This window comes from Ovis aries, chromosome 14, assembly GCF_016772045.2.
Source record: "Ovis aries strain OAR_USU_Benz2616 breed Rambouillet chromosome 14, ARS-UI_Ramb_v3.0, whole genome shotgun sequence".
Lineage (NCBI taxonomy): Eukaryota > Metazoa > Chordata > Mammalia > Artiodactyla > Bovidae > Ovis > Ovis aries.
The window spans coordinates 24,366,012-24,500,307 of record NC_056067.1 but is presented as its reverse complement, the minus strand read 5'-3'; the positions used below and the strand labels follow the sequence as shown (position 1 = coordinate 24,500,307).

At 43.8% G+C, this 134,296-nt stretch overlaps 1 protein-coding gene across 4 annotated transcripts; it reads right to left on the bottom strand.

Annotated features, from left to right (window-relative positions):
* Positions 1–14,666: 14,666 nt before the first annotated feature.
* On the bottom strand, positions 14,667–117,903 carry NUP93 (nucleoporin 93). Of its 4 annotated transcripts, XM_004015009.5 has the most exons (22): positions 117,818–117,903; positions 100,873–101,065; positions 88,849–88,966; positions 51,619–51,681; positions 46,342–46,470; positions 34,775–34,849; positions 32,542–32,631; positions 30,894–31,033; positions 27,746–27,878; positions 26,255–26,412; positions 25,060–25,225; positions 24,582–24,675; positions 23,673–23,864; positions 22,910–23,036; positions 22,722–22,794; positions 22,445–22,489; positions 20,734–20,850; positions 19,623–19,741; positions 18,794–18,911; positions 18,268–18,351; positions 16,546–16,674; positions 14,667–14,937 (listed from the first exon to the last, which is right to left on the bottom strand). In XM_004015009.5, the coding sequence occupies exons 2-22, from the start codon at positions 101,049–101,051 to the stop codon at positions 14,827–14,829; spliced, it is 2,460 nt and encodes an 819-aa protein (XP_004015058.1). In that variant the 5' UTR covers positions 101,052–101,065; positions 117,818–117,903; the 3' UTR covers positions 14,667–14,826. The 4 variants fall into 4 exon arrangements, with proteins under 4 accessions (XP_004015058.1, XP_060253932.1, XP_042087596.1 ...); XM_060397949.1 differs by having other exon boundaries at positions 14,667–16,674; XM_042231662.1 differs by lacking the exons at positions 88,849–88,966; positions 100,873–101,065; positions 117,818–117,903 and adding an exon at positions 69,995–70,080.
* Positions 117,904–134,296: the final 16,393 nt, after the last annotated feature.

The window sequence follows — 134,296 nt, the reverse complement described above, 5'->3', positions numbered from 1 at the left end:
CTTGTGGCTGCAAGACTAGTGGACACTGACCCCTGCACACCACTTATAGGGCCACTGGGGTGTGGAGCCCAAGGAGCCAGCCCTCACCCCCTACTCTGGGCCAGCCCAAGAGCAACCAGCTCCCACGGCAGGCAGCGGGCCAGGCGCCATCCTAGTATTGAGCCAGATTAGCCTCCAGTTTTGCCAGCATCCCTGAGGTCAGCCTTTGAATGCACAGTGGCCATGAGGGCGTCAGTCTGGTCACGAGAGACACCAAAGCCAAGGCGGGGTGGGGAGCTGAACTTTGAGTCATAGGGGATGACACAGAAGTAGCTCAGGGTTTGAAGAGATGAGTTAGTATGGTGGATGCCTGAAGCTCTGCCTGAAAAGGACATCCCCCAGCTGCTGGGAGGAGTCTCGGCGTCTGCCCCGATGGGAATGGCCTTGCCTATGGCCGATCTCCCCTGTGGAGCTCTCATCCAATGATGGGTGTGGGATGCAGAGGCCTGGTGCCCTGCCCCCGGCTGCAAAGGCCCACCCCAGCCCCAGAGGTGCCTGGGCTCAGCTGAGGCTTTGTCTCCACAGCAGCCCGTGCCTCTCTGTTTCTGTCCTGCCACCTCTCTCCTCCCTACGCCAGCTGCCAGCGGGGTGAAGGCTCCGTGGTGAGGACTCCAGGGCCAGGACTCTGGGTCAGTTTTCCACCTTCCCTGCAGCCCCCACCCCACCTGCCAATTCCTCCTTCCCTCCCATGGGGCCTCAGGGCAGAGCTTACAGATCTTATCAGCCTCTCCATCAAGAGAGGCTGATTAAACTGCCACTTGACTGGTGAAAATCACAGCTGCCCAACACCCCCTCACACTGTGTCCCCGAGCAGCTGTGGAAAATTCCTGATTAAGATCTTAGGAGAGGAAGTGGCTGGATTCCAGCAGCACCGGGGGCCCATGCCGAGTGAGGGGCCACCCCTTTGCTGGGTGACCTTGAGAAAGCCACTTCCTCTCCCCTTCGCCATTCCCAGGCCTGAGTCAGCTGCGAGGTTCCTCCTAGCACTGGAAGCATTTGCTGTTTCAAGAAGCCTTCCCCATAGTCCTCCCCCATCCCTACACCTCTCTAGGGTGGGGTGGGGTTTAAGCAGGAAAGGCTTACCAGTCAGAGAATTGAAGGGACTGTCAGAACTCTGTCCCAAGGCACAGACTCCCCACCCACCAAGAAAGGGGCTTCCTGCCCTTGAGTGGGCGTCAATCACTTTGAGAAATGCTCACAGGGGCACTCTTCTTGATGGGAGCACAGCGTGGTCACACACGACTCCTGCCTTCCAGGGGTCTGAGACCTGGGAGAGGGAGTCGCAGGAACCCTGAGCGAAGCCCTGGGATGTGGCCGCGGGGGCTGTCAGTTGATCCGGTGCTCTGAGCAGGTCACCCGGTCTGGCTGAACCTTTGGCGTTAGAAGCCACACGGAAGCGACACCCATGCTAGTGCGGCTCTTACTCACCCAAGGGCCCCTGGCTGGTGACTTAGGGCCCCTGTCCTCTCCTGCTTCTCGGAGGAGGGAGAATAGGGGCAACAAAGGAACAGAAAAGACTCACTGCTGGAAACTCCCTGGGCACAGGGGGCTGAAATGGTGAGGGCAGGAGGGCCTGTGTCTTCACGGCCTCAGAGGTGCCTAAGTCTTTATTAGAACTGGTGTTCACAGCCTAGCCCGGCAGATGAACCAGCAAGGAGATGGCAGCAACTGGATGGTAGAACAAGGAGGCTGCCCCGGGAGGGAGGGGAGCTGGGAGGGGAGATGTAGGCAGGGATGGAGGGGGTTCTGGGACATGGGACCCAGGAAGGCAATGATCGGTGGAAGGGACCAGGCCGTGGGACTAGAGCTCACGGAACTGGGGGGAGGCGGAGGGGAGAAGGGGTGGTAGATGAGGCGGAAAGGGGTCCAATTATTTCTCCAGTCACACACATTTATTGAGTGCCTACTGCATACCATGCCATGTGCTAGGCAAAGGAGGTACCACAGGGAACAAGACAAAGGCCCTGCCCTCCTGGAGCTCACATTCTACTGGGAGAGAGACAAGCAGTAAACAAGCAGTCATTACAGTACATTCAGTGATAAGTGTTATGAAGAAAACATTTTTTTGTTGCTGTTGTTTTTCTAAAGGAGGGGCATTTAGGCTTCTCTGAGAATGAGAAATTTGAGCTAAGCTCCAACAATAACGGGGAGCCACCCGTAAGTGAGCAAATGTGAGCACAGGGGTTCCAAGCAGAGGAGAGATCCTGTGCAAAGGCCCTGGGGTAGGAGTGTGGTTGGGGCTTCAAGATGGCCAAGGGACGAAGGAGATGGGTTTGAGACATGGAAGCGGGGACACCAGGCCTTAGAATCTGGGGTTAGAAGCTTCATGTTCTATTATGTGATGGGCAGATTTATATTTCTCAAAGGTCACTTTGGCCATTGTGTGGAGACTGGACGTAGGGAAGCAGAATTAGCCCAGAGGGGCCACTGTGGGTACAGGAAAGTGGTGGCTGGGCAGTAGCTGTGGGTGACAAGGTTGTGGGAAGTACTGGGAGTCGAGATACATGCTCAGGCAAAGCCAACAGAACCAGCACACAGATTCAGGTAGGAACAGGGAGGACTCTGTGGGGAAAGGTGGTGTCATTTCTGAGCAGGGAAACCCGGTAAGGAGGACTCGAATGCCAGGGTAGGAGGCTGGCCTTCGTCCTGGGGAAATCAGAGTTCGTCTGCTTCTGGAAAGCTGGTGGGGGGCATGATGAATGGTGTGTGAGCAGTGCCAGAAGAAAAACAGGGCGAGGGAGAGCCAGGAGGGGTTATGGCAAGAGTCAGGCAAGAATGGACAACTGCCCAGCTCCCAGCCCTGACTGCACACACACTTCACCGTCTCACTGGAGCCTCTGACAGATGCTGACTCTGCGGCCCCCACTAGGGATTCTATGGGCCTGGGGCCCAAAGGGGGTGAGGGGTTGGCATGAGTATTCCCAGAAAGCTCTCCAGGTGGTCCTGAGGGGCAGTCAGACTGAGACCCAGTGGGCTAAAGAGAACGATCTTTCACACAGCCTGTCCGCTCCTGCCCCACCCCACGTCCACATCCGCCCGGGTCCCACGATGCTCGCCTGGAGAGGATGGGTATGATGCAACCCTGGTGTCGTGAAATAGCCGGGTAAGAGGATGCGCTGCTCGTCGGCCTGATTCACAACACCAGCTGCAGCAACGATACCAGAACTCGGCGCGCTTCCTCCTCTGGCTGGTGCTCCGAGGCTTCAAGGCAGCGATGACGGGCCCGTGCAGACGCCCTCCCTGACCCACGGCTGCCCTGGGCCAGTGCCATGCAGAGGCCTAGGGCTGCCAACGAAGGAGGCTGGGTCCCTGCCCCCCAAGGGGTGCACAGACTTGAGGTGAGGAAACGGGGACAAACAGAAGGCAGAGCAACAGCAGAGGGGTCAGGCACCAGAAAGGTCTGGAAGCCACAGGCTGACTGCAACCTCTCCAGCAACCAGAACCACGAAACCTGGGGTTTCTCTTGGGCCCTGCAAATAACTTAAGTGTGTCTACTGTAATTCTGGTCTTTATATCCAGACAGTGTAATAGCAGTTGAACACTGAATTATCTTGAAGCTACTGGCAGCTAAAGCAAAAGGGAAACATGTTTGATGATTAAGATAGTTTTGGTATTAAAGGAACAAATTCTGGTTCCTTTTTCTTCATGGTTAGTCTTACTTAAAAAAAAAAAAATCTATCCAACATTCACTCCACAAGTAATGGCAGGTATTAATGATGTATTAGACTCAGTCCAGGTATTTTGGAGGGTACACAGAGATACTGCTCTAAAGTATCATGCAGTTCATCAGCGGAGGTAACAGCCACAAACTGAGGCATAAAGGCATAAACCCCTGGATAAAACACTATAAGCCTTCATAGAAGGGATGCCTTCCTCTGGCTGGGATGATGATGGAGCAGGATGTATGAAATACCACAGTAAGAAAAAAGCAATCATTTAAGGAGGGAGAGTGCCATGTTAGCCCGGAGCTTCCTGGCAGCCCAGGCAAAAAGTAGAACTATAATCAGTAGTCACTATCTGATAAAGAGTGAGATTTCATTTTCTCCCCTCTCTCTTTCCTCATAAAGAAAATAAATCTCCCTCAACTCATCATCCCCCCCCCAACCCAAGCTTGGAAAAGCTGCCCAAAGGAGAATGGCTTGAGCACATTCCTGCTGCATCAACACAAACCGAAGCAGTGATTCTAATAGAAACTTGGTCCTGTAGTCACAGGCATACGACCACTAGGTCTTCAACCCAATGACTCTGCCAGTGTGTCCTCCAAGAGACCAATCCCATTGTTTTTCCTATCCCTAGCCTTTCACTTTTAAACACAACTTTAGGTTTTCTAACTTTCCTATAAACCTTTGTACCTTTCTTAAAAGCAATAGAGGAGACATGTGGTCATTGTGCTCAATCTTGAATTCCACGGGTACATTTCTCCTTGGAATCCTCTTCAGTGGCGTCTTTTGAAGCTTAGGAGTCTCTCAGAGGACCTGATCCTGGAGCTGGGACCAGGGGCCCTGGAATCATGGAACCGCTGTACTAGCTCAGCTTGCCCCCCACCCCCTCCCCCAAGCTGGGCCCAGCCATGGACACATGGGGAGGGGGAGAAGGATAGGAGTCAAGGGAGGCCTGGACCACCTGGCTCTGCACCACCTACCTCATGACCTCAGGCCTGTGTGCCTTAGTTTCACCATCTGTCAAATGGGTAACTCTTCTCAGTCAATGAGTGTTTTGCTGATCAAGAGAGGGAACTTGTGAAAGAAGCATTTCAGAAGACATCAACAAAGTTCTGCAAATATATATATGTATTCTGCCCCCCACCCCTCCTCCAGCTCTTCAGCTACCAGAAAAGAAAGGTGGGGGAAAACCAACTCACCCTTGACTATTTAAGGGGATGCTTTTTAGTAAGGGCAGGTGCTAAAATTTATTAACAGACAAAACAGGGCATTAGGAGGAGTTGAGGGGAAGAGGTGCTCAGGATCAGAAGGTGGAAACCCAGAGAGTTGGCTTTGGTGGTTTGCATTCATCAGAACTCAAGCTTCAACAGAGCAGACAGAGAATCCTGGATGCCCAGGGAGACTCCTGTCATCTCATTGCGCCTTTACCAGAGACTTGAAATAAGCTACTGACCTCCTTAATATATATCCCAAAGGCTCTTCTGTGGGCGGTCACCCAGGTTCCAGAGGCAAGATGACACTTGCATCGGGGCTGGATGCAAGGGGAGTCTGTTCTCCAGACGGGGCCCCTCAGGCCTGGTGCAGGTGCCCTGGGCGTGGAGCCCCCAGCAGGAGGGCTGCATGTGGAGCAGACCTCGGGTTCTCACTCCCTGGAAGCTTAGCTAGCAGCAGCACTAAGCATGCTGGAGAGGCTCCTAGTGAGCCTGGAAGACTAGTGCCCGCCAGAGGTGGACACGGGAGGCTGGGGGCAGGGGGACACTGGGAAAGAGAAGCCTGGATGAGGGCCCAGGGATTCAACCAGAGCTATCAAGACGGTCTTTCACTTGTGATTTACTGGGATATGGGACACTGCCAGCCCCTCTGATTCTTTCACCCCCTTGCCACCCACCCCAACAATAATGCACTTCAACTGGTGCCATTTTTAATTGATGAACCACCACCAAGAACCATCCTGGACAACTGGCTTTGACACTGGTGGGTACACAGTGGGCTAGATGACCCAAGGGGCCGTAGGTATGGTACGTGTTTTTCCTAACTAGTTAGAATTTTCATCTCCCTGTTTAGTGCATCTCTGACACTCTGATTTATTGACAGCCTTCCTTGAGGAGTGGGGAGGGGGAGTCCACATTTAGACGGGCCCAGAGGCCTCCTTCACCCCCTGCTTCCAGTCAGAACAAAGGTCTTGACTCTGTTCTTGACTCAGGACATGAAAATCACCTGGGGAGCTTTAACAACCCAATCAGTACCTGGGCCCCTCCAGAGACCAATTATGTCAGAAACTCAGGGGGCAGGGGCTTGGAAATCAGTGTTTTTGAAAGCTCCCCAGGTGATTCTAATACATAGCCAGGGTTGCGAATGGTAGTGTTGGGGCCGAAAGCCGCAGAAAGATGTGTTGACTAAGGCTGTGCACAGCACAAAATCTGGCTTTTCTTAATAAATATAATGCTGACTTAGGGTTTCTTAAAAATAATCTTTCATGTTGTAAACAGATTTTAAAATGTTTTCTTTTCCTGGGTAGATTCATGAATACATAAGTAGGCTATCAGCCCTTTGGGTTCCTTGCCTAAGACCAACAGACACCTGTACAGTTACTGATTTGTACAGGTAAGTGTGTGTCCCCCATCAGACCGTCCCTCATCGCTCTGCCTGATGGACTACACACCCCAGGTGCAAACCCCACGTACTCACCTCTTGGACAAGGTGGATGCCCCACAATCAGGTTTCTGCTCCAACAGGAAGGGCTGAACATGAGGCCTGCGACCTCTGGCAGGTCTCCACCTGGCTTCAGAGTCCCTCAGCTCCCCTGAGTCCTGCTGTCTCCCCGGCTTCAAGGTCACGAGAGAGATTAACAGGAGCAGGAGATGCTGGGGCCCCAGGGGAGCTGGAGTGGAGCTCACTGTTACCATTCTGGGCCGGCAGGATGACCACCCCCAACCATGCCGTCCCACCCCCCAGCCCCCACAGGTCTGTGGGTTTGGATCCTGGTCGTGCAGATGGCTCCTGCATCCCCCGGCCACAGGAAACCCTGCCTCTGATCTTTGCTTGGCCCTTTCTTGTGGCATTTCCAAAAGGCTTCCTGTTCTATTATGGTGTCTGTGGGTACACATAACTACCTCTCTTTCCCTAACCACACCATGAGCTTACACAAGAGTGGCTGCAAATCAATCTCAAAAATCACCACATAGCTCTTGGCCCCAGGTCCTTGGTAGGTGCTGCAGGGCTTTAAGCTCTTGAGTTAGCATAGGGTGGGGGTAGGGAGTGGGGGCAGAAGAGGCCCTTTCCTGTAGGTCTCACCTCAGTAAAAGGTAAGCTCCTTGAGGGCAGGGATGTCGATTCATCTCAGCTCTGTGTCTCCAGCACCTAGAATAATGCCTGAAACAGCACAGATGCTCAAACATTCGCTGAATTGCGTTATCCATTTAGCAGTCACTGAATCAACAGGAATCACAAGTTGAACTTGACATGCCAAGGTCTGTCCCCTAGTAGCAAAATTTTGGCTAATTTTAACCCTGTCTTCTTGTTTAAAAAAAAAAAAAGCTATCACCGGGGTGGGGATAACTGATTCCACCCTGCACCCATGTGAAAAACCTGTTGTGAAGGGCAGAAGCCAAATGGTAGAGGAGCCCCTAGCTTCAGAGCCCCAACTAAAGGTTGGTAGCAGAGTGGCCAAAATTAACCTTGAGGCCCAGAGTGTGTCAGGCACTAGGTCAGCGATTTCTAGAAATTAACTTCACCTGCTCATTAGCCTGATGGAACAGCAGCTGGACCCCTGCTTCATACCTGAGCAATCTAGTTTGCAGCAGTCACATGATTACCAGATTGTGAAAGGAGGATTTTAGCCGGACTTTCTGGCCACCTCCAAGATTTATGTCTCTTGAAAATGCTGGGTCTTGAGGCCTGGTGGGCTTGTTTCATCTAGGGCTCTGTGCTTGGAGAGCCTTCAAGCCTGAACATCAGGCTGGCCCTGTAGGAGAGCGAGGCATCTGCAGCAGCCGAGGAGATTTGCCCCAAGGAAAAGGTCTTCCCAGCAAGAGCAGTGCTGCCGCGTGCAGTCCCAGCTCCAGGCCTCGCGGCCCACTGTCAGTCCTGTGCTCACTGCTTCCCTGTGCTCCCTGGGGCTTCTATGGAGACCTGGGGCCCCACCCCGGGGGTGACCAGTGGCCCTAACCTGGTCCTCTTTCCTTGCCACCTGGGTGGCTTTTATAAGTATTTTAACTGAGGACTCCACTGAAAAGCCTCCAGTTCCGAGACTTGTATGAACAGGGCTACACTTCACAGCAGCGGCCAACTCTTCATCTGGCCCTGCTCCTCAACAGCCCCTGGCTCCGGAAGGTGCTGCAGAGCCCAGAAGAGACCACTGGGCCCTACACAGGGTCGGGGGCACTTGGATGAGGCCCAGATTTCTGGGTGACTCATTAGGAAGTGGCCTCCCCTAGGCCTCGGGGACTAGAACAAGCTGAGGGGCCCCAGGCAAAGGGAGTGGGCTGCAGCTCTTCCATGTGGCCCCTTCAAGGACAGAACATTAGGGCCACAAGGCAGCTGGAGCCCCTCTCTCCAGGGCTTCTCGTTAGGGCCAGGTACCCCAGGTGGAGAGAGATGAAGACCCCCAACCTCCTTAGCCATTTGCACATCCCCAGACAGAAGCCCAGGCTCCAGACCCTGAAAACCCCTCCCGGTCAGAAACACAGACAGATTTGCTTGAGAAAGTGGGAGTCACCCGTCCCATGACCAGGTCCAAGTCTCTCCCTTCACCAGACCCATCCTGCATCCCCTCCCCCAAGGCCAATAACTGGCTCTCAACCCCCATTTAAAATTCTTTCCACTGAGCACCCAACACCAATGGTCACAGACTTTCCACAGCTCCCAGCCCTCGAATGCATGCCACATGTGGGGTTACCACACATATGCTCTGGATGGTCTAAGTCCCACCATGCTTCCAGCCTGACCCTCCTCAGATCCCTAGCCAGGGAACTTAACTCCAAAGCTGGTGAGGGGACAGTGAGACTTCAGAGCTGGAAGTCTTGTACTTACAGAAACCCTGCGGGCTTTGCAGACCCAGGGGCCCGGCAGGCCTCAGTCCTCCTTGCAGGGAGTGGAGGAGGGGCCTGGTGAGGTCACCCCAGAGACGGGGAAGAGGCATTTCGGCTGCCTTCTGAGGAGCCCCAGGCTGCGCCTCAGCTAAGGACATCCCCAGGAAGGGAGCCTGAGAGCGGTTCCTGCTCCACTGAAAGACTGAACAAAGGGGGCATTTGGGGAGAACATTCTGGAAATTTACCGGCTACAGACAGGGGTGGCGATGTAGGAACCATCCTAAACACAGTAAATGCAGAAGTTACTGGAAGGAGCATGAGAACACATTCACCAGCTCTCTCCCACCCCGTCCCGTCCCCCTACAAACACCACACAGAGTGACAGTGTCAGCAAAGCAAAGATGAAAGGAAAATGATCAGCCAACTAAACAAAGCAAAACATTCTCCCCCCGTGCATTTCTCATCAGTTACTGACCAACTGAGCAAAGGTTGTACTTCGCCTCTTTGCGCCCTTTATAAAATACACACTTGAAATTCCGGGTGGAAAAATACCCAGTAGAGGCTAGCAGCTGAGGTCAAGGGGGGCCCACACACATGGGCTCAGTCAGCTTGCCTGGCTCTTCAGAACTGAATTCTTGTTTCTGCCCTTTCTCAGGTGGTGCAGTGATAAAATAATCTGCCTGCCAATGCAGATGTTAGAAATGTGGGTTCAACCCCTGGGTAGGGAAGATCCCCTGGAGGAAATGGCAACCCACTCCAGTATTCTTGTCTGGAGTATCCCACGGACAGAGGAGCCTGGTGGGGTCCATGGGGTCACAGAGTTGGACACGACTGAAGCGACCGAGTATGCATGCACGCCTTTTCTCAAGTGACTGTGTAGCTGTCATTTCCGCTGCCCACAGAGGCACAAACAGTGCAACAAATCAGGGCCATCAATTTAGCTGGAGAGCTCCTGGCAGCCTGTGCCAAGCCTGGAAGCCTCTGCACAGCAGATGCCAGCAGAGGCAAGCCTGAATAGGGTAGCCAGATAAAACTGGGACAAACTTAGAGAACTATTGGTTGTTTATCTGAAATTCAAATGTAACCAGGTAGCCTGTATTTTTATTGGCTAAATCTGGTACAGATGAAGGGGCCTGCCTAGGCTGGCTCTGCTGGGGCCACCCAAGAGGCTACGATGTGTCTGTTTCTCTGTTAGAAGTCCCCTCTGGGATCACGTGCTCCCCCACTTCCTGCTCAAACAGAAGCCACTGTTTGAGGCAACTCTTCCGCCCTCCCCAGAATCTCAAGGACCCCAAAGGCAAAGGCAACAGGGAGGATAGATAGTGCGCCAATGCATGCTGGGTTTCTGCCCATCCCTCAACCTTTAGTTTTTTTTAAGATTTGACCTTTTGCAGAGTCAGACACGACTGAGTGACTTCACTTCACTTTCACTGTTAACGGTGAATCAAACCTCCATCCCCTTCTTAACGTTTCCCTGCAGACTGTGCAGCTCCACAAGTTTCCTTCTTTGAAGGATCAGCCCTGATCTCTCTGACCCCAGGAGACACTCCCCTCTACCTTCTTTCTGGCTGAATGCCTATTAGAGGCCCCTGAGTCTGAATCCAGGCATGTGGAGCTGGGACAGAGGATGTGGGCAGGGGGCTGATACAGGAGACGGAAGCAAAGGACCTGCTTGTTCAAACCTTTGCTAAACTAGGTGGGTGCTAAACTAGATTCCCCAGAGAGGGCACATGGAAACCATTTCAAAAATCAAGGTTAGGACAAAAACTTTTCCTCCTTTCCTGGGCTAGCAATTTAGAACGTATAGTATTTCTACTAGGTGGTTCTGGACAAAAAAGGAAAGGTCCCATTGAGACTTCTGAATAGATGGGGACTTGATTACCGTGGCCATTCCCAGTTCCTGAGCACAGCTCGGCACGTGCAGGACTGTAACAGCTGAAAAGACTCATCAATACACGGGGCCTGTTTGGCCAGATCCTCAATTATAGCCAGTCACAAGGCAAGGAGAAGTACAGATCATTTGAAATTAATGTTCAAAACATTTTAGGTAGTGGTTTTAAGTTTTTTTCCCACCAACCTTTTCAGTTAGAAACAAGCGGTAAGAAGACAGATTTAGTTCCCTCCTGTCCCTGTCCTGTGAGGGACACTAGGATACTATGGAGCGGTCAGAAGACGGGCTGGAGGCAGGTGATGTCTCAACTCCACCTAGAAGAGCGAAGAATGGGGGACATCTGGGACCTCAACACAGCCTCACTGCCTCATTTCTCCAGGGAGCTACATGATCTCTGTTTAACGACATCCTGATATTCTGAAAGGCAGGCACAAAAGTTTTTTATTTTTTTTACTGATACTAAACAAGCATCTTGAATGATACCATCAAGTGTGCATTTCCGTTAGGAATTTTATAACATTTTTTCCCAGTTTGCTGGACAGAAGTCTCAGTCTCCAAGACTGACTGAGGCTGAGTGCGAGCCCAGTTACGCTGGGGCTTGCCAGCACTTTGGCAGGCCTGGGACAACGCCCCAGTCTGGGTTTTATGCAGTCTTCAGCATGCTCAGTCACCTCCTGAGTGGTGTGATATGGACTGCCGAGTGAGCTGGACACAGATTCTGACGCCCAGTGGAGAAACGTGGACCGTGGTGGTCCATGTAAAGCAGCAGGGCACTGGCACATCTGCATGTAATGGCTTAACTGAACATCAAACAGAGCGGGCAGGGTGAGAGTCCAAAGAGGACAGAGTCCACAGTTTTTTCCCCTCTATATCAGCAACTGTGGGATTCTGTGGGAAAGTCTATAGTATTGTGCTTAAAGTAACCTAAACCCTAGACTTTAAAGTCATTCATCAAAATAACAACAGGAGTGATAAACCCAAATGATTCACTCTGAGAGCACACTACTCCCACTCCAGCTTTCCCCTAGAAGTCAGGTGGCCAGGGCTGTTAAAGAAAAAAAAAATCAAAGGAACAGAATCTTTGTAATTAAATCTTGAGGCCTCTGAAAAGGCCCTAGACCAAGTGAGTACTTCCCTTTGAGTGTCTCAGTGAGTTTATTATAAGCCATTTGGAGGCAGGCACTAACCCCATCAAGTTCCAAGTGCCCTTGATTTTGTTAGAAAGATTGGAATCTCATCCGGGGAAGACGACAGACTCCCAGGGCCACATTCTGTGTTTCTCTAGATAAATGGTGAAATCACAGACCAGTATCAAGGGAGAGGATTTAGTTCCGTGACCGAGTGAGCTGAGGATGACTTTTAACCTAATAACCTGTTAAAGGACCATGAATTCTGAACACAAGCTGTAACCATGGGTACACGGTAACCTGTTGATGCTGTGGCCTTGCAAACTCAGCCTCGTGTCTCCTGCATCTCTGCACCCAGCTTTATTTTACCACAGTCAATAGGACAAGCACTGGGGTTTGCTCCAGGAGCCTGGCCCTCCTGGAATAAACAGAGTTATCTTATTTCTCCTATAAGTGTCTCTCACTAGGCAGGCCCTCAAATGCCAACCAGGGACTGCATTCCTCTCAATTCCACACAGCTTCCCCATCAGGGCAGTTTTCCCCTCCCTCTGTCCAAAGGCGGAGGACCTTACCCCCTATGCAGGGCTCCAATGCAGCTCTCCTGTTTGGAGCCAGCAGAACTGCATGATGCAAAAAAGGCAAATCCACAATTAATTCCCATGATGTAAATGATGAACAAGAGAAGAACTAGGGAGTAAATACATATTTAAATCCCTTGAACCTTCTGTCCTTTACGGTAATGTTACATTTCTATCTATAAGATCTAGCATTAAAAAAAAAAAAATCAGAACTCTTAAGCCACATTTATGAAAAGTCCTCAGAGAACTCTTTTAAGACAGTTAAAGCAAACTGTTTGCTTTGTTTAAATCAATGCCTATAAAGAGGGTACAACTTGATAAATCAAGTCTCCTGCAGCACCTGTCTTCTGAGACTTTCTTAGTAAAGCTCAACTGAAGGTGAATAGATGCGAGTTGAGGAGGGAGACAGCCCTTCAGGCTACATCCTTGATAGATATAATGGGATCCGACTGAGAAGCAGCAGATGGCCCCATTATCTATAGACGAGCTCTTTACTACAAGCAAAGGCAACAATTTGTATTTAGAGAATTGTGAGGGTAACTGTGCCCTGTGAGCAGTTTTCTCTCTAGAAGCAAAAGGTACCTTGGGAGACTCTGGGGACTTGAACACTCTCCCCCTGGGAGAGCTGCTGCAGGAGCAGTCCATAAAACCAGCAGAGCCGACCATACCCGATTCTGTAGCCCTGGCTGGCACATTCAGAACATTCGTCCTCCCATCCTCTCCAGCTTAGCCAAAGGCCTCAGAACAAAGAGGGCCACCGATGGGGGACAACCTTGCTCAGGGATCACATACCGATGGTATTGATGCCCAGTGGAATGAGACCCATGAGCTGACCTGGCCAACTGGCTTTATGAATGGAGACAGGGAGAGGAGGCTGTCCAAGAAGAGGAACCAACTGGTGGAGAAGAGAGAAGAGGTGCTGAGAAGTCCTCTTGAAGAGGGGCACGCACAAGGCCAAGCAGGCGCCTCCCTGTGGAGCAGCCAGAGGGAGAAACGGCCAGGTCTGCCCTGCCTTGAGCTCTAGCTGAGACCCCGACAACGTTCACTGATCAGACTATGGGTCTCCAGGACTATGTTTTCATCTCCAGGGGGATTTCAGCAGAATAGCAAACATTAATCCCGGCATCAGGGCAGATAGTTTGGAGGCTGGTCTTGGAGAAACATCAACAACCTTAGATATGCGGATACCACTCTAATGGAAGAAAATGAAGAGGAACTAAAGAGCCTCTTGATGATGGTGAAGGAGGAGAGTGAAAATGCTTAAAACTAAATATTAAAAAAACCTAAGATCATGGCATCTGACCCCATTACTTCATGGCAAACAGAAGGGGAAAAGGTGGAAGCAGTGACAGATTTCCTCTTCTTGGGCTCTAAAGTCACTGCAGATGGTGACTGCAGTCATGAAATCAGAAGACGATTGCTTCTTGGCAGAAAAGCGATGACAAACCTAGACAGTGCGCTGAAAAGCAGAGACATTACTTTGCCAATAAAGGGCCGTACAGTCAAGGTTATGGTCTTCCCAGTGGTCACATACGGTTGTGAGACCTGGACCGTAAGGAGGGCAGAATGCCAAAGAACTGATTGATGCCTTCGAACTGTGGTGCTAGAGAAGACTCCTCAGAGTCCCTTGGACAGCGAAGAGATCAAACCAGTCAACCTGAAAGGAAATCAACCTTGAATACTCATTGGAAGGACTGATGCTGAAGCTGAAGCTCCAGTATTTTGGTCATCTGATATGAACAGCCACCTCACTGGAAAAGTCCCTGATGCTGGGAAAGATTGAGGGCAGAAGGAGAAGAGGGTCAGAGGATGAGAAGGCTGGATGGCATCACCGATGCAACGGACATGAACTTGGGCAAACTCTGGGATGTGGTGAGGGAGGCCTGGTGTGCTGCAGTCCATGGGGTCACAAAAAGCCAGACGTGACTGAGCGACTGAAAAACAACAACAACAAAACTTGGACCTCAAGGCACACCTTGGGGAGGGAAGAGGGAGGAGGATGTGGAGTGCCTGGTATTTCACACACAAATCTTAACTCACCAAGGCTGAGGCTGGCTCTCACATTCAAACAGAAATGTGAAAAGCTAACCGTGACCCTGCTATAGGGAATGTTATATCTAAATAAAAGCAACTCCCAAAGGCTTCATTTCCTTGCTCATTTTGGGTCAATTTTTAATCATATCAGGTCAACTTTAATCAACTCCTGGATGCCTATACAAGTCTGTCATTTTCTGGCCCAAGCACTAGTGGAGACAATTCCTCTCACACAAATAAATTTCAACAAAATTCCAAAGAGGGGGAAAAAAAAACAGTGAAATTAAAAGAATGTGAAAAAAAAATACAAATCAAAGAAATTTATTGGTGTTGACAAAAATACATAATACAGAAAAATGAAACAAAACAAACACAACAGAAACAAAACCAGAAACCACCCCCAACCCTGGAGGGCCCTGAGGTACTGACAGCAAGCAGCCCCATGAGCCCCTCAGAACATCACACTTAATTCATGAGGACCTCCATCTGCACCAGCCTTGCGTTGGTATCCCCAGATGTCCTGTAGGGTATCATCCCAGCAAAGGTGATCAGGGCTCGGGCTTGGCTGCGGAGTTGCTGAGAGAAAGGGGAAGAAGAGAAGGAACCCAGTTAAAAGGAACCCAGTTAAGTTTTGGGTCAGGGCCCTGTCCTGGGAACCAGCACTGCATCCTAGCATTTTCTCCCCTCGGTGGTGTAATGACAGATTCCCAGTGGGTGGATGACCGTCTTGCCCTCCACTGTCACACTGCTCCAGTGTGGCGCAGAGTTAGCAAAGGAGGGCCACCAGGCCTCCAGTTCCAAAGCCCTTTTACTTAGCAGAAGATGGATGGGTCTGCCAGGCAAGCCGCCCCACTTGAGCAGCTGCTGACCTGGCTCTGTGCTTCAGACTGCCTGCTCCACTTTTCCGAACCTCTCCCTCCCCTGACTGGTGAGGACCTGAGTTTCTAGGACCCCCATGAAGCACCTGCACTGCCCAAGTGCAGCCCATTCCAGGTCTTTCCTCTCCTGCGTCGTCCCCTTTCCTCCCTTTCACTCCTTTCATTTCTCTTTCTAATGGAAGTGAGTAGTCCTCTTTTCTCAGGCAACAATATTTATGAGATTCCCGGACTGCTCCAGGAGGGAAAAAGATTTTAACTCAGGTGTTTCCAATATTAGAGATAATAACCTTCACTCTGATTTCCAAGTGATAAATTACTGAGTAAAGGAAAAACGAAATCTGAGAGAACAGCTTCAGGTTGCCCACAGTGAGCTGTACTGGATGCTTACAGAAGAAAGGAAACCACAGCTAGGATAGGAAGGGTGGCGGGGGCGCGGGTGGGTTTTCTGGACTAGTAACAAGACTTAAAAGGAAAATTCAAGGATCGCTTACTAGGCCTCTTAAGGACCATTCAAGAAGAAAGTTGAAAGGCAGGTGCCTTTTCCCTGATATGTGAAGTAAACTGGCAAGTCTAAGGTGGAGGTTCTGACAATGACAGGACCTGTGGGGGTCATACCTGAGAGAGCCCACAGACATCTCTGGAGGCAGGAGATAGATTTTCAAGGCCCTAGTTTCTTGATTGCCAAAAGCAGGTATGGCTCTTACACATCATACTGAGAGCCTCATTAAATGTTAAGGGAAAGGCAATTCTAAAATGCCACCAGTTTTAATGTTTTAATGGGTCAAACACGTGTCCCTTTTTGTCAAATCAACTGTACAGCATATGCTGTTTGGGCCCAAGGGTTCTATCTGCCTGGACTCTGTGCGGCCCAGGTAATGCTGGAGGCCCCACAGGCAGTGGAAGGGGCACTGGCCCCAGTGTCAGACAGACATGGCTTTCAGACACAGCAACTGTTGACCAAAAGTACGGTTTTCATGGAAGTGCTGAACTGAGACTCATAAAATGACTGTATATTTTAAAGTGGGCAGGAATTCTTATGGAATCAATATAAACTAGTATTTTGATTGATTTTTTTAAGACTTGATATTCACTGACTTGGCACATCATTATTTTTTAGCTTGAGAAGAGGAGCAACCCCAGTAATGTTCAATTTCTTCTGGAAGCGCTCAACATAAGCTTTACCCAGATGCCAGGTAGTAAAGAAACAAGCACGTTGGGTCATGAGCAATGGTCTCATGAGGAGCAATCGAAGGCAAACCAGAAAGGCGGTTCTCAGCGATGGCTGTGGCCAACGCTGGGATCTTACAGAGTCACGGTCCTCGATGACTCGCTGAGGCCTGGATGCTGAGGATGGACTTGTCCCCTTGAGCCTCTTAAACTGTGTGAACAAGATGTTCATGGTGGCGAGAAGCACTTCTGAGAGGTTGTGCCTGATCTGCAGAGAGAGACACAAGGAAGTAAGAAGAAAGAACCCAGCCATGGGGCCAAAGACAGGGTGGGGGAGGGGGGACCGGTGGTGCTCCAGGAAGGCCGGGTCACGCCATATCCCCAGAGTTGCCAGCTGGTGTACTACACAGCCACCAAAAAGGAGCCGACGGCACTGGAATGTCAAGCGTGAAAGCAAATCCCAGGCAACACTATTCAGAAGGTCAGATCGGTCATTCTTCTGCTCTTTTAAACAATATTTATTTGGCTGCACTGGATCTTGGTTGCAGCACTTGAGGTCTTTTAGTTGCAGCATGTGGGATCTAGTTCCCCAGCCAGGGATCGAACTCTGGATCCCCTGCATTGGGAGCATGGAGTCTCAGCCACTGGACCACCAAAGAAGTCTCCTCTGCTCCCTTCTTTATGCAGGGACGTGAGCAGAGAGCACGCTAACTATGTCTGGGCAGCAGAGGGATTAGCAGAAGTCCGCATCTGAACATCAGAAGGTAGGGACGCACACGCTGGCTCTTCAGTCCCCATCACTGCCCACCATCTCAGACCCACCACACTGTCTCAGACCTGCACGGCCTGAGCAGAGTCCTTGGGAGTGTCTACGAGGACAGGCCCTGGTACCCCACTTCAGTCTATAAAACAATGGATGATGTAACCAGGGGTCGGCAAAAAACAACAAAAGGAGGAATAGCTAGGGGCAGAATTGTAGTAGGTGTGAAGGGAAGGTTGGCAAGAGGCAAGATTTCTTAACTGTCTATATCATAGGAGGCAGACACCCCACATGCGGAAGGTGGCCTTCCTTCTTCCTCTAGAACAGACACACGCTTCCATAAAAGGAATGTGCTCATTGAGAAATGGTTTTAAATCGAAACACTGTCAGGAACATCCTGGGACCAGGCAGCTGGTTCTAGAGAAGAGTCTTACTCTAGCCACACAGGAATAACCAGGGGAGTTCTGGGCTGCAGGCTCAGATCAGAGAAACCAGAATTTCTGGGCCTTGGCATGAGGATTTTTTTAAAGGTCTCTGAGCAATTCCAGTGTGCAGCCCAGCTGAGTAGCCTTGGGCTAGGCAGTGGCAACATGCTAGAAACCCTGCATAGAGAGGAGCTCTTAGGTTCTTGGGGTGATAACTGAGACCATGGTCACTGCAGCTGCTTCTTGAGACAAAACTTCTCTGCTTCTTCAGAGAAGGGAAAGAAGGAAGTGAATCACAATGTATGTTTCATGTACCCAAAGGAGCTACTTAATAAAAGATCAGTTAAGCACTGACACACCCTCCAGAACAAGTAGATAATAAACAATTAAGCCAGATTTCATAGAATCAGTAAGAAACCTGTTTCTCCCAAGAATATGTCCAATCACTAGAGTGAGAGTATTTTCTGAGTCAGGAATTCAGACAATAATCTGATGGGTATATGTGTACTCACAGGAAAACCAGTCCAGGATTCCTGAAACTGGACTCGTCTTAGAAAATTCAGTCTGGATGGTGACTGTACTAGGACTCTTAAGAGTTATTGGCTACATTAAAACAAAAGTTTTCAGCAGAAGTGCGGAAAAAAGAATTTTGTAATTCAGGCAGAGAAGGACTCACCTCATCACTGAAATTTCTGAAGGCAGCCACTCTCTCTTCGACACTTTCCTGATTCAGGGGCACCAGCTTCAAGCGATCAATTATCTGTTTAACACAAAAGCCATCAGCCCCATATGATACAGTCATCACAGTCATTCCATCTCTTCAAACACATGTCAGCATCTAACATGTTCATAGGTGGCTTCTTAGTAGGAAATTCTACTCCCCTTGTTCAAAGGCTTTGATTCCAACTTGCTGACTGACTCAATTCCTATCCTCATTTTCTGAGGCAGTTTTTACAATTCAGAGACTTCAAATTATTTTGAGAAATCCCTCTGTTTTTAGATTAAAGAATAAAGGAAAAGAAAAAAGGAGAAAAAAGAACAACATAGAAATCCCTTTTAAATTGCCAGGATCTTACTTGTCCTTTTTCACTTAACAGGCATACTGGTGACATTTCCTTTGTTTTAAATGAATCCCACAAAATGTTTTGATTTTTCAAGGGCATACATTAAGCAGTACTTCAAACACCCCTCCTGAAACTTACATCAAAGGCTCTGTCAATATGCCCACTGTGATACTCGTCAAAAAAGGTGATCAAGTCCAACAGAAGATAGAATGTCGAGTCCACAAATTTATTTGCACTGATTCCCTGAGCCCTATACCTGAAGGACAAAAAAGAGGGAAGGGAGGCAGGGGTATATTAGGAATTTCTGTGCAATCTGTAATTTGAGGACAACATCTAAAAAATGTCAGAACCTCTTAGGCTCTCTAGATGAGGTGAACTAAGGAGTGGAAAATAGTGTCTCTTTTATAACGGCCGAGCATTTGATGGTGGATTTGACAGAGATCGACCTATAAACGTTCTGTATGAAGCCCAGTTCTCCAGCTTTGGCCGCCATCTCAGCAAGCACCCTGACCCAGTTCTCAGGCAGATTTGGAGAGGGCACAAAAAGTAACGACTGCTGCCCAGCCAGGGAGCCACACTGGTTGGAGTGCACCTCCACTCATGGGGAGAGGGGAGATTCCGAAACACTGGTCACCACACCTCAGAGAATCCCCCATCCACCCATCCATCCATCACTAGCTATTACCAAATCCCTTTGAGATGGCTGCTAATGGCGCAGAGATGAGTATAATGCCTTGAATTAAACTGCAGGATTAGAATGCTGAGATATTCTTAGATCCCCTTCTTTTTGGCAAAAATGTTTACCAAGTGACAGCTGGTTATGATGGTTATTAAGAACTCTCGAAACTGTCAGTGCCAGTGGGACGGTGGGGCCCCTCTTAGGGACTGTGTGACGTTACAGTGAAGCTGAAGACACACCGGGGTGGGGGCTGGGAGCCCGGGGCCCCGAGCGCTTCTTCGGCCTTACCGTTCTGCGATGGAGAGGGCCATGTTCTTCAGCCGCTCCTTGTTGGACTGTGGGGCGCTGATCTGGGGCACAATGGGGCTAAGCAGTTTGTTCATCAGCTCCAGCACCTTGTCAGCATTCTGTTTAGTTTTTCAAAATTAAAGAAGGAATTCATTAAAAATAATCAGTACGAAGACAAAAACTAAATCATCAAGACAAAGAGGCAACTTTTTGTTCTGGATCTTGACCTGGGTGATGATGACACAGACATATACCTGTGGAAAACCCATCAAGCTGTTATGTATGCTAAGTATCTACACCTTTTTCTATTTTTTCACTAGACCTCAGTCTCAATAGAGGACTTCCCTGATGGCTCAGTGGTAAAGAATCTGCCTGCAATGCAAGAGACCTGGGTTCGATCTCTGGGTGGGGAAGATCCCCTGGAGAAGGAAATGGCAAGCCACTCCAGTATTCTGGCCTAGAGAATTTCAAGGACAGAGGAGCCTAGTGGGCTACAGTTCATGGGGTCACAGAGTCGGACATGACTGAGCAACTAACACTTTCCCTTTACTTTCAGTCTCAATATTTTTAAATTAAAAAAAAAAAAAATGAATTACAATCCTGTTTTGCGAACTTCTATGAGGTGATAAAAGGAGAGGATGCAATCTTCTCCAGGCTACAGTTAATAGTATTTCCCAAATGTTCTAATGCAGAACTCCTAACTCCAGGGCTCTCAGCACGCCTTGGCTGTGGTTTTGTTCCCAAACATCCATCCATCCCCAGTGGGTCTGCGGCTGCTTGGAGGATGAGCACCAGGCACTTTCACCAGCAGCTTTACTGTCGAAGCATGATGGAGGTTTATTCTGCTGCTAAGTGAGACTACAGCTCAATGCCCGCAGGACAGCCTTTCAATATATCGTGCTCTCGTCTGGCCAGAAACACCTTATGGGCAGAAATAATTCTGTAAAATGGGAATTTCACCCTGACCGGATCATTAACTGCCTAAGCATTAGGAGACAATGCCTCAGCAGACAGAGGGGTACAATAACAGCACCGCTGAAATGGCTGTGCATTTAATGCAGCAAGGCTGACAGATCTATTAGGTGCAGAGGCAAGAAAAGGACACATTTACCTTGGCAAGGTCGTAAAGCTTTGCTGCTTCTTCAAACAGTCCTTTATTTTCTGCCACGGAAGCAACTTTGTTGATAATAGGCTTTGTGTCACTGGTAAACTTATCTATGACTCCAGGCTGACAAGACAAATTATGGAAGGGAGGAAGAGAGAAACAGAGGGACAAAGCTGTCATTTTAAACACAGAGAAGCAATTGGGGATCTGAAAACTAACTGAAAATGCTTGCTCTGGGCAATGCATATATTTTCATCAGCCAGACTCTGGCTTTCCTGAAGATATAAGGGCCTATTAAACACATGAAAAGGACCAAGATGAGTGCCGATGAAGAGGCAGACTCACAGGCAGCCCAGAGGAGTCAGCGGTAGGACTCCATGCTTTCTCATTTTGCAAAATGACCTACAAGTATGTGAAATCATCAATGATTTTAATTTTTCAGATGACCCTAGTGGGGGCAAAAAAAATCAGGAGGCTCAGAGAAAATATCTGAAAGATTTTGGATCTGCTTTATAAGACAGACAGCAAAAGAAACCTACTCCTGAAAAAAATACATGGCAAGTGGTGCCAGGATACTAAAAACAACAACAAAAAAGTCTGCGTCATCACTCAACAGCAACCCAATGGTCAAGAGAGTATGAGACAGGCCTTAGGTAACACAGACTCCGTGATGTCTGACTGGCTGCCCAACTCTTCATCAGCCCTGGACCGAGTCAGGCGACCGACCTTCTCTGCCACCCTGGCAGCACAAGAGGTCAGTGAAGAGCATGGGCTCTGGGGTCAAGAAGGACTGGGTTCCAATTCCAGCTCATTTTCTTACTAGCTGTGTGACCTTGAAGACAAAAATTAACCTCTCTTGTCTCCACTTCCTCCCTTGAAAAACAGATAATAGTTCCGACTCGGTGGGGTTCTTGTGACCACTAGGTGAGAACATATTCATCGAACAATCAGCACAGGGCCTGGCAGTTGTCACTACTCCATCAGCATGGCCATCATCACATCTTCACCAGCACCGCCACTGGTCTTCCTGAGCTGGATGGTGTAAGCAGTGTGAGCTCATTTCAAGATTTCTGGGTCTAAACCACCCATTTTTGTAAGCAGGGAAAGTGAGTCCCTGAGAGAGGCACAAGGAGCCCCAAGGCGGGTCAGGAGGCGCCTCCATGCCAGGGCCCCTGCCCATCCAAATGGCCCCCAGTGGGGTCAGGAGAGGCCTCCATGCCAGGGGCCCTGCCCAGTAGCCATGATGGGTCTCAGGGAATCGCTGAGGCTCATGGGAGTAGCTTCATCTCTGGGGTCAGAGCAGGGTTCTGAGCCCTTGAAAACTACCTTTGGAGAAAGGTCAAGTGCATCTCTAATTTCCCATCTGGGGAGAGTAGGCGTAGTAATCAATTTCTTTCTTGGATATTTTCTGAGCCAAGAATGGCAGAAATGTAGCCTTCTCAGACGAAAAAATGGCAGGTGTAAGCAGATGAGTATTTTGAAAATAATTTAAAAAGCTATCTCACCACAAATTTACATATTTCAAGGAGAAATGTATCTAACATCAAGGTCATCACTTGGGACCTGTAATTTTCATTCTTTGTTTTTTAACACTAAGCAACTTCATTCAGATCTGCCTCTTTAGTACCTTGCATCCTAAAACGTAACTGTATTTTTTGGGACAATTGTAAATCCCCACCTGCAAACTAACATATCTCCAGGGGTGTCTTTAACCTACCTTTCTGCTTCCATCATTCTCCAGTTTCCCAAGAATCATATCGAACTGCAGAGACAAAAAAATGTTTACCCAGTTTACTGGATGAGGATATACACATAATCCACAATTCTTAGGAGATGAGAGAGGACTAGGGGAGGTGGGAGAAGTCTCGAGGATACTGAGACTGAATCAACAATTTCAGAAACCAAAGAATACTGTAAAGCTCCCCGCCTCCCCGCAACCCACACTGAGGTGATCAGCATGAGAACCTGTATACTGGAAAAGTTAGGAGATATACCTCTCGACTTTCTATCACCAGCTCGCTCACACAGCGCAGAAACATATTTTCTCCTTGACTATCCTTCTCATCCCTAGGAGGAGACAAAAACTGGTTTCTGAAGGTACGACTTTAAGGTCTCTAATCATCATTCTCATAACGGCAGAAACCAAAATCAGCTGAAGTAAATGGTCAAAAACCAGTCTCACCTGAGGAAGTAAAAGTACTGGAGGGCCTCTCTCGGGTCCGTGGACTCAAACTTCCGGGTGTAGAGCATGAGCAGCCGCACAAAGTTCAGCCTCCGCATGCAGGGAGGGTCGCCGGGCTCATGGCTGACTGCACGGGGCGGGAGGGGGTCAGAACTGGTCACAACCACACAACCAGGAACTATGGGAACCAAGCCCAAAGACCCAGTGGCACCTACTCCTGCAGCCCAGCCAACGTCTGGCAATGTGAGCTCAGCCCAGTCCCTTCACCACCGCCCTTGAGTTCGGCCCAAGCACAGAGCGGAGACAATGGCATTTTGTAGTGAATCATAGTATGCTGGTCTCTGAATGAAAAGGTGGCAACAACCTACTATTATGAAATGTGTTCCAGGAGGGGCGGGGGGTCTGTTGCACTACTCACAAATTGCAGCCACTCGGGCACATGTCTTCTCTCCCTCCTGACTACCACTCCATGCCATGAGCAGGCATAACTGATGGCTTGTTGGGCCTTCCAGTGTCTCCAATTAGAGCTTCAATGGGAACCAGTCTCACTAGGTTTATATACTGAACTCCCCAGGGAATCTGAATGGAGGAGGGAGGGGCAAGACCCCCTCACACTGATCATCCCAGAGGCCCAACTATCTACAACCCTCTAAAAACGACTGGCTCTGTTTGCTGGATCCCTGTCGACCGCAGTTCTGCGCCCACTGTCACCTGATGGGGCATGTGTCATGCTGTGGAGGTGTGAGGGCCAGCAAATACTCACGGAGCTGAGCACTCTGTCCTGAGGATTTTAAAAGCAGCTTCAGCTCAAAGAGCACCAGTGCCACGTGGACAGCATGGCAGCGCAGCCGCTCCATACGGAAGAGAAAGGCAATGGCGGCTTCAAACTGCGCCGTCAGGAACAGCACTTGGAAGTAGAGGAAGGGCTGCTGGTTCACCGTGAAGTGGGACTCGCCTGAGGGAGAGGAGGGATAGCTGACTCAGAAGAAGTGAGTGGAAGGAGCAGCCGACCAGCAGCCCCAAGTGCTTAAAGAGCGGGATGAAAGCACCAGCCTAAGCCGGAATGGACCTGGGGTCTGGACACAGTGGACGCCACTCCAGCTTTGCCGTTTCCACAGCCTCCTGACCTCCCAACACAACTGGAGAGTGGGGGGCCCCTGTTGTAAAACCTGGACTACTTGCATTAGGTGGGAGAGAAACAGAGAGTAGGACCTTAAAACAGAATGCAAAGGGTCTGTTTATCTCCTGTGTCCTGATGAGTCACTCAGTAAGGAGAGGAATGACTTCCAAGCTGCAGTTCCCTCAGATTCACGGCATTTAACATTGCTGACCACCAGTGGGAACTTCTTTCTCTCTGTGTTCAGATGCAGTCACTTCGAGATCTCTGAGGGAGCTGCAGCCAAGTCCTCTATATCTCTCTCTGAGCCAGTGTCCACCAGAGCTGCTCAAAGAACTGTCCGTGACTATGTAAGCCACATCCACTACTTAAGGCCATGGGTGCGGCCTCTACTCGAATCTGAAATAATTGTTTTGTTGTGCTGTGTTTTGAAGGTTCACGGGGTTTTGAAGGAGAGATGGAGTTCAGAGATGAAGGATTTTCCCAGAAAGAAGCTAACCAGTGATCTTAGGTGGATGAGAGAGACAGAAGGTGTTTATGCTTAGGGGATCTTACCATAGTCTTCCAACAGCTGTTTCTGGAACTGAGAGAGAGTGAGCCTGTCCTGTGGGGAGCTGGTGCCATCGTCATCAAAACACACCTGGTTCAACTAAACCCCCAAGAGAAAAACATGCATTGGTACCAATGGCAACCCACTCCAGTATTCTTGCCTGGGAAATCCCATGGATGGAGGAGCCTGGTGGGCTATAGTCCACAGGGTCGCAAAGAGTCAGATACGACTGAGCGACTTCACTTTCACCTTCACCTTCTGAGCCAGGAGCGAACTTAGAGCTGTTTGAGCTCAAGGCTCAAGGCTATGCTAATGGCTGTGTTACTGGCTGGGAATTGTGCACAATAAAAACTGGGCCAGGAGACAGAAAAACCACTACTGCAGTCACTTTACTGGCATCATACATTAACAGTAAAATCTGTGTGCAGAGTGTAAGCAGGGGGAAGGGGCAAATGCCCTGCTGGGCAAGGGGAGCACGCCTGCCTTCAGCCACAGGTAGTCCTCGGTTTTGTCGGCCACCTCGCTCTGGTTGTCCGTGACGTCACATCTGCCAATGATACAGTACACAGCCCGTTTGTAGGGGTCCGTGTTGTTCCTGAGGGCCCTGCGGTAATGCAGTCGGAGCTTGTTCTCCGTAGCTGGGGACAATCTGAAGACACAAGGGAAAAGACAAAGGCTGAAGATCCTCAAGGGCACCTGAAAGCACCCAGGGTCCAACCACACAGTAACAAAGTTATAAAGCCTTCCTCCATGGAGAGGAACAGGCACTGTCCCACCCAAATCCCCGGGACCATCACTTTAACCTGACTTGCAGCTCCTAGGACCTGCATCTCTGCCTGCTGGCTTCCTCCAGCGGTGGCCTTCAGGGCAGAAGGTCTGGGGAACTGACCCCCCAGCCCCCCACCCCCAGCATCCTCCAAACAGTGATGAACAAGACTGAGTCAGTCCTTTAACGGCCTCAGCCCCCTCTGGCCTCTCCACTCCCTTAACCCTGTGACGTCACCTCCCAAATAAACTTCCTGCACTCAAATCCTTGTCTCAGGGTCTCCTGGTGAACCTAGGACATGGTCCCTACTTTACACTCCGATATAAGCAAGACAGGACTTATGGTTTATCACACTCTCTGGACATGGACACTGCCAAAAAAGTAATCCTGGTTTTCCACACGTATAACTGGTGTAACTACCACTATTTCTTCTATATACATGCACATATATTTAAACTAGGTTTGAATGTGAATTTAAGTCCAACTACATTAACAAAAACCAAAGAAAAACTAATGCTTTGCAGTTCCTTAATGTAAGAGGAAAAAACAGAAACAAAAAACAGCTTAATGAAGTAATTCGATGGTTATATCTCAGGTTTGCCAATGTCTAATTCTGGCCTTCGAGCTATGAAGTGCATGACAACATATTTTCATCTGGATCAACCAGAAAAGCACTAAGAGTAAACAAGTGGCGTGTAATACAACAGTTTCATTTTATAAAGCATCTCTGATGTGCCTAGACATTCGTGTCAGAGCGGGGCTCTTGAATTCTTCATGCTTTCCAAAGTTCATTTTTCTCCCAAGCAGAAACTCATTTGGAGCCATGCGCAAGGAAAAGAGAGCAAGGCCAGGGCGGACCACCCTGTTGATCCCACGTGGCTTCTTCTGAACTCCGCACCTTGTTCACCGTACCTTCTGTCCTTGCTGTTCATGTACTCCTGGAACCAAGTTTTGAACTCTCCCAGTTGGTGCTGGGCTCGGTTGACCACCTGTGAAGCGGCAAGCAGGTCTCCGCAGCGCATGCAGTAATAAATTAACGCCCACACAGGATGGCCTTCCACCTCTCCATCCTAAAAAAGGAAAGGTGCTCAAGTAGACAGACAAATAAAAGCTAACTGATGGCTTTCAATGTACTGGTCCTCAGCTAAGCCTCTTCTTGTATTAAGTCACTCAATCTCACAACTCCACTGGGTAGGGACCCTGAATGGCTTCTTCCTCTCTGTTTTACAAACCAGGAAACTGGGACATGGGGCTGTTAAATACTTATTCCATGGCAAGCTAGTAAACACCAGTCTAGCCTAGAGCCTTTCCTCTACAGCACCATGCGTGCCGCATGAGTCAAAGCCAGATGGTGGGTTCTCCATGGAACCCCAGGATTCACAGCGAAAGGGTGACATGTTCTTCTGTGATGATTTACAGACATGCACTCTTGCCACCCCAACAAGTAAGGGCTAAAGACATTCACTTACCAATAGGAGACTATCATCATATTAAGAGTTTCACTGTGCTTGGCACTGGGGATATAGGAAAGCGGGTCTGATCCTACACTCTGAGCAAGAGCATCTCTCCTGAAAGTGGCTGTGTCCCCAGACTGTGCAGCAGCCCTGTAGTTATTCCCCCCTCTGCTCCTCCCCGACTCCTCCAGAAATGTGGACCTCAGACTTCCCTTCTTGGCCCCTCCACCCTCCCCTCAGCAGGACTCCTTCTAAAACTCAGACCTGATCGTGTCACTTCCCCACTTAAACCCCTATAAGCTGTTTGCGCTTTAAGTGCTTAGCCTGGCGCTCCCCAAGCTGGCCCCGCCCTGACACACACCCAATAGGCCAAGTGCTCTATCCTGCCTTGACAAGTTTGTTCTCGCTGCCCCCTCCCCATCAAAAACCCTATCCGAGACCATTGGCTGGCGAGCCCCTACTCTTCAAGCACTAGTATGGGCCTCACTTCCCGCAGAAAGCCAGCCTCCTGTGTATTCCACCACCCTCGGTACACAGATCTGGTTCAGCACTCTGCACACAGCAGGTATCTGAACTGTGAGCTGAGAAGAAAGGCACTTTCTAGGAACCATATCTAACTCTGTTGTGCTAGCTATTTGAGTCAACAATCTCAGAAGTCATCCCTGACTCTGTGGCTCACACCCATAGCCGAATTCTTCCACCGTCCCATTGGGTCCACTTTCAAAACACGTCCAGAAACCAATGACATCAACCCCCTGCACCCTCCTCCTCCACCGCCATCCCCTGGACTCCTGAGCCACCAGCCTTTCCAGGTCTCCTAGGTTCTCTTCCCGCCCCCTCTGGTCTCTTCTTCATACAGCAGTTTCCACACATTACCTCATTTCAGCTGAAAATGCCTATCTCAGAGACTGACCTGGAGGAGTAACTGATCGCATAAAGGTGCCAGTACCTGAAGTCCAGGCAAAGGAGCTGGAAGTTTAATGTTGAGGAAACTTCGAACCAGTTGGTAAGTCCCTGGCACTCCGCCCAGCTGGGCCTGATGCAAGTTTCCAAAGACAGTCACAAGGGTGTAATTCTTATAACTGGAAAAAATTTGAAGGCACAAAAAAGGGAGGCGAGTTTGAAAACACATCTTACACGTATCTGTGTCCAGACCCACAACATTAGACTGTGAACTCCACATGGCAGGGCCTGGACTTCAACTGAACACAGAAGACGAAACAGAAGTGCATGCTTAATGAAGCAAGCTACATTATTGATTTGGTGGGTGGTGGATCTCTGTGAAGACTTCTTATCACTGTGGATACTCAAAAGAATTCCTGGAGCCACATAATTGTGAATTTCAAATGCAGAAGGGGCTGCTGTGCAGAAAAATAAGTGCTCCGCTCACAGCCTAATGCTCTAGTGGATCTTCTCAAACTTTTTACTTTGAAAAATTTTAAAGCTACAAAAAATTAAAGAATAGTTCGACGAGTGCTCAGTTGCCCTTTACTTACATTCGTCAGTTAATATTTACATGCATGCTCTTCCCTCTCTCACACATACATTTTATCTGAACTATTTGAAAATGTTATAAAAATACAGAAATCAGGTGCCACCTAATCTGTAAATGAAAAACTTTCAGGTGCATCATATGCACTAAAATGTTCAACATCAGATTAAGTATAATAGCAGACTGAGAGAGAGACACACACACACACCTCTCAGAGAAAAACATCTAAATGTCAATTACAGAAAACAGACTCATCAGAAATTGATGTAGTTTTAAAAAATGATACTGACAAAAAATTTTACAAGCAAACTATATAAAACCATATATTGTACACACTGGGATCATAAGCTATGTAAAAGATAAATATCAAACAAAATATTCATATGTCCCAGAAAGGTGGTGGGGTTGGGTGTGGAGGTGGCGGTAAGGAAATACAACAAGGTACCAGGAGCCCCTGCATGTGAGAGGGGGGGCTGCTCCTTTTTTCAGGTCCTCTTTTTGGCATCTTTCAAAATTTCTATAATAATCATGTAGTATTTTTATGATGAAAAATAAACATAATTTGATTTAACAAATATGAGTTCTCTATCACTGGGAGTATTTAAAAGCAGAGGTTGGAAAAGAGATTAGATAAGAGCCCTGTGGCAACTGGGACAAACAATGCCCATTATGGTCTCTTCCAGCTTGAATGAAGACAACCGACATGCTGGAAAGGGCCTAACTTCCTTGAGAGCTAAGAAATGCTACCTTGCTTCAAATTTGAAATACTCAAAAAATAATTTGGGGCCAGGCCTGCTTTGCCATCTGGTGTATTACATCACTTGAAACACTGGGACTTCCCTGGTGGTCCAGTGGTGAAGACTCTGCCTTCCAACGACAGAGGTGCAGGACCAATCCCTGGTTGGGCAGCTAAGACCCCACATGCTTCGAGGCCAAAAAACCAAAACATGAAACAGAAGCAATGCTATAACAAATTCAATAAAGATGTTTAAAACGGTCCACATCAAAAAAATCTTAAAAAAAAAACAAAACTGTATGTTATCCTCTCAGTGGATTAGTACCAGCAAAAATATTTTTTTAAGTGAGTACAGTTATCTGAAATATTCCCTTTATCAAAAGGGACAACAAATCCTTAAAAAAGATGTCAAGAGAGAGATGCTGTTAGAAAAAGAAAATAAGCATATAATAGTTGTGCACAGGAAACTCCCGAATAGCTCCAAGTGCTGCTAAAGGAATTAATGGAACAAGATCATCCTAAAAAAACTAAATGAAAAGAATAATAGAAGAATTGGGATGGCTTACATATATAAAATCCCAAACTGCAACCTGGTATCTCTGGTGAAGTCAAACACCAACAGTGAGAATTAGGCTTACTGAAGAAAAAGCAGTCATATACTTAATCCTTAAAAAAAACCACCCTAATATTGTTTATACACTGTGAGAAATTTTTTGATTCATATTTTGCTAACTTGTAGCAAATAAATACCACTATATATATTAGGTTTTTCATGGCTGAAGACTTAACAAAACTTACATTATAAAAATTGAGTGAAAGCCTGATGTAATACTTTATGAACTCTTTGCGCCTGTGCCAGAAAAAATGAAACACCATTTGCAGTTTCAGATTTTTCTTAACAAAAGAATGGAGGCTAGTGAGTTTAATATATCTGATGGTGTTCATCTTGTGTAGCTATTAAATAATTTAGTATTTGATATAAAAATCTGTTCTCTCTCTGCAGTATCAAGTCTTGAATTACCTTGACTTCCTAACAGAGTATTATTTTGTTGACAGAAGGTGACCACACAACAAGGCCACTGGCAGCTGCATGGGTGCAGAGGCAAAGAGCTGCAATTGAGCAAGTGTATGCAGCCTGCCTTTCTCTTCTCCAGCCAACAGAGAGAGGCCCAGCACCCTGTCTCTGAGATAAAGAGGGTCTACTGCACACTCATGACAACACCTGCTGGTCAATTCAGAGCTGGGAGGAGTGTCCACAGGGCGTGGATGAATGGCACAGCCCCTACCAACTACGGGGCCAACAGTCAAGGCACAAGGGTACAGCCGCAAACCCCTGTGACCGACTCCAATTAGTGAGGAGGTGGCAGAAACCTAGGCACAAATCAGAGGCTTTAGCAGCTGGAAGGATCTGAACTCACAGGATTAACCAAGCAGAGCCAGAAGGAAAACAAAAGCTCAAGGGGCCTTCCTAGGGTTTGGAGGTGGTAAAATGCCGGGTGGGAAAATTAAAATGTTGAGAGAAAACCAAGAGCCTGAGGAGTAATGGCTGAACCCCACGAGGGCCCAGGATCCTGACCCAAGGCATTGTGCCCTAATAACCCTGTCTCTATACTGAGGGACGCAGGGTGGAGAAAGACAGAGAGAAAAGCCTAAGAGGGCTCAGGGCTCCCACTCACGTGATTTTACACCTGTGCAGAGACAGTTCCCATAGAGAAGTGCTCCTAAAAACAGCGCAACATCTCTCAGACTTGCTCAACCTTGTTTAAATCACACCAGCTCCAGAGCACTTATCTAGAGAACCACTTCAAACAGGGGAACGGCTACCTTCAGGGGATTTTAAAGGCAGCCTCTGTGCTGCCGCCGCCTCACCTCTGCTCCAGGTACCCCAAGGCCTGCCTGACAAACTCCATGCGCACTTCCACGCTGTTGCGGCTCTTCAGGGCGTCAGTCGCTGGCACCAACAACACATCTGTCATTTGTTTCACCATGGCCCACATGTCGGAGATGTTCTGCACAGAAACAACACTGCATGTGACAACGCTGTGGGGCTGCGCAAGCGGCCTGGTTCTCCACAGTGCTCTGACGTGGAAGGGGCTGAGGTTAACGTCCTATCTGCAGCCCTCAGGCTCAAGCCCAGCAAAGAAGATGTGCCTTGGCCTGGCCAGTAGCCAGGCTCTCATCTTCCCTTAAGCAGCCCACGTCCTGAGTGGGTTTTCAGATCAATTACTATTCCAGGTCTGACATAACCACCTACATAATTGAGACCACATTTATTGAATCTCAGTGGGTTATCCCTTAAGAGAGAGTGAACACATTTATAATCGTCCAGAGCTCTAGGATTTTAAACTCAAATAGCTGCATGTCAGTCCTTACAAGGTCATTTGAGTTTTTTAAGACTTAAAATAAGAGTCTAACCTAAATAATACAGGCTTTGTCCTCCTGGAGGCTCTCCAGGGGTCCCTGCTCTTACCCTGTTTCTCAGCGGCATGGCCTCTCCTTTTCCTGCCTACTCACCCCCCTCAAAAGGCACCTCCAGTGCAGCCTCCTAGAAGAGGCATGGGTGTGCTTGCCTGTGTGTAACCACCACACAGACGGACTCTCACATCCCAGAACCCTCCTGGTTGTAAACTTTGCCTTAGAAATGTGTTCCCTGAACCCTTTGCAATGTTATAAAGTTAAGATCTCTGGAAGGAGAAAAAGCAGGTATACACTTTTTCCAAAGGAAAAGAGAAAATCCCGTTTTCATTGTTTCTTGGAAAAGTTAAAAATCTGTAGAAAATCCATCTAAATGTGACTCTTTCTAGGTGGTGAGAGAGTAGATAAATTCTTATTTTCTTCTTTAGATTGGTTTTATAATCTTACACTTTTTTATTGGAAAAAAAATGTTGGCTGCCCTGTGAAGGAAAAATGTGTTCAAGTGCTTGCTTGCGTTACAGACTTCCTTCCTTTTCCCGTTCTTCCTGGCCACCTACCAATTTATCCATCCCCTTTTTTGATTTTTATTTTTTCCCCGAAGTGGGAGAAACTGGGCCAAGGATAAGAACTGAGGGGCAGGAATGAAGAGGGGGGGGAGTCAGAGAGAAACAAAATCAGCGGCATATGAAAAATTCTTGTAAAGACCCCACCTGAGTCGAGTTCAAGGGGCTCACGGTACGAAAACCACATCACCTTTACAATTCACATCTCATGAAAGAGCCCTGTCTGTCTTAGCAGGGAAACTGACAGGGTGGAGCTAGAGCCTGACAGGACTTCAAAGCAAACACAGCTTGGCTGGGCCTTTTGAAGATGCATTATATATATATATATATATATATATATATATATATATATATAGCATCGCCATAAAAAAAAAAAAACACACACCTAAAAATTACTTAAAATAAAACTCTGAAGAACACTTAAATTAATCTTCCAAAGCACAGAATTTCTCTCTAGCACACTTCTGCCAAATCAGCAAGCCGCTAATCCCATCAGACACCCGAACCCACACGTCTCCCCGGCCGGCTCTGGGTGCTACCTTATCATCCAGCTCTGTGACGGAAGCACAGAGGTCCAGGAGGTTAGGCTGCAGGTGTCCGTTTACGATCTTCTCGTTATAAATATAAATCTGAAAGGAAGAGCAGAGTAAATGGCACAAATTCCATTTTCACCTCTCCTTTTCAGAATCTCTTGAAGGAGTTCTGAAACCAACTTCTGCCCAATGGTCAGAAGCTTCAGTCAACCTTTCCTTCCTCACAGTGGCTGAACTATCCACACTGCTTGGAGGGCAAGGCCTCTGGCTAGCTGCTCAGTTTGGCGTCTGAGTCTCGCACAGTGGCATGAACACACACCAGAGCTAACTGCTCCCCCAGCCCTGCTAACCTGGGGAGCAGGAGCAGGGCGGCCCTGGGGGAGGAGCACCACATGCAGTTTTGTGCTGCTCTGCCCAGCAGACCCTCGGGCCCAGAGAACAAGGACCAAAGTGGAAGATGGGACAGTGGAAGGTCTCTAGCTGCTGCTTCCTAGGAATCTGAGCAGAGTCTGGTCACCTTTCTGATAAAAGGATAGAAGGGCCCCAGCCCAGGGCTGTGTACTGAGTAAGGACCGCCAGGCTGCAGCCCCCTACACGTGTTAGAAGAACACTTCTGCCCATTTGCAGTACCCATTTCTCTCATCAAGAATCCCAGCTCCTCAGTAAAATTTTCTCAAGAAAAAAGAACTCTGTGATGTTTAAGGAATGGAAAAGCCAATATTACTCTGGACTTTGTCTCTAAAGAACCAACACACTGATGGGGAAAACTAGTAAGTTCTACTCTTTGCATTCTGAAAGGCTTGCACTGCTGAGGACTGAACTAGGTAGTGATTTCAGACAAAACAGGACTCTGTCGAACCCTGCCCTCTGCTCTCAATGGGGGAGAGCAGCACATAGCCTCCAGGAGCATTATAAAGACAAGGTGGTGTTTATTCACTCAATGAGCATTTCTGAGGGGCCTTCCCTTGGGTACTGTGTTCAGCATGGGACATAAAGGTTCTCTCTCCACTGGAGGGGACTGCCACGTAAACAGACATGACATGGAGTCCTGAGTGCTAGAAAACCTTAGTCTTATAAAGCTTTAGTCTTCACAGACACAGAAGACCCATGGTTTCTCTTCTCAGAAGCTTGTAATTTCATTAGGCCTGAATTCTGGAGATGTCTGTGACAATGATAGTCAGTCATATGATCAAAGTGAAATTTTTAAAACTGTAGATGGAGTGTGGGAGATCTAAAAATTGGAGAATAAATTTTAGTGAAACATGAGGGAGTTGGAAGAAGGTGGACTTGTGTGTGCAAAGCTGACACAACTTGCACAGTGCTTTGAGGGAAGAATATGTTGCTGCCACTGTGGCCCTCAGCATTACCAACTTCCTTTCTTCCACCAAGTCTCAGGTAGGGTGGTTGGAGGGCCACAGCGGCACCAACACATTCTCCCCTCATAGCACTGTGGAAGTCGGTCACAACCGAACAGATGTTCCTTGGTGACTTCTAGTGCAGGACGATTTAAAGGGGGTGGAAGCCCACCACCTGCAATTCAGGAAACAAGACTGTTTTTCCTTCTTGATAACTTTATGCAGGAAATCAGCAAATTAGAATAAAGTACGTAAGGCTGGTACAGTTTTACTCAAAAGGTCAATTCCAGGTATGTACTGTCTTGAGGGCAGTTTCGTGTAGTTTTCACACCCTGTGCTTTAAACACAGAGTGTCTCAATCTATATTTATACTATCGCATGGTCATGATACACAACCAGAACCACAACACCCCAAATACTATGAGCTTCTCCAGGGCAGCAATATCCAGTAATGGTGGGTACACTATGCTAACCCAGGCAGACAAATATTTAGAGAATTTCTTTCTACAACAAGGGAGGGAGCAGGGTTTCTGATAATACCATTTGCCAACCAGGTGATCAGTTAATATAGAACTCCATTTGCTCAGCAGTGCAATTACTCAGAGCTTTACTGTACATGGACTGTTGCCAAATGCAAAATGAGATGCCTTGGTCAGTGTGTGAGGCAGATTTCAATTTCCCTAAATCAAACCTGAGTCATTCTATTACCCAGTTTGATAGACTTCTCCAGGGACCTAGATGGTAAAATATTAACAAGTCCTCTGAATGAAAACCCAACTTGCTTTTAGGGTCTGACTTTCACATGAAGTCTGTGTTCTCTTTTACTCTCCAGAGGGCTCATGGAAGATTTTCCTGGATTTGATCTCCCTTGAGAACATGCTTACCTGCCGGGCGTAGGCCATTTCGGTGCTGTCTAGGGAGCTTCGACCAGGGGGTCCTGCATCACTGATGTAACTTGGCTGTAGAGAAATATACATTCAGAATTGGTTCAAAACAGCATTCAATCATGTAAAGGAAAAAAAAAAATCATAAACATTTGTTTGTCTTTAACGGAGCTGTGAGGAGTCTGTTTCCTAGTCAGACTTCCTGAATGATTTTGGGGGTTTCAGTAGAAGACGACTCTCTTATCATGAACACATAAGGGAGCAGGCATGGGACCCAATGAACTCCATAACAGGAGGCTGACGAAACTGCAGGGATATCTCAATAACTGTTCCTATCTTTGTGACATTTGGTTTCAATCCCAAGCTCCCACTTCGCCTCACCTTCCTCATCCATGTCTTTACACCAGTAAGACTGTGGTGCATGTGGGTCTTCTGTTTCCATCAATACTAAACAGCTGAGGAAATGGGAGATTATAGGGTCACAATACTGAGGTTCAGATGTTTCCTAGAGTCCACACTAAGGCAATAGCTACTGATGAACTTTCTGCCTCTGAAGATACAAAGTCAGCCTAAGTTGAGTCATTTATTTATCTATTCATTCATTCAGTAAACATCTGTTAAGTGTCTGCCTGCCACACGCACAGCATGAACGCACCCATCCCTACAGGGATGACAGGAAGACAGCCCACAGAGACTGCCCACAAAGAGCTTACCATCTGATGGGGAGAGTCAGACACCAACACATGGGAAGGTTTATTAGTCTTTTTAGAGAAAGATTAAAGTTAATCTTTAGCTAAGTTTATTCCCTACTGTAAACAAAAATGGATCAAAAATAGATACGCTCCAATTAGGTACATTCTTAAACTTCCAAATTAGTTTGTAACTGTACTGCAGCAGAGATAAAATTCTTTAAGCTTCTCTCATAAAAGAAAAAAAAAAAAATCAATGCTCTATCCTCTAAAGTCTAAAACAAAGCAGTTTTAAAGTAGGTTTTGTGGGAGCAGATGGAAGATAGTACCAAAACCTCCCAGCACCTCCAAGGCTGGCAGAAGGTTACCAGTGTGAGCATGCGCTGGGGTAGGACAGGGAGGAAGGAGGGCCAGGAGGCAGAAAGGCGGGATGTAAAGCTTCAGCTTCTAGAACGGACACCTGGGTTCCAGGAGGACCACTCCACTCCCTGGTTTTGGGGTCCAGGGAAAAGCACATTCCTTTGGAGCCTCAGTTTCTCATCTGAGAAACCAACGAATGGGCTGTCCTAGACAATCTCGAGCAGTTCTCCCACCTCTGATTTTCTGCAGTCACTGGTATTAAAGGAGCTATAAATAGCTTACTGTTCAAAATACTGAATTTGGTCTCACTACAGTACAGCAAAAACCAGTATATTGGAAATTTAAGAATATAACTAACACCTAGTAGGACACACCTAATTTTGATCCATATTTATTTACAGTAGGGACGAAACTTAGCGAACAGTTAACTTTGCTCTTTCTAAAAAAAGACTAAGAAACTTGTCCATATGTTGGCCTCGAACTCTCCCTATCAGATGGTAAGCTGAGTAAATGCTGCCGCTTGGCTGACTCAATGAATATTTCACATCCCCACCTCTTACCTCTAGTCGCTGCCACTTCCCCCTCTGGGATATGGCATTTTAGATATAACATATCTAATAGTGCGTTGGTAAATGTTTAACAACTGGCTTGGGGAAGGGGACTTGATTTGTAGCATTTGCTGGTTTCTTTAGTGTAGATATTCCCATGATGGCAGAACTCAAGCTATTCCAAGTGATATCAACGGGATAGCAAATTTTCTGAAAATCTGACAATAGGTCCTCCTGAGCTCAACCCTACACACTACGCTTTCCAGCCTCCACTGCCCCTGGGAGTGGCCATGCACCACCCTGGCTCTAGCCAGTGAGACGGAAGCACCAGCCTGGCAGTACATTCAGGCAAAAAGCAGTACATTCTGCTTTTCCTGATAGAGGGGGATAAAGAGCCTGGCATGGTGTTTCAGCATTCTAACCTGAATGCAAACAGCATGCCTAGAGCAGCAGCAATCATCTTGTGAGCCTGAAGGGGCTCTGCTAAAAAATGTTGGTGTACAGAGACAAAGGCGTGTCTCTGATGGCACCACAGAGCAAGTGAACTAAGGCCCACTCTTTCCACACCTGCAGACTTCTTAGGTGAGAAAAATAAACTCCTCTTCAAGCTACAGAAACTCAAGTTTTCAGTTATTCACAGCAGAAGGCCTTCCCATCTGCAATGACTGAAAACCATCAGGTTACAGTGACAATAGCCACACCTTCTGAGCAACTCCTATACACCAAGCAGAGTCTTAATCCTCGTGTATTAACTCTACAACCCCATGAGAGACATACTTTTATTATGTCAGTTTTACAGAGAAAGATACCAAAGGGCACAGAAAGCAACTTGCCCTAGGACACTCCAGTAAGAAGTAGCAGAGCCATGGTTTGCATCCACAGTCTGGGGCCACGCTGCCTGCCAGGGCAGCCTGGGGCAGCTGTCCAAGGATGGCCACTGGAGAACAAGTCAGCAGTGGTTTAGAAAGCCTGGCTCCACTGCTCACTAGCTAGGTGATCTTGACTGAGTACACTGATTCTTTGGGGCCTGGGCTTCTTTAGCTATAGCAATGATACAGGGGCAGCAATGATATTTACCTTGTAGATGAAAAGATTAAATGGGAAGAAAATATTCCCCACTTCACAAGGAGTAAGTAGGAACAAGTAGAAAGAACTCACTGTCCAGTATCTGACCAGTAAACGCTAACTGCTATCACATTAAATAAAAAATAAACCACAAGGAACATGGGAATAAACCCAACGCTAAACAATGGATAGATATGGACACTACAGAAACATAACCTACAATATTTTACTTTCTGCTGGCTGGAGATTCTCATCTCATTTTTCTACAAGGAGCATGCGTTCCTTGTATGAACAGAATTCCCACTAGCTCATTTTCTACTTCTGAGTGTTCCCAGTAACACTGTGACAAAGACTGTTCTATAACACAGTTATCTTTCTGGAACAGAACTAACTCTCTGAAAGCTGGTAATCCCCAAGTCTTTGAAAAAACAGAGCACTAAGGTTGTTAATTCCAGTAACCTAACTGGGGGGAATAAACAGGGATGAAAGGGAGAAACGGCACGAAATACTTCTGCAAGAATACAACTGTTTCAGCTAAATATACATAAACAGCCTTGAGAAATATTTTCCGGTACTACTAGAAACCTAATTCTAAAAATTATCCACTTAAAAAAGTAGTTGGTTTTTAGCTTGCAAATTTCCATTTAAATGAATTTCGTTTAATACGCTTGTTTTCAAACATAGCTTTCCTTCATTTGCCCTTGACGGAGCCTCTATTTCACCACACACAGAGTCAATTATCCACGAACAGGATGTGGGCACGCACGTGCCTGAGGAGAGGAACCAGCAAACATTCACAGGAATCTTAGAGCCAGGGGCTGCTGGAGGGCTGGGAAAAGTGGACGCCGGTGTGCTGTGTGGCGAAACATTTCAAACTTTTCAGGTTTGCCTGACTGGATCACCGTGGGGATACCAGGAGCACAGAGTCAGAGACCAGGAAGTCGGGGAAGATGGGAGGGGGGCCAGGACGACAGCAAAGGGTTCACCTAGGAATCTGGAGACACTGTGGAGAAACCATCTCTGGGAGCACAGACATGAGAAGGGTTTTCTCAGCATACATGGTGTTCCCCAAAGAGTAATTTTCTTTTCTAAAATCAGACTTTAAACTTTATTTTGTATTGGGGTATAGCTGATTAACAATGCTGTGGTAGTTTCAGGTGAACAGTGAAGGGACTCAGCTATACATATACACGTATTCATTCTCCCCCAAAACCCCACTCCCACCCAGGTTGCCGCATAACATGGGGGCAGAGCTCCCTGTGCTGCAAAGTAGGCCTTTGTTGGTCATCCATTCTAAATAAAGCAGTATGTACATGTTGATCCCAAACTCCCTAACTATCTCTTCCCCCCACTATCCCTCCTCTGGCAACCATAAGTTGTTTTCTAAGACTCTGAGTCTGATTTGTAAATGAGTTCATTTGTATCATTTCTTTTTAGATTCCACATATAAGGGATGTCATATGATAAAAGAGCCATTTTCTAAGAGAGCATTCCAGAACTGGGAGGATATGGTTGGAGTGGCAGGGGGTAACTGTAAGCATTTATCAAGCAGCTAGTTTTATACATAACATATCCAAGGATGGGGCTCCCCTGGTGGCTCAGACGGTAAAGTGTCTGCCTGCAGTGCGGGAGACCCGGGTTTGATCCCTGGGTTGGGAAGATCCCCTGGAGAAGGAAATGGCAACCCACTCCAGTACTCTTGCCTGGAAAATTCCATGGACTGAGAGGCTCCTCAGAGCCTGGTAGGCTACAGTCCACGGTGTCGCAAAGAGTTGGACACGACTGAGTGACTTCACTTCACTATCCAGGGATAAATCAATCTCTTTTTCCAAGGAGGGAACATTCTAGATAGGAAAAAGGAATGTAACCAGCATTCACTTTTAGCAAAATAAGTACAGAGGAAAAAGAAAATGTGATGATACTATTGAAGGAAGAGAGTTTTTAATTTCCAAGTGGAAGGTTTTGGCTTTACATAAACAAAACAGAACCAAAGTAATTAACGTACAGTAGTTGGCTATACACTCTGTACATAGAAGCTCAGTACGACTAGGGAAAAAACACCAACTGGGGACCAGAAAACCCAGGTTCTAAATGTAACCCAACTGTGTGACTTTGGGTAATGACAGCAAACCTCTCTAGGGCATAGCTCTTCATGGATAAAATGGGAGGAATACTTGGGTCATTTATACAATGAAATTTATTACAGCCACTAAAATGACAGGCACCTACACATACTAACCAAGAAAAAGCTCCAAAATAAGTTAAAAAAACAAAACATAATGCTAAGCTGTAGCATCTATTATATAAAATCCTGCCATCTGTGGAAAAGATAAAAAACTGATTGTGTGTTTTGTCAGTCATGTCCGACTCTTTGCGACCCCATGGACCGTGACCCACCAGGCTCCTCTGTCCACGGGATTCTCTGGGCAAGAATACCAGAGTGGGTTGCCATTTCCTTCTCCAGGGGATCTTCCCCACCCAGGGATTGAACCAAGGTCTCTTGCATTGCAGGCGGATGCTTTACCATCTGAGCTACTAGGGAAGGCCAAATAAATTGACTGGATGGACATATATGTATAAATGTGCACATAAAGACGTAAGAGGGAACTGAAAGGACAGGATGTCAGAGGCTATGTTTGGGTCTGGGGTGGAGGACAGCGGCTGAATTTTTAAAGCGCGTTCAACCATTAGAACGCTGTGCAAGAAGCGTTCTAATCATATCATATCACGTGTGATATGGCTTGATATTAAAATGAGTTGGTTCTTTAAACTTCTTTTTGAAAGAGCAGTGCAGCACTTTCCATACTTGAAATTCTATTCAAATTCCAGTATGTGGAACAAAACCAGCCCTTTTGGAAACTACCAGGGAGCCATAAAATACAGCTTGGAATCATCTAGTCTGGGGTTTTTAAATTCAAACCTTGTCAGTCAATATTTTTGCTGTATTCCACCAAATCTAACCATCTGAGACATCATGTTTATGTACCACCAAGAAAGAAAAATGCTGACAGTTAAACTATACCATTGATTTAAGATATATCTTGATTTCAGAGATGCTAAAATATAGAAAAGATGTGTAGCTGGGAGCTGATGAAATATGGTATTAAGTCAGTTATCAAAATTAGAGACTACATTCAACATATACCGTTCACTATCTGTAATGATTAAGCTACAACAGCTTCTTTATCAAGGCTCCTGCTTGAGAAGCCGAGTCATTTCCCACATAATACAACGAAGCACTGACCACTGACTATGTTTAACACCAGCAGAGCCATGACACACTGAGGCTGGATAAAAACTGACTTTTAAATACTGTTTTAATGTTGGCCGAGGCATATCAAGGATTCTCAGCGCTGCTCCCTGCTGTCATGCAAGCAGCACAGACTGGGGGTGTTCTTCCCCACAGGCCAGACGGAAGGTCTGGGGCATGGGGGCTCTTAGCTGGGGGTCTCTTTCTTGCTTTAAAGCCTCTCATTTTGATTGAGACCAAAACTTGGAACATTATTAACAACCTTTCAATTCCTACTTCCTTTAAAAATTGTATCTTTTTTTCAATGATATCCTAAGGAAATTAATTTCCCAAATTGAATTTTTCTATTGAAGCATCATTTTCCTTATTAAAACTTGCCAGGAACAGATATTACAATGTGTTGCTGCTCTTCTGTTATCAGAAGGCTTGAGGGAAAAATGTTTCAGGAATCACCATATTCCTAGTTCATTTTTGTTTAAAAAATTAAAAAAAGCCTCAAGTCTCTCTTCATATTAAATTAGCCAAATTTGGACATTTTCCTTCAATGTAAGGTCAGCTCCAAATGACTAGAAGCCTCTTTCCTAGCTAATGACTCTCTAGATTCCAATAATCTTATTCTTCAAAATAAAGTACCCAGAAAAGAATGGTTTAGATGGCAAGTCATACTTTAATTATTTCCTCTACTTATTGGGGGCAGGAAAAGGGGAAGACAGAGGATGAGATGGCTGGATGGCATCACTGACTCGATGGACATGAGTCTGAATGAACTCCGGGAGTTGGTGATGGACAGGGAGACTGGCGTGCTTCAATTCATGGGGTCACAAAGAGTCGGACACAACTGAGCGACTGAACTGACATGATGAGATATTTTTCATTCCCAGAAACACTTCATAAATCAAGGGACAGTTAAAAAGGGACAGATCCATCTTAGAATAATAAAAATAAACTTAACAACGTGTGCATGGATGTGTGCTAAGTCGCTTCAGTCATGTCCGACTCTTGGCAACTCCATGGTCTGTGGTCCAACAGGCTCCTCTGTCCATGGGATTCTCCAGGCAAGAATACTGGAGTGGGTTGCCATGCCCTTCTCCAGGGGATCTTCCCAACCCAGGGACTGAACCCACGTCTCTTAGTCTCCTGCAGTGGCAGGTGGGTTCTTTACCACTAGTCCCACCTGGGTAGCTTACCAAATACCAACCACCACCATAAACACGCTGGGATGTGCTAAGCGTGCACTCTATGCCGGCTCTGGGCCAGGTACCTTACACATGTTCTATGTTCCTTTCAACCATTCTTTAAAAGAGGCCTTTTACAATGAGGATGAGAACAATGTGGTTCCCAGGAGAGGCCCGGGAACTCAGACCTGCTGAATTCCAAAGCCTGTCTCTGTGGTTTCCTACAGAGAGGGTAAAGAAAGTGCCTGCCCAAGTGGAGCTAATACCACCTTTCCATCTTCTGGAAGAAAATTATATGAGAAAAACACATGGTTTTTCCACACATCCACCAGAATGGTTGAACTGAAAAAGACAAAAAATACCAAGTATGGCAGAGATAAGGAACAAAGAATTCTCACAGTGCTGGTGGGAGGGGACCGTGAGACACCATTTTGGAAAACTGCTGGGCAGCATCTCCTGAGGCAGAACACACGTGTACCCCGTGCGCCAGCAACTGCCCTCTCACGTGTGCCCAACGGATGTGCAAATGTATATTCACCGGAAGACAGGTATAAGAATGCTCTCACTAGCACTCGTTATAAAAGCTAAGAACTGTAAACTATTCAAATGTGCATCCACATCAGAATGGGTAAGTACTGCAGTCATACTATCTGGCCATGAGAATGAATAGCCTTCAGCTACATGTAAAGATACACAGAATGTTAAGCAAAAGCAGCCAGACACAAGGGCGCATACAGCATGACTCCACTTACACAGAGTTTAAAAACAGGCAGAATTAATCCATGGCATTAGAAGCCAGGACAGTGTTTCTCTTGGTGGTTGTGGTGAGGGGGCGGGGATGCTAGGGGGATGGCAGTGTGGTCTCTTCACCTGGGTGTGTTTCATTTTTGGTAACTCACTGAGCTATATACTTAGAATGTGTGCATTTTTTTCTGTATGTATGTCATACTTCAGGGGAAAAGCTCAAAACAGCAACAAACAATAAAACCTATGAGGATTCCAGAAATGGCAATTCCCTGGATAACCTGAAGAGAGAACCATCTGCATTATTTGCCAGGTTTTTCAGTAAAGCTATCTACTCTGCTAGGTGTCACCATAGAGAAGAGCAGAAGTATCAATAAGAGGGAGTCCTCCCTTTCAAGAGCGAGGACTCGAGGTCAAGGAAGAAGTGTCTACTAAATAGACTAGTCTATTTTTAAGACAAGAGCAATCAAGAAAGAATATCTCATTAGCAGCTTATAATTACTTCCAAATCCCAATACAGACCACAACCTATTAACACAGTTTTAAAAAATGAAGTTTATAAAAACCATGAGCTGTTCTACTTCTCTACCTAGACTTATAAGAAATTGAGAAACATCAGGCTGCCCAAGGATTTTCTACATTAACTCTTTTTCTCCCCTCCAAGACTCTGCTCTTCTCTGAAGTCTTTGAGTCTAAGAAATGTGGAGTAAGGTCCTTAATGAGTAATCTCCTAAGATAAATGACTTTAGCATCTATTTATTTGGGGGCTAATTTAATAGAAAAACTTGGTTTTAAACCAGGAGCAAATCTGTAGACACAGGATGTGTAACGTTATCATGCAGGCATGACACTGACAAGCTACCCACCTTTGACCCAGACTTCAATAGAACGATGGTCCACATGTCAACAGTCCCCGGTCTCACCTAGCATAGCACAAGTCTCACTGAGCCTTAGGTGTCCAATCTCTTATGAGAAAAGAACATCAGCTAGTCAAAACAACTTTGGAGGAAGCACTGGTAATATTACTTGAAATGTCTAATGCTATAATTTTTACAAATTTTAATAATTTCTTGACATAAATTTTAACTTGCACATCCAAATTGTCTGAAACTACTTTTTGAGATTTTTTTTTTTAATGTGGACCATTTTTGAAGTCTTTTAGTGAATTTGTTACAGTACTGCTTTTTTTATTTAATGGCTTTTTTGGCCTTGAAACACATGGAATCTTAGCTCTGGAACCAGGGATTGAACCAGCACCCCTTTCATTGAAAGGCGAAATCTTAGCTACTGAACCACCACGGAAGTGCCCTGAAATTACTTAACTTTTAAACAATAGTCAAGGATAGTCATTATGGGAGAGGGGCTTTACATTATCATTAATCTTCCCAATAATCCCATTTTACTAATGAAGACACTAAATGTCTGCGGGGTTAAATAACTTGAATATTTAAGTAATAACTTGGATGCCATATCAGAACTAGTCAGTGGTGAAGCTAGGGTTAGAACCCCAAAGTCATTCTCTCCCCATCATTAGTGTGGTGAATGTATGGTCACAGTTCCCACTGGCCAAGGGTAGATATCACTAATCAAGCAAGACATACTTTCCTGCTGATCCCAAGATGCAGCCTCAAAATCCCTCTCAGGAAAGATGGCCAGGATAAGTAAGAGATAAACCCTATGTAACATACCCACTCTAAAATCACACATCCCTAATACTCTGGTTAGCATAAAGTTAGCTAAGGCCAAATGACTTATTCACCAAATATTTTTGGAGCATAGAATATGTTCCAGGCACTCATCTAGGCACTGGTGATATGAGTAAGTACAGTAAATAAAAATCCTTACCTTCCTGGAGCTTAAATTCTTCTGGGAGAAACAGACAATAAGCAATATAAAGACATCATACACACACAGTGATTTTAAGTGGTTTAAAGTGAGGAAGTGCTAAAAAGAAAAATATAGCAAGAAAAGGGGATATAGGGAGGGTTGAATGGGGAGAGCTTGGTTCGGATTTCAGATGTAAAGGTCCTGGAAGGCCTCACCGAGATGGCACTGGGTAATATTTGAAGGAAGTAAGGAGGACAGGCATGCAATGATTTGGGGGAAGAGCCTTTTAGACACAAGCAACAGGAAGCCCAGATGATCTAAGGCAGAAGCAGCAAGAGCAATGGGGAGAGCAGAATAACGTGAGCTGGGAGAGGCAGCAAGACCAGGTCAGAGAAGGACTGGGAAGTCAGGGCGAAGACTCTGGCTTTCACTCCAAACGAGACGAGTGTCACTGGAGGACCCTGAGAAGAGGTCTGACGTGATCTAGTCTGTGTTTAACAGCATCGCTCTGGCTATTGAGAAGACTGCACAAGGGCAGAAGCAGGGAGACCAGTGTGGTTGACAGACTCTAAGATGGCTCCCAATAATCCCCACGTCCTGGGATCCAAGCTCTCGTTTAATCCTCTCTCCTTGAGTGTAGGCTGAATTTAGTAATTTACTTTGATCAGAGAGGTGACAGAGCATAACCTTCAAGATTAAGTCACGGAAAGACTGTAGTTTCTGTCTCAGGGGCCCTTGAACTCTCTCTTGGATCCTTCCCTTTTGCCCCAGGAGAGGCACACTACCATGCTCTGAGCAGCATAAAAGAGCCCCACACAGCGAGGCGCTCACGCCCCTAGCCAAGAGCCAGAGAGGGCCTGGGGATTGTCAGGAAGCACATGAGCAAGCCTGGGCCTGGATCCTCTTCAAGCTGAGCCCTGCGAGGAGTGTAGCCTTAGCCAGTGTCCTGACCACCAGGGTCAGGACATCCCAAACCAGAAACACTCAGCTAATCTAAGCACTTGTTTTCAGCTACTATGGTTTGGAGTGATTGATTACACAGCAACAGATAATGGAAAAACCAGTTAGCAGATCAGTCCAATAATCTGAACAAGAGATACTGGTTGACTTGGCCCCAAATGCTAACAGCAGAGGTGGTAAGAAGTGGTTGGGGAGGGGGATTTGGGATGGGAGGGGGGACATATGTATACCTGTGGCAGATTCATGTTAATGTATGGCAAAAACCTCCACAATATTGTAAAGTAATCAGCTTCCAATTAAAATAAATAAAGTTTTTAAAAAAGTGGTTGAATTCTGGGTATATTCTGAGAGGAGGGTTAAGTGGATTTGTCAGCATGTCTGAGAGTCTAGGTAAGAGGAGGGTAGGATAAAAATGAATCTGAGGTGTACGATCTCAGCAAGTGAAAAACTGGAACTGCCTTTTATAAAGACGATAAACTCTGTGAGAAAAGTGGGGAGGGAGTTGTAGGCAGTTGCTACCATGACTCAATTTTAAACATGTTAAGCTTGATGGCTCTGAGACACCTGAGTAGCCAAGATGGCCACCAGAACAAATGAGTCTGGGAGGATTCAGGGCGGTGATGTGAATCTGAGTCTTCAAGTACATAGAAGGTATTTAATACATGAGCCCAGAAGAGATCAACAGGGCAGTGATTAATGAAGAATCAGGAACAGGTCAAGGACAGAGCCCTGGGACAGGAGTTTGAGGACAATTCAGCACAAGAGGTTGAGCAGAAGCAGCCAGCCATGCTGGAGGAATCCAGGCAAATGTGGGCGTCTACAGGCGATGAAGAAAGGGCTTCCAGAGGAAGACAGGGACCAGCTGTTCCAGGCCAGCCAGCGGTCAAGCAGATAAGCATTTTCTGACCTCACATTTTTAATAATGGTTTATTTTCTGGACTCAACTCACCTCGCTTTCTTGAGTAAAGTCAAGGGCATCTTCTCCTGATGCCAGCAGGGTGTGAAGAATTCGCTGCTTCACTTGTTCCCACTCGACCAGCATTGACTCTCGATGGTACTCCTCAGCCATACCAAAGGTCTGGGGGAGAGAAGAAGAGAGAGAGGACCCGAGTGAGAAAACAAAGAACAGAGTTTCCCTTAACGTGCAACAGAAATTCAAAACCCTCTAGATCTGCCATCTTTCCATAATCAGAGAAAAGGCAAGCTATTTCAAATTATCCTTAAAGAACTGAGAGCTGTTTGCAAACATGCCCTATTTCATCAAGTCTAACACATGAAAAGCAGCTTGTTAATTGTGGTAAAATGTACTTAACCATAAAGCTTACCATTTTAACCACTTAACTATGCAGTTCAATGGCATTAAGTTCATTCACATGGCTGTGCAAACATCACCACCATGTATCTCCAGAATGCTCCTCATTGTGCAAAAATGAAATTCTGCACCCATTAAACAATACCTCCATTCCCACCGTTCCCCAGACACAGGCAACCGCCATTCTACTTCTGTCTCTAGGATTCTGACACATCTAGGCACTCACAGAAGTGCAATCATACAGTATTTGTCTTTTGTGTCTGGCTATTTCACTTAGCATCACGCCCTCAGGTTCATCTATGCTGTAGCACATGCAGTCTCCTTCCGTGTTAAGGCTGAATAATGCTCCACTGTACACATACACATTTTGTTCATCCACGCCTCTATCCATGGACACATGAGTTGCTTTCAACTTTTGGTTAATATGAATCATGCTTTTGTGAAACTGGGTATACAAATCTCTCTTCAAGTTCCTGCTTTCAATTCTTTGGAATACTTGTCCAGAAATGAAATTGCTGGATCACATGGTCATCCTATGTTTAATTTTTTGAGCAACTGTACAATGTTTTCAATGAGGCTATACTTTTTCATTCCTACCAACAGTGCACAATAGTTCCAATTTCTCTACATCCTCTCCAATATCACTCTCTGGGGTTTTTGACTGTAGCCATGCTAATGGGTGTGAGGCGCTAACTCCTGGTTTTGATCTGCATTTCCTTTAATGAATAGTAATGCTTAATTTTTTTCTTATGTGCTTATTAAGATAAGTATCTTCTTAAAACCTTAACCCTCTGAAATCAGGCTACATATTACAATTGATAGCATGTCAAAAGTTTAAACTGAAGTACTGTTTTTTAAAGTACTTTTTCTGTGCAGTACATAAAATAATGATGGATTGTAAGTCAATGGTATCTTAAGATTTAATGAGCCTCTAAGATGAGACAGAAACAAAAGATTTTCCCAGTGTCTTATTTTTTTTTAAAGACACAGTAATATTTTCACGGGAGGAAGCAAATCAGTTAAACACACACACACAAAATCTAGAGCCGTCTACAATTAAGTTTCCTATCAGTCTACTCAGGCTTCCCTGGTGGCTCCGAGGTTAAAGCGTCTGCATCAGTCTACTCCAAGTCACTCCTGAAATCTCTGGCAAACCTCACTCCTATTTCCTAGTGATACTGCACGTTGCCAAAGCAAATGTACTCAGGAAAAAAAAAGAAGGAAAACAGAAAAGGAGGGAGGGAGAAAGGAAGGGAAAAACAAACAGCAACAACACCCTCCCCCCCCCGCCCCCTCAAAAAGAGACAAAAAAGCCTCTTGAAAACTAAAACAAAACCCTCTGAGGGGGAGATTAAAGCAACTTATAGAGACATACTGAATCACAACCATTCTTAGCCTATGATTCTTTAATTGGCAACCAGGTTTCCCATAAGCTTGAGCCTGCTTTTCAAAAAGCCATTTCATTTACAATCAGATTGGCATCCAGTTAGGCGGCACCGAAGGCATGAGTATTAGTAATGCCTGCTTTATTTCTGGCAACAAAGATAATTTATATACTGATAATATCCATATATGTGAGCTCTGGGAAACTCTAAGAAAAACTGTATACTCTTTTTACAAATGTGATGTTTGCGTATGGATCAATATTTATTAAAACATGAAAAGACAGCAGACAGCCACAAAAATGATTAGGAAGAGGGTTGGCACATCCTGCAAATTTGATTTGGTCCATCTATCAGTGTATTCCTAACAGGAACTCTGAAGACAGAAGAAGAAATGATCATCAAAAACTTTAAAAATAGACTTTCATTTGGTTGTCTTCTGAGAGTCAGGCAGAAAAGACCATTCCAGTTAGCCTGGATTGAAAAAAAAATACCTAGAGAAAAATTATTTTCTCTTGCTACATTAGGGACCTTAAACACGAAAGCTATGCTTTTTTTTTTTTTTGAAAGCTATGCTTTTTGAACAGAGAGAAGGATGTTGGACAGAAAGATGGGGGAAAGGGGAGGGGAAGGAGCTAGGGTACCTAGAAGCTACCCAGAAATGCTGCACGTGTTGAACCACATTTCTTCTAAACCTCTTCCTGTTTAGTGGTCAACCACCTCCTCAACCTTGCACCTGCTGGAGTAAGGGAAAACAGAGAGCTATGTGGCAGGTGGACCAGGGTGGGCTGGAATAGAGGTGGAGAGCTGGCATACCATACAGCTTTCCAAACCTGCAACAGGAAGTGAAGCAAGCAAAGCACTGACTAAGCTGTGGCACTGACCCAAGACACCAGGGCATCACGTGAGTTTTTTTTTAAGGGTAAGTCCTCCGGCTGGTGAAGAATGGCTAAGCAGTAAAGGCAACTGAAGAGAACACAATCCGTCTCAGAGACACTGTTGATGAGGATGGCACGGGCAGACTTCCGGCATCATGTAAGGGTCAGAGCCATAAGAGTGGGAATCAACCATCCCCTGTTAATCAAGCTGCCCACCTGTGTGCCAAGAACTGCTTCAGGAACACAGGAAGTACTCTGAAAATTGGCAGCTTTCTGGGCTCCAGTCCTCAGAGTATCTCTGAGAGGTACGCCAGGCTACTCATTTAGAAACAGCCCCACAACCTGAACAAACAGCACTGTCATTCCATTCATCATTAGTGTGATAAGGAGCTTCAAATAAAAATAAATGGCCCAACATTAAAATTCTCTTCTCTTGACCATGCCACCCCCAGCTTATCTTAATTACATTAGAGATAATGGAACATCCAATTTGTGGGCTAATCAGGGATGATCAGCAGCCCATCTGCCCTCTTCTAGCCTATTCCCTGTAGACTCACATCTGAACCACTGGATTAGGTGCAAAGAAGAATGTCAACTAGGAGAGCTAATCAGAGAGAATCAACAGAGCCAAGAACTAAGAGGAAGGAGGACAGGGAGGGTCTGAAGCGAGGTGAGAGACAAGAAGGAAAGAAACCCAAGGGAAGAGAAGAGGGATAACCTGGAAGGGTATGCAGAGATCTACAAATTAAAAGGAAAGACAAACCATAGAAAATGACAAAGCAGGGAGAAACTGTTATAAACTAGATTTGAATCTTTCAAGTTATGTGGGGAAATAGATCTCTTCAAACACGGTTAAGAAAGGCAGGCACGGAAAGAACTGGGCAACTGAATTAAGAACAGGTGGGGAGCACTCGAACCCCATTTTCATAAAGGGAAGAGGGCAATATGCTTTGACTTCACACCCGCTTATTACTGAGCTGTTGCTGGCTTTTAGAAACTCTACATATGTTCTGATAATGTTGTTCTGTTTTTGCTGGGATGCACCAAATGGGAAAAGATAGGACACATTTGTGGTTTTGTAGCTTGTTTTCTTGGCATTTCAGCAGGACATTGGCAAGTTATTCAAACGTGAAATTACCACCAAAATGCCAGGAAGCTGCTCACCTTTTGTTTGAAAATGATTCTTGCTCAGTGGCAGCCTCCAGGTGTCCAGACAGGTGAAAGGTCCCGCCTCAGGGCCGGCTCCCAACACCGGAACACCTCCCTCACAAACACATATGCCCACATTTTGCACTGTGGTATGTCACTTAAATGTTTTGGCTGGCTGCACATTTAGTCTCAGTATGGCACAACGTTCAGAGACTGCCAATTTCAGAAACACATTCCGCAGGGTAAAAGGATTAATAAGGCTCGGTGGCATTCGACAATCCTAATTTAATTTCATTGGTCCTGTACAGCAGGAGAAATCAATGTTGGTGAGTAACTCATTCCAAGTGTGAACAAAAAGGAAAAAAACCTTAAAAAATTTTTTTTTCAATTCTGGATCAAGTGAATCTCTCTATCTCTAGGAATAAGTACTATTGCCAACAATATAATTAATTAAATTTTAGGGAATTTTACTCTGATAATTAAACATACCAGTCATTCAAATAATGTCTCTGAAACATATTCTTATCAATTAGAGCTGGAAAGCCCCCGTGCTGCCCTGTCTCACTCACATCAGCCCTAATGAGACACTTCCACCTGTATGGAGTATTCAATAAAGCATACCAAGCAGCAATTTTTTTTTTACTCTCTTATTTTTGGAACCATATAAATAATACACAAATTTCACATGATCTATGGGCTACATAAGTAAACAGCAGAACAGAGGTCCCTTCACCCCTACTCGTCCTTGCAGATATAGTGACTGCTTTCAGACTAACGTGAAACCCCCAGCCTCCTTCCTGGGAAAAGTTGCATCTTTAGAACCAACTTCACATAATCACTAAGCTTCTTCTTCCTTCTTCCCCAAAAGACCCAGGGGCCTGAAAATCTCTTACTCCATAATGGAAGGTTTTGGAAAGGTTTTGATCTTTTCATCCTTGTCAAACAACTGAAGATAACCCACATGTTAGTAAAGTAAATGATCTTTGAGGATCTTGTGGGAATGCTTGTTGCAAAATATTGCTGCCCATGTCACAGCTGTTCTGGCTGACTTACGTACTATCCTCTAGAACATCAAGACGTTTTTGTTTGTTCAAAAGAGCTTGGAGAAATTGCTAATTTAAAACGTGTTGTAGAAAGTCAGATTTTATGACAAAAGGAAAATAAATTAGGGAAAATTATCAAGGATCATAACTGCTCTTCTGAATTGCTGGTTCAGTAGAAACCAAAATGCCATTTATACTATAACAGTGAGACCCAAGAATTGTCTTGTGCTCCCATTTCAAGATTAACTTAATGGTTAACTGCCCAGCCCAGTGTTTCAGATGCAGTCACTATATACACCAGAGTTACAAGCATAGCATTTTCCTCAAAAATGGTTACTGTAAAACTCCCCCTGGTGAACTACCAGGAGAGCTGGGCCTGGGACAGAGAATCCAGCTTCTAGAACCTGTACACCCCAGCACACATGCTGCTCTCACAACAGCATGCATCTATGCATTTCTTACCCTCTTCCGGGACTCTTCGATGGCAGACAGCAGGGCATTGTCCTTTTCATTCTTTAGGAAGCCCTGGGAAGGAGCAGAGAAATGATACAACTTAGGTCAAAATTAACAAAATTAACCTTTAAAGAATCAAAAGCACACTGCAGGAAGAAGAAGAAGAAGAAAAAAAAAACAACCATAGGGACATCTGTTGCCCTGCTTACCTTCACCCTCAACAAATGCCCTCAACTTGAAAATATTATACTACAGTTTTGGATATGCAGCCGGTCACAGTGCCTGTAACTGTTCTGGTCTACAATTTCTTCCTAATATTGAGAAAGCCATCAGCCATCCTTCTGTTTGGGTGTTTTTCACTTGTCACTGGCTGGGATACCTGCAAAACCATTTATTTACACACTTCTTCTGGGGTTATGCTACGTGTGCCCCCTATTTCAGGCCAGATGACATATACCATTTATTTAACACAGGTAGGGGGAAGGGGAACTGACCCACAAGGCTGGTTTTACATGCACAGGGTGAAATGTTTGTAAAATACAACTTCACAGTAACACAACAGACCTAGTTTCACATTGTGCTCCCCCGATTTACTACTTGCATGGGTGACTTGATTTTAGACAAGTCACCCAGATTCTCTAAGCTGTAGTTTACTCAGATGTAAAATGTAAATTAAAGGAGATAACGTAATCAAGTGCTTGGCCCAAGGCTCAAAACATGTAGCTCCAGCATTAGGACTGCTTAGATCCAGATCTGCTGGTAACATTACAGCGAGACGCCCAGGGTGACTTCTTTGCTGCTACCGTCTTCGTTGCTCAACCTGAGATGCTGGGGAGGAGAAGGGACAGCTGCAGAGTGGGCTTCCATGCCTATCTCTAGGCTAGTGCCTGGCCCTTCACAGAGGAGGGAAGCTCACGGCTGGGATGTGGGGGCCAAGGAGGAACAAGGAAGACAGTCCCTTAACTAACCACTGGAGATCAAAGCTTTAGTTGTGATGAAAGAACTGGCATCATCCTATACATTAGATCCGCCTGTACTATGGAATTCAAGGTACCTGCGCATCAAGAACACTGTGGGTGTATTTATATGTGTTCAAAATCATGTTTCTTCTTTTTTTCAGAATCAATCATGCTTTTACTTTTCTTATTTTGGGAACTCTTCGGGGAACTATAATACAAAACAGAATTAAGCTAAAAGTTTCATGCTAAATTTTAAAACATTATCTGATAGTTTTCTTGAAAACTTACTGTCATGATTGATTTACTGATCACTTATTTGTATTTCAACAATTGTAATGTTTCAGTATATTTTGTTCAAACAGTCCCAGATATAAGGCTACAATTCTTAAAACAAGACAAAAAAACCAAAACAGGGGTGGGGGCTAGATAAGACTGGAGACATATATTTAAATAAAATATGACTGATCTTTGTCCGATTCTCCACATCTGTCGTCACATCCCAACCCTGTGAGCACTGGGATGGACAACGGCCAGCAGCTCTGGGAGCAGTTCTCTTGTTGGCTTCTCCAGGGCAGGCAGTCCCGAGGCAGCACTCAGGCTGCTCCAAACACCTACACTGACATTTGGGGGAGGTGGTGGGGTGGAGAGGAAGCATCAGCCACCTGCCTACTAATATAACGGCCTCAATAAGCCAGAGCACGTAAACCTAGCCCCCCATGGGATCCATTCAGGAGAGGGCAGCTTGTCATCACATGCCTGTTTCTGACCATTGCAAGGGAGCCAGACATGAAATGATGGGAAGGATTTTAATGGACCTTGTTCATACCCTTCACAGCGAATAATTATATCAAGTAAACAAATCTTCTTCATGGTTCCCTTTTCCTGAGCCGGTCTTCAATGGCAACAGCCAAAGGCTTTAGTGTCACAGTTTATAAACAAAGCTACAGAACTATTATCTTCGACTGCTGTTCCTGAACAAAGGGCAGGCATAGTTGTGCTTTGTTGCGCTGTTTCATGCTGCTAATGGTCAGGGTGGTGGCGATAACCACTGCCTGACAGGCCTGGTTTCATTTTTCTCTTTTTGGTTGGGGTGGGAGGGGCTATGCCAACTGCCCCACCTCCTCTCTCGGCTTCTCTGCTCTTCCCAGTGACCAGCCATCTCTTTCTTTCAGCTGCATCCATGTCTGTCTATAACCCACATATACACAATTCAAACACAAATGCAAAGCATTAATCAGACATTTGTTTAAAAGAAACATAATGAAAAAAATAAAATAAATAAAAGCAACATAATATTCTGTAAGAAACAATTTCAAAATTTCTAAGAAATGAAATTTCAAAGTAGTGGTTAAGAAACAAAAAAGAAGGAAAAAAGGCATTGTTGGAGGGGGTGCAGATTACTCTCTTCTTATAATCCTACCTTCCAAAAATCTCACTAAATAAACTAAATGAAGCATTTGTGCATAAGAATCAAATTACAGACATCACCTACATATGAACAAAGGCCATGAGCTATGATGAACCTCAACAATAGAGGTTGTTGAGCCAAGTCTACAAAATACATGGATTTTGAATTTTAATTTTCCATCCTTTATTCACTCCTAAAATGAAATGTTAAAATATTTTAATATATTTTATTTTTTAAAACAATGTGTCAGTGACCTATCTTTTGAAAAGAATCTTAAACGTATTACCCAGTCAGAATAGTGCTGGGGTCTGTGCGCCCTCTAGTGGCAGTTAGATTCTTGTAAAGAACATATGTCTTAAGGAAAAATAACTAAAGATCCAATACTTTGGGCAAGAAAACACCTGCCTCAGTCCGAGTTTCCACGGGCCTCCTCTTCCACCTTCCTTTTCCATATGCGTGTTTTCTGCTCCCGTGAGGCACCTTTCAGAGATACATTTCTAAAGCTTATCAGAAAATGACTTTTCTACAGAGGTGAGCTGGGGCGTGAACAGTGTTTCTAGGAGACGCCTTCTCTCCACGGGCAGGGCTCCCTGCCACACTGGAGATTCCTGGTCAAAGAGAAGGCCCAACAGCTCAATTCCTACCTGGAGATGCCAGCTGTGTAACTGGAACCTTCAGAGATCCTCATCATTAATTTCCCCTTTTTTTGTCAACAAGTGCTTTTTTAATTGCTCATAGTCTCCAACCCTTCTACTGCTGACCCCCTCAATAAAGAACATTCCATAAACATCTGCAGGCCTGCTAAGAAAGATAACTAACTACCCGACTTCCCATCTATATATGCTCCTCTCTGCCAAAGTCCTGGAAACAGACACTTTTCTAACTGGCTCCTTGAATGGGTTTTGGTTTCAAGCTTTCTGTAACATATAATAGCTTCTATTCAGAAAGTAATTAAGGGCCAGACACTGCTCCAAGCAATTCAAAGACATTATTGCTAATCTTTTAACAATATGAAAGAATAGACATCCATTCTCCTCCCTCCCCTCCCAATCACATTTTACAGGTAACAGATTTCAGCATTCAACTAACACTGATAAGGGTTCCCAACCAAGAAGAGGCAGGGGAAGAATTCAAACACAGCTCAAACTCTCAAAAGACTCAAACTCTCAAAAGACTAACTGCTTCTGAAATACTGAGGGAATAGTAAACTTCTAAAATTTAGAAAATAAAAATAAAATTTCCTTTTATCTCTAAAAGCATGGAGTCCAGGAGGGGAGCAAAATATCCTTAGATTTGTTTCCTTAAATTATCAATTCCCCTTTATAGATGATGAAGTTAGAGGCTCAGAGAATACCAATTCTTATACCAGTACTAGTAAGAGCGAACACTTAGATGGATATGGTTATTAGTCTGTCGTAAGTGTGTGTTGCACACATTTGGTTCTAGTCTTCACTTTTAACCCAATGCTCAACTGACTCTCAACAGTACTTAACTGGATAATCCTATAAAGTATCAATATGTTCTTAATATAGGTTTAAAAGCTGAAAGGGCTTTTGAGATGGTTTCCAGAGCTTCCATCAACCCTAAAACATTATGGTTCCATATTAAGATAACCTGGTTCGTAGGGAGTCAAGTTCAGACTTGGAATCCAAATTTTCTGACCCCTTTTCTACCTTCTTCCACTCTACCATGCAAGTTAGGATGAGATAAACAGCTATTTCATGCTTGCATATTTACCCCTCCCCTTCCCGACCTCACACAGGTGAGGAATGAAACAATAAATGTCAAGTTTGGGGCATTTCTTTAGAATAGTGTTTTTCAAAACGTGCGTCAAAACTCATAATTGGGTCATGAAATTAACTAGCATTTTAAAAATGAAATAAAATGCAACAGAAATATAGGTATGGATAGATACTGTCTTGTGAAACTTTCAATTATATATTCTTATTTGTATGTAGAAGTGGGTCATAGTGTTACATGTATTTCTTACTACGGATCACAGACAAATAAAAGATGGAGAAATCACTGTTCTAGACTGTCCACTGTATAGTGTCTCAAAATACTACTTTTATTGCTGTGGAACAATAAACACTGTACATGTGCACAAGTAATATCTCCAGCCACCTGTTCCATCTTTAACAGAGGAAGTGGGCTGCCTTGCAACATATACCGGCTGAGAACAATCTAGAATGCAGCTACAGGGTAAGCCAAGTCTCCTATTAAAAGTGTAGTCACATTTCAGGGACCTGCTAGGCCAAACTGGCTTTTAAATGGCTCAGGTTGAAAAAGACAAGCATGAAAAACTGCCTTATTTTAATCACCATGCAGACTCTGGGTTTCAGAAAATAAATGATTATAGAAAAAGCAAGTGGGCAAAGGATGTTTGTTTTTGTCAAATGGCCAAACTCTTCATTTATTTGCTTTCCAAAAGTAAAACTGTAAGAAATAAGGGTCTCTGTGAGAAAAATGTTAGTATCCCCTTTAGCTAGGGAAGTGTGACAGCAAAAAAAGAGCTTGCATCGATTCTTTCACAGTCCTTTGCTTCCCACCAACAAGTAAGTGGTTTGTCGAAGAGTTACGTAAACGGTTTGAAGTAAAGAACACATAGGTTTCCTGATCATTAAAAAATAAAAACAAAAAAGAAAATAATGAGTCTAAGTTGGCCCCACAAAACAAAAGCCACAGTTTACATGGTGCTCAAAACATGAAAGACCACTCTAGGTCTCTTTCCCTTCAACAGACCAACTGGCAGTCTACCCTGTCAAAATCGCAAGTGAGGCAGCCACAGCAGGCCTGACTTTCTGTCAGAAGGTATCTGACACGAGAGAAAAACACACAGTGAGTGCTATAAAAAATCTCTCTTCTCTCATGGAATACATACAAATTTAAAGGAAGTCAATAACCAACATTCCAAATCCAAATAATAGTAACACAGTTAAGCAGTGACCATACTTAATGGTCACTGTGGTTGGAAAAAAACATTGCCAAGACACAAGCAAGAGCTAGGAAGGCAATGAAGAAGGAAAGAAAAATAAGCAGGGCAAAAAATAAACTTAAGAAACAGAATAATCAAGAGGGTCTATTCCAAGATGAAACAAGAATTTCAATAAGCACTACAAGTATTCCTTAGAACTTTGGATAGTGAAATGGAAACGTGTCCACTTTCTGTCAAGACAGGAATACGAGCTGTACCCATTATTTTGCTTCAGCTCATTCTGAATAAAATATCACTCCCTTAACCTCTCCCTAACCTTCTTGCCAATTTCTGAATGAATGATCTTTTCTGAAGTCTTCTCTTGTAAAATTTTTACAAAGGCAAAACTGCTACTTAAGGAGAAAGTGAGGAAGGACAAAGCAAGATACTGTTTTCAGACAAGCAGCAGAAACCCTGCCAGCACTCTGCTGCTGGGCTTATCAGATGGTGTGGACACGCTTTTCATTAGCTCCCTTTGTGGTGCCTACAGAGAACGCCTCAAGGAATTTTTCAGGTGCAAAGAGATATTCACTACTGATAAACTCCAAAAGACGAACAGAGAAATTTGAAATGGGGGGCATTTTTCAAAATTTGGGGAACTTTCATTTGGTTTTATAGCATGGTTGGTTATTTTAGTATATCAATATTTAATGCATTAAAACAAGAAGATATAAAGGCCCACGAGAGACCAAACTCCTTTTGTAAGAAATACAGACTAAAGAGCAAATCCAAGCTTTATTCACCAACTCAGATATTTACAGTAGGTTTCACCGCTTGTTTTCTACAAAAAATTTAATATTTTAAATTGTTCACAGATTGTATTAAATATATATTTTCAGATCACATTAAAAACAAATATATATATATATTTGTTTTTCCAAGAACTAGCCCTGCAGAAAGCAGTGCTAAGATCTGACACTGTCAACTGTAATACATTTTTAATGCTCTTGTATGATTTCTCAACGTGCATTTATGCAAAAGCCTAGTCACCCTCATTCAGCAGGTAGCAGCAGATGCTGCAAGAGTGGCGCTGGTGTTTCGTCCCCCCATTTGCCAGATCAGCAGACCCACTGGCCCACAGGCAGCTCTGCAGCCACAGGTGGCAGACCTTGGGGCTGTGTGAGCACCAGGCCATCTGTCACTCTTTAGGCTGCAGGGTCCCATTTCGTACATGGTTTCTGCTGCTGGGTTAAACAAAGGGTCACACAACTATGTGATGGATTTGGGTCCATGAAGGCGAAGCAAATCACTTGCTCCCATATAATTCAAACTGGTTTACAAGATGGTCTACAAGTTCTCACAGGCTGAAGAGAACTCAACATGTGCAGAGAGACTGTAAACCCAAGAATACACAGCTCTGAGCATGCTTCCTCCTGGGCCCACCTGGGGCCTTATGGCAGCACTCCGACGCGAGTGTACTGGCTGGCCTGGTCTCTTTCAGGCATGTCAGTATCACCGTGACACAAATCCATCTCACCTGTGCCCTCTGGAAGAGTCACAGACCTCTGAGAGAACCACTCATATAAGTCTGTCTAACAGCTTTTTGTGGCTCCTTCCCTATTACCCTCTCCACCGCACAAGAGAACAGAAAGAAGAGGGAGGAGGCGGAAAGGAAGAGAGAGAGGGAACAGGAAGGGGAGTTGAGGGAGGAAAAGGAATGAGGACCTCAGGCCTACTGCTTCAAGAATTAGCCTTCCTGTTTCAGGAGAGGGAGGAGGAAAGATGGGCAAGGGGAAAAATGGAGGAGGAAGGGGAGGAAGGAGAGGTGGGGTGGAAGGAAAGGAGAAGGGAAAGGGGAGGAGGGGGAGGAAGGGGGAGGAAGGAAGGGCAGAGGAGGAGGAGGAAATAACTATTATAAAACTAACACCCAACTTCCGAGATTTTCAGCACTGGGTAAAGAAAGCGTGTGAGAGGTAGGACTCACTCTGATCCAGAAGGGAAGTCACCTCTGACAAGGGTCACGTCATTCCTGGGGGGCACTGGTGAGGGGCGCACGGATGCACTGCACACTTCCCTTGCCCACACATGTAGGCGACAACTACTACAGATGCGGCTTCTGGTTCTGCACCAAGGCTCCAAGCTGGGGCTGCTACTGGCACATTTGGTCGCTGTACTTGGAGGATAAGGCCAAGGTTAAGGTCTGCACTCCAGTGAGAGCCATGTTAAGTCTCTTGTGCTCCTGCTTCAAAACCAGTTCTGTCCCTTTTAGGGGGCCCAAGCCATCCCCGTTATCTACCTCTGGCCATCCAGGAAAGGAAAGCGTCCAAGTCAGGTACTGGGAGACTCTATGGGGTGGGGGACAAGCAGTAAGGGCATAATATGAATGAGTAAAATAAAACATGATGGCCATTTAGTCAGCTAGAGGGGAAATGTTTTTCAGCAGAAATCCCCCCTCCTCCCAAGTGCAGCAGAGCCCCGCAAAAACCTCTCAGGGTTGTGTAAGCAGCTCTCCCCTGCTGGTCACAGGAGGCCTGCGGAGAGGATGTGAGTTGCTTGGCGCCGATACCCACATCTCACTGCTTCCAGAAACAAGCCAGAGCCCGCACCTCAGCGATGCCGCAGGATGCGCCCTGCAGCAGTTGCTGGGCCTCTGCTGGCCGCCCTCTCTCTCTCTCCACTCCTGGGAAGGGGGGGACCGAAAAGTAAGAGCACTGAAAACCAAGGCAGGGAGGGAGCGGGGAGGCCAGCCAGCCAAGTGCTCTCAGACTCGGAGGTGGCCCCATGGGAGACAGTAAGGACAGAGGCTCTGAGCAGGTTCTCCCCTCTGCCTTCCCCTCAAACCTGGACTCTGGCCCCAAAGCAGCATACCTGTTAGAGCTACCCTTTGAAGTAGCTCTAACAGAACAGGCAGCTCCAAGAACAGGGAGGATTCTAAAGAGAAAACTTTTCAATCTAGCTTTGTGAGTAGAATAAACTGTGTGCCAAAGTATGCCCAGCTTCAAAAATCAGCTGAAGAACCCTCTCCTCACCCAAAGGTAAGGCTAGATCTAAAAAATATTAATCCCATAGCCACTCTTAGGTGATGGAAAGATAGATAAGGAGGATATATTAAAGGATGATAAAAACGTTTTAATGTGTCTTTGGGGAGCGGATTTCCATCTTGGAGATGGATTAGTCCACGTTCAAAGAACTTTGGGTACTAAAACCGCACTGCAGTATGAACTGGGAATGTATCAGTCATGGCCTTTATCACGGCCAAAGTCCCCTCCCACTGTCCTCCTGCTCCCAACCCAAACTTAAAAGAACTTATTAAAAGAACCCTGTATTATATATATAAAAAAATACAGGTTGCCTGCTTTGTCAGATTTAGTGTCTTTTCCCCTTGGCAACAGACCAAAGCAAGGCTCGGGGGCTATGAGAAGGACAGGCAGCAGAGGGTGCGTCTCTGAGGCAGTCAGGTGGGAGCTGATTAGTGTTTGCCAGGCTGGTTTCCACTGCGCTCAAGATTAAGTCTGAGTTCTACTTAGCAAGCGCAAGGAGCGCCCTTAGCGAAGACAATGTTTGGGAACCACGTGTCATATTAATTCCCCGCTGGTACACGGTGTCAGTCATTCACACTGCAGTCGAAAACCCCAGCTCCTCCTGCTCTGCAGCACTGCTTATGCTGATGGCTTGGAGCACTCATCATCATGGCTGTCACAGAGAAGGGAGGTTTGGTTCTGCTGCAGTTTCTTCTCATTCAGAAATTATTTTTCAAAAATTTATTTGTTGGGAGACCACTAACAGACTCTTTTATAACTTCCCGTTGCCTTAGATGGAATCTGTCATGGTACCCCATTTGCGACCAGTACTTGGGGTCTCACACTCTAAAACCTTAATTAAGTTTGGAAGCATTTTGACTTTCCCCTGTCAGAGCTGAGGGAATACTGCAGGATGCACTCACCACTGTCACTGCGCGTACAGAAAACACCAAACACTGCTTAGCTAAAACGGCAAATGCGAGCAACAGGAGGGGAAAGGGCAAGATCATTCTTTAAACACAAATTGCCTGAAATAGACAGGGAGGTAAAACCTTTCACCCAGCCTATGCATACTAGGAGAAGAGGGGCAACCCTGCCCCATGGGACCCCTCATACCTGGAGAATCAGGAGTGATCTGCCGGAAGGATGCATCAGAATGCCCATGCCCATGCCAGGAGACGAGTACTTCACCCTGCATGTCCAATCAACAGCGTGTACCTAAAAGCTCAACTTGTAGGATTTACCTTGTTTTAACTGTTTGTTTATAAATGTGTATCATCTACATCAAAGGATCAGGAGGACTCCAAGCAGAGCTCCATAAAGCTATTTCCGATGAGACTGAGAAGGAACATCTCTGGGAGAAGGTTGCTAAAGCACAGACAGACTTTGCTGCAAGCTCAATCCATTAGATCCATCACCAACCAGTAAGCTCACAAGAGAAGCAGTCAAATGCAGGCAGATGCACAGCACAGATTATGAGTCTGATGGCCCGAATTCAGGCAAAATTGACTGCTTTCCAGACGTATGACCTTGAGCACGTTGTTTAATGGCAGTCAACCTTGCTTTACTTAACTGTAAGGATGAGCTGATTACAGTACATAAACTCTAAAGCCAGTTTCAGAAATTCTAACTCTATGAAAGGTGGGAACAGGTAAGAAATTAGCATCGTCATGACTGTAGCTCACTTCCAAAATAATCCATACCTTAAATCACAAAAGAAATACAGCAAACTTTGTTTTTGAAGGCTGTGGACATACATTTCATACTTAAACTAATTAAAGCCCACAGAGAGCTAGAAAGAAAATCAGAATCAAAGACAAATAACGTTTTTTCCCATAGGAATGCCAGTTTCATCTTGCCATAAAGGAGAAGCATACTGTCTTGCTTTCTGAAAAACCATCCTATACTGAAAGGAGTACGTTTTCACAATTAAAAAAAAGAAGAAAGCACAAAGCAAGGAAATTCAGAAGTCTTAACAAAATACTTATTTAAATTTTTGTTTTATCCATATTTGCTACCAGTTTCTTAAAAGCAGCAATCGGAAGCTATCTAGATACAAGTGCTAGTTAAGTCTTTACTTCAGGAAAATCTCAAAATTTCTACCATTTAACAGAGTAAAAAGTAACTGTAAACTGGCAAGGTAGTGCTGCTAGAGGTATCTCCAGACTTGACTGAACGAAGGTGACCCGTGCGGCCCACCTCTCCTCACAGGGCTCCTGGGGACGCCATTTTCCTCCTTCCTCACTGCCATCTTAGTGCCATGAACGTCTCTTAGCGGGCTGGCCGACAAGCTAGCTTATCTACGTTATGGCACTGCCAGAGCATTCAAAGGTTTGATAGGAACATATTTTTTGCGGCAGAAAGAACAGCCTCTGACTCTCTACTACCAGCCAGGCTAAAATTTCTACACTAAAGAGGTTTAGGAATCCCCTGCAAGTACCAGAAACGCGAGCCTCTCCCCAGTAGCCACTCTTGAGTAGACCATGGAGTAGACCATGGTGAAGGTAAAGAAAATGGAAAGCAGCTGGGTCTCTGCTATGTCCTCAGAGTACTTGGTGCACAGCTTACATAAAGCCAGAGAAAGAAAGTGAGACCAGCATCTTTAACCAGGTTTTACTTTAAAAATGTCAAGGGAAGGCTTTGTGATACCCTTTATGTCATCCAACCAAACATTTATGCAGCAAAGACGCAGTTAAGAGGAGTTCTAATTTGCTGTCCTCCAAGTCTTTTATTTCAAAGTGCAAGCCTTGTAAAAACCAGTGGAAAAGAATCCCTTTGCATCCTACTATATACAGTAAACAATTAATATATTAAATGTCTCTTTTAGGGTTAGTAAAATTATATTGAGATCTAGGCTCCTACGCGACAAGCATAAGATTAATGCAAGATTTACGGAATCTTTGTGGGATTCTAAAGAGGGCTTAGGAAAACTGAGCCTTCCAATTTCAATGAAAAGACTGATGTGAAAATCCTCCTCTCCCCTAGTTTCAAAAACATCTCCTAATTAGAGAAGACAGCATTCAGCGAAGAAGATGAACAACAGCTACTGCAACAAGACCTGGGAAGAACAGCTGGCTGTATAAATTTGGTATCAAGTTAAAAGGTACCTAGTTCTGTGAAGATTTAACTCCTGAAACAGCTACTAAAGTATTCTGAACAAATTCTTCATGGTACAGTTTACTGTAAAATACACTTACTATAAATTCTTCAGGGTTAAGTGCCTTTGAAAAAAATTAACACACAAATCAAAGTTAAAATCCACTTATTTCCTCTTAGTAACAGCATAAAGGAACAAAGGAATAAGCCGAGTTAAATCCAATTAATTTTAAGAATCAAGATTTCTAAGCTTACAATCACAAACAAGAGTTTTCCACAAGTAGCTTTGAAGTCAACTATTAATTAAACAGAAGGCACTAAAAACTGTCCCCATTAATGGGAGTGAAAGCCCTCCATCTACTGATCTTTTAAGGACAAAATCTTCTTTTGTTAAAACATTTTCCCTTTATATTTTAATCAGCCATTATAGATCATTAACATTGGAAGCATTTCCTTAAAAAAGAAAAGAAAGGAAAAAAAACCAACCAACAATAAAACCCCTAAATTCCAGCAATTTTCTTCATAAATGGAAAACAAATTGTAAAAGACAGTGAAAAGAAGCCGGAACTCTCATTAACTTAAATTACCAATGAATACTTAATTAAAAGCATGTATTAAAACCACTCACAAAACCTATATTTTAAGTACACATATATATCAACATATATCACACTTGGTTTCCAACATATACATAAAAAATACATCTAACAATCTCTGTATTATACCTTTAATATTTGCAGTGTTCATTTTAAAGTCTATTTTGTCCATTCAACCAAAGACAAATTTTCAACTTCTCACCGCTAAATGAGTAGGAGAAATACTTACTGTAGACAAAAGGATTCCATTTTCTTTCTGGGAATGCTCTCCACCCTCCTACAGAACTCTTCTATGCAGCGTGCAATTTCATTTTTTGACTTTTACAGTAACAAAGCTCTCATGCCACAGAACCTAATGTAAATGAAATGGCCCTGCAGCTGCCTTCAGAACCCAGCTCACCTCAACCATGATACAGCTAATTGTTAAAAATGGTGGCTGAGACATTTTCCATACATTAAATTAAGGAGCTCTGATGAAGGCACTGGCATCCTCCCACTTCAGACAAAGGAAAATAATTTGCAACTGTACCAAGGCACGGATAATTGAGTCATTTCCTATACTGGGTCAGTGTTAGAGGTTTCCTCCATCTTTACAAAATGCAAACCACAGCTCATTGTCTCATCCCAGAAATCAATTCATTGCAATGCTGCACTGGGTCAGAGTTTTAAAGCAATCTTAGTCCTGGGTAAATCCAGACCTCCAACACAGAGACAAGTGAAATTCTCACAGTTCCTCTCTTCCCTGGGCTGCTCTCTTCTATTCCTCACTTGACAGCGCCTCAAGTCTTCCTATTGTTAAGAGTACAGAAAGTCCCACACCTCTGAAGGGAGCTAAATCTCTTAACTAGGTGAGCAATTTCCAAGTCCATGCTTCGGAAAGAAGTCCAAACCCTATGAGTCCCATGATACAAATATGTTCCTTGGGATAAAAAGCTATGTATCACTGGCTTTTTTTTGGGGGGGGGGGGGTTGTTTTTAAGGGAGGACAAGACAAGCTGCTTTTTAATGCTGAATCAAAAGCATTTTATCTCTGATATTAGTCAAGGTATTAACAGTGGTACAAGCAACAAAGCTTTATCATTTTACCACCCTCTAGATAAGGCTTAGAGGAGTTGGAAAGTTTTTCATTTCACTTATACAAATCATGATCTCTGCACCAAAAATTGGAAATATTCTTAAAGTGTTCATATCACACTCTTCTGAGGACAAATTTGGGATAGGAAAAGTCACTATCTCAATTCAAATCACCTACAGTTGATAACACTTAAGAATCCACATCTTTGATGCTGTATTTAATTTTCATTTAAAGTCTTATGCTAAAGCACTACTTGTGAGATAATTCCAGATACCTTGAATAGTACTTTTTCCCTATAACAAAATATAAATGACTGAATTCCTTGGTAAACCATACCACACACACACAGACACACACACACTCTCTCATCTACAAACCCAAAGGATCTGATTTTAGCACAGAAAAATTCTATTTTAATATTTTACCTCATGTAAGAATTCTACACTTCACACGCATCTTTTCAAAAAAATCCTAAAGAAAGTCCATACTACTTACTACTTAAAGATGAAGTCTGCAAAAATCCTAAATAATCGACTATTTAAATCTTTAAGTGAATGCTTATCTGCCCCACCCAACAGATTTTTTTTTTTTTTAAGAAAAATGTTAGAATGACAAGGCACAAATCTGAATAATTCCCAGGAGAATCAAGTACTTTTTCTATCAAATGAGTTAAATGCTTCTGAATTCATCTCAAAATTTTAAACAAACTGAGATCTTATCTTTCACAGGTATTGCAACAACATGCTATCAATGTATTTACTAGGGTACATTCATCTTTTTTTAAGGTGCATTAATCTTAATTTCTCTATGAAACACCTACCTGCAGCTCTCCAATTTAAGGAGTTTCTCCAATTTAAGGAGACCGGTTGACGCTGTCGGTCACTGCAGCTCTTCCATACCTTCTCTGTGGGATGAGCTCTGTCGGAACCAGTGCTCAAGTTTTCCTCACTACGAACAGCCAGAAATGAGAGGGGGGAGGAGAGGAGAGCGAGACACAGGGAAGAGAGAAAGAAGAGAGAGTACGAAGAAAAAGGAAAAGATAGCACCCTGCAAATGCTGATATGACTGAAGCACTGAAGAGTCTAATTAGACAATGAGATTGCAGGGTCCCCTTAAAAAGGGTGCTCGCAGCCCCCAGGGCAGAGCATCATCACCCGTGTTGCCCCACACAAATTCAGAGAAGTCAGCCATCAGTTTGAAAGCACAAACTGATGGGAGTAACAGTTTATAGGTTACAGAAGGGTATTTTATTGTTAACGGACTGTACCAAGTTAAGATTTAAGAGGGGGAGAGACAACATGTAGGCAAGGAATGCTATGATACTTTTTTTTTTTTTTTTTGACCCAAGCCACTGCAATTACTCTGATGTGAATTTCTGATGACTTCCGACATCTTGCATGGTTAATACTCGCTTCAGCTGTCATGTTTGGTTAATGTGGAAAATGCATTTGCTGCATTGTGATGCAGTGCTGTGGCCACAGATTGTAACACCAGTTGTGAAGCTGGTCCCTTAACTGAGCAGCAGGAATTTGCACATGCCATGATGCTAAAATAAATGGTAGTTAAAAGATTTTATACAGTAGCAGGCAGATTCTGCCATTTTAGCCTACAGAACGTGTAGATTCTACCTCCACAAGCATCACTGTGCCCCTATCAACTGCACTGTCCTTCAGACAGAATGGTAAATTCATCATCTTATATGTTTGGCCTCTCGGTAGTTAAAAGATTTCAATACTGTTTAAATAACTATTCAGATTAATTATAGCTTTGAACAGAACCGAGGTTATTTGCATTTCAGGAATATACAGCCAAAGAAACTGTCAGTGACACAGGAAAATGCAGACCTTTTATTAACATATGCTCAGCTCAACTGTCACTTCTCTGTACAACATTTAGGGGAAAATATATGATGTGTAAATAATGAATATTTCCATACTACCGCAATGTTTTTCTTAAATGTTTCTCAGAAAGGGATTTTTTCCTCCTTAGGTTTTAATGTATTATCTGAGAATTAAAGACTACCTCAAAATACTAACATGTGTTTTTTATTGTCACTAAAAGGAATTTAATGCAGCAAACAACTGTGCAATTACAGGAAAGCTTGTGCAAAAGCAGAGATGAAACTGCACTGAGAACCAGGCACGAGATGATTAAAGTCAGGCCAGGAAGGTAGTGGACTGTCATTACAGTGCAGACTGCGAAAGAAAAATCCTTTTCTGCAAAAGAGAACGATCCTTCCACCTTCAAAAACAAAAACCACAAACCCTATGACTGCAACTGTGTTGGCTGCAAAACTAATACCTATACTGCAGAACGTGAGGGACAGACACATGATCTGCCAATTTTACAACATTTTTATACAAATATTAACTTGGCTACTTAGCATCTAGAATTTGGCTACTTAAAGTTCTTATTCATCTGTAACAATCATTTCGGTATTAAAAAAAAGCAGAACCAAGTTACAGACTTTGCTGCTTTAAAAGAAAAACAACTAATATAATCAACTTGTATTTCTTACATCAGAACTTTTGCCAATTAAATGCTCAGAGTTAAGATGTTTCAGACGTTTCTGCCTTGAGAAAAAAAGAAAACTAAACGGAAAAAGAATGAACATAAGAACACACTGGTGTCTGCACAGTGAATAACAATGAAAGAACTTATGTTACTAACATAAAAATCAACCCATGATTTCCTTTGTTTTATTCATTGTGATAGCACCAAATGCATAATTTGGAGGTGCATGTGTTAACAAGAGCTGTAAAACTGAAGAGCTTTCTAGTTCTGTTTCTTCTCCTAACTTAAAATTAACTGTACCAACAGTGCTATTTGGTGCCATAGCAGATGTCACAGTAGTTGCAGCTAACATTCAACAATTCAAGCTTTTTTGTTTCAGACCCAATACAAGGTACCACTAGCGGCTCAGAAACCACATAAGCAAGGAGGGAGGGAGAGAGGGAATGTGTGTTGGGGGTAGCTTTGAAATTAACCAGGCTCAGCTTATGCTCCAATTACTGAACAAAAGACAATCCTGGGGGACCTCTCTCTGAACCAGTGCAAGAAGCAAACTCTTTTGTTTCTGATCAAATAAATTCAGCGTTGGCGCATAGTGGATATGCAGCAAGGGGATTTTCTGCCTGGGGATGGAAGGGGCGAGAGAAAAAAAGAACTCAGAGACCCCAGTGTGGTTACAGTCAAACCATGTCACTGATGGTTAAAACCTATTCCTGAGGGAGACATCTAAAGTTCACTACTGGAGACTGAGAAAACCCCCTTCATTACTTAAAAAACCCCATGTCATTAGAGCCACGCTTTTCCATGCCACTGTGGCCAAAGAAATAAGTTAAGAGGACACACTTTATGCTAGAATAAACTGTAAACCAGCTCAGCCTCAATCTGTGAGTATCCCAAGGAGACCAGAGGAGTTGCACGGGATCTTGAATGCAAAGGGCCTCAGAGTCGAGACCACTGAGAAATGCTAAGCGATCTGCCTCAGACCCCAGCCCAAGTAAGTATGGGGAGGTCGCCAAACACTGGAAGAAGACACCTGACAAAGGAGTGCTTTTCCACCTGCTGTATCACTAGCTGCAGTGACCCACTCCTACACTTAATTCTGTGTTTTGGCTTTATATAGCCTTAAGGCTTAAAAACGAAAAGAGAAAATGGTAGACAACTAGTGGACTCAGTATTTATTCATATAACAGACATAAATGGGCTTTCTTATTTCACAAATGCAGAGACAATATCGGATTCTTTCTACCAAAGAGGATCAGTATGATCTTTTCAAAATCCTCTGTATATTGCACCATTCTGAAATACAATGGCACCTAACTTGTACATCAGATACTCATACACTCTGTGTGAAAAATGCAGACAACCCAAAGTGTAAAGACAGATGGATCTTACTACCACAATGACCAAAGTGCATTAAGGTCTTTGTGTATTTGAAAGATCTCCAAATTTCTGGTGAGGGCTCAAATTTTTAAACCTTATTCCATACAAATCTCCAATGAAGTATGCCTTTAGATAGTTCCTTAGAATTCACTGTAATGAAAATCTTTAATAGAAAAGTTTCAAGTTCACTGTTTTTATTTCCATCTCTCTATAGATTTCCCCAGTTAGTCCATTAAGTAACTTTTTAGCAAAGTACAAGTACAGGATCAAGAAAGAAGAAAATTTCCAAAAATAGTAGCAACACTTCCTCCAGCCTCAGATAGCCATATTCCAAAGTCTCTGATTTTCTCCCTCATGCAGTTAACTGGTTTTAAAGATCTGAGTAGGAAAAAATAAAAAATAAAAAGGAGGGGAAAAGTAGCTCTAATTTCCTTAGGCTTGTGTTTGAAACACAACAAGGATGAGGAGACATTTTTTTAAGAGGTGGCATTATATGCCTTTTTTTTTTTTAAACCTGTTACCATTACTAAAGAAAATTACAGAACAGAAAAAAGGAAGCCACTGAAATTCTGTGGTTCAATTAGAATTATGATAATCACTCAGTGAAGTTATCATGTTCAAGCATACAACTGTAATGCTTTAAAGTACATTAACAACATGTAGGGCCTCACCCAGAAATCAAACTATTACAGAATCCTGATGAGCTCTGTTCTCCCTTCTACTGGGCTGCTGGGAAGATCAAGTAATATCACTGGAGGGCAAGTGCTTTTAAGAGTTAAAAATGAGAGAACATGTGAGGTCAGGCAAGCACTGTCCCCTATTCTAGCCTGCGGGGGCACACAGGCTCCCAGTTCCCTTCCTGGCCACCCCCACCAACCTCCTCCTAGCTCCTCTCCCCCAGCTGAGACCTTGGTCCCTGGCCCCATGCTATATGCTTCCCCTCTGTACAGTAGCTTGTACTGCCACAACTCTTACCTCTAGACCAATGATTCTGGAAAATTCTGGCTGGAGTAAGTTTCTGAGCAGTGTTTCTTACCCTATCTTCAAATGTTTCAGGGGCATTTCCACGAAGATATCTTGCCAGAACATCGAAAACAGAAATCAAATCTCAACTCCCAATCTAGTTAACCTTCCTAATTTCTCAGCCTTGACCAACAGTGCCCATCCTTCTTGCGCCACAAACCTCAAGTGATTTCTGAACATCCTTCTTAAGCCCATCAGGCACCAACTGACGTAGATGTTCTATTCCAAATGTTTCTCACACACCTTTTCCTCTCTGTTTTTCAGCCACCGACTGGTTCTGGCCACCATCACTGAGCCTGGATTGCTGCAATCGCCTCTGAACAACACTGCAGCAGGTATCCTTCCCCTGGCCCAGCCAACTTCCGTGCTTCCACACCCTCCCTCCTTTCTTGTTGACACTTACCTGCTCCGAGACTGTCAACGGCATGTGCTGCCGACACTCTACTTCTTGGTAGTCACTCCTTTCACATCTGTTCCTCCTACACTGACAGAGTTTATTTTTTAGCATATAACTTCTATTCTTACCTCCCTGACCTTGTTCAGGTCATTACTCTCATATCCTCTTTCACTTCCACAAGCTAAGCCCATTTAATCTTGCAAGGCCTACTGAGATGGTGACTGTTTCAGGGGATCTTCCCCAATCATCCTAGAATGCATGCGTCATTACCCCCTTTCTCTCCTCTGAACTCCCTATGGCATTTAGAATCTCATGTGATTCCTATTTAGTTTTGCCAGTCATTTCACATGGTCTTGGACAGTTTGACCCTATAATAGGAATGTTAGTCTTGGCTCTCTAGGTAGAGAACAATGAGCTTCCAGAGGGAAGCATCCAGAATTTAGGTTTATTCTAATTGTCACCAGTGCCTACCATACTGCAGTCCTTAATGGGCACTCAACAAAACCACTTCATTGATTTTTATTAGTGTTCACTAGGCCCCACCCAAGGAGATGGAGGTATCTACTTAAAGGGGAGCTAAATATTACTTTCACTTATTGTTCATTCTTTTAAATCTCTTCAGCTCCCTGAGATAATTGCAGCCTTAGGTACTAAGACAGATGCTGAGATGGTTCTTGGCCAATGTGCAGAGGCACCAAACTCGTCTTTGTGACTAAGCAATATTATCAACAGTGTTCAATCCCCAAAGTTGGCTTCCTTCTCAGTTGCATCAGGAGCCAAGGAGGTTCCGGGAAAACGAGATGGTCCTGGCCCAAAGTCAGTGGTATGGCATTCACAGCTGATCTGTCCTGACAAATCAGCTGAGAATGAAAAAGCAATCTGCTAATTTTATCAATGACATTTCACCTTGAGTATTAAGTAAAGACTACTAGATTTAGGCAGTCATTAAAGAATCAGAGGATCTCTGTTCATCTTATTTAGCAGGAAAATAAATTAAGGTTTATTATCTATTGTTCATATGCAAACTTGTCTGCTTAGGGCTCAAGAAACAACAGGAAAAAGAAAGCTCTCCTTTCTACTGCCCCGCAGCAGGGTTCTGCCTCCATAAGCTTACCAAGGGGACAGGGTTAGGAGTGGGCCAGAAACTCAAGGCAGGTAGGTGAAGGTAATTTCAGAAGCTAGGCTTCCACTTTAAGCACGTTTTAAGGAAGCAGTGTCTCAGTAACTGTGGTTATTAATGGGAAGGGGCTAAAGTGGGAGGAGGCAGCATCTCTCCTCAAATTTTCCTTCAGGTAAATTCACTGCAATCCCAAGTTCCAGAAATTCAGAATGGGAGTTCTCTTGTCAGTTTGGGTCTGGGTCTCTGTCTCTCTCATAAACACACACACAAACAAATACATTCCCAGCACCTAATCAAGCCTTAGTATTCAGATAAAGGGAATAAGTGATTCTGGCAAGAACTTGGAGATTATATGAAGAAGTTCTACCTCAATAACAACAAATGAAATAATAAAGTCAATAAAAACTCATCTTCATTACAGTCATGAAATTTCAGGGGCAGTTCATTTCCCTTGTGGCATAGATTAAGAAAACAGGGAAACTTAGAGCCTCACAGGTCCAAGCCCTGGGTTCAGGCCCGAGTTCCTTGCTCTCAGGGTTCTCTACACACCACTATGACACTGTATCAACACAACCTGGTGAGGGGTGTGCTTGATGAAATCCGACTTCAGGGAATCTGAAGTTCTTCCATTGAGGATGATGGTGGATACAAAAGAACAGCTTCTGGCTTGCTAGTCTTGTCACCAACGTACTTTACACAACAGATGTATTTCTTACCAGGTTGATTGTAAATAGAATTCTTTTAAACAACTTCTATTTTAAATTCAGTAGGGAAGCTGTCATCTGAAGGAATACTAAAGCTAAATATCACCCCAAGAGTTCTTTAATAAATGCAGATATTCAGATTTTGGATTTGCTTACTAAAGCAGGGCCCATCATATTATTACTATTATTTTAGAGAAAAGACATTAAAACCTCAATTTTCATGCAGTTTTTTTTTTTTTTTTGCTGTATATATTTACTGTTTCTGTTATTAACCAGAAAACACTGATGAGGCCAGAAATTGATTTAAAAAAAAACAAAACACTCCTCAATAGAAAGAAAAGGATTACTAAAATTACTCAGTCCTCAAGGATTCCAACAAGGAAACATTTAAGTATTTCATTATCTGGTCTGAGTTTCAAAATCTACTGACATATAAAATATTAGTCCTGAAATCTTTCTAAGAAAAATTTTATAAGAAAATAACCACAGTTAGAAATTACATGCAAAATAACAACAAAATGAACTGCTCCTGTGAAGCTACCTGTATATTATTCTAACTTAATCTAGTCAAGCCTTATGGGTAATGCCCTGTAAAGCTACCTACAGAGGATTTCCAAAGGCAAGGGGGTAATTAAATCTAGTGGAAAGCATTCTGAAGTTGGAGTCAAACGATCTGTGTTCTAGGTAACCCTACACAACTTATTCACATCACGCCTCAGTTTCCTCATCTGTAAAAAGGGGAAAATGCCACCAAATCTATATGATGAACACTGTTTATCTTCACCAGCTAATACAAGAGGATTATTCTTCAAAGCAAAGAGAAGATGTTTCAAATGATTTCTAAGACACACAGGCTGCAGATTTTAATACATTTTTGAAATATGCAGACTGATTTAGACATTTCCAAGGAAATACTTATTCTGACTCTCTGCTTTCTTTCATGGCATCTGTTGTTACTAGCGGCTAAGGAAAAGTAAAATCTAATGTCATTAACAGTCGACCGAAGATCTTCAGCACTCACTCAATGCAGGAGGGGCTCACAGAGAGAAACAAATGAAAAGGTAAATAAAATGAGAATGAGAGAAGCTGAGGAGAAAGGCAGAGAAAATCAGGTTAATGAGTAAAAATAAGAAGTCCATCTTTCATCTCTCCTGGCTCCTACTGATGGCAAACTGTATTTAATCTGCTGAGAGACCAGATTTAAGGCCTCCCTTTGGTATAGTCCATCCATGAATTATTAATGTTAGCAGAAGCAATAGCACATCCGCTCACAGCGATCACAGAGGAAAAGTGATGATTAACCAAGACGGGATTATTAATCCCTCCACTTCCTGTTCCTCCATCCCCGTCTCTTCTTCATCCCCCACTGCGCTCTCACTGCTTTTTAGGCAGTGTATATTAAGCTACAGCTTCGAAATCAGAGTCAATTCCTTCATGGTGAAAAAATAATCAATGACCGATTACAAGTAACAGACTTTTAATATATGTAAGTTTTTAAACATATTTTATTGACCACTGTGCCCTTCATAGAACAAGAATAAAAACAAGGGTGGTGGGGCTTCCAAGGGTGGAGGGCCAGTGGTTAAGAATCCACCTTGCAATGCAAGGAACATGGATGTGACCTGTGGTCCAGGAAGATCCCACCCACATGCTGAGAAGCAACTAGGCGGGACACAACTCCTGAGCCTGTGCGCTAGAGCCCAGCAGCCACAACTAGAGAGTCCACGCGCCGTAGCTGCTGAAGCCCACGCACCTAGAGCCTGTGCACTGCAGCGAAGAGTATTCCCTGCTCACTGAGCTAGAGAAAGCCCGCCATACAGCAAAACAGACCACCTCAGTCACAGATAAATAATCAGAAAAAAGCAAACAAAAACAAACGACGAAAAAAACCAACGCTGGTTTCTGACTCTTTATGGTCTCAAACACTTTAGATGATAAATATACTGCTTTGCAGGCTGCAAGTTCAGGGTTGGTCCACAGGTGGACTAAGTGTAACAGTTGGCAGAGATGGCTAGAAAAGAAGGGGTCACTTATTCTAGGCTTCTGTAATAGCTTAACCCAGTGGATCTCAAGCTGCAGGGCTTGTTAGAACAGGTTCTGGGGCCCACCTCCAGAGATCCGGATTCCTTAGGTCTACGGTGGGTTTAAGAGTGAACATTTCTAACAAGTTCCTAGGTGATGCTGAAGCTGTTGGTCTGGACACCACCCTTTAGAATCACTGACCAAGAGCTTCTTTCCTGTTGCCAAATGCATTAAGGGCATGAGAAGAATAGAGAAGGAAATTAGAACCTGAGGGAGAAGATTAATACAAATACAAAGATGAGATATGTAGCTCCTTTCCCTTCCTAACCCCCAATGAAAAACCTGGAGGCCTAAAGAGCTTTTCAATGTCTGCTGCTCAAAATAACCCCCATTTCCACAACATTCCCTCTCCCCAAAATATGAGATAGTAGGAAGAATAAGTTAACACATGGTGAGGAACACATATGAAGCTGAGGACTAGATTAATTTATAACTCCGTTCCTAAAACATGCGAAACAAAACCAAATATGCCCTTTTCCTTGGTCATTTTCCTCTCCATCCTTCCCTCTACTTAGGATCTGGCTGTAACGCATGATCAATCCTCAAAACACAAGGAAGCTGTAATAGCCTTACCCAAAACAGCTATGTACTGTAAAAGAAAACTCGTATACACCTTCAATATCAAGCTGAGTTAGGCACCAAAAGAAAAAAAAAGAAAGAAAGAAAAAAAGAAAAAGTAGAATATTAGCAGAGACTTTAGCCAAGGGCCAAAAATAAGGAAATGCACTTTAGAACATCCACTAAGACAGCAAAATAAGAACAGGTTAGCCAGATGGATAAACTAAATTCCACCTCTTTGGGGTTTGCAAATGCAGAAAACCCAAGTAATGATAGCACATGAGGAAGAGCAAGGCCTGGCTCCCACAGAACCAGCTTCTCCACACCAGCTCAACCCCACACCCAAACTCACTCTACAGAGTACACAGCGTGGGTGGGTGCACGCTGCCAGGCTGCAGGAACCATTCTAACAGCCATGATTTCACAGCTGCTACTTGACTGGAAAAAAGGAGGTACACTCCCATTAGCAATGGCTGCTCCGGATGCCAGCCAGTCTAAAAGGCCGGGGGTGGGGTGTAGACAGAGAAAGAGAGATGCAAAGGACAGAAGGAAAAAAGCAAGAATGAAAAGAAGAAAGGAGAAAAGACAAAAAGAACGGAAGAAGAGACAATAGTCCAAAGGAAGGAAAGAAACAGGGAGGGTGAGCCAGAAAGCAAAAAACTGGCAAAAACTAAAAATTTCTCCCGACTTGCTCTGAACCCTGATAGTCTAGTCCAGCTAAAGTTTCAAATATGACTTTTGCTCCGGTTTGCCACTTAGCATTTGCTTGGCACCAGTGACCTACTCAGACAGCACAAACCAGGCTGACAGGCTCTAGTGCAACAAATCTCAAGAAACCCTGGGCCTCTTCACACAAAGGGCGTCTATAAACTATGTCAGCAGCAGTTACACTTCTGTTCAGTATCACTTTTTATTCCAAAGTATATCTCAGATGGAAACAGTGAGGTTTGTCACCAGTCTATAGTATTGCTCTTCTAAGCACCATTTTTGTCTCTACAACTGGTTTAGTTAACCAGCAAATCTTTCATGTGGAAAGGAATACATGGAAATGTCACTTCAAAGAAAACAAGTAAGAAAATGTCCAGGGGGAAAGACAGAACCAAAACATCAAGAAATTTGACCAGTGGCAAAAGAACTAGCTTAACATATTTGCAGAAAAATAAATAAAATAATGATATTGTGGAATTTACCCAATCATCCATCCCTGAGGCTTTCCTCAGCAAGGCATGATATGAAGCATCTGGATTCAAGTTCCACCTTTGATAGAAACTAATCAATCCTGATCTTGATTTCTTCCCTTTCTAAATAAAGATGATGCCACCATCCATTCACCTCACCTCAAACACTGCAGAAAGGACTAAGACAGTGATGGACGAAGCCCACTGCAAAGCAGTATACGCATGGAAGGGTCATTGCACTGTGTCCCGCAAAGCTCACATAAATTTACTAGTCTGCTACTTTCCCCTTGATCTTCCAAATCAGGACAAAGTCATAAGACTTCTCAATAACAATTTTCCCCAGTGGTTTGAGGGGGACAGTGAAATGACATAATGATCATTCATGAAATCTGTATCAGATCTCTATTCACACATTAGAAAACCTTTTCTGTCACAGAATAAAGGAAAAGACTGTATATTACTTTATAGGAACTGACCAATGGCCTTATGAGGGCCATTCTTATAGTCTACCTCTAACATGTTTCTTGAAACAGTTCCTCACTGCTCTGTTAAATAAGTCAATTTTCTTTGTCATTTTCAGAGATGTTTCACAGCTTCAAGTATGCGGTCCAAACAATTCAACACTCCCCAAATGCCGGCAGTCAAGAAAGTGCACTATGGAGCCATTTCCCAAGTACTCTGAACTGAGCACACCTTGCTTTTGCAGTTAGATGGAAAAGTGCATTTCCGCTTCTAATGCCACTGAGTTCTCATTCACACCCTTAAAATCCCAAATTTAATGGTTTCTTGTCATCTAATTCCCTCAGCCCTCATTTACCCTCAATTCCAGTCAAGAGGTATTCAGGTTATGGAAAGGAGGGTAAAAGTCTTTCACAGGCATTGATTACTTCTCTTCCAACCACTGTGAGCCCAGCTTCCTCCATAAGCAAGACACTGTAACCGCCTCTCAGCTAGACTCTATTTTCAACTTCACACAGGGAGAGTGGCACTGGGCATGTGCTGAGGACCACTCACAAGGAAGCAGCTGCTTAGCTGGGACCCACTCTGGCACACCACCATGCCCGCCCAGTTCCCTGCTGGTCTTCTCGTCAAGATTCTGTTATGTTAGTCTGCATTTATTTCTAAGAACTAGTTAGTCCAGGGGGTATCAATTTGCATGACTTCAGGTGAATGTCAACTCCTCACTTTTGTGCTGGCTCCTAGAAAAGCCTGATTTTGCTATGCAGAAATTCTTTCCTGTATTCTGGAGCACACACACCAAGCGGAGGGCTTTGCCTGTGTCTTTAAAGACCAAACACACATAATACCCTTAGACAGCCAAATCATATTACGAGATGTAAGATCTCAACATTCCGGCACACTGCCAGAACTTAATGGCCAGTCAGACGCTAAGTAAGGAAATGGGTCTGCATTAAACCTACAAAGAAGTCAACAATCAATAGTTCAGGACTACAGTAAAAATCTGATGTGCCCTTTAAATTGCTTCTAGCATCATCCTTCTAACACCAGCTCAGCTTCAGAAGCAAAACAAAACAAAGATGATCAAGCAAGAAGCTGAACACAACCTATTTTCACAAGCACAAAGCCTTGGCATTTCAAAACTAAAAGCTGCTCCAGGATTTCACAGAAATCCTTTACAGTGTACCTGTAGGGCAGCAAACCTGAGAAATAATAGGCTGGGCCTTAGACAGTAAATTAAACTGACAGCTCAGCAAGCAGAAAACTACGGCAAAAAAGCCAGCACCTGGAGATAAATGGAGGAAGCAGGTTTGGCCTTCCTGCAAAACTCATCTCCCCTCAAAACCAGCAGGGGTTTGTATTAGAGTTCAGAAAGCACATTCCAGCTTCTCCCTCAATCAACCTTATTTTACTACTAAGCTTATCTAAATAAGAGAGATGCCCACTATATCCATTCTCTATGAGCTTTACACTCTTCATTTTGCTCTAAATGAGCACTCAGTTATACACTCTATTTCCTATTTCTGCCACGATAGTCTTCAATATACCCTGAAAATTCACTCCTGTGCTAAGAGTCTACAAATGGATTTAAAATCTCATGGAATAAGGGCAAGGACTAAACTCAAACTGACAGAAGGGAGTTCATGTCTGGCACACACAGCCTCTTAGGCCTCAGGCTCCTTCTTGGTGAAATGGGGTTAATGTAACCACCTCAGAGGGTTACTGAAAGGACTGAATGAGGAAACCCAGGAACTGCTTAGTACAGTATCTGGACACAATACATTTTTAGTTAATCTTCAGCTCTGCCTCCTTGATTTTAGCTGGGATAGAACAAGACAGAAGTTCAAACTTGTATTCGGTGCCATGTTTCACCGTACAGAAAGGAACGCTTAAAACGAAAGGGAGGGAGGGAGGAAAGGCGAAAAGAAGAAAACACACCTACTGAAGCCAGAACTACCCAAGCGCAGCTGAAGAAACACGCGTCCACAGTTCCCAGTGTGTAGCAGGTGACTACAAAAACTGAGAATTAGCATCTAGAAATTTTTATAGCAACATGACAAGAGTAGTTTTATGTCTACTGACTTTAATTAAAAAAAAACAAAAAACAAAAAACCCAAGGCTTCCAGGAATTCCCTGGTCTAGCAGTCCAGTGGTTAGGACTCTGCGCCTTTCACTGCCGAGGGCCTGGGTTCAATCCTCGGTCGGGAACTAAGATCCCAGAAGCTGCATGGAGTGGCCAGAAAACACAAAACAAACATAAAACCAAAACCTAAGGCTCATATTCTGTCTGTGTTTAACTTCACTTTTTCTAGTAATTCATTTCACTTATTTTATCTTAGTCTGGGATAAACTGGGAAAGAAGAAAAAAGAAAGTTGAGAAGCATGGATTCTATTAGCACCTTTTGAGTACAACACCTATCACTCTACTCCTTCAAAACAAACACACGTAGGACCTCATCACAGAACCAAGTGCTACTAGTGAAGGCCTTAAACCTTTAAGGACCCACACAGCCCTGCTCATTTAGAGACTGCTTCTGCTGAGAAAGACTGATACGTACTGTGGATAACAGAGAATCTAATAAGAAATGAGAAAGCGCTCCCAGATAACATCATACAAGTGTATTTCGGTACCTTGAGCAAATCAAGCATATTATAACCTTCCATGGTTGTTTCCACCTGTCCCTAAGAGAGCAACAGCTTTTTTAAATAGACAATTTTTTTTTTTCATGAGAAGGAGGAATGGAGAAAACTGTGCCCCATATCCTTGCACTTTTGCCATTCAAAGAAATAAATCAAATCAGGTAGCAATAATAAAAATCAGCCAGTGGATCCATACTCCCACTTATATTCTGCTGACCTAATCCTCCCCTTTGTGTTATAAACTAAATGAATGGTTGGCTAGTTGTGAATGTTTGTTATAAGACAAGAGGTTTTTTTATACAGTTTCTTGGAAGCTGTGTCACGCCCAGCCCTGCTCAGCCGATTCTGCCGCAGTGCTTCAAGTGCTGCGGCTTTCTGCAAAGCACAGGCAGGATTCTGCTGATGGCATCTCAGCCTCACAGCCACTCCGTGGTGAGAAGCAGGGACTCGCCTTTCTGTCCTCCAAGATGATTAAAGCCACACGTGCATTGCTGCCGGTCGTTAGTGTCGCAGACCAGGAGAGTGGGGACTCACCCAACCTCTCCACATCTGAAGTGCAAGATGGAAGCCAACCATTTGAGAGCCCGGAAAACGCTCCAAAAAAAAAAAAAAAAAGGCAATACACACTGGTTCTGAGAGCTCTGCAGCAAAAGAAATTCTAAGTGCAGGTCTCGTCAGCAGAGGATGATGCCCATCCTACCTCCCGGCTTCTTTTCCCAGTCCCTGCTAAAAAACAGACAGAAGCAAAACCACGGGACTCTCCTGTCTGAAGCCCTCTCTCAGTCCCTTCACAGGATGCGGAATTTTAGTGGAGACAGGAGAACCTGGGCTCGGAAGTTCAATGACTAGGGAGCCACATTTTGCAACCACAACCAATGGAAGGGGCCAGATCACGTTGCCGGCCTGGAAAGCCTCGGATTGAACATTCCGAAATGGAAATAAGAGATCACAGGGCGCTGTGGCAAGCAGATCTGTGTGGCGCCCAGGGTCAAGATCTGCCATCTGAGAACGACAGGCTGGTCTACAGTAAGTGTGTTCAGTATCTGACTAGGTTTTAACCCCTATTTAAATCAAACAGTTCAGCCCATTTCTAGTTCCTGAAACCAAGCAATTTAAAGATACCAGACTGAAGATGACAATATATGTTTCCTATCTCCAGAGTTCTGGCATCAATAGGTATTGGCAGGTTAAGAGAGGCTGGTAAAGAGGGAGGAGATGACTCAATTCCAGTTCAAAGGCACCAGAGCCTGGCTAACACTTGAAGTGCTCTATTAAATTGTTAGATAAATATTTTAGCCATGGGCTTCTTCTAAAATACTCTTACAGAACCATTCCAACTTCTTTCTTCTTTAAGTTGGTAATTGATATTCCTCTGCTCACAACAGGATATAAGAAACCTCTGAGAAGACAAAAAAGCCTGTCATTTCCTCCCTGCTCAGAATGCATTCAGCATCCATTTACTTGTTTGTTCTGAAAGCCCTGCATTCAGGAGTAAGTGTGAATGGATAAGTAAAAAGGCTGAAATCTTCTATCCCTGGCTAACATAAAAGCAGTTTTTCACGTTTTCCACAGATGATGCCTCTAACATCCATTTTTACTACCATTTTTAATTCCATTTACAGGACACTTTAATATAATTGCATACTTTGCCACCAGACCACAACGTCTACCCTTCCCCTTATCACAAACAGGCAGGAAAATTAAGTCATTTCAGTACTTCCCACAGCAATCTGCATTAGCCCACCTAATTATAAACACAAAACAGGATGGCACATTAACCTGCCTCTGCAAAGACACTATTTTTTCCTTTTTACATGTTTACTGGCTTTTACCAGCTCTGAGATTTATTCCGGGTCAGGGTTTAATGACAAGGAACAGCAAATATGCTCATTAAGTGGGGGTGATGTGGGCGCCACAGTGTTTCCATGAGAGACGAAGCCTAGCAGGGCTACTGCCTTGAACAAGAGCACAGGGAGCAATGCACCTGATCCACGTGCACCTCGGCCCCTACAACTGAATTTTTGCCTAAAATATACCCGGTATTTGTTCTAGGAAAGAGTTTTTCTCTCTACTAATAGGCTTTGGATCCAGTGGGAACTGGATTCATTTGCTAGTGAACCCAAGAGTATTACCTATAGGTTGTTTCAAGTCCAGGACAGAGAGCTGTTATAAGGTGGAAAGGGCAAGATTCAAATTTCCATTAAAGTCCTCTAAAAATTCAAAAGAAAGGTTAGCATGAACGTCCCACTGATTCTCTTAGGAGCAAGAGGAATATAACAAAGGAGGTTAATAAACACAAATGCTTAACTAAATAAATATCTTCACACTGTCAGATTCCATGCAATGGTCTCTTACATTTTTATATCAACATTATGTGAAAACATTTAAGAGCAAAGTCTTATTCCCTCAGAGTCCATCAATTCAAAATTCTAAATCATCCAATATTGGGCAAGATCACCATTATGTGCAGAAAAGACTGCTCAAGTATATTTACGAGCAGAAACAATAAGGCAGGTAGGTATGTTTTGCCTACTTTAAACCATTTCTCAGAATTGTTATAAAAATTTCAGTATGCAAACAGATACAACTCTTATGAATGAACCTCATCTCTTCCTTAATGTACTAAACCAGTTTTGGTAAGACCCCTCCTTGGTACACACACTTAGCAGTTTCAATTTCTAGAAACAATGCAAATGACAGTGATTTACATTTCTTTAAAAATAATTCCAGATTTAAAGGAAGTCAAGAGATACCTGGAGTAACAGGCAAATTTGGCCTTGGAGTAAACAATGAAGCAGGGCAAAGGCTAACAGAGTTTTGCCAAGAGAAAGCACTGGTCATAGCAAACACCCTCTTCCAACAACACAAAAGACGACTGTACACATGGACATCACCAGATGGTCAATACCGAAATCAGACTGATTATATTCTTGGCAGCCAAAGATGGAGAAGCTCTATACAGTTAACAAAAACAAGACTGGGAGCTGACTGTGGCTCAGATCATGAACTCCTTATTGCAAAATTCAAACTTAAATTGAAGAAAGTAGGGAAAACCACTAGACCATTCAGGTATGACCTAAATCAAATCCCTTACGATGATACAGCTGAAGTGAGAAATAGATTCAAGAGACTAGATCTGACAAGAGTGCCTGAGGAACTATGGATGGAGGTTCATGATATTGTGACACTGTACAGAAGGCAGTGATCAAGACCATCCCCAAGGAAAAGAAATGCAAAAAGTCAAAATGGTTGTCTGAGGTGGCCTTAAATGTAGCTGAGGAAACAAGAGAAGCAAAGGGCAAAGGAGAAAAGGAAAGGTATACCCATTTGAATGCAGAGTTTCAAAGAATAGCAAGGAGAGATAAGAAAGCCTTTCTCAGTGATCATTGTAAAGAAAGAAAGGAAAACAACAGAATGGGAAAGACTAGAGATCTCTTCAAGAAAATCAGTGATACCAAGAGAACATTTCATGCAAAGATGGGCACAATAAAGGACAGAAATGGTATGGACCTAACAGAAGAAGATATTAAGAAGAGGTGGCAAGAATACACAGAAGAACTGTACAAAAAAGATCTTCACAACCCAGATAACCACAATGGTGTGATCACTCACCTAGAGCCAGACATCCTGGAATGTGAAGTCAAGTGGGCCTTAGAAAGCATCACTTCCAAAGCTACTGCAGGTGATGGAACTCCCGCTGAGCTATTTCAAATCCTAAAAGATGATGCTGTGAAAGTGCTGCACTCAATATGCCAGCAAATTTGGAAAACTCAGCAGTGGCCCCAGGACTGGAAAAGGTCAGTTTTCATCCCAATCCCTAAGAAAGGCAATGCCAAAGAATGCTCAAACTACTGTACAATTGCACCCATCTTACATGCTAGCAAAATAATGCTCAAAATTCTCCAAGCCAGGCTTCAATAGTACATGAACCATGAAATTCCAGATGTTCAAGGTGGATTCGGAAGTCAGAGGAATGAGAGATCAAACTGCCAACATCTGCTGGATCATCGAAAAGGAAGAGAGTTCCAGAAGAACATCTACTTCTGCTTTACTGACTATGCCAAAGTCTTTGACTGTGTAAATCACAACCAACTGTGGAAAATTCTTAAGAGATGGGAATACCAGACCACTTTACCTGTCTCCAGAGAAATCTGTATGCAGGTCAAGAAGCAACATTTAGAACCGAACATGGAACGGCAGACTGGTTCCAAATGGGAAAAGGAGTACATCAAGGTTGTATATTGTCACCCTGCTTATTTAACTTATATGCAGAGTACATCATGTGAAATGCTGGTAGGATGAAGCACAAGCTGGAATCAAGATGCCAGGAGAAATATCAATAACCTTAGATACGCAGATGACACCACCCTTATGGCAGAAAGCGAAGAAATAAAGAGCCTCTTGATGAAAGTGAAAGAGGAGGGTGAAAAAGTTGGCTTAAAACTCAACATTCAGAAAACTAAGATCATGGCATTCAGCCCCCTCACTTCATGGCAAATAGATGGAGAAACAATGGAAACAGTGAAAGACTTTATTTTTGGGGGCTCCAAAATCATTGTAGATGGTGACTGCAGCCATGAAATTAAAAGATGCCTGCTCCTTGGAAGAAAAGCTATGACCAACCTAGACAGCATATTAAAAAGCAGAGACATTACTTTGCCGACAAACGTCCATCTAGTCAAAGCTATGGTTTTTCCAGTAGTCACATATGGATGTGAGAGTCGGACTATAAAGAAAGCTGAGTGTTGAAGAATTGACACTTTTGAACTATGGAGTTGGAGAAGACTCTTGAGAGTCCCTCGGACAGCAAGGAGATCAAACCAGTCAATCATAAAGGAAATCAGTTCTGAATATACACTGGAAGGACTGATGCTGAAGCTGAAACTCGAAAACTTTGGCCACCTGATGTGAAGAACTCACTCACTGGAAAGACTCTGATGCTGAGCAAGATTGAAGGTAGGAGGAGAAGGGGACAACAGAGGATGAGATGGTTAGATGGCTTCACTGACTCAATGGACATGAGTTTGAGCAGGCTTTAGGAGCTGGTGATGGACAGGGAAGCCTGGTGTGCTGAAGTCTATGGGGTCGCAAAGAGTCGGACATGACTGAGCAGCTGAACTGACTGACTGAAGATACTGTTCACCCATTCAGAATGCCCCTTCCCTCAACTAATTCAAGCCAGGGAAAGCTTACTGCATTCTCCCTTCAGTATTAATATTTTGCCAGTACTAATCCTGAAGAACTGCTATTAGCATACTAATCATTCTAGGCAAGTCTGACCCTCTTTTCAACAAACTGCCATAGGATTTCTGGAACCAGTTCCCTACCAACAACTTGCCAGTACTACAAACACACAATTATTAATAGCACTCAACCACTTTTCCTCTTAGCTGTTATATATAGCTGCATTTAATCAGCAGTACCTTAATTCTGAAGGTATAAAATTAAAATATAAACCTCAAAAATAACAATTTAGGTGATAAGGGATTATAACACCAGTGATTTGTTTTATACTTAACCAAAGCCATTTCGTTTCTTCTGGTTATTTACAAGATAAGCTAAGAGTGGTTTGAGCATAACTCTACATTTCCAAGGACAGAAAAAGGAAGGACATAATGAATATTTTACTATAGATACAGTGTGGTAAGCAGAACAAGTTTTTAACAAATCAATTATTATTGCACTGTTAGTTTTATATGTGATACATCAGTTCCCTGACTCATTTTCTTATAGCTATTTTCCTCTCTTTTTAAGACTTTTTTTTCCTCTTTACTTATACAGGACAGATTTCCATTTGGAAATTTAGCAGACTATGAAGATCTTTAGTTCTGTATAAGGTTTTTGTGTATAGAAGGGGCTGTATTTTCATTTATCAAGATTTAAAGTGGCTGCTAAGTCAATTCCTATAACATAATCTAGGTTGCTGTTTACTTTGTGGGAGACCATTCAGAAAGTTTTGTTTTTTCCTAAGCAGGAAAGCCAACATGCTACATTTGGAGGCCATGGGAAGAGAGATCTGAGACTGTGAAAGAGGTGGCATCTAAGGAAGGCCTTAAGAGTGTCAGACTGAAAGGGGACTCAGACATTTTCAGAGGTGCTACTCCACGCTAAAACAAGGTGGTGAGCAAAGGCCTCAAGTATAAAAGGAAAGCAGAGCGGTTTGGTAACCTGGTTAGCCGAAGGAGAAACCTCTTTCTCACCCTCAGTACTCCCTCCCCTCCTAAATTTAATGCTACCTGTCCTTACCCTGAAAACTAAAGTACTTAAAACTATTTTAAAAAATCAAGCTGTTTCTAGCAGTCAGCCTCACCTTTCAAAGGCCTGAAAGAGAGCTGAAGATGAGATCAGATACTTGACTGAGGTTTGCAGTGCCTGGAACAACTAGCAACAGATGCCTTATCCTGACACTCCGGTCCAGTTGTGAAACATACAATGTTTCATTTCAGTTAATTTATAGTTTTACATTTTCTGGCACTGTTAGTACAGTGGGTTAGAGTAGCTATGTCTAAGTCCCAACTCCTGGTACCAGTGAATGTGATCCTATTTGGAAATGGGGTCTCTGCAAATGTAATTACGATAAGGATCTCTAGCTGAGATCATCTTGGAGTTAGTGTGGGCCCTAAATCCAATGGCTGGTGTTCTTAGAAGGGAGAAGTGGATTGACACACATGAGGAAAAAAAGAAAAAAAAAAACCTATGAAGATGGAGGCAGACAACACCTATGCTGCCACAGATCGAGAGAAGTCAGGAGCAACCAGAAGCCAGAAGAGGAAAGAGTCTCCTCTAGAGCCTTTGGAGGGCTCTGCCAACACCCTCATTTCAAAGTTTTGAGCTCTAGAACAGCGAGGGAATGAATTTCTAATGTTTTAGGCCACTAAGTTTGTGGTAATTTGTTATGGCAGCCATAGGAATCTAAGTAAGTTTAGTAATAATAATATTATATTTTGGTCTAATGCCATTTGGAAATATTGCAGCCTAATGCCAAGAAACTGCAGCTCCCATTTTTATGGCCAGCCCAAGTTATTTCTGCACAGCTTTCTTGAAAAATAATGTAATCTAGTGAAAAAGCCCAGAACACAACTGAACTGTGTAACTGTGTACTTTATTACTATATAATACATATTATCCATGGTACATTAGGTCTGTTCAGACCACAGTAAAAATGTGCAGTCTACCCTCAATATTTTTTTTCCCAAAGACAGAAGTGAGCAAGAAGATCTCTGCGAGAGGAACCGTACTTGCAAGCACCACAAAGTCACTGAGAATAGAGCAGTAGTTGCTTTAGTACCATATCCTGTTAACAATTATTGCTCTCCATCTCTATTACAGCAAACATGTAGGCCTTCTTTATGAACATTTCCAAAAATTAAATCAATAAACATTTTAAAAAATTCCACTAGTATCATCCAAACATATATTTAAGTGGGTTTATTTAAATATGTTACCTTTGCTGGCCACAGCAATTTAAAAATGCATTCTCAATGCATGCCAAGATCACTGATTATGATAAACAACAAAAGACTTGTATGAATTTCAAGCTCCATTAGAAAGAGAAGGAAATACAATCAATGTTTACCAAACAGAAAAGGACAATCTATTCATGGGAAAATGCCTTTTCAAGCTTATAAGTAACGCAAACATTGGACAATACAAAGTCTTGGGCAGAATCTACCAAAGGCTCCTTCAGCATTGCATTTCCTTTTATGAATTTATATACTGACATAATAAATTCACTGACTGATACTCAGTATATGAGATTAGGGTGTCTTCTTATCTCAGAACTACATAGTTGGAAAACATGACATTCATATACAAAAACTGATCAGATTTATACTATGTGAATCATTATTTCAATAAAGCTGGTAAGAAAAATAAGTGAGAAGAAAGTGTCCATCAAAAAGCATATCTGAAAAAAAAAAAAGCATATCTGGTTTTTCAAACTGAAAATGTCCAAATTAACTCTTCCTGGATAATCAATACATGAAGAGAAGAATTAAAAGGAGGATCAGTCCTGTGAAGGGGGAAAGCTGGCTTGGTTCCTATATCTGATTACTACACAGGAAGTCAGGCTAGGACATGATACTATATCGTGTACAGGAAGTTAAGGTATAGGTCAACTGAGCCACACGATATAACTTAAGACTTCAAATCTCTATCAACCACTAGCACTATCTCAAATTAAGCCAAAGACTCAGTCCTTTGAAAGTTAAATTTTCTTCTTTAAGGCTCTGTTGGCAAGAAGATGAAGTCAACAGAGGATTTTATTTTGAAACTAGTTAGTCTTAAATCTTTACTGCAGGTCTAGATGATCAACTCCCAAATAATCAAAACTTATCTTAGAGCAGCCAACTCACATTTTTTAAAATACTCCAGAACAGCTCAACTGAGAGGTTAAATTCCGAAATGGAAGCATCCTTCCTCTCAAAGTTCAAAGGTTTCACAGAAGGGGCAGGACCAAAACTCTTAGCCATGCTCATTCCAAATTAAGGAACTTTCTCTGGTGTAACCAAGCATGCACTGCTAGGAAGCCACCTAATGGGGCTGTTGAAGGACAGTGTTCACACATAACGTGGAAGGTTAGAATAAATCATTATTACCTAACATATCTGTAAACCTGTCAATCCCTCAAAGCGAAAAATGTAACACATCAAAGGGAATTCATGAAGTGCCTCACTAAACATTGTTGGGTATTCCAAATATGCATTACAAATATGCCAAAGAAAGTCAAAAAAGCAGTTTTTAAAATAAACAACTTATCTGGCATCTTAAACATTAAAAACAATTCAAATAACAACCTTTCAGTAAGCGCCATCTCTTTCCACTCTATTGGGATTCTCCCCTAAATACATGGTGATTATTCACATTATTTCAACTATCTCCCATTCACCCACCTTGATCCTGTTGTGAGTACTGGGTTGGCCAAAAAGCTCATATGGGCATTTCCACAAGATGTTATGGGAAAACTCAAAAGATCTTTTTGGCCACCCCCAATATTTGTTTACAGGGCATTAAGCAAAATAGAAGGTAGAAAGAGGAACAGTTAAAACTTTAAAAAAAAAAAAAAAAAAGAGGCAATTATACATGCCATTTTAAGATTACATGGAAATAAGAAAGCATCTGTAAGGTGAGAGGCAAATATAATTTAGCATATAAAACTGGGAAAAACTGAATTTTCATAGTCTGGGAACATATCAAAAACACAGAAAATAATGAACATCTGTAGTTACTTAACTCTCAACTCAAAGTCTAGGGTTTTAGGTTTCTGAAGTGGAATAAATGCAATAGCACCGTGGCCATTAGATGGATTAAAACAGTTCTTGAGAAGGATGGTGGGGTGAAGTGTTTCAAATTGAGCCCAAATAATAAAAGATCCATTCGTACTAGGATTTGCCTCTGTAGGACCTGCATCCTTTTATCTCAAAGGTAAATCAATGACAAAAATAGTATCCCACCATCCCTTCACTCTAACACAAATCAGTGTTCCAATTCCTCAAAACTAAATGGATCACAAGATTTTTCCTTAACAATTTTGGACACACACTCACACAGCCACTAGTTTCTGATTAGATTAACATAGCAATCAATTGTGCCAGTGGCATGCTAGGCTAAATGAGGCTGGAGTGCTCTATCAGGCCATTTCCTGGGGCCACTAATGGAGCCAGACACTTCCTAGAAATCACTAAGTGGGTTTCAGTAAATAGTACTTAAGTTTTCCCCAGCTCTTTGCCAATGCATACAAGCAAGATGCAGAAAAGAAATGTAGAAGAGGAATAGTAAAATTATTTGAGATCTAGCAAAGAAAGTAAGCGAAACTTACAACTAATGTCTCTGTGCCTTGGATTAAGCCCAAAGAAGGAAGACAAATCTGTGCTCATAATTACAATAATTTAAAAAGTGCAGGTCGGAACTGCTTCCCTAAATTCAGTCTTGCAGAGCACTCTGAAAATAATCCAATGTTCCTCCAAAGCTGAGCCTCTCATTCTCTTAATATTTGAAGAAGAAAATTAACAAAGAAATATGGAATTACTAAACCAGCTGGTGAACAAAGGGTCAGGGCCCTCAGCCTGGGTTGCACACTCAGGGTTTCACTGCACCAGTCCTGTGCCTGGCACCCCTTACCTGAATATCTGTATCCTTCACGGGCTCAAGAGGCTCGAAAGTGGTGGCTGCACTCAGACTCTCCAATCGCTGTGAGATGTGGGATATGTCAAGTCCCCGAGACCCAAGGAGAACTGACCTATATGAGGATACAGGACAGGGAGAAAAAAAGAATTAGGACATTTAATGTACTTTCTAAAATATTAAAGAGTATTTTTAGTATAAAACATCTTATAAGCTGCATGAATACTTTTGTATGGTTGCTTTATACCTTTCCAAAAACATCTACCACCTGGTGTAACAGACACAACATTGCACTTTTTAGTAAGAGTTCTGATCATGCCTAAATTAGCGTGAGGGACCTATATAGGATAAAATGATAGCATGTCAATAAGATCATAGGCTAAACTGCTCCAAATATTTTACAGTGAAGAAAACTGTGAGGTGGGTATTATTCTCAATCACCGTTTTCCAGATGGGGGAACCAAAGTGCAAAGAGGTTAACCAACTTATTCAAAATCACACAGCCAGGAAACAGTGGAGCCAGGTCACCAAGCTCCAGAGCACAAACTCTTAACCAGCACACTATATTTACAGCCTCTGTGCAGACAGATGTAGTGAACCTCAAAGTTTTAGAAGCTTCAGGAGTAACCTAGTTCAAACTTCATTCACTAAGGAAACTAAAAGTCCAGGGCAATCAACAACCTGCAAAGGGCAGTAAAACCAGAATTCAAGGCCAGTTCTCCAAAGATTCTCTTCAAAGGCCAAACATCATGTAAAGTGCATCTTCAAATTCCCCCTCTGTTGCCCAGTCTAACACGTGACTAATAAATGCTTTTCAAGAGAAATGAGAATAATACAGCTGGCTTTATGCCTACTTACTTGAGAAATGTGACAATGGAGACCAAAAAATAACTATAGAGTCTCACTAATATCCAGAACACTTTCTGGCAGAAAGAAACCTAGGAAGATTAAGGTGTTTAGACTGCTGCTTTTGGATTACGGTTTAATACCTCAACATTCCACTGACAGAGTCTCTGCTCATTCTGAGTAACTCAGAAGAAGCGAGACCACCTGGCAGCACAAGTAACCCTAACACCTATGGGGGTTACACCGAAGAAGACCAACTCTGAACACACTTACTGGAGAAATGAAAGGACTTCTCATGCTTATTTCCACTGTGCTAAGTACACTAATGGTACTAAGGGCCACTAACAGGTGATGTGCACCCAGAGGACTCCCCACTGTGGATTCCTGTCTCTTCCATCAGAATGGTCAGCTATGATGCCATCCCTGGCCTCCCCTCCAGGCTATCATTTCAAGCAGATAATCTTGCCTCTCTCTTCTAACAATCCTTGACAGCTAACTTCCTAATACAATGGTTCCCAGTCTTGGTTGCACGTTAGAATCACCTAGACAACTTCCCTCCCAATGATTTCGATAATGCTGGATGAAGACTGGAGATTGGGTATCAATATAATGCTCTCCTTCCTTTTTTATTAACACCTTTACTGAGATATTATTCACATATCACACAATTCACCCACTTAAAGTGTATAATTTCATGGGTTTCAGTGTATCCACAGGGTTGTACAACCATCACCACAATCTATTTTAGAACATTTTCATCACCCTCCCCCCTCCTAATTTTCCGACAACCCATCAGCAGTCATGGGAATGTAAGATGCTCATGTCTCGACAAATCTCTCCCCAACCTCTGGCAACCACTAATCTATTTTCCATCTCTCTAACTTTTCCTATTCTGGACATTTGCTATAAATGGAATTATAAAATATGTGGTTGCTTGTGACTGGCTTCTTTCACTTAGCGTATTTTCAAGGTTCATCCATGTTGCAGCATGTATCGGTACTTTATTTCCTTTTATTATTATACAGTACTCCACTGTATGAATATGCTATATCTTCTATTTATGAACATAACCATTCATCAGTTGAAAGACAGCTGGGTTGTTTCTACTTTTTGGCTATTATAAGAATGCTGCCATGAACATTCATGTACAGGTTTTTTTTTTTTTTTAAATATTTATTTACTTGGCTGCACTGGGTCTCGGTTATCTTGACTGTAGCATGTGGGATCTAGTTCCCTGACCAGGGATTGAACCCAGGCTCCCTGCACTGGGAGCACAGAGTCTTAGTCGCTGGACCATCATGGAAATCCTTATACAAGTTTTTACATTAATATATGTTTTCATTTCTTGTGAGTATATACCTAGGAGCAGAACTGCTAGATTATATATTAATTCCTTGTTTAACCTTCTAAAGAACTGTCAGACTATTTTCCAAAGCAGTTACACTATTTCATATTCCCATAAGCCATGTACGAGGGTTCCAATTTTTTCCATATCTTTGCCAATACCTGTTATTACCTTTTTGATTGCAGCCATTTTAGTGAACTCCCCCTTTTAAACTATTATAGGAAAAATCTTACTATTTTATTATAAAATAATAAACCTTGTACATATTGCTGTTGTTCAGTCGCCAAGCCATATCCAATTCTTTGCCATCCCATGGACTGTAGCATGCCAGGCCTTCCTGTCCCTCACCATCTCCCGGAGTTTGCCCAAGTTCATGTCCATTCCATTGGTAGTACCATCCAACCATCTCATCCTTTGACGCCCTCTTCTACATCTGCTCTCAATCCTTTCCAGCATGAGGGACTTTTCGAACGAGTCGGTTGTTTGCATCAGATGACCAAAATACTGGCACCTATTACTGCTTCAAAAATTAGCATGTTGTAGCCAAGTTTATTTCATCTACATCCCTACCCACTTTCTTCTCTCTACCACACAGATTATTTCAAAAGAAATCCAAGATATTCCTCTTTAATACTTTTAAGATTTGTGTTTGTTTGACTAGAACACAAATTAGTTCTCTACTTGCAAATAACTGATATGCCTCCAAGTGTCTTTTCATCTACAAAGGCTGCCCCTCTGTCTCTTTTTTTTTTTTTCTTACAATTGCTTTGTTTGGAGACTCTAGTTCATTTGTCCTGTAGAACAATGCTACTCAAACTTGAAACGTGCATGTGAATCACCTGGGAAACTTGTTAATATGCAGATTCTGTTTCAGCAGGTCTGAGAGAGAGCATAAGCGTCTCCATGTCTAAAAAGCTCACAGATGATGCTTATGTTGTTGATCTATGGGCCACACTCAAAGTAGCAAGGATGTAGTTTCCCATATAACAGGTTTTACTGACTGCATCCCCATGATGTAATTTAGCAGGGTCCTTTGGCCTCTCCTATCCAATTTCCTGTAAATTGAAAGTAAGTGCTGACAGTCAGATCAGATTCATGTGGCATTATTTTATTTTTTTTTGGTTCGATTACTTCAGACTTTTATCAAGAGGTATGTAACGTCTGATTACCTCTTTTTGGAATGTTACCAGACGCTGATGATCACTGCTGAGATTCATTAATTCCTTAGAGGTTGCAAAATGGTGGTATTCTATCTTTATTAGCTGGAATATTTCCCCTCAGAGAAGCTCTTCATCAACTATGTGGTTACTCTGAATAATGAGTTGATTCTCTAGCATCCTCCAAAGGTGACTGATGAGTCTTGCTTTAGTATCATTATGAACTCACGAATTTAAACATATTTGATGTGTTTCACTCCATGCAGTTACTATCTTTATCATGTTCAAAATCATTTCATCTTTGGCTAATAGAAGCCTTTTCAAGTTGGTTTCTGAGATCTTTTGACATGACTCAAGGGGAACTTCATAACTTCCTTGCCATCTGGTGTAAGTTCATCTTACACAGACCTGGAATTGGTCAACTCTCCAAAGAGCCCCAGTTACTTTTTATTAAGAAAGGGAGTTTTAGAGTGCACTCTCTGGGCACTAGGACTGCTCACTGCTACACTGTTTCTAAGCCTTCAACAGGCAGAGCTAGAAACAGAGTTTTTAATTTTGTTTCACATCACCACCCTAACTATCTACTTGCTTTATCCTACACTATATACACAACAGTCTCAAAACAACAGTATTAATCCCTCCACCAACAATACCATTATTGAAGACTGATTAAGATATTACTTGGAAATGTTCCTCTCTGAATGGTTGTGTCATCAACTGAATGAGAATTTATTTTTTGAAATTTAATTGTTTTACAATCATGCAAAATATTTAAACAATTTCAAAGTCCAAAAAGAAAGTCCCTGTCTTCTCCATCTTATTTTTTCCCTTTTCCTATAGGTAACCGTTTGTGTTAATCACATCTTTTTACTTTCTGTATTTGCTGCTTTGGCATCTGGGGCCATGCTGATACTGGAGGGACTGCCTCTCCCAGGTTCGCTAATTCCTAGAGGCCTGCAAGCACATAAAACATATGCATACTAATCAATCCAGAGCCCATACCTCAACCACCTCCTTCACCGGGACACTATCTTCTTCCCTAATCATCTCAGGGCTAAGTACCAACCAACCAGAGACAGCGCTTTTACCCTAGAGCCCACCAAGGTGATTCAAACTAGCCAATCCTAAGCCTGCTCACCCTGCCTTCTTACAGAAACCACAGTAAAGGCTTTTGTCCACGTGTTCCCCTTACTTCATTTGCCCCAACTGACCTCAGTGCTTCCTCAGTGGCCCTGCATAGCACGCTCTGCCTCCTGTTTCTGGAGAAATGTGAGTAGAAACTTCTTCCCTCATGACAGTCATATCCCTGTCTGCATGTCTTATCATACCTTATTATAGCAAACCTTCAGTTCAGTTCAGTTGTTCAGTTGTGTCCGACTCTTTGCGACCCCATGAATCGCAGCATGCCTGGCCTCCCTGTCCATCACCAACTCCCGGAGTTCACTCAAACTCATGTCCATCGAGTCAGTGATGCCATCCAGCCATCTCATCCTCTGTCATCCCCTTTTCCTCCTGCCCCCAATCCTTCCCAGCATCAGAGTCTTTTCCAATGAGTCAACTCTTCACATGAGGTGGCCAAAGTACTGGAGTTTCAGCTTTAGCATCATTCCTTCCAAAAGAACACCCAGGGCTGATCTCCTTTAGAATGGACTGGCTGGATCTCCTTGCAGTCCAAGGGACTCTCAAGAGTCAAATACTTATATACATTTGTGTTTTCTACTTTTTGAAAACAGTGTTACTGAGACATAATCCACACACTATTTAATCACCCACTGAAAACGTGTAATTCACAGATACATGTGTATGTATGACTGAATCACTTCTGCTACACACCTGAAACTAGTAACATTGTTAATCAATTATAATATAAAGTAAAAACTAAAAGTAAATTTTAAAAAATGGCAGAATGTTGATATGATGGGTACCTGGTTTATACTGTCTTCTCTACTCTTGCGAATGTTTTAACATTTCCATAATAAAAGGGTTAAAAAGAAGTGTGATGGGGTGAGTGGGAGGAAATCTCAAAAAAAAAGTGGGTTTTAATATATTCACAGATTTGCACAACCAACACTACAATTAATTTTAGAATCTTTTCATTACCTAGAAAAGAAACTCCTTACCCAGAGCAGTCACTTCCTAGGCCCCCTAATCTATCACTCCCTTCACAACCTCTTAATTACTCTCTTGTTTCTATATGTTTGCCTACTCTGGACATTGCATGTAAATGGTACCATAGAGCATATAGTCTTTTGTGACTGACTTCTTCCACTTAGCGTGTTTTTTCAAGGTTCATCCATGTTGGAGTATGTATTAGTAGTTTATTCTTTTTTATTGCCAAAGAGTATTCCATTATATGGATATACCACTTTCATTTATCAATTTATCAGTCGTTAGACATTTGGATTGTTTCCCCTTTCTGGCGACTACAAGTAATGCGGCTATCAACACTCATGTACAGGTTTCTGTGTGGACAACTGTTTTCATTCCTGCTGGGTATATGCCTGGGAGTGGAACTGCTCATTTATATGGAAACTCTATAGTTAACCTTTTGAGGAACTGCTAGACGGTTTTGTAAACTCTGCACCACTTTACATTCCTACTGACAGTATATGAGGGTTTCAATATTTTCCACATTCTTTCCATTTGTTATTACCTATCTTTTTATCTACAGCCATCCTAGTGGGGGTGAAGTGGTATCTTTCTGTGGTTTTGATCTGCAACTCCCTGATGATTAGTGAATTGAACATCTTTTCATTTGTTTATTGGACATGAACAGATCTCCTTTGGAGAAATGCCTATTCAGATCTGCTCATCTTAAAACTGGGTTGTCTTTTGGTGCAGCCACGATGTAAAACAATAAGGAGGTGTCTCAAAAGAAAAAACGCTAAAAACAGAACTACCATATGATCCAGCAACTTCACTGGGGATATATACTTGGCGAAAATGAAAACATGAATTCAAAAAGATACAGGTATCCAATGTTTATAGCAGCATAGTAGCCAAGATATGGAAACAACTCAAGTGCCCATCCACAGGTGATAAAGAAGATGTGGTGGGTGGGTGTGGGTGTGTCTGGGTGTGTGTGTGTATGTATATGTATATATGTATATATATACACAATAGACTATTATTCACTCATAAAAAAGAATGAAAATTTGCATTAGCAGCAACATGGATGGACCGAGAAAGCATCATACTTAGTGAAATTAGGCAGAAACAAATACTGTATGACATCACTTATATATGATAGCTAAAAAATAATACAAACAAATGTGCCTACAAAACAGAAACAGACAGACAGATACAGAAAACAAACTAATGGTTACCAGAGAGGAGAGGGAAAGGGGGAGGAGCACATTAGATACGGGATTAAGGGACACGAACTACTACACCTAAAACAGATAAGGAACAAGGATATATTGTAGAGCACAGGGAATTATAGCCATTATCTTTTAACAACTTTCAATGGATGATACCCTGTAAAAATACTGAGTCACAATGCTGTACAACTGAACTAATATTGTAAATCAATACTACTTCAAAACAGAGTTGTCTTTTTATCATTGAGTTGTAAGAGATTTTAATATATTCTGGATGTAAGTCCCTTATCCAATACATAGTATACAAACATTTTCTCCCCCATTCTGTGGGTTATTTCCTTCCCTGATAGTGTCCTTTAAATCACAAAAGCTTTTTAACTTTGATGAAGTTCAGTTTATTTTTGATTCTGTCACTTGCGCTTTTGGTTTCATATCCAAAAAGGCTCTGTCTAACCTAAGGTCAGGAAGATTTATGCCTATGTTTTCTTCTAAGAGTTTTAAAAGTTTAAAGACAAATACCGTATGATTTCACTTATATGCAGAATCTCAAAACCAAATCAAGTGAACAAACATAACAAAACAGAAACAGACTCATAGATTCAAAGAACAGGTGGTTGCCAGAGGGGAGGGAGGTAGGGGGAATGAGTGAAATGCAGGGAGGGAGATGAGGAGGTACAAACTTCCAATTATAAAATAAATGCATCACTGGAATGAAATACACAGAAAGGGAAATACAGTCAATAATACCGTAATAACTTTGTGTGGTGAGATGGTAACTAGACGTATTGTGATCATTCTGTAAAGAAATATCAAATCACTATGTTATACCTGGAATTAACAAAGCGTTCTAGGTCAATTATACTTCAATTTAAAAAAAAGACTGTTGTGGCCGTTTCAGGTTCCTTGAATTTCTATACAAATTTTAGGAGCAATTTATAAATTGCTGCAAAAAAGCCACCTGGGATTTTGATAGGAATTGCATTTAATCCATAGATCAATTTGGGGAGTGTTAACATCTTAATGAGATGAAGTTTTCCAATCCACGCACATGGACTTTTTCACCTGCTTTCTTAAATAATGGAGAAGGCAACGGCAACCCACTCCAGTACTCTTGCCTGGGGAATCCCGTGGACGGAGGAGCCTGGTAGGCTGCAGTCCAGGGGGTCCCGAAGAGTCGGACATGACCAAGTGACTTCCCATTCATTTTTCACTTTCATGCATTGGAGAAGGAAATGGCAACCCACTCCAGTGTTCTTGCCTGGAGAATCCCAGGGATGGCGGAGCCTGGCGGGCTGCCATCTATGGGGTCGCACAGAGTCGGACACGACTGAAGTGACTTAGCAGCAGCAGCAGCAGTATACACGTTCCTCCACCTTTCATGTTTATTTTACTTAGCAACATGGCCTGGAGACACTCCATCCATGGTGGTGTATGTTCACATTCCTTTGTGCGACTGAAAAGCACTCTGCTATGCACATGCACCACATTTATTCAACCAGTCCCTCCTGATGGATACTGGAATTGTTTCTAACTTTTGCTATTACAACCAATGCTGCAAAGAATATCTTTGTGCACACATCTTTTTGTACTTTTGCCAGTGTACCTTTGGGAGAGACCTTCAGAAGTGTGACAGCTGGGTCAAGAGTAAATTCACTAACTACTGCCAAATTCTCTATCCCACCAGCACTCTATCCCCACCAGTGATACGTGAGAATGTATTCAGAGGCCAGTGATTTTAAGGCATACCAGGGTTGGGAACCTTGAAATGTAAAAATTAGCTATGAAAATTATGAGGAAAGTTATCGAGGTGGCTGGTGCCCAGAGGAAGTGTGCAGTTCAGGCTGTGTGGTGCATTTGCAGAAGCCCTGACTGGGGTGGCGGGGAGGGGAGGTGGAGGGAGGGACCATGGAGGCAGGCAGTCTGGGGTAGGGATGATGCTACTAATACGAACAAAGGCTGCTTCACCTTCTCAGGGCGGAAAAATCCAAAGGTTCCCTGCCCCAACTTTTACAAGCCAGAAAGCCTCTCCTGAGCAGAAAGTCAGAGAAGCTGAAGTCAAACAGTCCAGTCCCAGGAGAATAGGAAGACAAAAGCTGTTCTCAGAAGAAAGTCCAGAGGCCTGGGTTAGTCCCACCTGTCAGATACTGACTGAAAATCCTAGACAGCTCACTTGTCCAAGCTTCCTTTTTCTCCTGCTAAAATGTGGAGGAAAGCTCTGCCTCTCTCACCTCTCACGCCTGTGAAGACCAGTTGGGAGAATGCCCATGATAAGCCTTCGGGAACTGAAAATGCCTCACAAACAAGAGAGATTCTCACTGCCCAAGCTGGGTTGGAGTTCTGGTGTGATCACCTGCTATCTGACTCCTCAATACAAAAAGGAGACAGTCACACTTATTTCAAAGGGTTATTCTATTTCACAGGAAAGTACATAATGCATGTAAAGTACTTGGCACAGTGTCTGACAAACAATAAGTGCTTTAAAAGGTAGGTTAGTAGTATGAGCACAGAAAATGTTATAATCTGCTGTTTAACTCTGGGCAAATAAAACGGTATACATGTTTTGCCTGATCATGGGGAAAACTGTGAAAGAACAAGCAAGTTAATGGCACTGATCACCTTGGAGGGTAAAGTTGGGCAGAGAGTGATTGCTGACTTTTTCTTCGTATCCGAGGTTGTTTGGTTTCTGAGCTGAATGGAAAAATTCAATGAGGCATCGCCCGTGGGAAAAGAGGGGGATGTAACTGACGACGAGATTGGGGTTCACGGCCACTGATAACATTCTATGTCTTAACTGTGCAATGTGCACAGCAGTATTCATTCACTGTACTACTATTTACACCATGAGTCGGCAAACTTAACTCCGTAAAAGGCAGACAGCAAGTACTTCAGGCTTTGCCGGCCATACAGTCTGTCATTACTACTCAACTCGGCTACTGCAGCACAAAGGCAGCATAGACAATACATAAACAAGTACGTGTGGCTGTGTTCCAATAAAACTTTAACAGGCAGCGGGTTGCATTTGGCTCCTGGGTCTTAGTCTGCCAACCCCTGATTTATACCTTCATATACGTTATGCATATTCTCTTTTATGTGTGAAGAAATTTAACAATTTAAAAATATCACACACACATGCAAAAAAGCAATCAAATCTGTTCCCTAAAATGAAAAATCCAACACAGTCTATTTAAACAAATGCATTTCAACACAGAACAATTCAATCTTAAATCTACAATCCAATCTTAACTAAAATCTTGAAGACAGAAATTTCTTTCAAAATTTATTTCATGTAAGAAAAATTTTCCCTATTCACTTCTTTCCTCTGCCTTCATCCTGTACTAAAATATTCACATCACTCTTTATGTCTCTGCCTATCACAGAGATGGAAAAATACAGTCATCAGCCCTTTGGTTTCTTTTTAAGCACCTGCCCCACCCTATACCCATTCTTTCAACGTTCCAACTTCCTCCCCCCTAAAATGATGAATTTAAGGTAGAAAGAGATGAGGAAGAATGGAAATTTACAAGAAAGAGAGCATGACTGATAATTGTTACCAAGAAAACATTTTTCCCTTTTCGCTCTTAATAGGCTGTAAAGCTGATGCAATTAAATTATAACTATAGCAACTCAGCTGGCATCACAGTCCTTTCGCTCCAGCAGCATCCTTTCACATAAGCAAAGCCTGCATGCCCGAGCCCCGGCGTAACTGCAGGCAGCCAGGAGCTGCAGCAGCAGGAGCCTGCAGGGAGGGCAAGTTAGTGGAAATGTCTGAAGACATTGGGGTGTTGGGAATTAATGTAGGGGACCAAGGATGGATAATAAAAAATCCTCGCCAGGGTTCCCCTGATGTGCCTTTATCAATACCAACAGAACCAAGAAAACTTAGTATTTTAAAAAAATAAAATTCTGGGGAGGCCTACATAAGGATTTCTACAACATCCTTACCGATTCAGCATGGCAGCCAAAACATTCAGATCTCAAGATGAGTTGAAAAAAGCAAATGTGGCCGTTAAACTCATCCTGGTGACATTCACTATGTATCCAAAACAACGTCCCCACCTTTATACCGGCACTTAGGTCTTTCTCAAGTTTAAGGAATGAAGACTGAGCAGATGACTGACGATTCCCATGATGTATTTTCCACAGAGAATCTCAGCCACTTTCCAGACCCAGCAAGGTCACCAGTAACAACACCTCTCCATCCTCCCATGACCCTTCCATCAGGGCTAAAGGAGCACACACTCTGGAGTCAACCTCACTGGGTCTGAATCCTGACTCACTACTCGCCAGCTGTGTGATCTGAAAGAGTTATTGCCCTCTCTGAGCCTTAGCTGCTCAACTGTAATACAGGGGTCACAGTCTTACTATTTTTTGTGAAAGTGAAAGTATTAGTCACTCAGTCGTGTCCGACTCTTTGTGACCCCACGGGATGTAGCCGGCCAGGCTCCTCTGTCCATGGAATTCTCCAAGCAAGAACGCTGGAGTGGGTTGCCATTTTATTGTGAGGACTAAGCAAAATCTTACTGACGTACAGTAAGTAATGAATAAACACATTTGTTATGGAAAGTGGCAAGATTTTTTTTCTGCCTCACTAAAGAATAAGTTCCTTGAGGGCAAGGACCATGTCTAATACATGGTTGTAGCCGAGAGATGGTCCAGGCCTGGCACAGTGGGGACCCCAAACATATGTCTGTAGAATCAACAACCCAATGCATGCTGTGTGGCAGCAGCAGCCACTGGTCAGACAGTCAATCTGCACTTTTCTCCCACTGCACATTCTCGGGGCTCACCCACTTTCCTCTTCTACAATCAACTGGCAGGCACTGCATTTCCAAGGTCTTTTAGAAGCAGCCTATGGGGTCACTGACAATAAGCAGACAGAATCACTACTCATGTGGATGGCTTCTCATCACTAACTGCTCATCAATTTCTTCCAAGTGCTCTTAAAAATGGTGCCCATCACTTCGTGCTCTCTGGGTTTAGAGGGAACACTTATCTGTGTGACCCACATTTACCAATATACTATGTGAACCATTTATGACCCAACAGTCAGTGAACCCAAGCAGGAAAATGACTGGGACGCTTCTGCATGGCAAAGCTCTACACCCTTTCTCACCCTGATCACCTCTGCCTGTGACAGGGACTCACAGCTTGGTCAGACAGACAGGCTGGAAAAGCCAGGAAGGTGGGGGACAAAGCAGCACTGCTGATCTGTTTATAAAACCTCTCTCGAATTCCTGAGGATCTGGCTTGTATCTGAATTTTACAGACTGCGGCCAAATTCAAGGCAGGAAAGCAGGAACAGATCCTGCCCCCGAGTCCCCAGTGCCAGTGCTCCCTCCCCAGCAGTACTCACGCCTTGACATCTGCTGTCTCCTGGGACGTGCGTGTGAGGGTACGGGAACGCAGACGCTCGCCCGCCTGCTGGATCTCCTGCAGGTTCCGTTCCACATGGGGAAGCTCTGAGATGCCCTCGGTCTCTGCAGCAAGCTGTTCAGCTTGCTGAAGGAGCTCACCAAACCCCTCAGTATCCATTGGGGACTCAGATCCTAGGTGGGGGAGAAGGAAAAAGAGACCCAAGTCAAGGGATGGATGGACTTCACAACTGCCTGAACCTGTCACAAGCTCAATGAAACACTGGGACTTTCTGAAAACAGACAAGGAGACAGGTCCTCAACAAGCAGCGTTTGTTCCTGAACGTAGCCCAAGAACAACAGGTCTGACAGAGAAAATGAGTCAGACTGAGAAAAAATAGATCATTTCTGTCCATATTGACAGCCCCAAGATTGATTTCTGCCACCAGAACAAAAGCAAAGATATTAAGGCACAGACTAGATATTCCTGTCTCCCTCCACAGACTCAGAGCTGACAGGGGAAAGAAGCCATGGGCAACCTCTGAGAGGCCCAAAGAACCCTCAGCTGTGCCTCCCTCCTTCTGCCTGTCTGAGACAGGAAAACGCCCCGCCTGCAGAGGCCTGGGCAATTAGGCCCTTATCTTATATGATTCCCAACAACTCTGTGAGGACCCTGAGAAGACAGAGAAGCAACGTCAGTCCACAGGGCTCAGTCCTGTGCCCAGAACAGTCTCTGCAGCAACGAGGCAGAACTGAGGCCAGAAGAAGACAGGCTTCTGACTGATCCCTGTTAGTCTCTACACACCTGCTCCTTTGCTAACATAAAAGACAGTGTTTTAAAATTCATGTCCAAGTCTCCACTCATTCTTCTTTAGCTTCACCTCTGAGAGCAGAGATCCATCTGTGTTATATATGACACTCAGAATATTAGACTTGCTAATACATCTACTACTTTCAGAAATACCACTGCAACTAATAATTATACAATAGTAGCTGGCTTCTAGATGATGAATATTATTAGTAAGATCACCGGTTTCTCCAACAACTGAATGAGAAAAGCGCTTTGAACAGCGCTGATATTTAATGCACATTACATATTTATGAATCTTCTATATACTGTACCATCCTAGTATAAGGTTCATGACCAAGGAGTCTTTAACTACTACCACCACTGAAATCAACAGAAGATAAATAGTATCAACATCATTTTAAAAAATTTCACTGCTAAAAGGTTAACAAAATTATTATTTATTAAAAAAGAACAAGTCTTTCAAAAGTAGCTTTTGTTGATAATTTTCCTCTTTGTTCCAAAGGCATGGCTTCTATTGTACTTTTGAAATCCCTTGGTCTAGAAGTGTAGTTACAATGTTAATGTAATATACAATTACGTCTCAGCTATGAAGCTCAGGTTAATGTTAAAAGGGCATGGTCTCCGCCATAAATCCACAGCAAGAGAATAAGGAGTTTTAAAAATGAACATTAAAGGACATTAACTTTAAAGGCAAGGGCACAAGGTTAAAACAAAAACAGCTCAGCTGTAATAAACATGGAAACATTTCTATATTCTTTATGAAGTGCCAAGCTGACTTAAATATTTAGATGAAAAGTCATGTACACTATAACACTTTATCTAAAGTTTCTAGATATTCATTTTTTTTTTTTTACAGGCTTCAGCAATACGTGAACCGTGAACTTCCAGACGTTCAAGCTGGTTTTAGAAAAGGCAGAGGAACCAGAGATCAATTTGCCAACATCCTCTGGATCATCAAAAAAGCAAGAAAGTTCCAGAAAAACATCTATTTCTGCTTTATTGACTATGCCAAAGCCTTTGACTGTGTGGATCACAATAAACTGGAAAATTCTTCAAGAGATGGGAATACCAGACCACCTGACCAGCCTCTTGAGAAACCTATATGCAGGTCAGAAAGCAACAGTTAGAACTGGACATGGAACAACAGACTGGTTCCAAATAGGAAAAGGAGTACGTCAAGGCTGTATATTGTCACCCTGCTTATTGAACTTCTATGCAGAGTACATCATGAGAAACACTGGACTGGAAGAAACACAAGCTGGAATCAAGATTGCCAGGAGAAATATCAATAACCTCAGATATGCAGATGACACCACCATTATGGCAGAAAGTGAAGAGGAACTAAAAAGCCTCTTGATGAAAGTGAAAGTGGAGAATGAAAAAGTTGGCTTAAAGCTCAGCATTCAGAAAATGAAGATCATGGCATCTGGTCCCATCACTTCATGGGAAATAGATGGGGAAACAGTCGAAACAGTATCAGACTTTATTTTGGGGGGGCTCCAAAATCACTGCAGATGGTGACTGCAGCCATGAAATTAAAAGACGCTTACTCCTTGGAAGAAAAATTATGACCAACCTAGATAGCATGTTGAAAAGTAGACATTACTTTGCCAACAAAGGTCCATCTAGTCAAGGCTATGGTTTTTCCAGTGGTCATGGATGGATGTGAGAGTTGGACTGTGAAGAAAGCTGAGCGCCGAAGAATTGATGCTTTTGAACTGTGGTGTTGGAGAAGACTCTTGAGAGTCCCTTGGACTACAAGGAGATCCAACCAGTCCATTCTGAAGGAGATCAGCCCTGGGATTTCTTTGGAAGGACTGATGCTAAAGCTGAAACTCCAGTACTTTGGCCACCTCATGAGAAGAGCTGACTCACTGGAAAAGACTCTGATGCTGGGAGGGATTGGGGGCAGGAGGAGAAGGGGACGACAGAGGATGAGATGGCTGGATGGCATCACTGACTCAATGGATGTGAGTCTGAGTGAACTCCGGGAGTTGGTGATGGACGGGGAGGCCTGGCGTGCTGCGATTCATGGGGTCACAAAGAGTCGGACACAGCTGAGTGACTGAACTAAACTGACTGAATGGAATCAGGCTGTAACTGGCCATCTCTACCTGTGGGAAAATGCAGATTACAGAGTAAGAGGTACTTTCTGGGACAGAAGAATAAAGAAATGGAATATTATTACACAATGGCTCCTGCCTAATGGAGAAATGTTTTTCCTTCAGAAACCTACAAGGCCAATGACATTCTATGAAGTGTCAGAAACATGGTCTCTCACCACAAAGAGGAAAGAAAAGAAACATGCTGCCTCTTCCCCCACATTTTTTTTACTCTAAGATAAAAATAATTTGTCAAACAGAGCCAAGGAGAAGAAAACACTTTTTTTCCTTCATAAGGAAAATTTTGGAACTCCTTGAATAAAACACTGAATGAAACAAAACTTAAAGTTTAAAAAAAAGCAGAGAGAAGAAAATACATCCAATATTTCACATAACATTTCCATGTCAGAGAAATTCAGACAAAGGAAATGTTCAACTTCTCAAATGACTTATCCATACAAAGACTTAAAGTGATGCATTTGAGGGTAAGTAATAAATGTAAAATAAAAGTCATGCTTTACTTCAATATGGTCCAATAAATATGATTTGTCAAAGTTAATGAAGAATTATTCTGACCAGAGTAAAATAAAGGCTGAATTTCTAAACAACATCCTAAACTTCAGTCAATTCAGTTCAGTCACTCATTCATGTCCAACTCTTTGTGACCCCATGCACTGCAGCACGCCCAGCCTTCCTGTCTATTACAACTCCTGGAGCTTACTCAAACTCATGTCCATCAAGTCCATGATGCCATCCAACCATCTCATCCTCTGTCATCCCCTTCTCCTCCTGCCTTCAATCTTTCCCAGCATCAGGGTCTTTTCTAGTCAGTACTTCGCATCAGGTGGCCAAAGTACTGGAGTTTCAGCTTCAGCATCAGTCCTTCCAATGAATACTCAGGCTGATTTCTTTTAGGATTGACTGGTCTGATCTCCTTGCAGTCCAAGGGACTCTCAAGAGTCTTCTCCAACTCCATAGTTCAAAAGCATCAATTCTTCGGTGCTCAGCTTTCTTTATGGTCCAACTCTCACATCCATACATGACTACTGGAAAAACCATAGCTTTGACCAGACAGACATTTGTCGGCAAAATAATGTCTCTGCTTTTTAATATGCTATCTAGGTTGGTCATAGCTTTTCTTCCAAGGAGCAAGCATATTTTAATTTCATGGCTGCAGTCACCATCTGCAGTGATTTTGGAGCCCAAGAAAATAAAATCTGCCACTGTTTCCCCATCTATTTCCCATGAAGTGATGGGACCAGATGCCATGATCTTAGTTTTATGAATGTTGAGCTTTAAGCCAGCTTTTAAATTCTCCTCTTTCACTTTCATGAAGATGTTCTTTAGTAGTTCTTCACTTTCTGCCATCCTAAACTTAACATGCCCCAAACTGAGCTTTAACCTCTTGTCTATAAAACTTGCTCCGCCGCCTTCTCAGTGTGGAGACCCTACCAGTCACTTGGGTCAAAATCCTTAAGTTCAGTTCAGTTGTTCAGTCGTGTCTGACTCTTTGCGACCCCATGAATTGCAGCACGCCTGGCCTCCGTGGCCATCAGGAACTCCCGGAGTTCACTCAGACTCACGTCCATCGAGTCAGTGATGCCATCCAGCCATCTCATCCTCTGTCGTCCCCTTCTCCTCCTGCCCCCAATCCCTCCCAGCATCAGAGTCTTTTCCAATGAGTCAACTCTTCGCATGAGGTGGCCAAAGTACTTGGAGTTTCAGCTTTAGCATCAGTCTTTCCAAAGAACACCCAGGACTGATCTCCTTTAGAATGGACTGGCTGGATCTCCTTGCAGTCCAAGGGACTCTCAAGAGTCTTCTCTAAAAATCCTTGAAGCTCTCCTCAATTCACATCCCACATGAGACAGGCCAACAAAGCCTTTCAATCTACCATCAAAGTGCACCCAGGATCTACCTCTTCCCACCATCTTCCCCATCCAAGTCACTATCACCTCTTTCTGGCTCCCCAGCTTAAGCCCTTGACTCCTACAGTCTCAACCTGACAACTAGTGGTCCTTTAAAGGTCTGATCACATCCATCCTCTGTTTAAAACCTCTTGTGTTAACACAGAGTGAAGTTCAATGAAGCAACCCACCCCTTCTCTCCTCCGAGACTCGTCTCCAGCCCCGTCCCGCCTCCTTTTCTGCACTCCAGTCATTCTGGGCCTCTGTGCTGCTCCCCTATGAATCAAACATCGTCCTGTCCTTTTTCTGTACCCTAGCTCTCTCAACTGTCACCATGCCTTTGATGCCAACCTGGGCTTCCCTGGTGGCTCAGATGGTAAAGAATCGCCTGCAGTGTGGGAGACCTTGGTTTGATCCCTTGGTTGGGAAGATCCCCTGGAGAAGGGAACTGCAGTATTCTTGCCTGGAGAATTCCATGGACAGAGGAGCGTGGCAGGCTACAGTCCATGGAGTCACAAAGAGTCAGACACAACTGAGCGACTTTCACTTCACTTCATTTCATAGGACAGAATATTTAGGAGTACTGCCTGTTCCCACCCTCAGCACTCCCCCATCTCCCTACGGTCTGTCACCCCAGTCAGAATGTAAACTGTACAAGGATGGCGATTTTTGCCTATTTTGTTCACTGAGGTTCACCCAGTCCCTAGAACAGTGCCTGGCACACAGTAGGTGCTCATCTGCTGAATGAATAGTAGGAGTTTTGTTCTTCCATTTATGGAGACTGTTTTTCTTGAAGGCTTCCTACACATTCTTGCCAAATCCACTGGCAAGCAGAGACCAGAGCAAAAACATTCCCTTCCGACTACCAACTGATACTTAACATTTCCGAGGCTGCACAGCATAAGGCAGTGACAGTATAAATGGCATGAATTCAGATCACACTTGGTCCAGACAAGTGCTTTCCCTCTAAATACCCAGACAAAAACCCAGTGGTATTTTAGAAGAAATAGCCCAGTTTTCAGGTGGACAAATTCCAAACTAAAAGAACAAATAATACATAGAATTGTAGAAAATAAGCTTGTTCCATGTCTGTCTGAAAGAAGACAGTAATATATATGATACTATATTTGGGAAAAACTGGATTTGTCCTGCATTATAACTCAACCAATGGAAACTGATTTATCAAAAAATGCTATTAAAGTTTCCAAGTCTACACTTTGATGCAGTTATCATCCTGTTTCATTAAAACTTTCAAATGCATGGTTAATTTAACAAGTTTAAAGACAATTTTTAACCTTTCTGCAAAAATAAATATCAAATTAGCCACAAAATATAAGGGGTTAAACCAACCACATATCAATATCACTTGATCCAAGATATTGAAAACTGATCAGGAAAATAACCTCACAGGCTTAGTCCAACAGAGAGAACTACAATGGGATGGGGAAGAGGGAGTTGTCAGGGTAAAGTCTCTGTGCTGGGGAAATCTGGTCAGGACACACGCAGAGGCTGGATGTCAGCTGCACCGCGGGAAGCTACGGAGGAGGGGGCCACTCCATGGGAAGAAGCCACTGAGAACCCACCAAGTGGGCTGTGGCACAGCCAGGGCAGCAAATCCGGGGTTGGACAGGAAAAGACCAGCAAGGAGAGCTCACAGCACCGGGGCCCCTCTCCATCAGTAGGACTCCGTGCCTGACTGCAAGGGGCCCCTGGAAACACTGAAAGGTGCTTCAGAGAGCACAGCAGGGTACGAGGGCTCTGTGCCTCTGGGAAGGAGTCCTCCAATGACCTCCTCAAACACCCGGTGAAGCTTAAAATGAAGGGCAAACTTATCACTGCTGTCAGAAGGCAAGGCTGGTTGCCCTTTGGGGGGCAGGGGTAGGGAGAAAGGAGGCTCTGGGGATTGGTAATTTTCTTACACTTGGTGCTGCTTAATAGTGTGTTCAATCTGAGCAAGACTCATCGTTTACGCACATTTCTGATTGTGCATCACACCTGAGTAAAAAGCTCCCCTCCAAAACAAAAGGCAATGACCCACTGGTGAATGCTTCTCAGGTGAAAGTTCCTCAGTTCAGACCTCTTCACTACACCTAGAGGATGCTGAGAAAATTAACTAGAGGGAAAAATGAAAGCCTGCAGCTTTAGAGAGACAGCTCCTATTTAGAGCTAAAGCCAAGGACTGGGCAGATGTCCATTCCCTTAAATTAGTTAGCACTCACCTGTCCATCACTGTGCAAAAAAATGCCCCTTCTATGCACATAAACATTTCAACAAAGAGAAAAAAAAATCTCCAAATTGCATATAGGATGAAATGAACTTAAAAAAAAAGGGTAAAGCAAAAATGCATCAAATAATTTTGGTCTACTTGCTATTAACATGTTTCTTAATTATGAAAAATATGGTCATTTCCACATAATATAACCATGTTAAATATTTAATCAAGTCAGAAAAGAGTAGTGTAGTATAATAAATACATTTGGTCTTTGTCCCTAAGTTCCTGGCACAAAGCTTCTATAACCCCTGGAATGTCCTGAAGTTCTGAGTCTTCTGGAACTCACAATAAACCCTTTTAAGCACACCTGAATTTATGCAAATGAGGTAACTTGGAGGTGCTATGCTAGGTGGCCTCAGGATGGGGCCGGTCACCAGGAAGACCAAGTAATTAGAAGGTTGGAACTTTTGGCCCTACCCACCAACCTCTGGCAAGGGGAAGCGAGGGCTTAAGCTCTATAGAAACTCCTGAACAGTGAGATTTGCTGAGTTTCTGGGTTGGTGAGTCACCTACATGCTGGGACAATGGTTCCAGAGGAACAGGAATGGTACCCAGGTTCCACAGAGACAGAAACTCCTGGGCTAAAGACTCATCTGGACCCCATCTTATGTACCTCTGCACTTGGCCATTCATCCTTCGTGACAAACTGGTGAGCGTTAAATAAATGTTTCTCTGATTTCTGTGAACTGCTCTAGTGAACTAATTAAACCTAGAGGTGGGGGGGGCGGATACAAGAGCCTCTGATCTGTAGCCAATTGGTCATAAGTACAGGTAACAATCTAGGAAAGATTAAGGGTAGGAGGAGAAGGGGGTGACAGAGGATGAGAAGGTTGGACGGCATCACCAACTCAATGGACATGAGTTTGAACAAACTCCGGGGAGACTGGGAAGTCTGGTGTGCTGTAGTGCATAGGATCGCTAAGAGTCGGACATGACTTGTGACTAAACAACAACCCTTGCAACTACTCAACTCCACTTTAGAGCAGTTAACAGGTAAGTAAGTACAGAGGCGCTCTAATAAAACTTTTATCACGGCCACTTGAATATGAATTTTATAAAATTTTCACATGTCATGAAATAGTCTTTAGATTTTTTTCCCCCAAATGATTTAAAGACATAAAAAATAAAAACTCTTCTCAGTTTCTCTGGCCCATAGCTGTAGTCTGCCAACCCCCAGTTTGCCGAGGGTATCTGAGCTAGACCTGCTAAGTGCTTACCAGCCTGCTTCAGTGTCCTGCAAGACTCACCCTCACTAGGCCTTAGCAGTGACAACCCTCATACAGAGACTGAGCGACACAATTGGCCTGCTGTCACTTCCCTCCCCTCTTTAAGCTGTTTGTTTGGACAGCACATCTGGGAGAAGAATCTGTTTGGTAAATGATGAAATGTGTCCAGTAAAGACACACAGAATGTGTTCTGACCTACCGCACAGAATGCTAGTGGGAACTCACTGCCCTGTTCAGGTATACTGCAACATACTGAACAACCCAAGTGAATTTTTCCTTTTCCTTATCACCCAAAATCCAAACAGCCTGGCTCTCCAAGAAACACCAAGGGCTGAGAAAGAGATGAAAGGATAAAGACAAGGCCATCCATTTTTCCTTCAGCGTTAAAGAACTCTCAATTCACTGAGGTGCATGGGGAGATGATACCAGCTACTTTCCCTGCAGAATGTCAAAGTACTCAAACAATACTTTATTACCACTCACTGTGGAACTCTAATTTTACCATATACTCAAATATTATCTCTTTCAACTACAAAGATCCTACAATCTAATAAACACACATTAAGCACTGCTATACATTTTCTGGATGTTGCCAGAGGAGGATTTCATATACATGAGGGGAAATAACTGATGTTGCAGTTTATACCTTTTTTCTTTAAAATATACAATAACAATGTTATTACTTCTTTCTATTATTTTTAGAAGTTTTGACAGTAATAAAAAAATATTTTAAAAGGAATTGGTAAACAGGAGAAGATTGAACTCTGAGCCCACACACCTGGTTCAAATCTAGAAGGTTCACTTACTAGCTGAAGGTGGGTTGACCTACCCTGGGATAGAATCCCAATCTCCCCCACAATTTTCTCGTCTCTAAAGAGGAGAGAACAATGCCTATCTATTTCAAGGCGCTGATGACAGACAGGAAGTATTTTTATTAACTCTTGTGATTCACATCATCATAAGATGGTATTTTAGCTTCTTTCCAAAGTTGCCAATTTGGCAATATTTTGTCAATTGCAAACATCTCTGCTTCAAAGAAATCTAGTAAATATATGATACTAAATTATGACTTATTTAACCACAGCTTCATATCATTCAGTAAGAACTTCTGGGAGACAGCTGCAATTTTTACATGTATAATTTTTAAATTTCCCACTATCAAATATGGTTTTAATTATAAATCCAAATTTCCACAATGAAAGTGTGACTCAAATGAAATTTAGCATTGAATTTGAAGCGGAAATCTTGCCCTCAAACCTTATTAATTAGACTGTAGTAGGATTAAAACATAAGAACAGTGTTCAATGTTCAACACTAAGATTAATGAGGAAAGCCTCACAGGAAGTGTCAAAAGTTGAAGACTGGCTCTGTTCTCCACTCTTCTTCCGAATATATAAACTATGGTTAAATGACAGTAGCATTCCACTTTATGCTGTATCTGTCAGCTGTCAATTACAACAATAACCAAAATAAAATTACACCCTAACAGATACTATTGTTTCAGACACCTCTAGAAGACTAGAAAAAAAATTATTTTATAAAAGTGTTTTCAGATAATTTTTTACAGTCTTGTGAAACTAAGTGAAAGAGTTAGACCTAATCATTATTCAGAAGGTAGACACTGGAGAAAGTAAAGAACTAAAATAAACTACCCTAGGAAGAAGAGAAATTGAAGACCTGGTGATTCAGTACAAGTATGGGGCTGCATGACTCCATCAGGAGTGTGTAGTGTCAGCTTTTCTGATACATAAAATAACACCTGTATTATTTCAAGGAGCAAAGAGAAACAGAAACCAAATATCCACACAGCCCACTTCCTGACAAACTCTCACAGTGGAAGGCCTGGGGTAGAACGTAGACCCCCAACCTGGCTCTGCCCCACATCAGCCCTCCGACCCTGGGATCTGCCCTTCCTCATCTCCAGATCTCGGCTTCATCACCAATGAGACGAAGGGGTTGGCTCGGGTGATTTCTAAGGTCCTGCCCACCATGAAGAATCTATAGATGTGAGATATTTTAATTGTCTCTAAACTTAACAGAGGATGAGATGGTTGGATGGCGTCCCTGACTTGATGGACATGAGTTTGAGCAAGCTCCAGGAGGACAGGGATGGACAGGGAAGCCTGGAAGCCTGGTGTTCTGCAGTCCATGGGGCTGCAAAGAGTAAGACATGCCTGAGCAACCGAACTGACTGAAACCCAATGAACGTGCCCTCGGAAGGAGCAGCCCCAACTCAGTGGTGATGAAAAGTATCTGTATGTAGAATCTTGGGAACATAAACCAGGGCAGATCAACAAGCCTACCCCTAAAAGGCTTTGGCTCTCCTCTCTAAACTAAGGATTCTCAGCTGGGGGCGGCTTTGCCCCCTGAGGAGCTCTGGCACTACAGGAGAGGCATTTCTGGTTGTCATGACTGAGAGAGAGACCACGTGCTACTGACATCTAGATGGCCAAGGCCAGGGGTGCTGCTACACGTCCTACAGTGCACAGCACAGCTTCCACAGCGAAGAATCATTCAGCCTAAAATATCAACAGTGTCAAGGCTGAGAAACCGTGCAGAAACTAAGGAAGGCTTCTTGTCCTGAGGGCCACGACACTAGCATCAAAGGCACCCGGAACCTCTGGAAATATATGCATGAGTCTTAAAAAATACACAAGAAAAGCACTACAGCTGTTACCAGAGTCTACCGAAAGTCTGAGTCCCCTTCCCACTCTGCCTCAAATAATCTTAAAGCACTGTATAATTCAGAATTATACCATTTGGGTTTTTCATGGTGGTATATTCATGCCCCAGCATATCACACGGCACTGGAAAAGATCAAACCGCAGCTACGTGGAACAACAGGGATAAAAGGACCTATAGCAGCTACATACCAAAAAGGACATATTCATGAGTCCATTTCCATGGATTTTAAGAACAGAAAAAACTAATCTATGGTGCTAGAAATCAGAACACTGGTTATTGGGGCAGGGGGTGGGCGGTTAAGGGAACTGGGAATGATTGGGAGGAAGGACAACAGAACTCTCCTGTCACTGCAGACTGAAGCGCGTCCCTCCAGAGGTCACCGTGAAAGGCACTCAGTCCTGTCCAACTCTGCGACAACCATGCACCACGCAATTCTCAGGCCAGAATACTGGAGGGGGTAGCCCTTCCCTTCTCCAGGGGATCTTCCCAACCCAGGGACTGAATTCAGCTCTCCCGCATTGCAGGCAGATTCTGTACCAACTGAGCTATCAGGGAAGCCCATGAAAGTCGTTATGCTCAAGTACTAACGTGAAAATATCTTGAGAAGTGGTCTCTGGGAGGTAATTAGTTTAGATGAGGTCATGAAGAGGGCATCCTCAAGATGGGACTGGTACACTACTAAGAAGAGCCACCAGAAAGCTGCTTCCTCCATCTCCACCCCCACTCCACACACACATTCACCCAGCAAAGTACACGTGAGCACACTTGAGATGGTGGCCGCCTAGAGCCAGGAAGAGAGAGGACCCTCACCAGAACCCACCATGTGGCACCCCAGTCTCAGACTTCCAGCCTCCAGAGCTGTGGGAAAACACACTCAGGCCGTGGTAATACACAGCCCAGGCGAAGACATCGGGCTATTGGAAATATTCTATATTTCAAAATGGGTGATGGTGACAAGACTGAATAACTATGTAAAAGTTCATAAGCTATACTAAATATATATTAAGTGTATATATTATATATATATATATAAAAGCTTGTTCACAGGATAGTATTTAGAAGACATAGCAAGAAACTTAGCATTACCTTGAGAAAGAGAATAAAGCTAAGATTTGGGAGATTCCTACTTTTCATTTTATACCCTCTGTCAATCCAAATTCCTGTCCATACGTGAATGTGACCCTTTCTAATTCTTAACAGCGTGTTCATCTGAACACTGCTCTGAACTCCATCTCAGTGTTTGTCTCATCACTGCCCCTGCACCCTTGATGGCAGTGAATGTCAACTCCACACCTCCACCCTGCTCCTTGCACTCGCACTCCAACCCAGGAGTCTCGAGGCACTGCCCGCACACGTCCACTCAATCCCATAACTGTCAAAACCGCACGTCTCCAAATGCAGTTATTCACCGCCGCCGGCGCCACCGCCTTCCCAAACCCCTCCACTTGTACCCTGGCTGCTCTCTCAGGTTATAACTCATCCTTCTCCTTGCACCTGTGCATGGATTGTTTATTTGTAGGTATTCTCCACTGTCCAGACTCAGAAACCAAAACAGATGCAGATACACTTTTGAGAGGCAGCAGGGAGGTATTCCTCATTATCCAAACTATTGCTACTCCCTAACAAAATCTCAGGAAACCAGTACTACAGATTTAGATGACATGACATCCCTCCAAATCCCTCATTACCTAAACAGATTAGACAGCAAGGGACACTATAATTTTACAGTGTCTTCTGTTGCTTTTTTCTTTTTCCAGCTTTACTGATATGTAACTGACCCATCATACAGTATCATTTTAAGGCACACCATGTGATGATGTGATAGACATAAATACTGTGAGATCATTACCACAAGAAGGCTAGTCTAACTGTCGCTTCCATCTTCATCACCATCGCTCTTGGCCAGACTTCCCGCACTTTAAACCCAAGTTCTTGCTGGATGCCAGTTCCAGCCCCTCCCAATGCCTATCACTTGCTCACTGCAACCATGTCCATCTTTCCGCCATCACTTTTCCTCTGTTGCTCCTGCACAAAAGCCCTCAATACATCCCACTCATGGGATCCAACTGAGGCACTCTCTTTGCAGAAACCCTGTTTGCGAGCAACGTGATCCGCTCTGTCTCTGACCGTCTTCACCCACTCCCTGCTCTGTGCTCGTGCCCCATTTTTCACAGCCAGGAACATCTACTCGCCTTCCACCACCCCGGGACCCAGCTAGGCACTGTGCCCCCTAACTGGGTGACTTCAGGTAGTTAACCACTCCTTCTGCGCCTGGCCTATGAAGTGGAAACACAGTTGTACTTTCCTCACCTGCCACACAATAACCACTCAAACATCAGCTACCATTACCACCAATTCAAGTCCTACCTGCCAAACGGTGTTCCTCCACACCAGTTCCCCAGCAATCTCCTCTCAGTTCCTCTCGACTCCATTTATCTATTTGTTGTGCATGTTTGCATGTGGCCAACAGTCTGTTTCTGTGCTCCACGGGGTTTCTGTAGCCTCCTTATTTCACTCTGGAGTTTTCACAGAGCTATTTTTCATCAACATCTAGCTGTTTATTTGTTTCTGTGGGAGGACAGGCATTAGGACCTGTTAGTCCAACACCCTGCTAACTTCATTCTCCTCATTTGCCTTGTTATTGTCTATTAATATCTAGATTCCTTCTCTCTCAAACAGCTTAAAATTTAAAGTATTCTGGAGCTTTACCTATTTAAAAAAAAAAAAAAAAAAAAAGGCTTCAACTACAATTCTCACCAGTGGCCATCAGTCTTCCGGATGGCTACAGACCTCTCTGAATCCATTCACATCCATGTGGGCATCCAAGAGAAACACACACTCTTGAACAGGCAGTATCAGGAAATTCAATGTTGCCTTTCCCCAGAAAGTCAATCCAAGGACCGTGGCGGTCTATCTGGGCCCAGGCAAGGAGCCTCATCTGTCAACACAAAGGTGACTTCCATCTCTCTCTGTCTAGCCGAGCTCTCTCCCTGGGCCAGTATTTCTAACTGTCCACCTGACACCTATACCTGGCTGACCAGTGGGTGCCTCAAGCTACACATTATCCCAAATGCTTCACTTCTCCCGCTTCCTAGCTGCCACTGCAACTCCCACCATCACCACCTCCTCCTCCTCCATTCCCAGTCTCTCTATCCTCATTCTTTTCTCCTGATCACCTCAACAATCTAAGCCTTCTCGTTCCTCTAACCCACCCTCCCCTCAGCCAGAGAGGTTAATTCTTTCTGAAATGCTGCCCTCCTTTGCACTTGACCCACTCAAGGCCACCTTCCATCCCCTACATGCTCTGATGCAGCCAACTGAGGTGTCCTCCAAAGAATGGGTGCAGCCACCCTTACCATCCTCATCTGTTACTGCCCGCCCCCCATAGATACCCCAGCAGTTCGCTACTCCTTGGGGTGCCTCATGCTGTCCCCTCCCTTCATACCCCAGGACACACAGGTGCACACTCTGCTAGAACACACACCTACCCTGTCACACTCTTAGGTTGCTTGCAAAGTGAACTGGGAGAGTCCTAACTACCTCAAACTGCTCCCACACGATTCTGAACCTTCAATTACTATTCTTTCCTGGACATCTGGGAAAATGGTGATGATCTCTCCCTGAGTCTGTCTCCTTCTCCACATGGAGAATTTTGGTAGGGTAAGGTTCACAGCCTGCTCAGCTCTTAATCTTCAGTTGCTAAGTTTGGCACAAACCGAATGAAAGTGGCCAGTTCCCTGAGGACCTGTACCTCAGGTCCTCCGATCTTAGCTCTGACCCCTCCCTCTCAGTGGTATGTCTTTCTTTCTCTCTATTTTCTCCTTCAGCCCGTCAGGAAGCAGGTGCAGACACTCAAGTTCTTGAATCTCCAATATTCCCACCTCAGGGTATTTGCACTGGCTGTTTCCCTCCAGGAATGCGCTTGCCCTAGATATTACCCTCTCAGATTTCAATCAGGTCTCTGCTCAGATATCCTTGTCCTCTTTTTAAAAGGGCCCTGCCACCACATGCTATCCCTGTAGGCTCACCGCAGGTGCTGTGCCCCACAGAAACAGCAACTCAGTGAGTGCAGGCCTATCTCAGGCACCACTGGATCCCCAAATCTTTATTGGTGTCAGGAACATGGCCTTATTTCCCATGTGTTGAGTACATACTGTGTGGCAGGTCTAGGTGCTGGAGATACAGTAAGGAACAGAACAGATAAAAATTCCCCTTTCATGTTCCCAAGGGGAAAAATAAACAATACTTAAGATAAACAAGAAAAATATAACAACAACAACAAAATTGATAAAGGAAGACAGGAAGTGGAAGAAGTCTCACTAGGTGACTCATGAATAAAAATCTGAGAGAAATGAGGGAGCAAACCATGTGAATACTGAATCACAAGCCCAAAGGTTCTGAGGCTGAAGAATGTCTGCCATGTGGAAAGAGCAGGGAGCAGAAACTAAAGTGCAAAAGTAACAGTGGGTCAGATTATAGCTCCCTGTAAGAACTTCATCATTTGTTTGTTTTTCGGTCATGCAGCACAGCCTGTGGGATCCTAGTTCCCAGACCAGGGATGGAACCTGGGCCTGAGACTTGAGTCCCAACCACTGGACCACCAGAAGATTCCCAAGAGCTTATCTTAAAATGAGATGGGGACCCATTGGAGGGCTTTATGATCTGCCTTAAGGGATCCTTTTATCTGCTGTGCTGAAAACAGGGGTTAGGGCAGAAGCCAGGAGAACAGATGGGAGACTACTTCAATAATCCAGGAGAGAGGTGATGGTGACTGGGCCAAAGGCACTGGACATAAAAAAGCAGTCAAGGATAACTCAAAGGTTGTTGATCAGAGTCTTCTATGTTACCGAGAAGAGACAAAAATAGCAAGAAGAACAGTCTGGGAAGAGAGGTAGAAGGGAGCTTGCTAGCGCTCTCCTGACATGTTCAGTCTGAGTTCCCTACCAACCATCTAAGTAGGCAGCTGCATACAGGCGAAGGGAGAGGCCCAGGCTGGAGATATTCAGGTGGGATCTGTTAGCCTAATAAACACGTATTTATAATGATAGCCTTGAGTGACATCACCAGGAATGAAAAATAAAAATGTCCCAAACACAAGTTCACAAAGAAGAATAACTGAAAAGAAGAATAGATATGATGCCTAAGGACACCCTCTCGCCCCTCAAACAGAACACAAAGGTGACCCTTGCTGAAAGACCTTTTGGTCAAAACACAACCTCCTTCGCACAGCCGGCAGAGGGGCAAACCAGGACCAACTCTGTCAATGGGTCGTCCAAACTTTGAACAAAGACCCCTGCGGTCCGCCCCATAATCTCTTAAAAATGAAACCCAGTAAATGTAGGTATTGCCTTTGTAAAAGATGGGGTGCTGTGGGCCCAGAGAAAGTGAGGGCCACGTCCAGGTTCTAATCACTAGCATCTGCCTGCACGGGAAGGAGCATTCTGCTGGATGCAGACGGAGGAGATAGGCCACGGCTCACAGGGTTGTCCTTCTCCTGGGAGGGCACCGCCTCCCGACAGGGTCTATCCATCCCTGAGGGGCGAGCGAGCTGGCAGGGCGCGGTCAGGAAGGTAATCAGGCACAGTGGGGTGCGGGGGAGGGGCATCGATACAGACAAGGGTGGACTCGCGGGGCAGGGTTGGACGTGGGGGCGTGGCGCGCCTGCAGAGCGCTGGGGTGGGACATGAGGGCCGCCAGGAGGCCGCGGCTCCATGTTCGGAAGGAGGGCAGATAGAAGGCACCGCGGGCGCACCCTGACGCTATAATGAGGGGCGGTTCGACAGGGCGCTGTGTAGCCGGGGTGAGGCGTGCCGGCTGACGTGAGGCGAACGGGAAGCGTGGGCAGCACGGTTCTGAACATGTGGACCGGGCTCCGCCCAGCCTCGAGGACCTGGGTTCAAGGATACGCCGCGTGTCAGAAGGACGGGGCAAGAACTACCCTTACCTGGCGCATCAGCAGCCGTGTCCCGCTCGCAGGTCCCGGCTGGAGAACGCGGCCGCCGCTTCTCGCGCCGCTCGTCCGCGCTTCCTGATTGGCCGAGGCCGGCCCTCCCAGAAGCCCCCGCGCGGCGCGCCGCCAAATGAACTTTATGGAGACCCGTGGTGGAGGACACGGACACGGGCGGGGCTAGGGGCGGGGCCTTCGACTGAGCGGTCACTCCCCACACTTCCTCGGCCACCGCCCTCACCCTTCCCACGTGGTTAGAGTGAACTCGGGCGCAAGAGAGCGGTCGCACCATGGCATGCGCGGATTTCTTACCCTTTATTGAGCACTATCCAAGTGCCAGGCACTATTCTAGGCACTGGGGGCACAGTGGTGACCACGACAGGCAAGGTCCCTGCTCTAATGGGGTTCTCTAGGTGGTGGGGGAAATGAAAGTGAAAGTCGCTCAATCGTGTCCGACTCTTTGCGACCCTATGGGCTGTAGAGTCCATGGAATTCTCCAGGCCAGAATACTGGAGTGGGTAGTCTTTCTCTTCTCCAGGGGATCTTTCCCAACCCAGGGATGGAAACCCAGGTCTCCCGCATTGCAGGCGCATTCTTTACCAGTTGAGCCACTAGGGAAGCTCTTGGTGGGGGAAATATAATAAATGACTGCCAGTTTGTAAGGAAGGCAATGGCGAAACAAGCAGATTAACGGGAAAGAATGCCTGTGTGGTCGGAGACGGCCTCTCGGAGAAGGTGATTGCTGAGCTGAAACTTAAATGATGAGAAAGGGTCAGCCTTGCATAGCTTTGGGTGCCGAACATTCCGAGTAGAGGGAACAAATCTGAAGGTTCCACGGGGGAACAGCTGGTGTTTGAAGAATAGAAAGAAGTGGGGTATGACTGGTAGAAGATGATAGAGCACAGGTGGGTAAGACTCGCAGTTGCCTAGGACCAGACTTTGCAGATCCTTCAGGCTGCAGCGAGAAAGTGTAAGGTATTCCTCATGCAAGTGGAAGCCGCTGAAGGGTTTCATGCTGAGTTATGACAGGAGCTGGTTTACTTTTGTAGACAATCCCTCTAGTCCTTTTGGGGGAGAATGGACAGTAGGCAGCGGAGAGGAGCTGGGAGGCTACTTCTGTGTTTAAGACACAAGCAGAGGACTTCCCTGGTCCTCGGTGGTTATAAATCCACCTGCCAAAGCAGGGGACACGAGTTTGATCCCTGCTTCAGGAAGATTCCACATGCCCCAGGGCAACTAAGCACCACAACTCCCGAGCCCAAGCACCGCAGCTAGAGAGTAGCTCCCTCTTGCTGCAACTAGAGAAAGCCTGCACATGGCAATGAAGACCCAGTGCAGCCAAAAAGAAAAAAAAAAGGAAATAAATAAAATGAAAAAAAGAAAGACAAGAGAGTGGAACTCGGTTCGTTGCAGTGCCCAGTCATGAAAAACAATTAGTGCTCACAATATGCCAAAAATGTGTAAGACCTAGTCCTTATGATCTGATGAGGAAGCGGGTACAGAAAGAGTGTATTTCAATGTAATATGTAAGGATGCTAAGGGAGTTTAACCCAGTCTGGTGGGTTGAAAGGAGCCTTCCTCTGGGGGGGTGGGGGGGTGGGGTGATGCCTTAACTGAGCTGTGAAGATGAACAGGGCTCAGACTGGCAAAGAGAGAAAGGAGCTTTTTCCTCGCCAAGGGAATAGAATAAGCAAAGGTGGAGAGGAAAGAAACAGTGTCTGCCCATTCTCTCCATACATTACCTCTCATTCTGAGAAAGGGAGCCTCTACCCAGGCTCCTCTGAGACCTGTTCTCTTCTGGCTTTCAACCTGCACCTGTAAAGACTTGAGCAAAACACTAACATACTTTCTAACAGCTATTAAAATCAGATATGAAAGTGCGGACATTACTGCTGATTCTACAGAAATAAGGATAAGAGTACTGCGAATAATTGTATCCCAACAAATGATGGATGGTGTGGACCAATCCACAGAAACATAAAACTTACCAAGACTAAATCAAGAAAAAGTAGATTATTGGAGTAGATCTGTAATTAATGAGATTGAATCAGTCAAAAATCTCTCAACAAATAAAAGCTTTGGATCCAATGGCTTCACTGGTAAATTCCACCAAATATTTTAAAAACTACTACCAATCCTTCTCAAATTCTTCCAAAAAACTGAAGGGGAGAGAACACTTTTTATGAGTGTTCTGTGAGGCTAGTATTACCCTGATTCCAAAGCCAGCCAAAGATACCACAAGTAAAAATTCTTAGCAAAATACTAGCAAACCAATTTCAGCAGCATATTTTTAAAGAGATTTTTTGGATGTGGACCCTTTTTTTAAAGACTATTGAATTGGTCACACTACTGCTTCTGCTTTATGTTCTGCTTCTCTAGCCCTGAGGCATGTGGAGTCTCAGCTCCCTGTATGTGCGTGCTCAGACGTATCTGACTCTTTGCGACCCTGTGGCCTGTAGCCCACCAGGCTTCTCTGTCCGTGGGATTTTCCAGGCAAGAATGCTGGAGTGGATTGCAATGTCCTCCTCCAGGGGCTATCCCCAACCCAGGTATCAAACCCGCATCTCCTTTGTCTCCTGCATTGCAGGCAGATTCTTTACCACTTGAGCCATCAGGGAAGCCCCCAGCAGCATATTAAAATGAGTATAACACCATGACCAAGAAGGATTTATTTCTGGAACGCAAGACTGGTTCAACATATGAAAATCAATCAATGTAATACACCACTTGAACAGAATGAAGGAGAGAAATCATGATAATCTCAACTGATGCGTAAATACATTTGGCAAAATTCAACACCCTGTCATTATAAAAACACTTTGCAAACTAGGAACAGAAGGAAAGTACTTCAACAGAATAAAAGCCATATATGAAAACCCCCACAGCAAACATCATACTCAATGGGGAAGAGCTGAAATCTTTTCCTTTAAGATCAGAAACAAGGCAGGGATGCCTGCTTTTGTCACCTCTATTCAACATAGCACTGGAAGTTCTAGCCAGAGCAGTTAGACCAGAAAGAGAAATAAGAGGCATCCAAATAAAAAAGGAAGAAGTTAAATTATCTCTGTTCCCAGATAAGATTTATATGTAGACGATCCTAAAGATCACACACACACACACACACACACACACACACACAAACACAAACCCTGTCAGAGTGAACAGATTATTCAGCAAAGTAACAGGATACAAAGTCAACACACAGAAAACCAGTCACATTTCTATACTCTAACAATGAAAAATCTGAAAAGAAAAATCCCAAAACAATTCAGTTCATAATAGCATAAAAATAATTTAGAAATTAAGGAGGGAAAAACTTGCCCAATGAAAACTACAAAATAGCTGAAACAAGTTAAAGAAGACGTAAATAAGAGAAAACACGTTCCATGTCCGTGGATTGGAAGACTCAGTATTGTTAAGATGTCAATATTACTCAAAGAGATCTGCAGAGTCAATGCAATCCCTAAAAAACCCCTTATGACTCTTTTTTGGAGTAGAAAAACCCATTCTATACGGAGAAGCCTCAAAAACTAAAAATAGAATTTCCATATGATCCAGCAATTCCACTTCTGGGTATATACTCCAACGAACTGAAAGCAGGATCTCAAAGTGACATTTCTACACCGATATCAGTTCAGTTCAGTTCAGTCGCTCAGTCGTGTCTGATTCTTTGCGACCCCATGAATCGCAGCACGCCAGGCCTCCCTGTCCGTCACCATCTCCTGGAGACCGATATACATAGCATTATTTACAACATTCAAACTACAGAAGCAATCCAAGTGTCCATGATGGACGAATGGATAGGCAAATGTAGTATATACAGAGAATAGAACAGTATTCAGCCTTTAAAAGGAGGGGAATCATGACATATACTATATATAACTGGATGAACCTTGAGGACATTATATCAAATGAAATAAACCAGTAACAAAAAGACAAGGACTACATTATTTCACTTAGAGTAGGTAAAGTCATGGAGACATAAAGTAGAATGGCAGTTGCCAGGAGCTAGGGAGTGGGGTGGGAATGGGGTTATCATTTAAGGGGTACAGAATTTTAGTTTTACAAGTTGAAAAGGGTTAAGAAGATAGATGGTAGTGATCGTATTATAATAATCATAAGCACATTATGAAAGTATTTAATACTACAGAACTCTACACTTGAAAATTAAGATGGTTAATTTTATGTTGCATATTTTACCAGAATTTAACAAAAAAATGTTTTTAAGGTTGTGGAGCAACTGAGACCATCATACACTACAGAGGATTTGGAACATCCATTTGGAAAACTAGCAAAACATATTCAAGTTAAATGCACACATACCCCATGATTCAAGTTTTATGTATGTATATGTTTGTATATTTTAATCCATCTCTTGCATAAACATGTACATATTTTCACTAAAGCCATGTACAACAACATTTATAACACCATATTTTGTACTAGCCCCAAAGTGGGAACTACCCAAATGTCCACTGAAAGAAGAATGTGATAAATGAGTTATGGTGTGATACTGCAAAATGCTGCAGTAAATAAATGAATATGTGAACTACATCCACATATAATAACGTGGATGAATTTCATAAACATAGTAATGGTAAGCCAAAGCCAGACCCAAATGCATGACTCCATTTATACAAAGTTCAACTCAGACAAAACTAACCTATGGTGACAGACTGTCGGATCAGTAGTAGTCCTTTGAAGGCACATCAGTAGTTATTTTGAAGGGAGGAAAGGTTGTTGATTGGGAAGGGAAATAAGACAATCTTCTGAGGTTTGTTAATGTTCTGTTTCTTAATCTGGATGCTGAGTGCATGGATGTATTCACTTTTTAAAAATTCATTGAGCTGCACATTTAAGATTTATATACTTTACCACACATATATTATTCATTATACAATAAAAGTTAAAAAAGGGAAAATATCCCCTTCACTGTGGAATATTTGATATTTTTGCTACCCAAAATTCCTATCACTTCTCTTTCCACAAGTATTTGCAGTTTAGAACCTTGTTTTACTTCCTTGGTATCCACCGCAATCCTTAGCATGTAGTACATGGAAAGAAAGCTAGAATTATTTCTTAAATGACAGAATTCAGCTCCACAATTGCCCCCTATCTTCAGCTGCTACTGCTAGAGATGGGCTCTCAGTGGGTGGCAGCAAATTGCATAATGCTTTGTGATCTGTGGCTGAGTGATCAGCAGTATTCTTTAATAGTCATTAAAAGCTTAAAAGGGAAGCTTCTTACTTTGCTCTTTAGATGAATTTAATTTCAGCTGCACAGAAGGTGACTTGGCATTATCAGAGATGGCAAATAGGCTTTGACTAGAATACTAACTCCTGTGTCAGCACAATTGGTTGGGTCTACCAGAAGTCCTGTGTTAAAGATGCTGAGGGTAGTTCCAGGCTCAATAGAGGAACTCTGAGATCATTTAGTGTATCAGTCAGGATGTGTGAGCTCCAAATAACCAATTGAATTTGGCCTGAACCATAAGGAAATGTGTTATTAACCTAATTGGAAGTTTGGCAGTAGATGTCAGTTTGGTTGATTCAGCAGCTCACAGTCTCCAGGGACCTTCCAGCTCTCTGCTGTGTCATCCTAGGTGTGAACTCCATCTTGAGGCAGTAAAGATGTTGCTGATCTAACAGGATAGCCAGTTCTTACCCTATAAAATGGGCTTCCTTGATGACTCAGTGGGTAAAGAATCTCCCTGCAATGCAGGAAACGTTGGTTCAACCCCTGGGCTGGGAAGATCCCCTGGAGGAGGGTGTAGCAATCCACTTCAGTATTCTTGCCTGTAAAATCCATGGACAAAGAAGCCTGGTGGGTTACAGCCTACCACAGAGTTGCAAAGAGTCGGACATGACTGAAGCGACTTAGCATGCATGCACAGTTACATGCATATGTAAAAATTTGTTGAGCTGTAGGCTTATGACTTGTGTACTTCACCAGTTGTAATTATCTCTCAATGAAAAGATTAATAAGCTCGAAATTAAAGAAAATGTGATTCACATCTGATATCGCACTTGGACCTTACAACAACCCAGGGGTAGGCAGGGCAGGGCTGGTGACCATCATGCATCCCGTGGGAATCCAAACTCTAGGAGGATTAAGTGATATACACAAGGTTACAGAGGGAGGTAGTGGCAGACTGGAGCCTACACTCAAGTCTTCCGATATCAAGGCTGGTGTTTTCTAGTCCAGTGAAAGCCTCAGAAGTGAACTTAGAAGCCTTCGTGAACTGTAATAAGAGCTATGCAGTGAAGTTCTTAGATGGACTTTCTTGCCAAGTTTCTGAATTGGGATGGGAACAAACCTCACATTCTCATTAATCAGCAGCTAACTCTCAGATGACATTGTGGAGATGGTAGGATTTTTTTAAACATCTGGTTGTTTTATTTGTTATTAAACAAACTGTTGAGTAAAAGGGAAAAAAATCCTACACATTTCTTCGTTGCTGCTGTTTCAAAACAGCTTTGCCGACATCTATCAACTTTGTTTATTTCAGATTGCACAATTTGTCACTGATGCTGAATTTGCCAAAAGTAAAGTGAATTTGATTGACAAGGCCCCAGGGCTTCTCTCTCTTCCTTTTCAACATTCCAGATGTTAAAAAAAAAAGTTGGATCCACCCCCAAGAAAGGCTCATCTGCGGGTGGAGCTTGGGGGATATGGTTATAGTTTGTTAGTTTCTGTAGAAACTTTGCCTCCTAGAAACCCCATCTTCTTGATTGGTTCAAATTACCCTCCATTTTCAATTGTTGCCTTTCAATGGAGCCATCTGTTTTGAGGCTGATCTGTCAGGGGCTCTGTTGTGGTTGATTATTACACATATTTGCAGCTGGAGGTTCAGAGAGAAAAAAAAAAAAAAACCTTAAATGACAAAAGAAAAGTGTCCCCAAGAATGAAAGTAGAAAACAAAAACAGACTTCTAGCTATTGCCACTCCTAGAAATCAGAGGACTTAATCCGTCTCTGAAACCCAGGAGAAAATTAATATAAATAAACAAGTGTGGTGGACAGTAATGGACATTGGGTGGCACTGGGGCTTTCCACCACAAAGTTTCTTTGGAAACTACACCCAAGGACACGCAGGCTAACTCTGGGGGGATTACCTCTTTCACATTGTGACTATTCTCATAGGGATAATGGTAATCCACCATGAAGGGCTGTCTCTAAGGATTAAATTAGTTAATGCATGTTAAGGGCTTAGAGCAGTCTTAACATATATTAGGTGCTCAGTAAACATTAATTGTTTTTATTTCTGGTAGAGCTTGTTGTTACAATATTCTAAAATTGAGTAGAGGTTTCTCTGACCCACCAGGACCAAGCCACCCTCTGCCCTCACCCACCACATCCCACTCCACCTAACCCCATGCTAGGCATCACAGGACGTGGCAACTCTCCATAGCTTTCACCTTGAGAGCCAGGTCACGGCACGTTCTGCTTTGTGTCCACCAGGGGGCGATCAGTGAATGTTAGTTGAAAAAGGATCAGCCTGACCCCGTGGCTGGGACTCTCAGAACAAAGGCTCCAGCGTCCCCAAAGCGTCAGCTCCCCTGAGTTGAACAAACACAGAGCCTGAGATTCTCAAATAGAATTAGCAGCCTCAGCATTTGGTTCAGACTAGGGTTAACAGTTGGAGAAGGCAATGGCACCCCACTCCAGTACTCTTGCCTGGAAAATCCCATAGACAGAGGAGCCTGGTATGCTGCAGTCCATGGGGTCGCTAGGAGTTGGACACGACTGAGCAACTTCACTTTCACTTTTCACTTTCATGCATTGGAGAAGGAAATGGCGACCCACTCCAGTGTTCTTGCCTGGAGAATCCCAGGGACGGGGGAGCCTGGTGGGCTGCCGTCCATGTGGTCGCACAGAGTCAGACACGACTGAAGCGACTTAGCAGCAGCAGCAGGGTTAACAGTGGTATGTGTGATATAATGAGATTGTACGTGTATCCCCATCTAGGTGGTCAGGGGTTCTGTAATATTCCTAGGCACTGGAAACATTTCCTGAAACATGATGCAGCCAGACCTTGTCTTGCCTTGAGATAGAAGACTGCTGAATACTCAGACTTCAGTGAAGCAACGCCAGAGTTTACCCTTATGAAAACCATTTCACATAACACTCGCCAGGCTACAGCCCCTGGCTGAAATCTGTCTTAGATGTCTTATCCTTTTTTAGAGTAGAAAAAGAAAACACAGTCCTCTGAAAGTCAGAGAAGAGAGGCATTCAGGGAAGAATAAAACTTTTTTTATTCATCTGGTTGATAATGTAATTTTAACGGAAAATGTTTGCTTATGTTTTTAATCCATCTGTCTTCACAGCATTTACTTTTTTGTAATGCATTTAATTTTATATTATGAAAAGTATGACCTTCAGTTTCATGGTTCAGTTTAAACTGGAAGATTTGAAGGGAAAGTTTTTATCCAGTAAGGTCTTAATTTTTAAAATCATCCGTCAATTTCTATGAAGTTTTTGTGAAAAATCTATCCTGGCAAGAATCAGTGTTTCTGTTTGTTTGTTTCTTTTTAAATGAAATTAATTCCTGCAAGTAAAGTATATTCATTTCAACTCAAGGTCTTGCATAGAATAAATATTTAATAAATGTGTCAAGTGAATGAGAGAAATATTAACATGAAAGCCTGTGAAGAAGTGGGGTAACTTCTGTGTTGCGGAATTGACTATGCTGGACTCAGCCCATTGTTTCATTTCACCCACCAGCAACACTTAGGGAGGATCTGTCAGGATCTATTTTGGCAGAGAGGGCTCTTTGCTCTTTGACTTCCATTCAGCAAGCCAGGAATCGTTGTTTGACAATCAGAGCACGCCTCACTGATAGCTGGATCAGGGTTGTTTTATCTCTACCTGGTGAATAATCTTAGCATCATACTTTATACCCAGAAGGTGTGTGATTAGTATAATGAATTAACAGTTTCTTGCTTCTCTGGGAAAATGAATAGCAGGAACCCTATTATCATAAAGGGCAATTGAGGGGAAAGGAACTCACAGGGCAGATACTTGACTTATGCTGTTTAATTTAATCCCTCCAACAGCGCTTTCAAAGTATTCGTGTGTTTCAGAGCAGAAAGGAAGCTGAGCAGAGGAAAATGTCCAAGGTCATGTAGTGAAGTAACTAGAAAAGGATTTTTTTTTTAACCAAAAGTTGGTCTAATGCTGTGGCCCATGGTCTTGCCACCATATCATTCTCTTCGTAGAAGAATGAGGTGCTGCTGTTTAGAGACAAAGAATTGAGCTGAACATTCCAGAGCAGGGACTCAGATGAGGCAGGACCCTCATGGAGGCTCATCCCACGGCACCCGACAGCAGGTAGCCCCTTGCTCGACCTGAGCCTTAGCTCTGGCACACTCCACTGTCATCAGCGGGAAAGGATTTCACCCTTGCCCTTTGAAATGCTTCATGCCCAGACATCCCTGGACCATTGTGGTTCTCAGGCATTTCCACAGTGCCCTGGGCAAAAAGTCAGGGGATCCCAACACTGCCTGTGGTCTGTTTGGGCCATGAAGGGGAGGATTGGGCAAGTTACTCGCCTTCTGAATCTCAGACTTTTCCTGTGTCAGGGGAAGTCAATACTGCTTGCCCACATACAACCCACCTGGAAGGGTGCAACGAGACTCTATGAAAAGATATGTGTGGAAGTGCTTTGAAAACATTAGAGGCTGTAGGAATGTTCTTCCAGATTCCTCAACTTCTTTCCAAAAAAGATGTGACCGAATTCCTGAGAAATTAATTGGAGTCGGTTTTTCATTTTGTTTTCTTTTGCCTTTTTTTCCCCTTCTGGTCTGCATCTTCTGACAAAGAATGGAGAGTTCATTTTCTCCATCTCCCTCAAAGGAAAAGAGCCAGGTGCAGAAGTTAGCATTCAATTCAACTGCAGAAAACAAATAAACCCAAACACAGTAACAGCTCCAATACCTGAACAAGGTAAGGTATTTTTCTGTCACGTAAGAGAAGTCTGAAGAGAGGCCATCCAGACAATGTGGTGGCTCCCAAGTCATCAAGGACCCAGGCTCCTTCTACACTGTTGCTCCACCATCCTTAACATCCCTCCTCACTGGCCAAGGTGGTTGCTTAAGATCCAGCTATTGCATTCAGGTTCCAGCTAGCATAAAGAAGGGCAGGACTCTGAAGAAGCTCCTCATTCCTTCAAGGATATATTCTTACAGTTTTATATCCACTTCCACTTACCAGTCATTGGACAAAACTTGGTTACATGGCCACCGCTGGCTGCAAAATAAGCTGGGAAATGTAATCTTAGCAGGACGTTCACCTCCCAGACAATTTTGGGTTCTTATTACAAAGAGGGCGGGGGTGCATAGTGAGGGCAAACCCATTGTCTACCCATCATATCTTGGGTTCTTAAGTCCTGGATTCCTTGTCCAGGTATGTGTGTGCGTGCATGCGGGCATACGTGCACACATGTGTTAGGAGGAAGGGAGCCAACAGGGGAAAATACCCAACAGTGCACCATTGAGAGCTCAAATTTTAGTGCAAAGCAGAATCACATGAGAAGCTTACTAAACACATAGTCAGTAGGCAGATTCTTAGTCAGAAAACTAGCACTAATCAAAATAGGACAAAATAACAAACTGGTCTTCAGCACAAATTAAGATTTCCGATCATCAAAAGATACCACTAAGAAAATGAAAAGGCAAGCCCTCGATTAAAAGGAAAATTTCCTAATATTTATCTGTGACAAAGGACATACGACCAAAACTATGTGCTGGTCTCAGCCTATCAATAACCAATATTTCGGTTGGACCAGTCCATGTGGTTCTTATGATTGAAGACACCCTTTGGCTACAACCATCAAGAAATTTTGAAAAAAAAAAAATTGAGGTTTAAGACTGTTAAGATCTAGAAATGACACATCACATCTGGGGCCACACAGCAAGGTCAAGGGGAGAGAGAGACTGCATGGGCCTGGGGTTCCTCTTTTGTTGGGGTTGTGGGTGGGGTGGGGTTGTATGTTTTCCTGAACTCACTCTTTATTGATGAATTTAAAGCATAAAAGTGGGAATTTTAAAACATAGGAAGAGAAAAAAAAAGGGTAGCACCAAAGGTCAGTTGTTGGCATCAACCAAGATCTCTAAAAATAAAGGAACCTTGGTGGGGGAGGCAGCCTGGCTCTTTATCTTGCTGTGTGGCTGGTAATGTGCTTACTCTAAATAGTTGTTTTTGAAGTGGATGCTTCTTTGGAATAGATGCCTCAGTGATCAAAGTGTGCCAGGCACTTGCACTATAAAAAAGAAAATACTGTCAGAGCTTATACTATAAGAATATATAAAAGAATATCTGAAAATTAATAATTATTAATAATAATTTAAAAGATAACCAGTTTTTCTAAATGGTCAAAAGACTTGAATGGGCACTTCATGAAAAGAGCATAGAAAATGCCAATAAACATGAAAAAATAGTTAATATTCTTAGTCCAGGGAAAAGTAAATTCTGGTCACAATGATCCACCACTTCTTACCCACTAAAATGACTACAATTTAAAAGCCTGATAATACCAAGTGTTGGCAGAAATGTGAAGCAACTGGAACTCTCATATTCTGCTGGATGGAGTCTTAAAGGTTACAACCATTCTATAAAATTGTGGCAGCTTCTAATAATGGCCCAGAAATTCCACTGCTAGGTGTCTACCCAAGAGAAATGAAAGCATACTGTCCACAAAAAGACTTACCTACAAACGCTTATAGCCGCTCTCTTCATAATGGCCCCAAACTGGAAACAACCTGAATGTCCAGCAAGGAAGGGATAAGCTAACTGTGGGGCATGCATACAATGGAATGCTACTCAGATATAAAGGAATAGACTATTGATATATGCAATAATATGGTTGAATTTCAAAAACCCTGGGCTGGTTAAAAGAAGCCAGAACAAGTATTAACTATAGGATTCTGTTTACATGAAGTTCGTGAATAGATGAAACTAATATGGGGCAGAAATCAAACGGTGGTTGCGGGGGGGTGAGACGTGGGTGGGTGAGATGTATTGATTGGAAGGAGGGCTGGGGAATTCTTAGGGTGATGGACATGTTCTATGTCATGTCTGGTGTGTGAGTTACATGGGAATGTTCATTTGTCAAAACCCATCAGACTATGAATTTAACGTTTGCACATCTTACTGAATGTAAATGTAATTTAATCTCAAAAACTGTGTGTACAAGTTGGTGGTGTGAGTGTATGTGTGTGTGTGAATTGTCAGCCCTGATCTCAGAGATTTGGATTCCTGGGATCTAGGAAACTGATGTTTTTCAGCTTAGGAACTGGCATTTTAATCACCCTCCTCCTCAGGGTGTCCTGATGCAGGTGGACAGGCCTGATGTGGTTTCTGGAACCGGGGAGGGAGCCGTGAAGGCCATGTGGCTCAGATGCGAGTGGCTCCCTGAGTTTTGGAGGACCCCAAAGTGGAGGGTGGAGGAGGGGAGAGGGTCCTGGGTCCACAGTACACAATCCCCTGCAGGGGGCCCTCAGGTGGGGAGGCGCAAAAATGCTCGTGACCCTGGTGCGCAGTGCCTGGGCCCTGGGGGAGCAGGCAGGGCCCCATCACAAAGGCCTGTGGTCAGTGGTGAGGACAGCTGGGAGAATGTCCTTGTGGCCTGCTTGGAGCAGCTAGAGATGATGGCCAGTGGAAGAACAACCCAGGGCTAGTGTTACGGAACCAAACTCGGGTCTGCTTACCTGTGTGCAATTAGGCCCATCTACTGACACCAGGTTGTGGTGAAGGAACGTGCAGTGTTTATTGCAGGGCACCAAGCAAAGGGTTCAGGGCAGCTAATGCTCGGAAGGCCCAAACTCCCCATGCCTTTCAGGGAAAGGTTTATAAAGACAGGGAGAGGGAGAGGGTTGCAGGTGTGTGGACACTCTTCTGATTGGCTGGTGGTGAGGTAATCGGAAGTCAATATCACCTACCTTCTGGTTCCATCTGGTCTGGAATCTATGTGCTTGTGGGCAGCACACAGTTAACTTTCCCACCTGGTGGGGGGTTCAGTCGCTGCAAAGCATTGGAAAGGATTTGGCTCAGAATAGTGTCTACTGCCCTTGAGGAGGAACTGAAGATTGTGGACTTTAATGGCTAAACTATCACTTTTGTCTTGCTTGACTATTTCCCTTTGTTCCTGCATTTTCTCACTTCTCTGATTAAATTTATTCTTTGGAACTTGGGGGAGGCCGAGGGGGCTAAAGTTCTTCTACAACCAAGAGGCAGGTAGAGGACATAGGGAAGGGAGGTCTGCCCCAGAAAGGCCCATTAGGATCCTCCTTGGTGACAATTCCCTCTTTTTTTTTTGTTCCTCAATCCTGAGAAAGAACAGGTGTGGAATAAGAAAGGAAATAAAGTTTTGGATACAGAGGTTAATCGTAAACTCAGTGGAGAAGCTCAGTTTTAGGGTGTGGGGGGGTGGAATTCTGTTTCACTAGGGATCAAAGTAATAGTTATCGTTTATTGAGTGCGAAGAGGTTTACATGTATTGATAGCTATTCATTTCGTTTCCCCCATATTATAAGTGAAAAAACTGAGATGCCAGGGGAGCCAGGATTTGAACCCCGACAGCCTGGTTCCAGGGCTTACATCCTCACCTTCCATGCTGACTTCCCCTTCCACTGACCCCCACCCCTTGTATCCCTGCTTTCCTGGGCATCAGACAAATTGCTGTAGCCAGAGGTAGAATATGCAGCCTTGAAAGGAGATTGAAGAAAAAAAAATGAAACTGAGGTTGGACTCCTCAAAGCCTTGGTAAGTGGGAAGCCACAGCGCCTTGCAGGGCCAGGAACTCTAGCTCATGAGTAACAAGGCAGGTGTGAAACGCTGGGGAGTGGAGGGGGGCGCTGTGGCACAATCACTTTGCAGGGGGCAGCCGTTACTGAGATGGTCCCCGTGGGGACATGCAGCAACACTGATTTTTAAAGATTCTGATCCTTCTGGTTCACAGTCCAGTCAAGTGAAATGTGGGCGGGTGGGATGCAACCCTGGGGCTGCCGATCGCAATGTCTGTTCTCTGCTTCCTGGGTGCCCTGTGGCAGGATGGATGGCAGGCCAGTGGCCTTCAGAAGGCTGGCCTCAGCCTGCCCAGGGTGAGGATATTTAACTCCATTAGAGCCCACCCTCCCCTGTGTCCTGAGCCTGAACTTTCTGAGGTGGCCAGGGGAGTCCCGCACTGCCCTTGCGTCAGCGTGCACCCTTCCTTCCGGACAGTCAAGAGCTTTATCCCAGAATCTAACCACTCTTCCTCAGGGGCTCCTTTGCCCCATGCCAGTTTTTCCAAAGGCCCTCACGTCTGCCAGAGCTGCCTCCCGCCTTATCCCCCCACGACCCACTGCCTCCCACTCCGTTTACTGGCTGATACACATTTTTGGTTTCTTAAATTCCATTTGAGCCATCATGCTGCCCAGTCTCTTATCTCACTCCCTATCTAGCTTCAGCCTGAGCTTGGGCATCTTGTGGGCTTTGCAGCCAGATATGAAAGGAGGAGAGATTTATTTCCTGCCTCCTGCCTCTCCTACCCCACACCTGCCAGTTTAGTTCACAAGCTCTTTTTTGGTGTAAACAACAGACATTCGTTTCCTCATGATCCTGGAGGCCACAAGGTCCAAATCAACGTGTCAGCAGGGTTGATCCCGCCTGCCTGCAGCCTCTCTCCTTGGTTTGTGATGGTGGGATTCTAGCTGCGTCCCCACAGTCTTCCTTCTGTGCGTGTCTGTGTCCTGACCTTGTCTTGTGAGGTCAGCAGTCACACGGGACGCAGGCCCACCTTCATGACCTCGTGGGAACTTCATTCTCTCTAAAGACAGCCTCCAAACACCTTCTGAGGTGCTGGGGGTTAGATCTGCTTTACTGTCACACACGCTTCTTATTTTCATTAAAAATGTTTTATATAAATTTTAGAGTTCACACTCCATTTACAGTTATTTTAAAATATTGGCTATAATCCATGTATTGTACAATGTATTTTAAAAATATAATAATGTCTTATTTAATGCAATATATCCTATTATTTCAACGTGTAACAAATGTTAAAATAATTTTTAATGAGATCTTATTTTTTCATACCCCATGTGTATTTTATTTATTTTTAAATTTTATTTTAGTTGGAGGAAAATTGCTTTACAATGTTGTGTTGGTTTCTGCCGGACAACAACGTGTTTCAGCCGTAAGCACGCACATATTCCGTCCCTCTTAAGCCTCCCTCCCCTCCACCCCCACATGCTTGTTATGAAACCTCTCTCACCAGTAGGTGACGGCTGGGTCTCACGATGCGCAATGTGGGCGTGTTGTCCTTCCAGACCCCCTTACAGGCTGTGACCATTCTTCGCCTGACACTGGGGCCTCTGCCTTTCCCTAAGATGCTTGGCAGGTTGCATCTCACTCCTGGGCAGACCTGAGGGAAACAAAACCCTTGCTCAAAGCAGGACAGTTCAGTGGTTTAAGTTCTGCCCCAGAGCACCCTAGTGGGAGAGGTTGAGGATAGAGGGTCCCTGACAATTATCTGTGCTCAGCCCCCTCCTTTCCTGTTCTCACCCTCTTTCCGTCCTTCTCACCTTCAAAAAGTCACCTGCACGAAATTCTTGTCTCCAGCTCTGAATCAGAGAAACCTGAGGGCAGAGGAGGGCCAGTGGTGGGCTGAGAAGAGAGCAGGGCAATGCCCAAGACGGCATGGCAAGGAGCCCCTGTACTCCCAGTGCTGAGTTCAAGATGCCAAAGTCCCATTATTACAGCGAGAAAATAAAGTCTTAGCTTTCCAACAATAGAGGCCAGCTTGATAAATTACAGCTCACCCTTACAATGCATGCTGCTGCTGCTGCTGCTGCTGCTAAGTTGCTTCAGTCGTGTCTGACTCTGTGCGACCCCAGAGATGGCAGCCCACCAGGCTCCCCCATCCCTGGGATTCTCCAGGCAAGAACATTGGAGTGGGTTGCCATTTCCTTCTCCAGATTCCACCATTATTAGCAGTGCTGTATAGAGTATGGCAAAACGTTGACATTTGTTGAAGCTAAGGGATGGATACATTTCATCTTACTATCTTCTTTACTTTTATATGTTTGAAATTTTTCATACTAAAATGCATATAAAAAGATGGATAAAGAAAACCCTGTTGTACTTGGAAATTATTCACTATGTTGTTAAGTGAAAAAAAAAAAACTGGCTGCAACTACTAATCCAACTATTTAAAATAATATATCTATATGTGCATTTTAAAAATATTAAGAAATTAACCGTTAAGAAAATAATATTTTAAAAAGAAATTGAAATGTACATGCCCAATGACCCAGCAATTCCACTTCTGGGTAGAGAAACACATGTGAGAAAGGAGAAGGGTAAACAGCTGAAGTATCTATTAATAGGAAAATGGCTTTTACAGTGGTACTATAATCATTCTTTGAAAATTTGGCAGCAGACAAAAAGAAAATTACTAGAACACTTAAGTGCAGGTACCCTTCTAAATACTTAGGCA

Bases quoted from the DNA above. Each gene is read 5' to 3' on its own strand.
- NUP93 (XM_060397949.1), bottom strand. From the start codon at position 101,051: ATGGATACTGAGGGGTTTGGTGAGCTCCTTCAGCAAGCTGAACAGCTT. The intron at 26,413-27,745 runs GTACTGGCACCT...TTCCTTTTTTAG, and splicing joins CTCCTTTGCCTGGACTTCAG to GATGGAGAGGTGGAAGGCCA. The intron at 25,226-26,254 runs GTACGGTGAACA...TTGTGTCTTCAG, and splicing joins ATGAACAGCAAGGACAGAAG to ATTGTCCCCAGCTACGGAGA.